Raw genomic sequence first — 114719 nt, forward strand, 5'->3', positions numbered from 1 at the left:
GGCACGCACATCAGCCTCCTACGGCCCGCCCCTGGGCCTATGCGCACCACCCATGGGCCAATCCTCTTCTCCCCTTATTGACGGTGGTGGGATGGGGGACTATCAGGAAGGAGCACACTGTGAAGTAAACAGGGATAACCATTGATAGATAATAAACAGATGTTAAAACTTTAATATTTGAAATAGGAAAGACTATGCATTTTCCTCTCTACCCTTCCACCCTTCTTTGTTTAATAAATTCCAAAGAAAAGGATGGTCAGCTTGCAGCCATTTTAAAGAGGAAGGATGCATGACAGACTAAGATGGACTCTCTGTCAATGCTTTCCCTCTGTTAACCCTCATTCAACCTTCAGTTAAAAATATTTGTATAGGTCAAACTTGTACCCTGGCTGAGGGTGACTCAGTAGACTGAGCTCTGTTCTATTTCCTCCATATCTCTGTATTTCTGGTTTAGTAAACTCCCACCCAAAGCCATTTGCAATATAAGCTTCATACTGCAAAACCCTGTTGGGGTGTTCAATAATCCAAGTGCAGTACCTACCTACAGGTGTAGGATCTCAATTGAATCAACCTGTTGCATAAAACTTGTAGTGTATTTGAGTCCTAAAAAGGCCTATGAAGTTTGTAATTTCCACTTTGAAATTTCAGACTTGACTTATCCTTATTAAAAATGGATCAACCCCCACAACAATGTCCATTAATTATAATCCACATAATAATTCACATTTCCTGTTGCTGCAGGATTATTTCCTGCTGTAGCAAACTGGATAAAATGAAGATCCTACATCTATTCCCCACTCTGTAGTTCCAGGTTCTAGATTAGGTGCCTGCTCTGCAGATCCAGGCACAAGGTACATTGTACTGTATGTTTCCAGGTTCTAGATATATGTTCTAGTTTTGTGTTGTGGATAATATATGTTAGTTTATATATCCTCTGTTGTCAGATCAGGTGAGAGAGAGAGAAGTGAAGGAAGCAAGGAAGAGAGCGAGAAACCCCACTGTAACTCAAGGCAGAAATATGTACTGAATGCACCAAGGTAGAGCTAAACGTTTTTAAGAAATCTGAATAAGATATTTTAAGAAAGGTGAATGAATGCAATGAAAAATAATGTACTTGTGATAAACCATTTATTTAACTGTTGTTTTCTTAGCAGACCACCTATTTCAGTCTTATTGTCTGTAAGAAGTCAGAGAGAAAGGGAGAGTGGGACATTTGCCTAAGAGACTGGCCAAGATAGAACTGTTACGAGAAGTCAATTGGTTCCTTTGAGCATTCTTCCAGTTTCTGTCCTTGTCTTATATTTTTATATGGCTGGTGTCAAAGTGTTGTGTTTCTGTGTGTGTGCGTATGTGTGTATTCTGGAGATAGGTAGAGATAGATGAAGCACGCAACTATGCCTCAATGGTGACCCCTTTCATTCAAACTGGAAACTATTTAGCGAGACAGCTAATTTCAGAACCTTTACTCAAAACTTAAATATGTCTGCACAGTCCCAACAAAGTCTGGTATTAGGGTGTTAAAGGAATTGTTTCTACACTGTTAACAACAGGGGGAGCCCTAGGAATATCTGATGGCACCAGCCTCTTCTAGTGGGAACACAAGGGAGGTGGGTTTTCCCTTCCAGGAGTGATTGCTGACCTCTGACCCTATACCCAGATGGTAGCATGTTGAGTGTGGTGTGAGTGAGTGAGAACACTGTGATGGCTGTTTTGAAGTGAAAAAGTAGGACAACTTTGTTACAGTTCACAAAGGGGAAATTAATAATAACCATGAACCTGTATTTTCTCTCACATGCTCATCACAAGCAGCGATGTGAGGGATAGTAGTTTAATGTGAGATATCAAGCCGAACTTTCCTCCAGAGTAATGAAATTAATAATATATTTCCACTTTAAGAGGAGACCGTTGTCCTATTCTGCCTCATGTACACTACCGGTCAAACATGGTAGAACACCAACTCATTTAAGAGATTTTCATTATTTTTACTAATTTCTACATTGTACAATAATAGTGAAGACATCAAAACTATGAAATAACAAATATGGAATCATGTAGTAACCAAAAAAGTGTTAAACAATTCTGAGATTCATCAAATTGCCACCCTTTGCGTTGATGACAGATTTGCACACTTTTAGCATTCTTGGCAGATTTGCACACTCTTGGGGCGGCAGGTAGCCTAGTGGTTAGAGCATTGGGCCTATAATTGAAAGGTTGCTAGATCAAATCCCTGAGCTGACAAGGTAAAAATCTGTTGTTCTGCCCCTGAACAAGGCAGTTTACCCACTGTTCCCCAGTAGGCCGTCATTGTAAATAAGAATTTGTTCTTAACTGGCTTGCCTAGTTAAATGAAATTCTCTCAACCAGCTTTTCCAACAGTCTTGAAGGAGTTCCCACATCTGCTGAGCACTTATTGGCTGCTTTTCCTTCACTCTGCATTCCGACTCATCCCAAACCATCATTTGGTTGAGGTCGGGGGATTGGCCACGTCATCTGCTGCAGCACTTCATCACTCTCCTTCTTGGTCAAACAGCCCTTACACAGCCTGGAGGTGTGTTGGGTCATTGTCCTGTTGAAAAACAAATGATAGTCCCACTAAGCGCAAACCAGATGGGATGGCGTATCACTGCAGAATACTGTGGTAGCCATGCTGGTTAAGTGTGCCTTGAATTCTAAATAAATCACAGACAGTGGCACCAGCAAAGCACCCCCACATCATAACACCTCCTCCTCCTTAGTAGTTCTTTCTTTGCTGCAATTCAACCATTAAGGCCTGATTCACACAGTCTCCTCTGAACAGTTGATGTTGAGATGTGTCTGTTACTTGAACTCTGTGAAGCATTTATTTGGGCTGCAATTTCTGAGGCTGATAACTCTAATGAACTTATCCTCTGCAGCAGAGGTAAGTCTGGGCCTTCCATTCCTGTCGCTGTCTTCATGAGAGCCAGTTTCATCACAGCACATGATGGTTTTTGCAACTGCACTTGAAGAAACTTCCAAGTTCTTGAAATGTTCCGTATTGTCTTAAAATAATGATGGACTGTCGTTTTTCTTTGCTTATTTGAGCTGTTCTTGCGATAATATGAACTTGGTCTTATACCAAATAGGGCTATCTTCTGTATACCCCCCTACCTTGTCACAACACAACTGATTGGCTCAAATGTATTAAGAAGGAAAGAAATTCCACAAATTAACTTTTAACAAGGCACACCTGTTAATTGAAATGCATTCCAGGTGACTACCTCATGAAGCTGGTTGAGAGAATGCCAAGAGTGTGCAAAGCTGTCATCAAGGCAAAGGGTGGCTATTTGAAGAATCTCAAATATAAACAAATCAAAATATATTTTATATATTATATATATATATATTATAACACTTTTTTGGTTACTACATGATTCCATATGTGTTATTTCATAGTTTTGATGTCTTCACTATTATTCTACAATGTAGAAAATAGTAAAAACATATATAAGAAAAACCCTTGAATGAGTAGGTGTTCTAAAACTTTTGACCGGTAGTGCATTCATACCCAACCTCACACTAACCCATACAAATGAGCAGGCTTGGGTTGGAGCCTGTTGCCCCTGTAAAGCCACCAAACTATTTTTTTCTCATACAGTATTAGAAGGGTAAAGGACTGAGAAATTGTAGCAATACTTACAGCACTCCTGCTAACGACTCTTGTTCATTGCAATAAATAAATAAATGTGTACAAATATATTAAATGTTATTTCGGAGATAATATTGAATCATTATAGACTGTTTTAGCGATGTTGGCAAAAGAGTTTCCTTATTGTTGAATAAACAAACTGAAGATCAATAAATTATTTACAAAATGACTGTGGTGGTGATGCTATATACTGTGCAGTGTGTGTTCATAGAAATGCTTTTGAATACTGATTGTTAAGTTTTGATGTCTTATGTCTGACTAGTAGTGCAGAGTGAGCTTTGTGAAGAAATCAGAAAAAGAACACGTTATGTGCTGTGAAAACTCGGAATTGACCAGAATTGAGAAACAGATCCGTCATGAAACAGAAAACACACACATTGCATCACATATGATGAGGTCACAGGTGTCTACCAATGAGAAGACCAGAGGAAGCTCAAAAGAAGTGAAAAAGAGAAGGAACCAGTTAAGTGACAGATAAACTGCAAAAAGACTTTGAGACAACAGAACAACCACGACACACAGGACAACACAAATACGAAGATACTGCACAGAAAGACAAAGACTCCTTGACAGAAAACGTTAGAACTGAGGTGAGAAATAAACTTCAGGATTTATTCTGTTCTTTGTGGTGATACTCTGTTCGATAGTAATATTCCTGTGTTAACACTACCTGTGGAAGTTGATGTTCTTGTGTTTCAGATCAACTTCTGTGATGTGAGTTAATTATTCACCCCAAAGAGAGAACTATTATCAAAAGGAATGTACTGTCCTGTACTCTACTGTACAGCAGTTAACATCTGACAGAACTGTCTGACATCTACATTTGTATTTATTATGGTTTTAACAGTTCATTTCCAGGAACACTAACTGAAAGTGAATGGTTATTCCATCAAAGGCATTGGATTATTTTGTAAAGTCTGCTATACAATCCTAGTGTGAGAAAGAATGGATTTCCCATAGTCCATTGAAGAGTCTTGTCCATTGAGGGGGCTGTGACCCCTCAATTTTATCCATTTGTAAAATAGATACTGTATGTATAACATACGGTTTCTTTTACACATTATTAAGGTGTTGAATTTAGTCAGTCAAAACATAATGTACGTTATTGCCTCTGTAGTCATGCTGAAGTAGCTGCAGTGTATCTACTACAGTACATGCCTTATTGGGAAGGCTGTGATCTGATATGCACAGAACACCAAACCACATCAATTATTTGAATGGGAAAAAGAGCAGCAGAAATAGCAAGAACAGCTACTGACAAAGTCAAGGTTGGTTCTGAAACATGACATTACTGAACATGTGTGGAACACCCCAACATGACAGAGAACAATTAATGGTTCACCACATTTTTTTCAACAAGCAGGAAGTGGTCTAGGAACCCTGCACCTACAGCACCCCTCTGACTTCACCCCCACTCATCAACAGCCTGCCACTATTTGACTGACAGCTGATCATTTTGGAATTTCTCTTCTCTCTCTGTGTATAATGTGTAAATGATGTGATGTGCAATACATTTCTTATGCGTATCTGATGTTGAATCAACTTTATGATTTATATCATTCTGTTTCCAATCCAACTTCCCCCTGGCCTGGGGAATAATAAAGTTGATACCTCTCTCTTCCCAGGATGCTGGAGAACGTCACAGGTGACGTGCAGAATGACACTTTCTCCTGCCACCACCCCTCAGTGGAGGCCTACCGCTACTTCGGCGTGCTGTGGGGTTCGGTAGTAACCATAGTTGGAACGGTGGGGAACATGCTTACCATTCTTGCCTTCGCCACGGACACCCGGCTGCGGACGCGTTTCAACGTGCTGATTGTGAACCTGGCCCTGGCGGACCTGTTGTACTGCACCCTGCTGCAGCCCGTCTCCGTCGACTCCTACCTACACCTCCGCTGGAGGGGCGGACCTCTCTGGTGCAGCATCTTCGGCCTCCTCCTCTTTCTCTCCAACTCTGTCTCTATCATCACCCTGTGTCTGATCGCTGCCAGCCGTTACCTGCTGGTGACGAAGCGGGATGTGTTTGAGCGGGTGTTTTCTGGTCGAGGCCTGGTCATCCTCCTGCCCTCCACCTGGGCCCTGGGCCTGGCCAGCTTCGGCCCACTCTGGCCCGTTTATGTATTCGCCCCACAGGTGTGCACCTGCAGCTTCCACCGCACCAGGGGGCGCCCTTACACCACCGTGCTGCTGTTCTTCTACTTCTTTATCGGCCTGGGCTGCGTGGGGATTTTCTACCTGCTCATTTACAGGCGAGTCAGGTTGGCGGCACAGGCGCTGGTCCGCTACCGGTTTAGCCGACGCTCATCACGAAAGAAGCCGAACTCATCAGAACAAGGGACGGAGGGGGATAGTGGAGTCGGGAGTGGGGCGGCCACCACCCAGAGCTGTGAATTGAGCAGCCAGTCAGAACTAGCCCAATGCAAGGGTGTAGAGGTGAAGGTGCACCCTGGGAAAGCCCAGTCCTCCCACTCCACCTTGGGCTCTGCTTTAACTTCGCATTCAGCTCACATAGCAGGGGGACAGGAGCTCCCCCCTGCCCTCAACCCTGTGCCCCGCTCAGCCACTCCTGCCCCCATCACTGCCCCCTCCTCCTCCACCACCTCTTTAGGGGACAATGTTGAGTTTAGACGTGTGACCCGGATGTGTTTCACTGTCTTCCTGTGTTTCGTGGGCTGTTTTGCCCCGTTCCTGCTGGTGAACATTGCTGATAAGCAGAACCGTGCACCTCAGGTGCTCCACATGTTCTGTGCCAACCTCACCTGGCTCAACAGCTGTATTAACCCTGTGCTCTACGCTGTCATGAACCGCCAGTTCGGCCAGGCCTACCGGGCCCTTCTGGTCAGGGCCGCCACACCCTTCACACACCTCTGGACACGGTGACCTATACATGTTGGTTGTTTAGCAGATGCAGTTATTCAGACTGACTTTAGTCAGTGCCATCAATTAAGCTACATAAGACAACCACACATTGGTAATTATCACTCACTTTTCTCAGCCCACACTGGTATGGATGGAGCTACTTCCTCCTGTATAACTTCCTCTCCTCCTTCCTGAATATCACATTTACTGTCACCTAGCAAGGAGAAAATATGCTATTCTGTGATTTTTGGAAAGGGCTCATTTATTTTGGGCTAAGATAATGCTAGTTTTTTTCCCGAGTTACAAACACCAATGTACACTTACTGTTAAGCCTTTGTCCCCATACATGAAACAGCTTTCAGAGCTTAAAAGTTCACCTCTTTAATGTGGCCATATAATGTGGTCAAAACTCATCAGGAAATCTATTTTATTCCAGCAGGAAGCCAGAAGCTACCAATAGGGAGATAGTGTATCAAAACCCGGGGGGTGTTAGTTACGCAAAGAACTATAGCCTCCTTTACGTCTTGTGTTTATTTATTGTCTGTGCCATTGTACTTTTGTCTGTTCATTTACACTCCCCTACTGTACATGTGTATTTGGAAAGTAATGATAAATGTTTTAATCTGGCTCTATACTCCAGCATTTTGGATTTGAGATCAAATGTTTCATAAAAAGTGACAGCAGACTGTTACCTTTTTATTTGAGGGTATTTTCATCCTTATCTGATTTAACGTTTAGAAATGAAAGCACTTTTTATATCTAGTCCCCCCATTTGAAGATGTCAAGTATTTGGACACATTTCACTTAGTGTATTTAAATAGTCATAAGTTTAGTATTTGGTCCCATATTCCTTGCACACAATGATTACGTCAAGCTTGTTGGATGCATTTACAGCTTATTTTAGTTGTGTTACGAATTATGTTTTGTCCAATAGGAAGTGAATGGTGAATGATATTTTTGGTGTCACTTTTATTGTAATACTATAATATGTTTGTGAACATTTCTACATGAATGTGGACACTACCATGATTATAGATCATGAATAAATTTTGAATGATGAGAGAAAGTGTAATGGAAATTATATGATTAAAGGTTTGACTAAATGATTTCACTCAGAAGCCATATAACATGTTGAAATGTATTAGAAATTATAAGGCTATAATAAGGTGTTAAAGACTAGAATCCAATGCTGTGTGTGAGTAGATTTTTAAGACTAGGACACTGTTACTACTTCAAAATGAGCAGGGTAGAGTTGATAAGACAACCTTGGAAAAGGAACAGGAGTAGAGGCCTGAGAATGAGAAACAACGGCCTGAGAATGGCTTAGCTGGCAGGAGATTAGAAGACAGGTTGCAAGGTTTGATAATGAATGTCTGTGTACTGGGGAAAAATACAACCGCCTAAAGCGGGGTGGAGTTCTCTACTGATGCGAGTTCATTTGGGTGTGTGTGGTAATATAAAAGGCTTTGTGCATTGTATGGATTTTAGAGCTCTCGTAAATAAACGTTCTGATCATTGTAGGCCGGGTCTCAGTCTGTTTCTTTCAACCGGAACCTTACACCTTCTGGTATACAAACTGAGTAGTTAAATTGTTCGGTTTAAGAACATTAATAACTTAATTCCCGTAACAGAAAGTTACAAAGGGACAAAGATCATACACCCCCAAAATCTCCCCCATTATTGGTAATGGTGAGAGGTGATTGATTCCTAATTTTTCCTAATCATGGCATCATCAGGATTGATTTAGAAATTACTCCATTCAGTTTATATTGGGGAAAACAGAACCAAAACAAACTGAAAATGGATCCAACGAGTTTGTAGACACAAGCTTGATGTAGTCATTGTGTGTTAACAATATGGGACCAAATACAACATTGACAACTTTGGTACATTATAAGTGATATTTGAAATACATATGAATTTGGACAGTGAAGCAAATACAAATCTAAGTCTCCTCATTACTTCATAGTACCTTTTATTTGGAAACATAGGATATTATCCTTTAACACATAGAACATTTCATTTACACAACATGTGGAACTTCTGCCAACAATAAAAGCAGAACTTTTGAAAGATTTCTCAACTCGCATGTCCTAAAGTAATGGTGCAACTCAAAATATCCTCCATGACATAAGTTGACCTTCACCTCCTGATAGTGGAGAATATTTGTAATCACAGCAGTCATATTGGTATACGTGATTGGATTTGTCATATCCTTAGTCTATTGCGGAATTACAATGTTGAGATTCTTTAATACAGAGTAACATCCTGTATATTACTCAGCTCAAATAGTTTCTCCTTCCACAGCTTGTCTCATCCTAGCCTACTTTTATTGTAACTATCTCAGTAGATATGTCACTGTGACATAACTGAAGACTAGACGAATCTCCTTGGTTTTGCTATCAAACGCATTGCCACATTTCAGGGTTGAAGCAGAAGATGTATTTTATTGGCAGGTTGGGTCACAGGTCATTAAGTTAATCTGAAGCCATGTATCACTACTGCCATTATTCGAGCTACAGTGCTCCGTAAAATAAACAAAGAAATGATTACATGTATTGGGAATGTCATCTGTAACGCACATCTATCCTTGCTGTATTAAGGAGTACTGGACAAACAGAGCAAAGTTTCCAGCATCCCTGCTGCTGCTAGTACAACATAAAACAATAACAACAGGCTGCCTGTGGTGACGTTTCACTGCCAGATAATTCCCTGACCTGTGAATAGTGGTATATACACCAATTCAGTCATTAATGGTCACACTGTTGGCAGCCTACGTTGTACCATAAAACACTGCACACCAACAGTGGATGAATACATTGAGGGATACGTTAATCATAATCATTAGGTAAGTTGTAATCAGAAATGCTATACTAGACAATAAGTGCAAAAGGTTCAATAGCTTTTCAAACACCAAGCTTTAAAAAAACATTTTTTTTTTAATGAAGGCTCCAGTTGGAGAGAAGGGCTGGGGTCAGATGACTGGTTCAGTTCTCAAAGTAATTTAAAATCAGTTATTTAATCTAATGGCAAATTACATACTAAAGCAGGGTTGCCCAAGAATCGGTCCTAGGGACCAAGGAGTGCACATTTTGGTTTTATCCCTAGCACAACACAGGTGATTCAAATTCTAAACTAATCATCAAGACTTGATCATTTGAATCAGCGGTTTAGTGTTAGGGCTAAAACCAAATCGTGTACCCCTTGGGAGTTTGGGAAACACTGCTCTAAAGGGTTCATTTGGGAAACACTGCTCTAAAGGGTTCATTTGGGAAACACTGCTCTAAAGGGTTCATTTGGGAAACACTGCTCTAAAGGGTTCATTTGGGAAACACTGCTCTAAAGGGTTCCTTTGGAAACAGCATTCAGTAAGACACTGAGGAAGCAGACATTCATTGGATCCCATTGTTAGTGAAACAAAACAGCCAGGTGTGGTTAGTCAAAGCAGTCTGATGCACAGTCCACAGACATGACACTGCATCTTGGAGCATATGGTGCAGTATGAGGAACAGAACAGGTGCAGACAGACACCACCTGTCTCTGTGTAAATCACCTCAACCAATCATCTCACATACACCACCACATGTAGGTAGGGGTGAAGTGACTATGCATAGATAATAAACAGCAAGTAGCAGCAGTGTAAAAACAAATGGGGGGGGGGTCAATGTAAATAATCCGGTGGCCATTAGATTAATTGTTCAACAGTCTTATGGCTTGGGGGTAGAAGCTGTTATGGAGCCTTTTGGTCCTAGACTTGGCGCTCCGGTACCGCTTACCGTGCGGTAGCAGAGAAAACAGTTTATGACTTGGGTGACTGGAGTCTGACAATTTTTTGGGCCTTCCTCTGACACCGCCTAGTATATAGGTCCTGGATGTCAGGAAGCTTGGCCCCAGTGACGTACTGGGCCGTACGCACTACCCTCTGTAGCGCCTTACGGTCAGATGCCGAGCAGTTGCCATACCAGGCGGTGATGCAACCGGTCAGGATGCTCTCGATGGTGCAGCTGTAGAACTTCTTGAGGATCTAGGGACCCATGCCAAATCTTTTCAGTCTCCTGAGGTGGAAAAGGTGTTGTCGTGCCATCTTCACGACTGTCTTGGTGTGTTTGGACCATGAAAGCTTGTTGGTGATGTGGACACCAAGGAACTTCAAACTCTCGACCCGCTCCACTACAGCCGTTGATGTTAATGGGAGTCTGTTCGGCCCGGCTTTTCCTGTAGTACACGATCAGCTCCTTTGTCTTGCTCACATTGAGGGAGAGGTTGTTGTCCTGGCTATAGGCTGTCTCGTCATTGTTGGTGATCAGGCCTAAAACTGTTGTGTCGTCAGCAAACTTAATGATGGTGTTGGAGTCGTGTTTGTAATTACAATATAACAATTAGACACTAGAGTGATTGATGTGCAGAAGATGAATGCGCAAGTAGAGATACAGGGGTGCAAAGGAGCAAGATAAATAAATACAGTATGGGGATGAGGTAGTTGGATGGGCTATGTACAGGTGCAGTGATCTGTGAGCTGCTCAGACAGCTGGTGCTTAAAGCTAGTGATGGCAGTAAGACTCTCCAGCTTCAGTGATTTTTGCAATTCATTCCAGTTATTTTTTTATCCGTTATTTTACCAGGTAAGTTGACTGAGAACACGTTCTCATTTACAGCAACGATCTGGGGAATAGTTACAGGGGAGAGGAGGGGGATGAATGAGCCAATTGTAAACTGGGTGTAAGGCCCTGGCCATAGAGAGAGGTTTTTGTTCTTTATTTTGGTTAGGCCAGGGCGTTACATTGGGTGGGCGTTCTATGTTCATTTTTCTATGTTTTTGTATTTCTTTGTTTTGGGCCGTGTGTGGCTCCCAATCAGGCACAGCTGAAGTTCGTTGTTGCTGATTGGGAGTCACACATAAGTAGCCTATTTTTCCTTTGGGTTTTGTGGGTGATTGTTTTCTGTTGTGTTCATTTGGGACCAGACAGGACTGTTTGCTGTCATTTCTTTTCGTGTTTTGTATAGAGTGTTTATGTTAATTAAAATCTTGAATAATGAATGCACATCCTCCGCTGCACCTTGGTCTAATTCTGACGACGGCCCTTACACTGGGGATTATTAGTTGACTGTGATGGTTTGAGGGCCAGATTGGGAATTTAGCCAGGACACCAGGGTTAACACCCCTACTCTTACGATAAGTGCCATTTAATGACTTCAGAGAGTCAGGACACCCATTTAACATCCCATCCGAAAGACAGCACCCTACACAGGGTAGTGTCCCCAATCACTGCCCTGGGGCATTGGGATATTTTTTAGACCAGAGGAAAGAGTGCCTCCAACTGGCCCTCCAACACCACTGCCAGCAGCATCTGGTCTCCCATCCAGGGACTGATCAGGACCAACCCTGCTTAGCTTCAGAAGCAAGCCAGCAGTGCTATGCAGGGTGGTATGCTGCTGGCCTCAATGGGAGCAGAGAACTGGGAGGAAAGGCGGCCAAAGGAGGAATTGGCTTTGGGGTGACTAGATAGATATACCTGCTGGAGCGCGTGCTATGGGTGGGTGCTGCTATGGTGACCAGTGAGCTGAGATAAGGCGGGGCCTTACCTATCAGAGACTTGTAGATGACCCGAAGCCAGTGGGTTTGGCAACAAGTATAAAGCGAGGGCCAGCCAACGAGCGCGTACAGGTCGCAGTGGTGGGTAGTATATGGGGCTTTGGTGACAAAACGGATGGCACTGTGATAGACTGCATCCAATTTGATGAGTAGAGTGTTGGGGGCTATTTTGTAAATGACATCGCCGAAGTCGAGCATCGGTAGGATGGTCAGTTTTACGAGGGTATGTTTGGCAGCATGAGTGAAGGATGCTTTGTTGCGAAATAGGAAGCCGATTCTAGATTTGATTTTGGATTGGAGATGCTTAATGTGAGTCTGGAAGGAGAGTTTACAGTCTAACCAGACACCCAGGTATTTGTAGTTGTCCACATACTCTAAGTCAGAACCGTCCAGAGTAGTGATGCTAGGTTGGCGGGCAGGTGTGGGCAGCGATCGGTTGAAGAGCATGCATTTAGTTTTACTTGCATTTAAGAGCAGTTGGAGGCCACGGAAGGAGAGTTGTATGGCATTGAAGCTCGTCTGGAGGTTAGTTAACACAGTGTCCAAAGACGGGCCAGAAGTATACAGAATGTGTACAAACGCACATGTACAAATGTGTGCACGGATTCATGTGAATGCATTTACGTGAACATATGTGTGCGACATCAATGCAGACAGACACTATGTCTGTATAGTTAGAGCAAGATGTAATTTGTGTGTGTGTGTGAAAAGAACAACACGGGTCAATGGATTTCATGTATTGTGTTTTGTATTAAGTAAATAGTTGTTATTCATTACTTGCAAAATGTCTTAACTGCAAACTGACTGTTTTTCTCAAAAACATGTTTGGTAACAGTCAGCATGCAATGGTACGTAACTCGCTTGATATTTGGAGTAGAGAGATAATGTTGATCTCGTTAGAAAACTAACATTATCCTCCTTCCAGTATACAACTCCAATATGTTTTGGGGTCAATGTGACTGATTATGATAGAGCCAGTCCCATTTGTAGTGTTTGAGTATTTACTATCTTAGTGTGTAAGCTTTGAGCGAGTTTATTGGAATTTTTCATGAGCCAGTGTGATTGTGTATTGTAAATGATGCAAGACCTTTTGAGCAGGCAGTTGAGGAGACTGTCCACCCTCTTCTGCAGTGCTGGTTTCTGGGTCTTCAATGGGTCATGCTCGTAAGTCACCTTCCCCATCAGCTCCTCCAACTTAAGGAACTTACACACCTGGAACAGACTCTCTGCCTCCGTTGTAAACCTAGAGAGAGGTCAGACGGAGCAAATAACGCTCATGCAGGAGATCAAAGGAATAAACATGGTCTCCCACTGCAGGCTCTTTTTAGGAAAGACTTGTTTTACTTGAGAGGGAGTGTTTGTAGTCCCTCCTTAAGTAAGCCAGTGCAGATGTACTGAACGTTCCACAGAGTTACAGAAGACAGTAGTTAGTCAGAGATTGTTCAGGTCAGGTAGATCTACGGAGGTTATCTGTACTGTACCACTTCTCCAGCTGGTCCAGGCAGGTGCTGTCTGGGGCTCCAATGCAGGCCTTCTGATGCCTTCTCTGCCACTGCACCAGCTCCTCCCTCACCAGCACAAACAGCACCTCCTCAGCATCGTCCAGCAGCAAGCCCACACCTGACAACATGCTCTACAGGGACAATGGGGGAGGGGAAATGCATGTTATGCGAACAATAATAATACAGTACATCATGTCTGAATTCATTGGCATCAGATGTACATAAGAGGTAAATTATTAAATGTCAAGTAGAGGATTGTGGGTGGGAGGTGTCCCTGCACCCTCCTGGAGGCGTCCAGACTGTTGAGTAGAGCCTGCAGCACCTTCATCTGTTCCCTCGTCTCCTCCTCGTTGGTGGTGCCGACACACAACAACCCGAGTCACGTTCAATCCAACACATCAACGACAATAGAATGGGGTTACACATGTCACCCTGTAGACTTCCTAACACACTTCTATGACAGAAGGAAATTGACTAGGGCCATAGGTGCATGGGCTTTAGGGAAACAGCTAAAATATGATACAGATAATACCACTTCTAGTCCATAGCCCTGACAGTCTAACCTCTGCTGAACACACTATGCCAGATACAAAGGACAGACCTTCCATTTTATTTAAATGGTCTGCTATTTCAAATCAAACTCATCTTGCTGTTCCTCCAGAAATGACACTGTTTGTTCCACGCCCTGCATTTACAACAAAAAAATATATGGACAAACTATGTAATCGTCATGAAAAGTTCAGAAGCAACATTAGAGGCGACCACGTATAGGATGCTCATATCATGGCAGGCATGGCGACCTATAGACACTTTCACATGGAAGCTCACCTGAACTTTCTTTTTTAGGTCTGTCATCTTGCACTCAATGTTCCACTGGCTGTCTGTCTCCATGGGGTTCTGCTGGACCTGTAGCAGTTGGACCTGAGAGGAAGAGGAGGATGAAGAAACATGGTAATGATGATGACCCTACAGTCTTTAAAATGAGATGCTCTACCTCTTCCTAAGGATCTGAGTGAGTAGGTATACAGCATAACCCTAGTCCTCACCCTAGTTCCTTGTTTTATAATATACCTACTGCACGCTCATTAACTAAAGGGACTATGTTTGTCTAACCTGCTCAGCCAGCTCTGCGCTATGCACAATCTCTTCCTCTTTCCGCAGGAACCATAGGATGATGCTGGCCAGAGTGTAGGGCTCCTCTTGGTACCTCTGGAGGAAGAGGGGAGTAAACAGGGTGTTAAGAGTAGTTCTTCATCAAGACCGTGAATATGTTAGTGCCGGACTGAAACACAAGTCTGCAAACTCAGTATATCTCAGCCCCAGGTGACCACTTTTATAGAAGGTGCTATTGATCAGTCACCCCAATGGAGTCAGACCTGGAAGTTGTGTTTAAAGCGGCATATGTTGTGCTGTAGCAGGAAGGGCTCCCCCTGCTGGACAAAGCGGCTGTACTGGATATCTAGGTTCTCCAATAACACCTGGAACAGCACCATGGCAATGTCATAGTCCTGCGCTGCATGCTCCCTAAGGGCGGAAACACGGGGAAACTGGTTGAGCAACTATCTTCATTTACTCCAGTTACAGTCGGTATGTACTTTCAAAAAGGTCTAAATAAGAATTTACAAGCAACCCAAAAATAATTATAGTCGCTCAGTGAAACTCTATAGTTTTGAGTAACAAACATACTTTGACATAACGCTTGCAGAGCTGTCTAATGGCAGTTTGAGTGGGAGCTTCCTGGGCTTTAGAGAGGAGGCATATCATACTCATCGTCAACATTTCTAACACCCAGATACTGGGGCACCCTTTGCATTGACATTCTTTGGCTCTGTTCTTGTCGGACATCCCTGAGGACCTTCAGACATCCTTGAACCAGTGTGCACATAGTTAGGCTGTAGAGGTCACCACCTGTTTTTTTACTTGCTGAAACAAGAAATAGCGCGGGATGAGTAGACTGCCTTACCAGTCTTGACCCTCTATCCAGTGTGCCAGGTAGTGGCGTACATCCATGGGGAAGGAATCCCCATCATACAGCTCACCCACCTGTTTCAGGTACACAGACTCCAGCTGCATCAGCTTCTCCCACTGGGCCATGCCTGGCTTTTTGTATGCACGTGAGCAGTAATAACAGGCATACATACAGACAGAGTACACAATATAGGGTGAAGTTTGTTTGCTATGCAACTTTGCTCATACGATTACATTGTCTTCCTTGCAATGCTGCCAGTGGTCTTGCCACAATACTGTAATGGAGCAGGCCTCGAACCCTCGACCTTCTAGCCCGAAGTCCAGCGCGCTATCGACTGTACCTCAAAAGCATGCTCGTTAGACAGAGTCGATCTCCGCGCATAGAAGCCCAGGGTCGTTACAATACTATAACAGGTAGGCCTATATGACTGAAACTCATTAACATTTTAATGGCCTGAGAGAAAGTACCATTTCAATAGTTATATTGATATTTTCCTACACCCCAAAAAAGGATCGGCTATGTTTCAAGAATCCGTTTCTGCGGTTGGAAAATATGTGTAAAGTCACCCACATTGACGGGGATTTTTTTTTTTTTAACGGTCCAAAATATAATACATTTATATCGACATAAACGTAATCCGTGGAACAAGCTAAGTGTTGCCATTCTGACGTGGATTTATGCTCAGCAAAATAACCATATCAGTATCTGAGTCAGAAGACACCTCACTCGTCGTAGACTGGGTCAGCTCAGCTGCTTCCATGCAGAAATGTTTTTAGTCAGCCAGTTTTCACGCAGCTTCAGTAATTGTTCCGATTCTTGACGATGCGCTATTTGTCAATGTTCTAGAGTTGACAGCTCTCGCGTTTCTAACACAATAACATATTTTTATAATTGTGAACAATTATAAAAAGTATTGTCCACAGTTATGAACATTGACTTTGATTCTTCTTCATGCGAGTCGATGTTTGAAACGAATCTGTTCACCTCCCCCCGATGTCATTGAAAAGTCATGCACTTTATTTGTTACTTACCTGTCCCCACTTACATGTCTCTGACCAACACTACAGGGCACCATTTTGTTTCAGATTGCTATTTTATTTGGATACACAGAGCCGACATGGTTGAAATACGGAAGTCCAGTTTCCACGGAGGAGAAGCATATTGGTCCTTCTCGACAACACTGTTCAGTAAGCATAATTTGTCAAATAAACATGTCAATCTAGGAAAGAGAATTCAGGGTGGGACTAGATCAAATTAGAAGAGGGAGTGATTGAAAATGAGGGAACACCGAAATAGAAACCCACGACTCGCTAAAAACATTTCCAATAGTTTGGTGGCTTTTACAGGGACTACATCCTCCAACCCAAGCCTACTCATTTGTATGGGTTAGTGTGATGTTGGGTACGAAAATACTACCGGTCAAAAGTTTTAGAACACCTACTCATTCAAGGGTTTTTCTTTATTTTTACTATTTTACTATTTTCTACATTGTAGAATAATAGTAAGACATCAAACTATGAAATAACACATATGGAATCATGTAGTAACCAAAAAAGTGTTAAACAAATCAAAATATATTTTATATTTGAGATTCTTCAAGTAGCCACCCTTTGCCTTGATGGCACACTCTCGGCATTCTCTCAACCAGCTTCATGAGGTAGTCACCTTGAATGCAGTACAATCAACAGGTGTGCCTTCTTAAAAGTTAATTTGTGGAATTTCTTTCCTTCTTAATGCGTTTGAGCCAATCAGTTGTGTTGTGAGAAGGTATACAGAAGATAGCCCTATTGGTAAAAGACCAAGTCCATATTATGGCAAGGACAGCTCAAACAAGCAAAGAGAAACGACAGTCCATCATTACTTTAAGACCTGAAGGTCAGTCAATAGGAAAATGTCAAGAATTTTGAACGTTTCTTCAAGTGCAGTCGCAAAATCCACCAAGCGCTATGATGAAACTGGCTCTCATGAGGACCGCCCAAGGAATGGAAGACCCAGAGTTACCTCTGCTGCAGAGGATAAGTTCATTAGAGTTGCCAGCCTCACAAATTGCAGCCCAAATAAATGCTTCACAGAGTGCAAGGAACAGACACATCTCAACATCAGCTGTTCAGAGGAGACTGTGTGAATCAGGCATTCATTGTCGAATTGCTGCAAAGAAACCACTACTAAAGTACACCAATAAAAATGAGACACTTGCTTGGGCCAAGAAACACTTAACCAGCATGGCTACCACAGCATTCTGCAGGGATACACCATCCCATCTGGTTTGGGCTTAGTGGGACTATCATTTGTTTTTCAACAGGACAATGACCCAACACACCTCCAGGCTGTGTAAGGGCTATTTGACCAAGAAGGAGAGTGATGGAGTGCTGCATAAGATGACCTGGCCTCCACAATCCCCCGACCTCAACCATATTGAGATGGTTTGGGATGAGTCGCACCGCAGAGTTAAGGAAAAGCAGCCAACAAATGCTCAGCATATGTGGGAATTCCTTCAAGACTGTTGGAAAAGCATTCCTCATGAGCTGGTTGAGAGAATGCCAAGAGTGTGCAAAGCTGTCATTAAGTCAAAGGGTGGCTATTTTAAGAATCTCAAATATAAAATATATTTGGATTTGTTTAACACTTTTTTGCTTACTACATGATTCCATATGTGCTATTTCATAGTTCTGATGTCTTCACTATTATTCTACAATGTATAAAATAGGAGAAAAAAAGACAAGCCCTTGAATGAGTAGATTTACTGGTACTTAACTTTTTAATGAGTAGGTGTTCTAAAACTTTTGACCGATAGTATATGTATACATTAGCAGTCACAAGTTTGGACAAACCTACTCATTCCAGGGTTTTTCTTTATTTTCACAATTTTCTGCATTGTATTTGCTATAAGATTGCTAAATAGTCAATGAATTGATACCCAAACTATATACACTGACTCTATCTTGCACTGACCCTATGCCCACTCATTAGACTATATATATATATATATATATATATATATATATATATACATATATATATACATATATATATACATACACACACACACACACACACACACACACACACACACACACACACACACACACACACTACATTGACACTCCCACACAAAACCCACACACAACACACACACGCATACCAACACAACACAAACACACTTACATACATATTACACACACATTTTTGCACTCATCATTTGCTGCTGCTACTCTGTTCATTTTACTGTTATTATTATCTATACTTATGCCTAGTCACTTTACCCTGCCTTCATATACATATCTACCTCAAATACCTCTTACCTCTGCACATTGATCTGGTACTGGTACTTCCTGTACATAGCTCCATTCCTGTGTATTTTATTCCTCTTGTGTTACTATTTTATTTGTATTATTATTTTGAAACTGCATCGTTGGGAAAGGCTCGTAAGCAAGCATTTCACGGTAAAGTCTACACTAGTTGTATTCGGCGCATGTGACAACTAAAATTTGATTTGATTTCATTTGGCATGTGCACCATGTCATTACTCTCTCTTGCTCTGCTGTGTATGCATCTTGCTAGCTGTCACTCAAATGGCAAGGGGCTGGAGCTCATTGGCTTGTACTTGAATTTCTAGGGCGCTGGCCCACATGGGGGAAAATATAGGGAAAATGGCGCAGCACAGCTTCTAGAAAAACAGTTGCTTTTAAACTAGGGATTTTGTGGCTAGTTGAGGTAAGACAGTAATTCTGCTCAATAAAACAAATACTTAGTAGTCGCCAAAGTTTTCTTCCAGTGGATGACTGCCAGCTTGCTTTCTCATGCAGGTCCTTTCATAAAAAAAATAGAAATGATTACATGTTGGTAGTATAACAATATACAACTGTAATAATAGCCTTTACTGACCATTGTGCTGTAATGAGTCACATAATTTGAAATTACATTATAGTCTTATTCACAGAGACATACAAAGGCCTGTAGTGGAGCGGGTTGAGAGCTTCAAGTTCCTCGGTGTCCACGTGACTAAGGAATTAACGTGGTCCATGCACACCAACACAGTTGTGAAGAAGGCACGACAACACCTCTTTCCCCTCAGGAGGCTGAAAATATCTGGCAAAGACCCTCAGATCCTCAAAAAGTTATACAGCTGCACCATTGAGAGCATCTTGGCCAGCTGCATCATCGCTTGGCATGTCAACTGCTTGGTATCCGACCACAAGGCGCTACAGAGAGTAGTGCGTACAGCCCGGTACATCATTGAGGCCAAGCTTCCTTCCGTCTAGGACCTCTATACCAGGCAGTGTCAGAAAAAGGCCCTTAACATTGTCAAAGACTCCTGCCACCCAAGTCATAGATTGTTCTCTCTGCTACTGCACAGCAAGGGATACCGATGCACCAAGTATGGAACCAACAGAACTCTGAACAGCTTCTACCCCCAAGCCATAAGACTGCTCAATATTTAACCAAATAGCTACCTTGGCTATCTGCATTGACCTCTTTTGACTCATCACGTATGCTGCTGCTACTGTTTATTATCTATCCTGCACATCGACTCGGTACTGGTGCCCCATGTTTATAGCCAGGTTAACATTACTCATTGTGTATTTATTCCTCATGTAATAATTAAAAAATATATTTTTCTATTTTGTCTCTGCATTGTTGGGAAACACAACATTTATAATTTGACCAATATTTAGGAAGAGGTCATCATTTCATGTAGTCTGTAATGGAAGAAACCACATGGAAAAGGAGGTACGCAAGTTAGGTCGAAAAAACAGATTTTCACCAAGTCAAATTAATTTATTATTTTAGAGGTCATTATGCTTGTATCTAAACCAAAGTAGATCATTTTGAGCTTGTTCTATACATCAGTTGGGGTCTTTATAAGCTTCAATATGAGGTACTAAACTTAGCATAAAAGTGCATCCTTGTAGCTGTGTGGGCAAATATATTATAGTCTACATGTTTGCCTTGGGGTAAGTTGAGCCAATGGTTGAGCTAATGGCAAGTTGAGCAAGTTTTCTTCTCAGACATAATGCAAGGTATTATTGCTGGGAGATGAGGTAACAATAGGGCCTGGCCTATGTTAAAAGTGTTTTAAAAAAGTACAGTCTTTGTTAGGTGTTAAGCCTGTGTTCAAAGATGCTTTAAATGATTAAAAGACAAAAAAAGCGTTTAATTGTGTTTCGTAAATAAAGATAGACATGTTTTTAAAAAGGTAGTGGTAATATTTAATTCAGTACAGAAATGTGTAGGCGGCTTAACTTACTCCCTTTCGCGGCTCAAATTACCCCATACCCGGGTAAATTGTGCCAAGATAAATTTTTTTGGACAAGCTATGTTTAAAAAACGTTCATGTTTTAAATGAATTCTGATTATTTCCAGGGATACATAACATCCTGAAATATATGTAGATATCTTTGTTAGAAAGAATACTATATTTCTCTTGACGAAGTGATGCAGAATGTAAAAAATGGCTCAACTTACCCCCTCTCCCCTACCTGTGTTTTGTCCAATCAATTTGCAGTGAAAAAAAAACACATTGAAAGGCTCTGGAAAAGTGTTGTGAATTCCTTTGCAATGACTAAGCTAAAAGTTTATATTCAATCAGTCATGACTCATTCTTACCCGATATAATGATGAAGTTATGGATTTGGTCAAAGAAGACACTCAAAAGTAGTCGTAAAAAAACAACTAGCTAGAATGATAATTTAATCAATCAATGATTTTTGTTCAAGGGCAGTTGCACACTTTCATGCCAATGAAAAGTTGCTTATAAATCAATGAGTTTACATTTTTACAAATAGCCAGCTTGAATTTTGCTACATCTGTTTCCAGAGGAGGCAGAACAACAACACATCAACTGAAAAGTAGTACCGTTACAATAGTCCCTGCACTTGAAGTATCAGAGGTGGAAATTGAGTCTGACCTGACCAATAGTACTGAAGGAGGAGAGGAGGGGTTTGGGTTGAGAGGATGGGGTGGAGGAGAGGTCAAGGTGGTCTAAGAGGGATGACTCAGGGGTTCCCTGAGACCACTTCCTGGTCGCCACATCTCTTTATGATGCCATTGGCTGAAGCAAAATCATATCTGACTACCTACCAGGCTACTGGCTGTTTACTGTATGGTAATAACTCCCTCCTCCCAACTGTACTCATTAACTATTAGGTCCTCCTGCTGCTTCATGGAGGACAGCAGGTACTTGATCCCAGCCTTCACCCCCGTCTTCACGCCTGCCCCGGCAACGTAGCCCGCTACACCCACCGTTCCCCCAGTGACGGCCATAAGGGCGTCTGTGCCCAGGTCGACGGCGCTGAGGATGGCTCTCTCCTTGGCCATCTCGGAACAGTTGACAGAGGTGTAGTAGACGGCCGTGCCCAGGTTGTAAAGGGTGCTGACGACAGGGATCCACTCCACCACGTTGTACACCCGCTCCTCCTTCTTGTTGACGCAGTTCCGCTGGGGGCTGCGCCGCGCCCGCCGCCCTGAGGCCACAGGTGACTTCTCCTCCTGCACCTGGCACTGTTGAATCCAGCATTCTGAGTCAGAGTCCTCAGAAGGCACCACCCGGCTGCCTGGCTTCAGAACTGCCTGGTACTGCCCTCTGTTACGGGACACACCCGCACACTGGGACCCCAGGCTCTCACAGGCCCTTATTGCCTCCTCCAGCCCCCCTGTGGCTCCCTCCATCGCATCCCCTAACAGCAGGGTCCCATTCACCCTAGTCCAGCCCTGACACTGCTCTTGCTTCCCCTTTCCAGAGGGCCCCTGCCCCCTACGGCCCTCCCCAGCCCTGGCCAGCTGCTGGATGTTGAACATCACTGCCTGGAGGTGGCGCTCTGCCTGGACCTTCCCCACATGTGAGGCAGGGGGTGTTGTGGCTCTGGGATGGGGTGCTCCACTCGCTATCAGACTCTCCACCTCTATGAGGAGCTCCTCAGTGTCCTCCACCCCCAGCAGGTTGTACAGCCTAAGCACCAGGGTCTGGGCCTCCCGGGGACAGCCTGCCGCCACCAGCACGGGCACTAGGGAGAGGCCCAGGAGCTCCCGGGGCAACAGGGCGGAGGAGGGGTCTTGCAGGGTGGAGGCAGACAGCAGCTCCTCACAGCTGGTGTTGGCCTGGATGAGGATTCGGCCCTGCAGCTTGGCCTTGAGCGTGGTGACGACACGTTGAGCAGACTGTGCCCTGGCCTCATCCTGCACCACCCACTCTTCAGGGGCCGCACTCTCCGCTGCACCTGATGGAAGACCAAGCTGGGTCTGGGACCCAAGGAGCAACTGCTTCCCCTTTTTGATAGTGTCCCCCTCCCCTAAGATGGAGGTCTTGAAGGCTGGAGTGTTCTTCAGAGCAAGGGGAGATGGTGTCCTACACAGAGCCTGTTCAATCAGCAGTAGTTGGATCAGAAACAGCCACTTCATCTTAGGATGCATCATTTTACCTGTGAGAGTTCTATTCCAATCCAGCTGCACACAGGAATCTGGGGAAGACATTGAGGAACACAGTCAGTCAAAATCAATGGTTGTTTAAATAACACGTTTGCGTAAACTTCAACTCAATATTTGTTATTTGTCGAAACCAACGATTCGCTTTGGCTTGTGAAGGGGCAAACACTCCAACTGGCTTTTTGCCAACTCTAGCTCTCTAGCTAAGCCCTCTTTGCTGCTGCATTATGTCCCTCAAAACAATACAACAACGTGCTTTCCTGAACATCATGCTGTCTATGTCAGGGGTTCTCAAAGTTGGGTCCACGGAGGTACAGTATGTAAATTCTTTTTTATGAATATTACGAACAACAAAAGATTAAATACATTTTAGCCAAGGGATCCGTGGAATAAGTTTAGAGGGTTCAATACAATAGAATACAAGGTCATATATATTTTTTTCTATAAATGCACTGTAATTTAAGGTTTAAAACTGCTACGTTTTCTCTCTGTCTTATTGCATGATAAATATGTAGAATTGCAGGATATTAACTATACAGCTGCAACAACAAAATATCTCTGCCCCATGACAAAATATTTGGAATTGCTTGAAAACGGCAAAACAATAAATATCCAATGCCAAGAGGCAGGTCTTATAAATGTTCCATACAAGGGCCTTTTACTTGGTTCGTCTGACCATACACTGCCGAAGTCATAGTAAAACTTCTTGTTTGCTATATATTTTTTATTTTTTCTCACTCGAGTTGTATTCTGATTATGAGGTGGTCCCTGGTGAATTTGCTATCACAAAAGGGGTCCCGGCCGTAAAAAGTTTGAGAACCTCTGGTCTTTGACTTTTCTTTTTCATAAATGTATCATATTATTTTTGAATATAATAGGTTGTCTGTCTTCATCAGACGGATGTGAGTTTTGATGCAGAGAAGAACAAAGTATTTCAAAGTCCAAAGATAATGTTCCAATCATTTATCAAAGATGGCTTTGAAGTAGAAAAGGACATTTTTACCACCCTCGATGTTTCCCATTATCTAACTATAATGTAATTTACTCACGCACAACTTACATTAAAAAAAACACACTGAATATTTTAATATGCATCTTAATAAACAGTTGTTCAACACTTACCTCAAACGTCCGTCCAAATCCCTAGTGTGTGATACTCCAAGCCAGGTTACTTCACTATTTAACACAGCTTTTGCCCAAACGATGACACCCCTCACCCCTCCTTCTCTCTTACCCACTTTCTCTGCCTCTCTCTTTTTCTGAGTTGGCCTCATTGCTCAACAGTTAGGACAAGGATGGAATATTGATTCACGTGGAGAGGGTCCATGTTTTCTAAAGCCGCTTTGTTTGTTTGCCCCTGCGTTCTTTTTCTCTGTCTCTCTCTCTCTGTTTTTGACCCAGATACTTGGCAGCAATCTTACCTCGTGCCCTGGGCGGATTTTTCATTCTGGTCAAGAAGCGGGAGAGATGAAGGTCATCCAGTGTGAAGACTTCATCAATCCCACCCATCGTTAGTCCTACAAAATGAAACTAAGCTGACTCAATGAACCAGACATCACTCCCCTCCTTATTTTAAGTTTTACTGCCAAAAATACCCCACCACAACGGCACCACCCCAGAACATACCCCTCTCAACACACTAGACACTCCAACACTTCATTACGAACAAGAACCCTTCGTGTTGAAGTCTAAGGGAAAATGCACCTCCTTTTTCTTCAGAGGGCCTATTCACTTAGTCTTTCTCTCTATAGAAAGAGGATAAAACCCCATGACTTTGGCACTGGGAGCTTTCAGCAGAGTATAGTTCTGCCCTGAGGATGCCATCAGTATACAGTATGTGAACTGTGGGTACTTGGACTCCCTCTCTCACTCTTGTCTAAGCTCTGTTGTGTCAGCCGTGGTACATCCCATTCCCTCCTCTTATGCTAGCCAAGTGTTTTATAAGACAACTGAACAATGTGTTCCAGACTGAATTAATGACCATCCTGATGGTTCAGTGATCAAAAGATTGGGAAAGTCTTTGGTCAAATGAAACCAGTTCTTTGAAGTACATTTTTGCTTTTTACTGTATATTACAATCTTTATGCAATGATGGGTGTAACAGCAGCATAAACATGTATATAACAGCTTGTTTAGAGATGACAATAAACTAAACTCAGAAAGTAGATGAGTACATTTTTGCTCCTGTTCTCTCTGCTTACAGGATGATCAATCTGCTGCTGTGTGATATGCTCTGATAGTGATGAAACTACCGGACAATTCCCTTCACTTCAGATCTGTGTTTTGTTATCTCTTTCTCGCTCTCGTTCTCTCTCTAGTTCTCTCTCTCGTTCTCTCTCTCGCGCTCTCTCTCTCTCTCTCATATGCCAAAGTGCTCTTTTCATCCTTTCTCAGACCTGAGAGAGTACCCACACTTCTTTCCCTCTAAGTGAGTGGGGTCTTGTTCACTTTTCAAACGTGGGGCCAAAGGCTAGCCCTGGCCAACAAAGGGCCACAGTGACCCAAAACAAACAGCCATGCCACACAGAGGAGGCGGGGAAGTTCGGGTTCACCCAAGCTTCCAAAACTACTTATTATTGGCCAGATGAGCGGCTAAGTCTGTCATTCACTGCTTCGACCCAACATGTTCTCTACAGTTGATAGGCGCTAGAGGGCACTGTTTTACCATAATGGGGTAGTTGAGTTGGAACGGAATTGCTGGGAAGAGCAGGTCCTGTTCATGGAGCCAAGCCTCCAACTGGGATCTGGCCCTAGGGCATAGTGGGGTGTCTCGCACATCCTGCTACACTGCAGCTGAGACAACACACACACCCTCCACTTGTCTTGTGACTCATGAAAGAGGGTAATTTTTGTAATTTAATGTTCCTTCCTTATTGCAGTTTGCAGGAATCCTCCAAGGGCTAATCAAAGTACCACTGGAAAATCAAACACAACCGATGTGCAATGCTCAGCTGCTCAGTCTTAATGACTTCTCAGGGGTAGTGTTCTGAGTGTATGCTCTGGGTGACTCCCAAATGGCACCCTATTCCCTATTTATAGTGCACAACTTTTGACTACAGTAGTGGTTAAAAGTAGTGCAAGCCACTGTTAAAAGTAGAGGCAACCACTGTGAAATAGTTGATACGATTGGATATCTCACCCCTGGTCAAATAAAATGAAATTTGATGGGCCTCCCGAGGGGTGCAGTGGTCTAAGGTACTGCATCACAGTGCTAGCTGTGCCACTAGATATTCTGGGTACGAGTCCAGGCTCTGTTGCAGCCGGCTAGGACCGGCAGACCCATGGGGTGGCGCACAATTGGCCCAGCGTCGTCCGGGTTAGGGGAGGGTTTGACCGGCAGGGATGTCTTGTCCCATTGCGCACTAGCGACTCCTGTAGTGGGCCGGGTGCAGTGCACGCTGACACGGTTGCCAGGTGCACAGTGTTTCCTCCGACACATTGGTGTGGCTGGCTTCCGGGTTAAGTGGGCATTGTGTTAAGAAGCAGTGCGGCTTGGTTGGGTTGTCTTTCGGTGGACGCACGGTGTAACGCCCTGGCCATAGAGAGGGGTTTTTTGTTCTTTATTTTGGTTAGGCCAGGGTGTTACATTGGGTGGGCGTTCTATGTTCTGTTTCTATGTGTTTGTATTTCTTTGTTTTGGGCCGTGTGTGGCTCCCAAATCAGGCACAGCTGAAATTCGTTGTTGTTGATTGGGAGTCACACATAAGTGCATGTTTTTCCGTTGGGGTTTTGTGGGTAATTGTTTCTGTTCGTGTTACTGTGTTAAACGTGACAGGACTGTTTTGGTTGTCTGTTTATTGTTTTGTATTGTATAGTGTTCTTGTCGTAATTAAATATATGACGAATACTAACTCCGCTGCATTTTGGTCTTCTTCCGACGACAGCCCTTACACACGGCTCTCGACCTTCGCCTCTCCCGAGTATGTACGGGAGTTGCAGCGATGAGACAAGACTGAAACTACCAATTGGATACCATGAAATTGGGGAGAAAAAACGGGGTAAAAAAAGAATGAAAAATTACAAAAATGTAATTTGATTTGTTAAATGCTTTGTATACAACAGGTGTAGACTAACAGTGAAATGCTGACCTATGGGCCCTTCCCAACAATGCACAGAGAAGAAAATTGAAAAAAGAATAACACAATGAATAAATACACAATGAGTAATGATAACCTGGTTATATACACTGGGTACCAGTACAGAGTCAATGTGCCGGACTAAGAGGAAATTTAGGCAGATATCTATAGATAGGTAGGGATAAAGTGACTAGACAACAGGACAGATAACAAACAGTAGCAGCAGCACATGTGATGAGTCAAAAGAGTTAGTGCAAAGGGGGTCAATGCAGCTAGTCCAGGTAGTTATTTGGTTAACTACACAGAGCACAAATATAAACACAACTTAGAAAGAATTGGTTCCATGTTTTGTGAGCTGAAATGAAATATCCCAGAAATGTTCCATAAACACAAAAAGCTTATTTCTCTCAAATTTGTTTACATCCTTGTTGGTGAGCATTTCTCCTTTGCCAAGATAATCCATCCACCTGACAGGTGTGGCATATAAAAAAGCTGATCAAACAGCATGATCATTACACAGGTGCACTCTAAGGCCACTCTAAAATGTGCAGTTCTGTCACATAACACAATGCTACAGATGTCTCAAGTTTTGAGGGAGCCTGCGATTAGCATTCTGACTGCAGGAAAGTCCACCAGAGCTGTTGCCAGAGAATTGAATGATCATTTCTCTACCCTAAGCCACCTCCAACGTCATTTCTGATAATTTGGCCAGCCTCACAACTCCAGACCACGTGTATGGCGTCACGTGGGCGAGCGGTTTGCTGATGTCAATGCTGTGAACAAAGTGCCTCATGTGGTGGTGGGGTTATGGTATGGGCAGGCATTAGCTATGGACAATGAACACAATTGCACTTTATCGTTGGCAATTTAAATGCAGAGATCCCGTGAAGAGATCCTGAGGCCCATCCTGAGGCCCATGTTTCAGCATGATAATGCACAGCCCCATGTCGCAAGGATCTGTACACAATTCCTGGAAGCTGAAAATGTCCCAGTTCTTCCATGGCCCGCATACAAACCAGACATGTCACCTATTGAGCATGTTTGGGATGCTCTGGATTGACATGTACCACAGTGTGTTCCAGTTTCCGCCTATATCCAGTAACTTCGCACAGCCATTGAAGAGGAGTGGGACAACATTCCACAGGCCACAATCAACAGCCAGATCAACTCTATGTGAAGGAGATGTGTCGTGCTCAATGAGGCAAATGGTGGTCACACCAGATAGTGACTGGTTTTCTGATCTACGGCCCCCAAATTATTTTTTAAGGTATCTGTGACCAACAGATGCGTATCTGTATTCCCACTCATGTGAAATCCATAGATTAGGGCCTAGATTTGAACTGTAACTCAGTATTTAAAATTGTTGCATGTTGAATTTCGATTTTTGTTCAGTATATTTAGTAGTCTTATGGCTTGGGGGTAGAAGCTGTTCAGGGTGCCTTGGTACCACTTGCCGGGCGGTAGCAGAGAGAACAGTCTGTGACTTGGGTGGCTGGACTCTTTTACCATTTTAGGGCCTTCCTCTGACACCACCTAGTATAGAGATGAGCTGGGCCATACGCACTACCCTCTGTAGCGCCTTGCGGTCCGATGCCAAGCAGTTGCCATACCAAGTGGTGATGCAGCCAGTCAAGATGCTCTCAATAGTGCAGCTGTAGAACCTTTTAAGGATCCGAGGGACCATGCAAAATCTTTTCAGCCTCTTGAGGGGGAAAAGGCATTGTCGTGTGTTGGTGTGTGGACCATGTTAATTCTTTAGGGATTTGGACACCAAGGAACTTGAAGCTTGTGACCCGAGAGTATATGTGATGACAGTAATTATTCCGGACTAGTATTGTAATGATGTAAAAATCACTTGAAAAATCAAAAGAGCTGTAATCAGACCGCACCATGCGCTCTCACCACTGGTGTCCACCAGGGCTCTGTTCTAGGCCCTCTCCTATTCTCGCTATACACCAAGTCACTTGGCTCTGTCATATCCTCACATGGTCTCTCCTATCATTGCTATGCAGACGACACACAATTCATCTTCTCCTTTCCCCCTTCTGATAACCAGGCGGCGAATCGCATCTCTGCATGTCTGTCAGACATATCAGTGTGGATGACGGATCACCAGCTCAAGCTGAACCTCGGCAAGACGGAGCTGCTCTTCCTCCCGGGGAGGGACTGCCCGTTCCATGATCTCGCCATCACGGTTGACAACTTCCTTGTGTCCTCCTCCCAGAGTGCTAAGAACCTTGGCGTGATCCTGGACAACACCCTGTCGTTCTCCACTAACATCAAGGCGGTGACCCGATCCTGTAGGTTCATGCTCTACAACATTCGCAGAGTACGACCCTGCCTCACACAGGAAGCGGCGCAGGTCCTAATCCAGGCACTTGTCATCTCCCGTCTGGATTACTGCAACTCGCTGTTGGCTGGGCTCCCTGCCTGTGCCATTAAACCCCTACAACTCATCCAGAACGCCGCAGCCCGTCTGGTGTTCAACCTTCCCAAGTTCTCTCACGTCACCCCGCTCCTCCGCTCTCTCCACTGGCTTCCAGTTGAAGCTCGCATCCGCTACAAGACCATGGTGATTGCCTACGGAGCTGTGAAGGGAACGGCACCTCCATACCTTCAGGCTCTGATCAGGCCCTACACCCAAACAAGGGCACTGCGTTCATCCACCTCTGGCCTGCTGGCCCCCCTATCTCTGAGGAAGCACAGTTCCCGCTCAGCCCAGTCAAAACTGTTCGCTGCTCTGGCACCCCAATGGTGGAACAAGCTCCCTCACGACGCCAGGACAGCGGAGTCAATCACCACCTTCCGGAGACACCTGAAACCCCACCTCTTTAAGGAATACCTAGGATAGGATAAAGTAATCCTTCTAACCCCCCCCCCCCCTTAAAAGATTTAGATGCACTATTGTAAAGTGGTTGTTCCACTGGATATCATAAGGTGAATGCACCAATTTGTAAGTCGCTCTGGATAAGAGCGTCTGCTAAATGACTTAAATGTAAATGTAATGTAAATGTGTGGAGGTGGGTGTGTTTTTCCAATCATTCTCAGAGCATGTGGTGACACAATAACACTGTCAAAGTGATATTGACCGCTGGTTTGAAAACAGAGTCACAAGTAAAGAAAGCATCAAAATGAAAGATAGAAGAGAGTGATGAAGAGAAAGAACAAGGGAAAGGTGATCTGTCTGAAATCACTTTTTTCTCAGAGGTGTTAATGGAGACATGATCTAAAGTGAGATATACAGTATTTATTCTCACAGTTTCACACTGATGGAGCACACACAGACACAATACATAACATTCTAAAAATGTAATACACACATACAGATAGACAGAATATTGTGAACAAACACACACACAAAAGACATGCAACCAACAATATGCGCTTTTCAACAGAACAGTGAGATGTACTGTACATCGGTCTAATAACAAGATGCATTACTGCCCTTTCCTATGCCAACACTGGCTCACATCATGCACACACAGGGGACAGGCAGTGTGAAAGTGAATGATTTCCACTGTGTAGACAGGTTAGATTCCCTTAGGGCAACATTCAACACACAGGGCTGAGAAAACACACTTATTCCATATTGGACAGTTGCAGCTGCTTGTTACACTCTTATTATAAAGACATGCTCTGGAACTTTGGCAACTACTAAGTATTTATGTGTACATAATCTATGATAATCTATGAGCAGAATTACTGTGTTACCTCAATTAGCCACGAAATTCCTAGTTTGAAAGTGTTGTTTTTTCTGGAAGCTGTGTTGCGCCATTTTCCCTACATTTTGCCCCACAAGGACCAGCCCCCCAGCAATTCCATTTCAACCAGTATCAGTTACTCTCCAACCCTGATCACCCAATAAATAAAAACACAGATAAAGTAATAAACCAAGGCTTGGGAACTGATTGAAAGTGACACAGTATTTGAGGAATTGTGTCTTTGTAGTGATTCTACATTGATCATTTGAAAAAGAAAAATACATAATTGGTTAAAGAACAGAGAAGTAAAAAATAAAGTGATTGGGGAGCTCTTCAATGAAAGGTGGTTCAATAATACTGCGAGTGGGGTCAGCATGTTCTCTCATCCAATGTGTGCGTGTGGGTGAGCATGCATGTGTGTGCACGTTTGTGCATATGTGAGTGTTTGTGAAAAACTTAATGATGGCATCTGTTGGGTATATATTTCTGCAATGGAGAGACGCTAACACACTTGTTCATTTTCATATTATTACAACCCTTTGACTGTCATAACGCTAAATGGATTTAAACCCAGGCATAATCCATGTTATGAACAGAGTATGATTCTGTTAGTGAGGGAAGACAGCAGGGCGGTTATGGATGTCAGTTGTGGTAGAAAGGCGGTGAGAGTGGACCGGTCATCAATCCTGTTGTTGTGTGGGAGTTTTTCTGCTCCCTGTTACGTCTGTCAGCCTGGTGACGATCTGGAAGCAGCATCCTGTCCTCAGGAAACACAAAACAAAGGAAACATGATCTTTCTCTCTCTGTCTCCAAGGACAACACAAACACACACCACGTACCACTGAGAAGGGAACACCTAGTACTAAGCCATATATTGGCATTCTATTCTGTGTTTCAGACATAAGGAAGTGGATGGCTGCAAACTTTCTACTTTTAAACTCAGACAAAACAGAGATGCTTGTTCTAGGTCCCAAGAAACAAAGAGATCTTCTGTTGAATCTGCCAATTAATCTTGATGGTTGTACAGTCGTCTCAAATAAAACTGTGAAGGACCTCGGCGTTACTCTGGACCCTGATCTCTCTTTTGACGAACATATCAAGATTGTTTCAAGGACAGCTTTTTTCCATCTGCGTAACATTGCAAAGATCAGACATTTTCTGTCCAAGATTGATGCAGAAAAATTAATCCATGCTTTTGTTACTTCTAGATTAGACTACTGCAATACTCTACTTTCCGGCTACCCGGATAAAGAACTAAATAAACTTCAGTTAGTGCTAAATACGGCTGCGAGAATTCTGACTAGAACCAAAAAATGTGATCATATTACTCCAGTGCTAGCCTCCCTACACTGGCTTCCTGTTAAAGCAAGGGCTGATTTCAAGGTTTTACTGCTAACCTACAAAGCATTACATGGGCTTGCTCCTACCTATCTTTCCGATTTGGTCATGCCGTACATACCTAGACGTACGCTACGGTCACAAGATGCAGGCCTCCTAATTGTCCCTAGAATTTTTAAGCAAACAGCTGGAGGCAGGGCTTTCTCCAAAGAGCTCAATTTTTATGGAATGGTCTGCCTACCCATGTGAGAGACGCAGACTCAGTCTCAACCTTGAAGTCTTTATTGAAGACTCATCTCTTCAGTAGGTCCTATGATTGAGTGTAGTCTGGCACAGGAGTGTGAAGGTGAACGGAAAGGCACTGGAGCAACGAACCACCCTTGCTGTCTCTGCCTAGCCGGTTCCCCTCTCTCCCCTGGGATTCTCTGCCTCTAACCCTATTACATGGGCCGAGTCACTGGCTTACTGGTGCTCTTCCATGCCGTCCCTAGGAGGGGTGCGTCACTTGAGTGGGTTGAGTCACTGACATGGTCTTCCTGTCTGGGTTGGCGCCCCCCCTTGGGTTGTGCCGTTGCGGAGGTCTTTGTGGGCTATACTCGGCCTTGTCTCAGGATGGTAAGTTGGTTGTTGAAGATATCCCTCTAGTGGTGTGGGGGCTGTGCTTTGGCAAAGTGGGTGGGGTTATATCCTGCCTGTTTAGCCCTGTCCGGGGGTATCATCGGATGGGGCCACAGTGTCTCCTGACCCCTCCTGTCTCAGCCTCCAGTATTTATGCTGCAGTAGTTTATGTGTCGGGGGGCTAGGGTCAGTCTGTTATATCTGGAGTTCTCTCTCTCTCTCCCTCTCTCCCTCCCTCCCTCCCTCCCTCCCTCCCGGGGGACCTGAGCCCTAGGACCATGCCTCAGAACTACCTGGCATGATGACTCCTTGCTGTCCACCTGGCTGTGCTGCTGCTCCAGTTTCAACTGTTCTGCCTATGGAACCCTGACCTGTTCACTGGACATGCTACCTGTCCCAGACCTGCTGTTTTCAACTCTCTAGAGACAGCAGGAGCGGTAGAGACACTCTCAATGATCGGCTATGGAAAGCCAACTGACATTTACTCCTGAGGTACTGACCTGTTGCAGCCTTGACAACTACTATGATTATTATTATTTGACCATGCTGGTCATTTATGAACATTTGAACATCTTGGCCATGTTCTGTTATAATCTCCACCCGACACAGCCAGAAGAGGACTGGCCACCCCTCATAGCCTGGTTACTCTCTAGGTTTCTTCCTAGGTTCTGCCTTTCTAGGGAGTTTTTCCTAGCCCCCGTGCTTCTACACCTGCATTGCTTGCTGTTTGGGGTTTTAGGCTGGGTTTCTGTACAGCACTTTGAGATATCAGCTGATGTAAGAAGGGCTATATAAATACATTTGATTTGATTTGATATTCATAGACAATGTAGTCATGCAAATTGTGTCTATTATACAAAAGCGGTGGAGCAAAATCTCATTGTATTCAGAAGAACATACTGGATCCTTGGAGCAACTTTTCTCCAACTACAGTTCATATTGTCTCCATGGGTAACCTTGAGCGAACCATAATGACTCATCACTCACTACAATACAGGACAGAGTATATGAGGTTTGTTTCCCCTCTGTCTCTACCCGAGTAGAAGTCATCCAGGCATTATTTCCAGCTGCCTCTAAAGTAATAGAACTCTTATCAAAAAATGATGTGCTTAAGGTCTGAGTGACTGTTACATAAATATAATATTTAATAGACTTGTACTATGCTGTTTTGTCTGGCTCAGAATTGTAAATAGAAAGGCAAAACTGTACTTTATCATGCAGGTAGTCTGTCTACATGGATTGTAGTTAGCCTGTTTAGGTATTTTCATCCAACATTTCACTGAAACCACTGATAAGTAACATTGAACAAAATGTGTCAATAGGAGCCTCCGTTCCCAATGACTTATCTGCAGTGGTGAAAAGTACTTAACCTCTATGGGATGGGTGCCCCTAAAATGGGATGGTTGTTGCTAACGTGCGCTAATGTGACTAGAATGACGTTGCATACAACAACCAACTTTCAAGGACATAGACATGTCTAATATGGGCAGAAAGCTTCAATTCCTGTTAATCTAACTGCAGTGTCCAATTAACAGTAGCTATTACAGTGAAAAAATACCATGCTATTGTTTGATGAGAGTGCACAACAACATCAAAAACTTTTATCATGGCAACTGTTTTGATACATTCACCTCTGAAGATAAATAAGGTATTTACATTCAGTAGTCTTGCTCTGATTTGTAATCCTGAGGGTCCCAGAGATAAAACGTAGCATAGTTTTGTTTGATACAATCAATTTTCATGTTAAAATGTAGGAACTGGGGTCTATAGTTTGACCCCACTGCTGTCTCTGGCTTTACACCCATCTAGATGTGTGAAAGTTAGTGTATAAGCTAATGATCCATCATGTATGACATTCCTGGGAGTGTGTACACTTTCATTTTTGTATGGCTTACTGGTGTTCTTCCATGCCGTCCATGGGAGGGGTGCGTCACTTGAGTGGGTTGAGTCACTGACGTGGTCTTCCTGTCTGGGTTGGCGCCCCCCCTTGGGTTGTGCCGTGGCGGAGATCTTTGTGGGCTATACTCGGCCTTGTCTTAGGACGGTAAGTTGGTGGTTGGAGACATCCCTCTAGTGGTGTGGGGGCTGTGCTTTGGCAAAGTGCGTGGGGTTATATCCTGCCTGTTTGGCCCTGTCCGGGGGTATCTTCGGATGGGGCCACAGTGTCTTCTGATCCCTCCTGTCTCAGCCTCCAGTATTTATGCTGCAGTAGTTTATGTGTCGGGGGGCTAGGGTCAGTCTGTTACATCTGGAGTATTTCTCTTGTCTTATCCGGTGTCCTGTGTGAATTTAAATATGCTCTCTCTAATTCTCTCTTTCTCTCTTTCTTTCTTTCTTTCTCTCGGAGGACCTGAGCCCTAGGACCATGCCTCAGGACTACCTGGCATGATGACTCCTTGCTGTCCCAAGTCCACCTGGCCATGCTGCTGCTCCAGTTTCAACTGTTCTGCCTGCGGCTATGGAACCCTGACCTGTTAACCGGACGTGCTTGTTGCACCCTCGACAACTACTATGATTATTATTATTTGACCATGCTGGTCATTTATGAACATTTTAACATCTTGACCATGTTCTGTTATAATATCCACCCGGCACAGCCAGAAGAGGACTGGCCACCCCTCATAGCCTGGTTCCTCTCTAGGTTTCTTCCTAGGTTTTTGGCCTTTCTAGGGAGTTTTTCCTAGGGAGTTTTTCCTAGCCACCGTGCTTCTTTCACATGCATTGCTTGCTGTTTGGGGTTTTAGGCTGGGTTTCTGTACAGCACTTTGAGATATCAGCTGATGTACGAAGGGCTATATAAATACATTTGATTTGATTTGATTTGTTCTCTATAGCTATGTACTTGAAAATGTATCAATTGACCAATTCGGGACATTTGGGCAAACTCCTGGCTGACTTGAGACAAAATATTGTGCAGTAATGTAATTCTTCACTGGAGCAGTCTGAAATTTTGCACTTACACTGCTTTTGCACATTCACTGATGCCAAATTACACCTAGAGTCCTATCTGAAAGTATGGCCTTTCTCTTGCATTTCAAAGATGATAGAACAAAAAATTATCAAATAAAAAAAAACACATGTTATTTTGTTTGCATTATCTTTTACCAGATCGAATGTGTTATATTCTCCTACATTAATTTCACATTTCCACAAACTTCAAAGTGTTTCCTTTCAAGTGGTATCAAGAATATGCATATCCTTGCTTCAGGTCCTGAGCTACAAGCAGTTAGATGTCATTCTAGGCGAAAATTGAAAAAAATGGTACGATCCTTACTTTAAAGTATTACTTACATCGTTTTTTGGGGTATCTGTACTTTACTATTTATATTTTTGACAACTTTTACTTCATTACATTCCTAAAGAAAATAATGTACTTTTTACTCCATATATTTTCCCTGACACCCAAAAGTACTTGTTACATTTTGAATGCTTCGCAGGACAGAAAAGGATCCAATTCAGACACTTATCAAGAGAACAACACTAGTAATCCGTACTGCCTTTGATCTGGTAGACTCACTAAACACAAATGCTTAATTTGTAAATGATGTCTGAGTGTCAGAGTGTGCCCTGGCTATCCATAAAAAAAAAAGAAAATTGTGCCGTTTGGTTTTATTAATATAAGGAATTTTTTATTATTCATACTTTTACTTTTGACACTTATGTGTATTTTAGCAATTACATTTACTTTTGATACTTATGTATATTTCAAACCAGGGGCGCAGCTTTCACTGGGGACAGGGGGGACACATTGGAATGTGTTACAATACTAGGCAACGGTGTGCTTTTGGACAGTGCGGATGCCTCCGAGCAGTCGGGTAGGCTGTTTGGAGTTTTTATAATAATAATAATGATTATGTCCCCCCACTTATAAAACCAAAGTTGTGCCCCTGTTTAAAACCAAATACTTTCAGACTTTTACCCAAGTAGTATTTTGCTGGGTGACCTTCACTTTTACTTGAGTCATTTTCTATTAAGGTACTTTTACTCAAGAATGGCAATTGGGTACTTTTTCCAGCACAAGTAATTACAATTATTTTCAATGAAAATTCAAACCCCAACCCCCTTGTCCGAGATATCTGCCACATATAGAGACTGATACATCTCTATGAGTCAGAACCAGAAGCACAGACGCAGATGGAGATGCAAACACCCACAAGACGCCCCCCCAACACACACACGCACAGATTCATCAAACCTTTTTGTGATATGTGATAAAGGTGAATAAAGGTTACAAACGTATTCCCGCAGTCACAATGCTATAGAAAGCCTTTAGAATGGCGAGCTGCTCCAGCATGCTCAATGCAGAGGACAGTTGGATACTCACTGTATAGAGACTCATGGCGCCACACTCAATGGTTCAATCATCCACCCTCAATGGTCTAATTAAAAGTTGTTCCTTCTGTCTCGAGATTGTAGGAGGCTACAGTCATGACTGCCCCCATCTTTCAATCATCTTCTCATTTGCCTGGAAATGTCAGGGCCACCCAACTACTGAGACTTTCACTTCTTTGGCACAAATCAGACAAAGAAAGATGAAAAGATTGAACATTTTGTTTGATCAAGCTGAGATAGTATCTTATTAAAAACGGTGACCTCAAACCCACACCACCTCTCCCTATTATCTGAACACAATAAGAAAGTTGCATTATTATTAAGTTCATTTTGAGACAGACATTTTACGCAGAGAGCTTGTAAGGCCCTAATTTGACCTCATGAATAATGTAAATGAATCATCCACTGACCTAGACATAATTGGGATGAAGTCTGGGTACAAAAGACACATTTACTCAGAGGTATGCCATTTATTGAGAGGATAATACAGTATGCATAAAAAGTAGTTTAGGTTGACAGCATCTGTCTCTTGCCACATACAGTTGTCTACTGTAAATGCAATGGCTTGGCACTGTTAGAATGCCCCTAAACCACTACATTACCAGTGCTATTGAAACAATTAATTGGGATTGGAAAATGGTATTGCAATTCTCTACTTCTCGAGTTAACTGTTAGTTATTCATACAGTAGCCTACCTTTTACCACAAAGGTCATGAGTATTGCAATATCCTTTGGTTATAATCAAATGTTTATGCACCTGTTACTATGTATGATGAGAGCAAGAGAGAGAGAGAAAGAGAGATGGTGAGAGAGAGAGAAAGATGGTGAGAGAGAGAGAAAGATGGTGAGAGAGAGAGAAAGATGGTGAGAGAGGGAGAGAGATGGTGAGAGAGAGAGAAAGATGGTGAGAGAGAGAGAGAGAGAGAGATGGTGAGAGAGAGATAGTGAGGGAGAGAGATGGTGAGAGAGAGAGATGGTGAGAGAGAGAGAGAGAGAGAGATGGTGAGGGAGAGAGAGAGAGATGGTGAGAAAGAGAGAGAGAGAGAGAGAGAGAGATGGTGAGAAAGAGAGAGAGAGAGAGAGATGGTGAGAAAGAGAGATGGTTAGAGAGAGAGAGAGAGATTGGGGTAGCTGGTCGAACCCTGATTGGAGCATGTGTGCTCTGCTGTACCTATAATAATCGGGCAGATATTGGGAGAGATCATTTGTGGTGGAATTTCTACAGGACATTTCCTTTTCATTGTAGAACATAGGAGGGCTACACGGAAAAAGAAGCATCAGGTTCTCTCTGTCATCGACATAAGATTGAACAAATATCAATAAGGTAATCATTTTTGTATTGTTAATGCATGCATCCTTGGGGGGGAAAAATGTTTTAGTTTTAAAGTAATACGTTTTTTACTGTTTTGTATTATTATTTATTTTATCGTTTAAAAAAAAGTGTCAAATTCTTGGCTAAACTGTCATGACTTGTCAAAAGATAGACATTATTCCTTGAAGGCCGAGGTCTTTTTAGTTAAAAAGTCTACAGGTAGCTCTCACTAAAGCTATAGCATATTCAGTGCCTTGCAAAAGTATTTTCAGACCCTTTTCTTCACACGTTATTGTGTTACAAAGTGGGATTAACATTGATTTAATTGTAATTTGTTGTCAACAATCTACACAAAATAACCTTTAATGTGAAAGTGGAAGAAAAAATATATTTTCTTTTAAAGATTAATACAAATTAAATAACTAAAATATAGTTGTTGCATAAGTATTCAGCTCCTCAAGTCAATACATGTTAAAAATACCTTTGGCATCATTTACAGCTGGGATTCTTCTTGGGGAAGTCTACAGCAGCTTTGAACACCTGGGTTGTGCAATTTTTGCCCGTTATTATTTTCAAAATTCTTTCTTCAAGCTCTGTCAAGATGCTGGTGATAATGATTTTACAGCCATTTTTTAAGTCTTGCAAAAGATTTTTAAGCAGATTTAAGTAAAAACGGTAACTCAGGAACATTCACTGTCTTCTTGGCAAGCACCTCGATTGTAGATTTGACTTTGCGTTGTAGGTTATTGTCCTGCTGAAACATGAATTCCTCTCACAGTGTCTGGTGTAAAGCACACTGAAGCAGGTTTTCCTCTAGGATTTCTCCTGTACTTAGCTCCATCCAGTTTAATTTTATCCTGAAAACCCCACCAGTATTTGCCGATGTCAAGCATACCAATACCATGATGCAGCAACCACCATGCTAGAAAATAAGGAGGCAGTTACTCAGTGATGTGTTGTGTTGGATTTGCTCCAAACATACAGTACCGGTCAAAAGTTTGGACACACCAACTCATTTAAGGGTTTTTCTTTATTTGTACTATTTTCTACAATGTAAAATAATAGTGAAGACATCACAACTATGAAATAACACATACGGAATCATGTAGTAACCAAAAAAAAAGAGTTAAACAAGTCAAAATATATGTTATATTTGAGATTCTTCAAAATAGCCATCCTTCGCCTTGACAGCTTTGCACACTCTTGGCATTCTCTCAACCAGCTTCATGAGGTAGTCACCTGGAATGCATTCAATTAACAGGTGTGCCTTCTTAAAAGGTAATTTGGGGAATTTCTTTCCTTCTTCTGCCTTTGAGGCAATCAGTTGTGTTGTGACAAGGTAGGGGTGGTATACAGAATATATGCCTATTTGGTAAAAGACCAAGTCCATATTATGTCAAGAACAGCTCAAATAAGCAAAAAGAATTGACAGTCCATCATTACTTTAAGACATGAATGGAAGTCAATGCGGAAAATTTCAAGAACTTTGAAAGTTTCTTTAAGTGCAGTTGCAAAAACCATCAGGCACTATGATGAACCTGGCTCTCATGAGGACTGCCATAGGAAAGGAAGACCCAGAGTTACCGCTGCTGCAAAGGATAAATTCATTAGAGTTAACTGCACCTCAGATTGCAGCCCAAATAAATGCTTCAGAGTTCAAGGAACAGACACATCTCAACATCAACTGTTCAGAGGAGACTGTGTGAATCAGGCCTTCATGGTAGAATTGCTGCAAATTGCTACTAAAGGACACCAATAATAAGAAGAGACTTGCTTGGGCCAAGAAACACGAGCAATGGACATTAGACCGGTGGAAATCTGTCCTTTGGTCTGATGAGTCCACTTTTTAGATTTTTGGTTCCAACCGCCTTGTCTTTGTGAGACGCAGAGTAGGTGAACAGATGATCTCTGAATGTGTGGTTCCCATGAAGCTGGTTTAGAGAATGCCAAGAGTGTGCAAAGCTGTCATCGCTTCGAGGCAAGCAACAGTGAAGCATGCATGAGAGCATCAGCTGTTCCGGACGACTGTGTGATCACACTCTCCGTAGCCGATGTGAATAAGACCTTTAAACAGGTAAACATTCACAAGGCCGCAGGGACCGGCAGATTACCAGGACGTTTACTCTGAGCATGTGCTGACCAACTGGCAAATGTGTCTCCACTAACATTTTCAACCTGTCCCTGACTGGGTCTGTAATACCAACATGTTTCAAGCAGACCACCATAGTCCCTGTGCCCAAGAACACTAAGGTAACCTGCCTAAATGACTACCGACCCGTAGCACTCACGTCTATAGCAAAGAAGTGCTTTGAAAGGCTGGTCATGGCTCACATCAACACCATCATCCCAGAAACCCTGGACCCACTCCAATTTGCATATCTCTATTGCACTCCACACTGCTCTATCCCACCTGGACAAAAGGAACACCTTTGTGAAAATGCTATTCATTGACTACAACTCAGAATTCAACACCATAGTGCCCTCAAAGCTCATCACTAAACTAAGGACTCTGGGACTAAGCACCTCCCTCTGCAACTGGATCCTGGACTTCCTGACGGGCCAACCCCAGGTGGTAAGGGTAGGTAACAACACATCTGCCACACTGATCCTCAACACAGGGGCCCCTCAGGGGTTGCGTGCTCAGTCCCCTCCTGTACACCCTGTTCACCCATGACTGCATGGCCAAGCATGACTCCAACACCATCATTAAGTTTGCCGACGACACAACAATGGTAGGCCTGATCACCGACAATGATGAGACAGCCTATAGGGAGGAGGTTAGAGACCTGTCAGTGTGGTACCATGATAACAACCTCACCCTCAACGTGATCAAGACAAAGGAGATGATTGTGGACAACAGGAAAAGGAGGACCAAGGACGCCGCCATTCTCATCGACGGGGTTGTATTGGAGCAGGTTGAGAGCTTAAAGTTCCTTGATGTCCACATCACCAACCTATTCCCCCTCAGGAGACTGAAAACATTTGGAATGGGTCCTCATATCCTCAAAAGGTTCTACAGCTGCACCATCGAGAGCATCCTGACTGGTTGCATCACCACCTGGTATGGCAACTGCTCGACCTCCGACCGCAAGACACTACAGAGGGTAGTGCTTACGGCCCAGTACATCACTGGGGACAAAATTCCTGCAATCCAGGACCTTTATACCAGGTAGTGTCAGAGGAAGGCCCAAATAATTGCCAAGGACTCCAGCCACCCTAGTCATAGACTGTTCTCTCTGCTACGTCACGGCAAGCGGTCCCGGAGCGCCAAGTCTACGTCCAAAAGGCTTCTTAACAGCTTCTACCCCCAAGCCATAACACTCCTGAACAGCTAATCAAATGGCTAACCGGACTATTTGCATTGTCCCCAACCCCCATTTTTACGCTGCTGTTACTCTGTTTATTATCCATACATAGTCACTTTACCTCTACCTACATGCACATATTACCTCAATTACCTCGACTAACCGGTGCCCCCGCACATTGACTCTGTACCGGTACCCCCTGTATATAGCCTCGCTACTGTTATTTTATTGTGTTATTTGTCTATTTTTTATTATTATTATTATAATATACATCTATACATTTTTATCCACTTTGACGTTAGACTATTTTGTGTAGATTGATGAAAAAAAATATGTAATTAATTAAATTAATCACACTTTGTAACACAATAAAATGTGAAGAAATCCATAGGGTCTGAATTATTTTCAATGCACTGTATATATGTATAATGCTAAAAGTAAGATAGACCTACATTGCATTGATTTGTCAGGGATACCGTCTTGTGTTGCCAAACGTCAATCAGTGTACTCTCATATTTGGAGAATATTGTAATCTTATCATCCAGTTATGTTTTATTTATTTGTAAATCCCAGTATTTATTTGTGCAATACAATTTGTGTTTGGGGGGGCTTGGAAAATACTTCCTGTAGGCTATCAAAATACTTAATTTCATGTTTTTTTTAAATACTCAAAATAATAGCCTTAGCAGCCTCATAAATTCAGCTGTACGTCTGGATTTTTTAAATGAACCAATACTCATATTAAAAGGATTCGTTTGACAAAACGAATACATTAATACAAAAATAAAAATGTTTCAGTACAAATATTTGCATTTTTAGACCCATTTGAAGATACATTTTGCTCATACCCTGTTTCTCATGGTTGTCATGGCTGTCTTTTCTCCTGCCTCAGTTTGCAGAGAACACTATCCCACCTGGACAGCAGAGAGATGATGAGACACGGCTGTGCGCAGGCCATATTGACTTTCTTGGTTATCCTCATCTCATGTCCCATGGAGTCAGACTGTGAAGAGGACTCCTACAACTCAATACTGCAGGTAGACACTGCTCTAGTATTTAAATAGTCTTAGAAATTTTAAGGTTTTGCCGTCTTTTCATTGGGTCTTGTAGCCGTTGGTCTGTATCTCACAAATTAAAAAATGTATTTCAAAATGAAGTCAATTTATTGATACAAACTCTCTGCTTTCCCAGGACAGCCCATATTACCTCAGCAGTGGTTTAACTAATTTTAAGAGGTACAGGGACATTCACGACGACACCTTTGTGGGTCTGATGGGCAGGAGGAGTGCAGGTGAGAGTCTGGGACTCCGGGGTCCTAAAGAGCCTTTGTTTGCTGGTAGCTGGCTCTTCAATATGGATGGTCGCGTGCATTATGGATTTATGCAGATACACAGTAGGTTTATCAAAGGCAGCTTGTCTGTGACCAATGCATCTGAAGACAAATTCAGTCAAATGCAGCATTTAGATTGTGGTAACATACTGTACAGTAATATGCAATCATTATTTTCAGGTGTAAATGATCTACCGTCACGAAGAAGTAAGATCAGTAAGTCAAATCTTATCCAACACCTTGGATGCACTATGTAATGATAAGCACTGTTGCATACAGTATGTAATGATAAAGTTTTTAAAGAACCAGACTCCTCTTTTTCCGTAGGGGACATGGATGATGTCTTTGTGGGCCTCCTGGGTCGCAGGAGCTCCGGGTCAGGTGAGTAACTAGCTACATATGCTACACAGATCTATTGCTGGGTAGAGGGAAACAAAGCCTGGAGAGAGTCTGCCCTCTAGTGGCACTTTGTGGAATTCCTAAATGCCAAAGGAGATTATGGCTAAAGAATGCTGGGGAACATGTTTACTAAGCCTGTTTAACTTGTTGATCTGTGCTGTTGATAGCCATCCCTCAGCCCTGGAGGGAGGAGGTATACCCACAGCCAAGCGGAGGCATTCTCATCAAGAAAGGGAGACTGAGGCAAGTAGGACTTTTACATGAAATGACCAATCAGTACAAAAACAACACTCCAAAGTCAGTTAGAGACCATTATGGTCTAATATGGAGTGAGTTGAATCTTCATATTAAATGATTAAACAATCACTAAAAGAAAGCAACTAAGATAGTACGAGTTATCAGCCCTGTACAGGCTGGACTACTGTGCTACAGTTTTTAGTGGTGCTCTGTCATCTTTCCAGATCTGACCAATGAGTTGAGCTATGTTTTTCTTGTTCCATCTCTGCTCAGATTTGTACCCGGTGTATAGGGTCCCGCCTCGTCCCTTTCATCCAACCAAACACCGCACAGCAGACTGCACTACGCCAGACTGTATACACGTCATTCATCCTAAGTTACGTTATTTACCACTAAGAAACCATTGTCTTGCTGTGATACCACTATTTTTCCTTTTTGTCACCACTATAAAAGGTGAATGAATGAATATCTGTAACACACATGTAAAGTATTACAAATGAATGTAATGTTATGTTAGACATGGTCGTAGTACATTAGGTATGTTATACCATATGAAGGGTGTCTTTCTTTAATATGCTGGTTAAAGCACTTTTCATTAAATTGATTAAAATCAATTTAACTCTAACTCTTCTTAAACATACATATACACCAAACATAAATAAACAGAGGCAGTTCTGAACACCGTTCCCTTTGACAAGAATGTAAACTTCACAGAACCAAAACGCAACACTTAAAGTGTTGGTCCCATGTTTCATGAGCTGAAATAAAAGACCCCAGAAATGTTCCATATGTACAAAAAGCTTCAATCTCTCCAATTTTGTGAACAAATTAGTTTACATGTGTTAGTGAGCATTTCTCCTTTGCCAAGATAATCCATCCACCCGACAGGTGTGGCATGATCATTACACAGGGCCACTAAAATGTGCAGTTTTGTCACACAACACAATACCACAGATGTCTCAAGTTGAGGGAGCGTGCAATTGACATGCTGACTGCAGGAATGTCCACCAGAGCTGTTGCCAGAGAATTGAATATTAATTTGTCTACCATAAGCCACCTCCAACGTCGTTTTTGAGAATGTGGTAGTACGTCGAACCGGCCTCACAACCGCAGACCACGTGTAACCACGCCAGCCCAAGATCTCCAAATTCGGCATCACCTGAAGGATCGTCAGACCAGCCAACCGGACAGCTGATGAAATTGAGGAGCATTTATATCTGTAATAAAGCCCTGTTGTAAGGAAAAACTCAGTGTTGGTAGAAGCACCACAATCCCTGACAATCCTCTAAATACAGTGCCTTCGGAAAGTATTCAGAACCCTTGACTTTTTCCACATTTTGTTACAGCCTTATTCTAAAATGGATTAAAAAATAATAATTATCCACAGCAATCCACACACACACACACACACACACACAATACCCCATAATGGCAAGGTGAAAACAGGTTTGACATTTTTGCTAATTTATTATAAAACAGAAATACCTTTACAGAAGTACTCAAACCCTTCGCTATGAGACACTAAATTGAGCTCAGGAGCATCCTCTTTCCATTGATCATCCTTAAGATGTTTCTACAACTTGATTGTTGTTCACCTGTGGTAAATTTAATTGATTGGACATGATTTGGAAAGGCACACACCTGTCTATATAGAAGACTCCACAGTTGACAGTGCATGTCAGAGCAAAAACCAAGCCATGAGGTTGAAGGAATTGTCCGTAGAGGTCAGAGACAGAATTGTGTTGAGGCACAGATCTGGGGAAGGGTACCAAAACATTTCTGCAGCATTGATGGACCCCAAGAACACAGTGGCCTCCATCATTCTTAAATGAAGAAGTTTGGATCCACCAAGACTCTTTCTAGAGCTGACCGCCCGGCCAAACTGAGCAATCGGAGAAGGGTCTCAGTCACTCTGACAGAGCTCCTTTGTGGAGATGGGAGAACCTCCCAGAAGGACAACCATCTCTGCAGCACTCCACCAATCAGGCCTTTATGGTAGAATGGCCAGACGAAAGCCACTCCTCAGTAAAAGGCACATGACAGCCAGCTTGAAGTTTGCCAAATGGCACCAAAAGACTCTCAGACCATGAGAAACAAGGTTCTCTGGTCTGATGAAACCAAGATTGAACTCTTTGGCCTCAATGCCAAGCGTCACATCTGAAGGAAACCTGGCACCATCCCTACGTTGAAGCATGGGGGTGGCAGCATCAGGCTGTGGGGATGTTTTTCAGCGGCAGGGACTGGGAGACTTGTCAGGAGAGGGAAAGAGGAACAGAGATAAGTATAGAGATTCTTGATGAAAACCTGCGCCACTGTGCGCAGGACCTCAGACTGGGGCAAAGGTTCCCCTTCCAATATGACAACGACCCTAAGCACACAGCCAATACAACGCAGGAGTGGCTTCGGGACAAGTCTCAATGTCCTTGAGTGGCCCTGCCAGAGCCCGGACTTTAACCCGATCAAACATTTCTGGAGAGACCTGAAAATAGCTGCGCAGCAACGCTCCACATCCAACCTGACAGAGCTTGAGAAGATCTGCAGAGAAGAATGGGAGAAACTCCCCAAATACAGGTGTGCCAAGCTTGTAGCGTTATCCCCGAGAAGACTCGATGCTGTAATTGCTGCCAAAGGTGCTTCAACAAAGTACTGAGTAAAGGGTCTGAATACTTGTGATTTATTACAATTTATTACAAATAAAAAAACAAAATGTCTAAAAACCTGTTTTTGCTTTGTCATTATGGGATATTGTGTGCAGATTGATGAGGGAAAAAAACAATTTAATACATTTTAGAATAAAGCGGTAACGTAACAAAATGTAAAAAAAAGGGGTCTGAATACTTTCCGAAGGCACTGTATACTGAACAAAAGTATAAATGCAACAATTTCAATGATTTTACAGAGTTACAGTTCATATAAAGAAATCAGTTAATTTATATAAATGAATTAAGCCCTAATCTATGGATTTCACATGACCGGGCAGGGGCACAGCCATGGGGGAGCTAGGCCCAGCCAATCAGAATTAGTTCTCCCACAAAGGAGAAATTATTACAGACAGAAATACTCATTTCTTTCATCAGCTGTCCGGTTGGCTGGTCTCAGACGATCCCGCAGGTGAAGAAGCCAGATGTGGAGGTCCTGGGCTGCCGTGGTTACAAGTGGTCTGAGGTTGTGAAGCCGGTTGGATGTACTGCCAAGGTGCACTTGTGTAATTATCATGCTGTTTAATCAACTTTTTGATATGCCACACCTATCAAGTGGATGGATCATCTTAGCAAAGGAAAAATGTTCACTAACAGGGATGTAAACACATTTGTGCACAAAACTTGAGAAATAAGCTTTTTGTGCATATGGAACATTTCTGGGATCTTTTATTTAAGCTCATGTAAGATGGGACCAACACCTTACATGTTGCGTTTACATTTTGGTTCAGTATAAATAAAACAAAAATAAAACAAATTAATGAAATATTATCTAATCCAACAGAGATAGCTGAATTGATCATGCACAGGTAGGTTCAAGCGACATGTCCAAAAGGCATCTCCACCTTCCAACATAAGGCCTTCCTATTGGCCTAGATCTGTGGAACGTATAAACAACGAGATTTCTCCTCTCTGAAAAGATAATTCTCAGACTTGTCACAGTGCAGTGTCAAAATGTGCAGCTGACGGTGCATACAATCATGATTTACAAGGCACAAGCTACTGGGGCTGATAGAGAAAGCCAGGTCTCCTAAGATTCCTCTTTCTCCCTCTCCAAAAGGAGTGGATCTGCTGGTCTTTTTCACATCTAATTACAGATAATCTTTTCACCTGTATCTACAGGTATAAATGCAGATCTAAGACCAGGCTTGGTTTTCAACCCCTAGTAGCTTAGGTTTTGATTAGGGTAGGCAAAGCTGATCCTAAATCAGCCAGTAAATCCAGTTATTCTAAGTCATCCAATAATTATTTCATGTGTCTTAAAGAACTGAGGTAATTGAAACATGGATTAAAACTGGAATGAGTTAACAAATCATGTTAAATATAAAACAAGGACTAAAAGGGATGGGGTTACCGCAGTGACAATCCAACCAACTTACAGCCAAAAGGCCAATCTTGCCGTCACAGCAGAAATTCTTTGCAGATCCTTCACCACCCACAGAGTCCTTCACAACAGCACACTTATTTGGAGGCACCACAGTTTGCACCGTCTTTTCACTTTTGTGCAGGTGATTGCACATGTGTAAAACATGCACGCTCAAATGGCAAGCACACACACACACAGCTGCTACTGCTAGTCATCCTGAGCAGCAGCAGGTGGGTCCTTCTCCCCTGCAGCAGCAGGAGGCATCACTTCCTGTTTCCTGTCTGTCCTGGACAGACCCTCCCCCCTCGCCAGCGGCACCCTCGGGATGGCTGGCTGCTCTTTGGAGTACGAGTGTCCCCCCTCCATCTTGTAGCCCAGGGGGGCCGGGGGCTGGTAGCGGTACCTGTAGCCAAAGGCACACAGGTGGTAGGTGTAGTACTCCAGCAGGTACATGAGGGACGAGTCCACATAGTGGGAAGACACAGACAGGTCAGAGCAGCAATTCACCCCCTACGGTACAAAACACCAGGATTAGAGCCAGGATGGGGAAAGGATGGGTACAGACAGTGAGGGCAGACCAAGGCCTTTGATCTGTTTAGCATTACACAACAACATATTGGACAGGAGACAATGTACTAGTAAAGCTATAGTAGTGCTAGTGTCATTTTGTCAGCAAGTCAACAAGTTGATTACCCACTATTACATTGGAACACAATCAGTTCCTTATCCTTCCCTCTTTTCTTTTAACCTGTCCCAGTTCTGCCTGGGTTCAATAAGGGCATCTCCTGAGATGCTATACCAAAGACCAGGTAGCACAATCCTATAGCAACCACATACTGTAGTCACACTTGCCACAGTTAGATCCCACTGACAATGAATAGCCTACACATGGTCAAATCAATAAATCCAAGGAATAACTGAGTGCTTTTTAAACCATATCAAAGCATGAGCTGCTTCATATGTATAGGATAAAGCCAAGGTGAAAGACAATTGGGCCAAAAGGCTTTACCCTCTCATTGGCCACATGGGCATAGCAGCATCCCTGGTAGAACTGGTTTAAATAGGAGAGTAAGTATCAACACCTGCTATTATCTTGGGCATTCAGTAAATGGTCCATGACACCTTGGTCTATTGATCAGTCTGGTGATTAGGATTTTTTTTGCCAGATACCTCACGATACGCATCACGATTCTATATGTATTGCAATTTGATACTGTGATTTTATTGTCAATGTTCCAAACCTATTGCTCACTGAGGGTTTCAAAAATCTGCCAACTTTCCCAGAAATGTTGCAACTGTATATAGGGGAATCTCAGTTGGCTTTGCTCACCTCCTCTCCTCACCTCTACTCTCCTCTTTTTGAAAATCAAACATGGAAACAAATGTGCTTGTATGAAATGAGACTCTCCTCTACTTGTGCATCATATAAGCAAATTACGTTTACAGGGGTAATTTCCCCCCATAAGTGTAAAGTGATAAAAACTAATTAAGTTAATTGTGCAAGACATTTCATAAATAAAAGGATAATAAGCATATTGTTTTTAAATGTGTGCATGCTTTGCTCCTTCAAGAAAACAGCTGTGGGGGTGTGGATGATTTATTGCACTTGATAATTCATCGTTCATTACTGATCAGTCTGGACCCAGGTCCTATTATCCATCAGTCTGGACCCAGGTCCTATTATCCATCAGTCTGGACCCAGGTCCTATTATCCATCATTCTAAACTGGTCCTACTCCACACTGCAGAGGTGCAGACCCCATTGTTCTAAATTTTAAAGCATATAAGAGTATATGGAAATATCGCCTAAGGGCACACTATGATCTTCTAAGAAATTAGGCTACCGTTAATCACAACGCTGCACTCTGTATGAAGAATCAAAGATAAATACACAATTTAATTTGTGGCCTATACAATAGTAAACTTTATAAAGAAACACCATGGTGATAATGGTGGTCATATAACTCCTTCAACCCAAACCTATCCCCCTTTAGAACACAGGTTGCTTTCGTGGACTGATTTGTCAGATAACCAGGAACTACCATCTGCTTCTCCACCTCAAGAAACGTTCAAGCTTGAAGACGTCTGAAATAAAACTGGTGTGACGATCACATCCATTATCAAGATAGAGCTGCCTGGTATATTGACTAGGAAGATGAAACCGCATGCTTTGCTTAACATATAACAATGCACATAAGAAAGTGCATGAGTCATGACTCTTTTTAAATGGATTTCTATTTGAGATCTCAGCCATAAATGCATGTACCAGCTAGAGGTCAACCGATTATGATTTTTCAGCGCTGATTATTGGAGGACCCCAAAAAGTTTTTTGGTCCTCCAATAAATCGGTATTGGCGTTGATTTAAAAAAAAAAAAAAAAGATAGATAGATCCCTTTTCCATTGTAAAAACTTGGAATAAGAGAAGGCTTTGATTTCTTGTCAGATGGAAAAGGGGTGTTAGAAAACATAAAGTCTTAAATGGAATTAGAAATACATAAAAACACAGTAATGTTGAAGTAAAGACCCCTGACAACTAATAAACACTTTATTTAGTTTGAGACATTTTTCTGCCTTCTGTAAGTTTAAGAAACATTGCATTGTGCCTTGAAAATCTGTAAACAAAAACCCGCATATCTTTCAGATATTTTGTCATTTCTCTTCCTCATGTGGATAATGAAAGTTCACAGAAGGCAGACCTATCAATTAGCTAGCGTTTTTACTGATATCAATTTTGTTTATAAATTATTAAGTGATTAAAACTCAAAATTCTGTTACCAAATAATTTCTGCAATTTAATTAGCTACGATGGAAAATCATAGTAGTCACAAACCACAGTTGGGTCTACTGCTACAGTCCTCCCTTCCACTGGCATACAAAAAGTCTCTCTCTCTCTCTCACTCTCTCTCACACTCTCTCACACTCTCTCACACTCTCTCACACTCTCTCACACTCTCTCACACTCTCTCACACTCTCTCACACTCTCACACACTCTCACACACTCTCTCACACTCTCTCTCACTCTCTCACTCTCTCACTCTCTCACTCTCTCACTCTCTCACTCTCTCACTCTCTCACTCTCTCACTCTCACTCTCACTCTCACTCTCACTCTCACTGAGCAACATCCATGGATGTTGAAAAGTAGCTGAAATTACAGATGTTTTTTGGTCTGGTCCAGACTAGCCTTGATTCAAAATCTGAAGCAATCATAAATATCTGTTTCACAAGCTTGGACAGCACAGTACACTACAGTAAAGACAAGCAGAGTATATTACAGTCCTGTAGAGTAGTAGAGTTCAGTACACAGTAGAGCCCTCCAGAGTTGAGTATACTATAATGTACTTCACTAAACTCTACTTTAGTGAACTATACTCTATGCATTGTACTGAACTATACTGTTCTGTGCAGCAGTACTGTACTCTAATGAGCTCTACTGTGCTGTACTTTGATGTCCAAATTTGTGAAACATAGACATCTATGATCGGTTCAGATTTGGTCCGGTAGGGAGCAACAAAGTTTGGTGCCGGAGATTATTAAAATAATAGCCAGTGTGTAGAATAATACCAATATGCAAAGGATGATATTGCTTATGTCTACCTTTGTGTACCTATTTAGGATACATCACCATGAAAATAAATGACATTCATTTCCATAATTACGCGTTTAGGTCAGGGAACCATGATGAAATTCCATTACCACTTGCTGTAGTTCAATAACAAAAATATATGTTTTTAAACTCAGTGTAATGCCATAGCTGACACCTCATTCTTTTGGAGCAGAGATTTAACAGCGCTTTTGGGAAATGTGGTCACATAAAAAAAACTGAGGGAGATTCTACTGAAATTGTGTAACCAAACTTTGCATTTGCACAGTTCTTCCAGTAAAGGTGTTTATCAAATGTTCAGTGTCAATTGTTAAAAGTAGTCCTTGTGCAGAGTTGTATGGTTTGTTAAACTTTGAAATAAATGATTTTTTTATTGGTCATATATTTTATGTGAAAAAAAAAAAGAGAAAAATCACAGCTCAATTCCGTACCAGACCAGTGGTGTGAAGTACCTTAAAGTACTACTTATGTAGTTTTTGGCATATCTGTACTTTACTATTTATATTCTTGACTGCTTTTACTTCACTACATTCTTAACGAAAATGATGTAATTTTTACTCCATACATTTTCCCTAACACCCAAAAGTAGTCGTTACATTTTGAATGCTTAGCAGGACAGAAAATGGTCCAATTTGCACACTTATCAAGATAAAATCCCTGGTTATCCCTACTGCCTCTCATCTGGAGGACTCACAAAATTATGTCTGAGGTGTTGGAGTGTGACCCTGGCTTTCTGTAAATAAAATAAATAAAAATGTGCTGTCTGGTTTTCTTAATATAAGGATTTTTTTTATTACTCGTACTTTTACTTTTGATACTTTAGTATATTTTAGCAACTACATTTACTTTTGATACATCAGTATATTTAAAACCAAATACTTTTAGACTTTACTCAGGTAGCATTTTACTGGGTGACTTTCAATTTAGTTATTTTCTATGAAGGTAACTTTACTTTTACTCAAGTATGAGAATTTAGTACTTTTTCCACCACTGCCCCACCATAACATGAGACATCCATGTCTTCATCACTGAAAAGATCAAAAGGTGGAGATTGATATAATTTAAAAGCTTACAAAAAGTGTTGTCAAACTATTTATTGAAAAAAAGTTAAGTAATTTTTTTTACCTTTAATTAAGATCAATTCTCTAAAAACGAGTAAACAAATATACATATCAGTTGAAGTTGGAAGTTTAAATGCACCTTAGCCAAATACATTTAAACTCCGTTTTTCACAACTCCTGACATTTAATCATGGAAAGAAAATCCCTTTCTTAGGTCAGTTAGGATTACCACTTTATTTTAAGAATGTGAAATGTCAGAATAATAGTAGAGAATTTTTTATTTCAGCTTTTATTTCTTTCATCACATTTCCAGTGGCTCAGAAGTTCACATACACTCAATTAGTATTTGGTAGCATTGCCTTTAAATTGTTTAACTTGGGTCAACGTTTCAGGTAGCCTTCCAAAATAAGTTGGGTGAATTTTGGCCCATTCCTCCTGACAGAGCTGGTGTAACTGAGTCAGGTTTGTAGGCCTTCTTGCTTGCACATGCTTTTTCAGTTCTGCCCACAAATGTTCTATAGGATTGAGGTCAGGGCTTTGTGATGGCCACCCCAATACCTTGACTGTTGTCCTTAAGCCATTTTGCCACAACTTTGGAAGTATGCTTGGGGTCATTGTCCATTTGGAAGACCCATTTGCAACCAAGCTTGAACTTCCTGACTGACGTCTTGAGATGTTGCTTCAATATATCCACATAATTTTCCTCCCTCATGATGGCATCTATTTTGTGAAGTGCACCAGTCCCTCCTGCAGCAAAGCACCCCCACAACATGATGCTGCCACCCCCGTGCTTCACGGTTGGGATGGTGTTCTTCGGCTTGCAAACATCCCCCTTTTTCCTTCAAATATAAGGATGGGCATTATGGCCAAACGGTTCCATTTTTGTTTCATCAGACCAGAGGGCATTTCTCCAAATAGTACGATCTTTGTCCCCATGTGCAGTAGCAAACCCTAGTCTGGCTTTTTTATGGCGATTTTGGAGCAGTGGCTTCTTCCTTGCTGAGCAGCCTTTCAGGTTATGTCAATATAGGACTCTTTTTACTGTGGATTTTGTACCGGTTTCCTCCAGCATCTTCACAAGGTCCTTTGCTGTTGTTCAGGGATTGATTTGCATTTTTCGCACCAAAGTACGTTCATCTCTAGAAGACAGAACGTGTCTCCTTCCTGATCGGTATGACGGCCGATTGGTCCCATGGTGTTTATACTTGCGTGCTATTGTTTGTACAGATGAACATCGTACCTTCAGGTGTTTGGAAATTGCTCCCAAGGATGAACCAGACTTGTGGAGGTTTACAATTATTTTTTCTGAGGTCTTGGCTGATTTCTTTTGATTTTCCCATGATGTCAAGCAAAGAGGTACTGAGTTTGAAGGAAGGCCTTGAAATACATCCACAGGTACACCTCCAATTGACTCCAATGACGTCAATTAGCCTATCAGAAGCTTCTAAAGCCATGACAAAATTTTCTGGAATTTTCCAAGCTGTTTAAAGGCACAGTCAACTTAGTGTATGTAAACTTCTGACACAGTGGAATTGTGATACAGTGAATTATGAGTGAAATAATCTGTCTGTAAACAATTGTTGGAAAAATTACTTGTGTCATGCACAAAGCAGATGTCCTAACCGACTTGCCAAAACTATAGTTTGCTAACAAGAAATTTGTGGAGTGGTTGAAAAACAAGTTAATGACTCCAACCTAAGTATATGTAAACTTCCGACTTCAACTGTATTTATTCGCATATGTTGTATCGTAGACCCTATTTTACATAATCGAAGGTTGTGTTGTGCCCGCCATCGGTTGAGACAACATTCTCTTGAATACAGGGTGGGTGTCATGTTTTGGTTGATAAATATACTGAAATGGGAATACAATTTTTATTTACATTTTCAAATGGTACCACAAAGACAGTTGGACGACCACACATCACGAGAATGTTGACTTAAAATAGGAATATCTTGATTTAAAATTATACTGTCAGTCATCTATAGGAAAAATTACATATCTGGTCCGAATTAAGATTGAACGATGTCTGCAGAAAGAACAGGGTGTCAGCTAAGCAATTGACTGAAAAAAAATCTCTTTCTTAATGAACTACAGTAAGTGAAGTGGATTTAGGCTACACCCGGTAAAGGAACTGCGGAAATGGAATTTCATCATGGGTCCCTGATCTATACTACATGCATAATTATGGATATGAATGTCATTTTCCTAAATAGGTACACAAAAGGTATAAATATGCATCCTTTGCATATTTGGGTATTATTATACACAGTATAATATTTTTTTATGAGCTCGGCACCCAAACAAGACCAAATTTGGTTTGTCGGACCAAATCTGAACCAATGATAGACATCTATGTTTCACAAATTTGGACATCAAAGTACAGCGCAGTAGAGTTCAATACGTTACAGTAGAGTACAGTAAAGGTATAGTAGAGTTTAGTACATTATAGAGGAGTAACGGATTACATGTAAGGGATTACAAAAAACGGTAACTGTAATCAGAAAGGATGTTTGTAACAAATATCTTTGACTCTCAATGACATTCAAATCAGTATTGAAAAAAGACGCAAGTTTAAGTTTGTTCCACCAGAGCAAGTCTGACCACAAGGCAGAGACCACTATGATGACACACCAATGTGTTTGAAGGATCGCGGGTAAAGAGCAGGAATAGGTTTTTGTAGGCTACAGTCCAAGCTATGGCTTCCAATGGTGCGACTGCTGTCAGCATCCAAAGATTATCCAACTTGAATACAAACTTGGAGGTAAGGACGACAGCAGTGCTGTAGTCTACGGTGATATGGATATCACTTACTGATATCTACATAGCACATTGATGTGAATCAAACTGCTGCTCTCTCATTTAGATATTTGCGCCTTACGGATTGTGGTTGTTGTGCATGGCTGTACACAAATCTAGATGTGTATTTGAACCCAATAATGGTTGAATTCAAGACGTTTAAGCTGTCTATCACTCATTGTTTTTGAAACCAGTTGACACCTACTCAATCAAGGGTTTTTCTTTAATTTTACAATTTTCTACATTGCAGAATAATAGTGAAGATATCAACACTATGAAATAACACATATGGAATCATGTAGTAACCATAGGTGATAAACAAATCAAAATATATTTTATATTTGAGATTCTTCAAAGTAGCCACCCTTGGCCTTGATGACAGCTTTGAACACTCGTGGCATTCTCTCAACCAGCTTCATGAGGTAGTCACCTGGAATGCATTTCAATGCTGAGCATTTGTTGGCTGCTTTTCCTTCACTCTGCGGTCCAACTCACCCCAACTGGGTTGAGGTCGGGTGATTGTGGATGACAGGTCATCTGATGCAGCTCTTCATCAATCTCCTTCTTTGTTAAATAGCCCTTACACAGCCTGGAGGTGCGTTTTGGGTCATTGTCCTGTTGAAAAACAAATGAGTCCCACTAAGCCTAAACCAGATGGGATGTCGTATCACTGCAGAATACTGTGGTGGCATGCTGGTTAAGTGTGCTTTGAATTCTAAATAAATCACTTAGTGTCACCAGCAAAGCACCCCCACACCATCACGCTTCCTCCTCCATGCTTCACGGTGGGAACCACACATACGGAGATCATCCGTTCACCTACGCTGCATCTCACAAAGACACAGCGGTTGGAACCAAAAATCTCCAATTTGGACTCATCAGACCAAAGGAGAGATTTCCACCGGTCTAATGTCCATTGCTCGTGTTTCTTGGGCCAAGCAAATCTCTTCTTATAATTGGTGTCCTTTAGTAGTGGTTTCTTTGCAGCAATTCGATCATGAAGGCCTGATTCACGCAGTCTCCTCTGAACAGTTGATGTTGAGATGTGTCTGAACTCAATGATGGTGCAATCTGAGGTGCAGTTAATTGCCATTTTCTGAGGCTGGTAACTAATGAACGTATCCTCCTCCGCAGAGGTAACTCTGGGTCTTCCTTTCCTCTGGCGGTCCTCATGAGAGCCAGTTTCATCATGGCGCTCGATTGTTTTTGCGACTGCACTTGAAGAAACTTTCAAAGTTCTTGACATTTTCAGCACTTACTGACCTTCATGTCTTAAAGTAATGATGGACTGTCATTTCACTTCGTTTATTTGAGCTGTTCTTGCCATAATATGCACTTGGTCATTCACCAAATAGGGCTATCTTCTATATTCCACCCCTACCTTGTCACAACACAATTGATTGGCTCAAACGCATTAAGGAAACACATTCCACAAATTAACTTAACAAGGCACACCTGTTATTTGAAATGCATTCCAGGGTGTGCAAAGCTGTCAAGAAAAGAAAGCATTTCTCATGAAGCTGGTTGAAAGAATGCCAAGAGTGTGCAAAGCTGTCATAAAGGCAAAGGCTGGCTACTTTGAAGAATCTCAAATAAACAAATCAAAATATATTTTATAACACTTTTTTAATTATTACATGATTCCATATGTGTTATTTCATAGTTTGATGTCTTCATTAATATTCTAAAATAGTAAAAATAAAGAAAACCTTGGAATGAGTAGGTGTGTCCAAACTTTTGACCGTTACTGTGTGTGTGTGTGATTAAACACACACACACACACACACACACACACACACACACACACACACACACACACACACACACACACACACACACACACCACTTGATTCTGCAAGAATATAACTTATGCCTCATGACATTAGTTCAACTGTCACACTCCATGAGAACCCAAAATATAAGCTTGTTTTACTCCAATGTTTGTAAACATTGTACATGTAAACAAACACTATATAGCCTCATAACATGGTTAAAACAATAATTTTGATATCATGGATGGTCAGTCCTTGCATCCATAGCTCTATGTATTCATCTGAGAGTGGTTACATTTCTCCAGGCCCATCCCTCAGCTTTTTACCACAGTTGTATCAGTGGATTTGCCGTTTAATTAAACAGCTGCCTATTATCAAGATATCAAAAGTGTCACCAACAAAAAGGTGAACAATAGGCCTAAAGCAAATGTAGCATATGGCATTCATTTTTCACATGTAAATAGCACTTCTCCGTGGTGCTCAAAAGCATGCCACTCCATGAGCGCAGCAATTATTTTTCAACTCTAATCAATGACCCCAATCAGTCCTCCATGACAACAAAATCATAAACAGTAGGGCTGGCTAATAACTCCTTAGTTTTGGGGTTATGCTCAGGTAAATTAATTTGGCTAATCTATACTTTCACATTTCCAAGTCCTATTCTGGAAGAAGCCTACATAACCAACCCATAAAGTAAAATGTAACATCCATATATATGGCCAGCTATGTAAACTTTAATATTGATTTATCCTGCAATAGATGTCAATCAATTGGTAACATACATTTGTCTTCTTCTAATGCCTCTTTTTTAAATGTTATTTCTCCTTGATTTAACCAGGTAAGCCAGTTGAGAACAAGTTCTCATTTACAACTGCGACCTGGCCAAGATAAAGCAAAGCAGTGTGACAGAGTTACACATGGAATAAACAAACGTACAGTCAATAACACAATAGAAAAGTCTATATACAGTGTGTGCAAATGAAGTAAGTAAGATTAGGGAGGTACGGCAATAAATAGGCCATATTGGCAAAATAATTACAATTTCGCAAATAAACACTGGAGTGATAGATGTGCAGAAGATGAATGTGCAAGTAGAGATACTGGGGTGCAAAGGAGCAGAAAAAAATATATAAATAAAATAAATAACAATATGGGGAGGAGGTAGTTGGATGGGCTATTTACAGATGGGCTATGTACAGGTGCAATGATCTGAAAGCTGCTCTGATAGCTGATGCTTAAAGTTAGTGAGGGAGATATCAGTCTCCAGCTTCAGTGATTTTTGCAATTCGTTCCAGTCATTGGCAGCAGAGAACTGGAAGGAAAGGCAGCCAAAGGAGGAATTGGCTTTGGGGATGACCAGTGAGATATACCTGCTGGAGCACATGCTATGGGTGGGTGCTGCTATGGTGAACAGTGAGCTGAGGTGGGGCTTTACCTAGCAAGGACTATTAGATTACCTGGAGCCAGTGGGTTTGGCAACGAATATGAAGTGAGGACCAGCCAACGAGAGCATACAGGTCGCAGTGGTGGGTAGTATATGGGGCTTTGGTGACGAAATGGATGGCACTGTGATAGACTGCATCCAATTTGCTGAGTAGAGTGTTGGAGGCTATTTTGTAAATGACATCACCGAAGTCAAGGATCAGTAGGATAGTCAGTTTTACGAAGGTATGTTTAGCTGCATGAGTGAAGGAGGCCAATTCTAGATTTAATTTTGGATTGGAGATGCTTAATATGAGTCTGGAAGGAGAGTTTACAGTCTAACCAGACACCCAGGTATTTGTAGTTGTCCACATACTCTAAGTCAGAACCATCCAGAGGTGTGATGCTAGGTGGGCGGGCAGATGCGGGCAGTGATCGGTTGAAGAGCATGCATTTAGTTTTACTTGCATTTAAGAGCAGTTGGAGGCCACGGAAGGAGAGTTGTATGGCATTGAAGCTCGTCTGGAGGTTAGTTTTCACAGTGTCCAAAGAAGGGCCAGAAGTATACAGAATGGTGTCGTCTGCGTAGAGGTGGATCAGAGAATCACCAGCCACAAGAGCGACATCATTGATGTATACAGAGAAAAGAGTCGGCCCGAGAAATGAACCTTGTGGCACCCCCATAGAGACTGCCAGAGGTCCGGACAACAGGCCCTCCGATTTGACACACTGAACTCTTATCTGAGAAGTAGTTGGTGAACCAGGCAAGGCAGTCATTTGAGAAACCAAGGATGTTGAGTCTGCTGATAAGAATGCGGTGATTGACAGAGTCGAAAGCCTTGGCCAGGTCGATGAATACAGCTGCACAGGGGAAAGTAATCTAAAAGTAACTGAATGTAATCAGATTACATTAGTGAGTTTGGGTAATGTGTTGCTGATTACAATTTTGGACAGGTAACTAGTAACATTACTTTTATGAAGTAACTTACCCAACCCTGGTATTTAATAACTCTAGCGTGCTCTAAGGTGTACAATACCGAACGCTACTCTACAGTACTGTACTCTACTGTGCTGTCCAAACTTGTGAATCCAACTGTGGTTTGTGACTACTATGACTTCCCATTGTACCCAATTAAATTGCAGAATTTGTTTTAAAATCACCAATGGCCTCATTCCATGGTAACATCCCTTGAGCAGATTCATTCCTGTCATGCAGCTCAGAAATTTCGAATTTTATTTCCACTTTGACATTAAAGTATTGTGTATATTGTTGACCAAAAAAATGACAATTAAATACATTTTAATCAAACTTTGTAACACAATAAAATGTGATGATATCCAATGAATACTTTTAAATACTTTTGTAAGGCACTGTAGCTAAACACATACAGTACATGGCTTAACTAACATTAACAAAGTGTGGCAGGGTTGTTGGCTGGAAACAAATTACATTGTAGGCCCTACAAAAAAAACGTCTGGTGGAGATATCAAAAGAGAACTGGGTAGTCAGGCTAGCTCGTACTTACCATTACTTGAATTAAATTGCGGAAAGTCACTCTTTGGTCCAGTTGAAACGTGGCGCGTGTTGGACTAAGATTAACTATAATTTAGACATTTGCTCACGAGTTAAACACAATTTCGTCAAAACAAATACGATATTCCACTTGGCGTTAAACTAGTGAGAGAAGTGAACAGTCTTTTCTTCTCTTTCCTTGGAGTATTCTTCAGCAGGCTGAATAGCTATGTTGTCGCTAGCCGCCTCATCTCACATCATCAATTTTAGACAGCCAGCTAACGTTAGCATGGATGAGAAATGAGACATCAATTCCAATTGTTAGCCTACAACAATACCGATTATCCGGTGTCTTTCACTGGTGCGTAAAGTCCGTTTATTTATTACTGTCAATAGGAAATTCAACTACTTTAGCCACATGTTAAACTTCGATGTTAAAAGCCTCTTTATGGGTGGGTGGGCGGACTGCACAATGAGGTACTGGAAACGCCAACATCAAGGGTGTATTCATTACGGAACCCGTTTAAGAAGCAAAGAGAGCAAAACTAGTTTACAATGGACAGATTCAGGTAGCTCCCTCCCCTTTTCGTTTGCTTCCGTTTAAGAAACGTTTTGCAACAGAATAGGCGGAATAAATACACTCCAGTTTCTGATAATATACATTATATACTATATATATATATATATATATACATATATACATTATATACAATATATATATATATATATATATATATACACAATACATTATATTATAATGTACAGGCCCACAAAATGTATCTGAATCCCTTGATTGGTTAATCCTTTGCGGTTTCTTGCCTTAGTCCCCGCCCTCTATTTCTATTCGACACGCAACAGGCACAACCATCATTGAGTGGCACCAGAGCATAGTAGTCATTGACGTAAGGCAAACGTTCTAACCAAGTAGTTACTGTACTAGAAAATATTATCTTTATGATAAAAGCTTAATTACTTCAAAAAAAGTTGGATAAAAGTGTGAGGGTGTTGTGGGGTTGTTGACAGAAAAAGCAGTCGTTTCCTCCATATAGGCCTATCACCTGAAAATTGAAATCAATGAGGGAATTCCTCAAAATGTGGCTTTTCTTGCCCATGTTTTTTCTAATGGTCTTTATTTTAAATCAGCTAGGTATGAGTATGCAGATTTTACAAGAGAGCTCAAAATTACTTTATAACATCCCTCAGGGAAGTGTGCTTATAATGGTTTTAACTTCATATAAAAATGATCCCCTCATGTTCAAGCCAAACTATTTATATATTTTGAGGAGCTACAATAACGCGATCACGACACGCAGGTTAAAATATCAAAACAAACTCTGAACTAATTATATTAATTTGGGGACAGGTCGAAAAGTATTAAACATGGAAATTTAGCTAGCTAGCTTGCAATTGCTGGCTAATTTGTCCTATTTTGCTAGCTTGCTGTTCCTAGCTAATTTGTCCTGGGATATAAACATTGAGTTGTTATTTTACCTGAAATGCACAAGACAATTAATCCACACATAAAACGATCAACCAAATAGTTTCTAGTCATCTCTCCTCGTTCCAGGCCTTTTCCTTCTCTTGACTTTATAATGCGATTGGCAACTTTAATAAATTAGGTGCATTACCGCCACTGACCTCATTCGTCTTTCAGTCCCTGCTGGGTACCTGCTTCTAACAACCAATGAGGAGATGGGAGAGGCAGGACTTGCAGTGCGATCTGCATCACAAATAGAACTGACTTCTATTTTAGACCTTGGCAAAGCAGACACTCGTTGGTGCACGCAATAATTGAATAATATAGATTTCAAAATTTATTTTGCAACGCTCGCGCACGCGAGGTGTAGTCAGCCTGTGACGCCTTCGACATCTCTGAAAAAAACTTTGCACAAAAAAATGCCGCATTCAAGTGCTAGTCGGAACTAGGAAACGCTGACATTTCCGAATTGCTAACTGGTTGTAGTTATACATGTACTGCGTTCATTCAGTTAGCAAGTCAGAAACGTCCGTTTCCTAACCAGTTCCCTAATATTACAGTTTTCTATGTTGTCCTATGCCAAGGTTGTAACTTTAAAATGAAGTTGTTGATAAGAACAGCTGCCCTATGAGCACAATGTTGAAAATATAACATTTTGGCTGAACAGGCGTTGAATGACATTTAACCAATTTCTCTCACTAGATGAGCTCCAATACTTATTTCACAGAAATGACATTTTAGTACCCTTTGGTTCTAAATGCCATTAAAGCTAAATATAATCTGGAACTTCAAATAACGGTTTTGAACATTCAAAATTTATAAAAGTTTCCAGAAACATCTACTCTTTTAAAATACTACAAAATCCATATGAAGTATGATTATTTCAACAAGCATGTCCATTCCACAATGACCAAATTAATTTGGTAATGTAATTAAAGAGTAAAAGCTATACTAAACGACACTCGTTCTGATTGAAATAGTTCAAAACTAGTATTAGTCTGAGTACCAGCCTCTTAAGCTAACATTCCACTCCTTGTCATTGCCAAAGAGACTGTTTAATACGTGCAGGATTTATAGTGGAGTTGCTCATTGGCTGCCGGAATTAACATATTTTCCTTGACAACATATGGAGCCTCGGAAATAGAACGATAATTTAAAACAAAGTCTAAAACAAACATTTAGCTGTTAGCAAGCTGAATTAAGACATTTTGTGGTTGGAATTTCATTATGTATTTAGTTTGATAATTTAGACGTGTGCTACTGTAGCAACTTTCGACAGACTGTGGAGAAAAAAAAGTGACAAGAGTTCCGATCGAATCAGGATCTGCTGGAGCTCATTAATAACAGAATGTTCATTGAAGATAGTAGAAAGGCCAGCCTCCTTGGCACATGACATGGAGTACAGAGAGTGGAGAGACTGGTACCCAGCCTACAACAGCATGCGTCTCACTCTTTCAGGATTCCGAACCTGCATTCTTTAAACATTGCAGAAAAAAAAAAATAATAATAATAAAAAGAACAAAAAATTGAACATAACACCCCTTTCGCAAACATATTGTATTCATCCAGTTGTTAAGCCAAGTGTAAATACCAGGTCAATTCCTCAATTGCATCACTCATTGAGGTGATTTAATCAGTGTAGAGCAGCAAACAAATACAGAGGAGTAATTATAAGCACTGCTATGTGGATACAGGAGAGGGCATCATAGTTCTGTAGAAATGCAAAGTTCATCATATACAGTCCAAGAAAGAGACATTTTCACATGTGCCATTTGTCCAGTCCATGGTGTTTTTCACCCTCCTCCTGATTCCAACTGATAGCAATCAACATTGAAATAATGCTTTTTCAGCCATCACATTGGGCTCTCACTAGAGAGAAGAAAAAAAAAGGACACTATTACACTACCACAGCTGAGACAATTGGATTGGTTTGTGCAAGGGACATAAGTGCCTGATACGGACACAACACATTTCTGAGTGTGGAAACAGGTGTGTCTGTGGACACTGGTTTTACCAGTGGGGCGGCTGAGACTTGACAGTGAGTTCAGAGCTCTGACAGGGGAGAGGGACACGCCCTGTCTCCAAGCCTCCACAGGTGCTTGGTTCCCACGATGCGAGGAAACGTCTCCCCAGAGCTCATAACTCCACATCGTCTGAGTCCGGTGCAGTACTGGTGGACTGGGCCTCTTCCTGTCTCTCTCCCCATACAAATCTGTAGTTGTTTTCCAACTCCTGCTGTCTCTTTTGCTCCTTGTAAACCTCTTCTGTTCCCCCTGTCTGAGAGAAATACAGGGAAGAGCAAAAGAATAGCTCACACAATTACTCATATTAGACTTCTTTCAAAATGTTGAACTGCTTCACTATCAATTGCTTATATTGGTTTTGAGTGCAGTCGTTGAACCAAATAGAGAAAATGTCCTTACAGATCTCTTTCAACACATATCAAAACCCTTTTTCTAGACCGAAGAGAAAATTCTGTAGTGTTTCTTAAAAGGTTGATTTTTTAAAATTGTAATTACTAGTAGGTTGATGAGCAGCTCTCTGAAGGACTTGGTATCTTCTTCAGTCAACCACTGGTCCCCAGCCTCCTCAGCTGTCCTTCGTGTTATAATCTTCACCTCAATTTTACCTTTAAAAAAATCATTAGCAACATTACAATACTAACAGGCGTTTCACATACACCAAAGCGCGCGCGCACACACACACACACACAGCTTAAAATGTGCAACTCTGCACAGACATGAATGTCAGCCAGCAACCCTATTGAAAAGTTTCTGGCACAATACCACATACAGTAAGCAATAATATACAAAATAAGAACAGATAGAAACGAGACATGGAACGCACACAAGAGAGAGATGAAAATGGATGAGACACTGACTGTTGCATCTACACATCTTAAATAGATATTTCATGCTATGTGAGGCCTAAAATCAGATAAGCCTATTTTGAAATGTTAATATGGCAAGCACACCGAGAAGCTTCCTCAGATAATATGTTCACACATTAACTTTGCCACACGCCAACAGAGATCTGAAGGGAATTTAAAAACCCATTTCAACAGATACGAGATCATGCAAAGCGTAGCTCTGTTTTGCCAGTGACCCCCTTCTATTTTTGGAACCTGACCTAAATAGCCCAAATTAGAAGAGAAGAGTGACATGATCATACGCTAAAGATATCAGGAGGAAAAGAGAGACGGGCCGTGTGTTTTTGGGCACTCCCCTTCCTACCTTCGGCCTTCAGTCCCGCCTTCTCTAGCTGTTCTTTAACCACGTCCTTAATGTGCTGCCACTGGGGGTCACCTTCGCCCATCTCCTGAACTTTGACCTCCCCATCGGAACTGCTGCCTGTCTTATACTTAGTAACTCTGATCTTAACAAGGTCGTCAGCCGCTTGGTCTGGGGTGACGAGACAAAAGAGGGACAAACAACAGAGGTCACCTCCCAACAAGTAAAAGTAGGGCAACAGGATGTAGGAGTTAAAGCCAGCAATGTGGGTGGGATCTCTCAAGAGATTTCAATTCACTACCGGTATTCTATGATCCCCTTTCTCTATATATGGGACTGTCAGTATGCTGATATAGCCTACTCCCATTTTACTCTCCCCTGAGCATTGAACAGCGAATCTCCAAAAAGGTACTGAACATGAGATGGAACAAGAAATTATGACAGACATCTACATAGAAATGAATATACACGGAATGTAGATGTATGATCTATGAACACATAGAGCCAGGCCCAGACGGTGGAGCTCCAGGCAGAGAGCCCAGTTACCTGGCTGTCGAGGGGCCAGGCTGGGGCTGCCCCTGGCTGGGTCGTTGGCCCGCTGGCCTCCCTCTGTCTGGGGCTCTGCCTCTGTGTCCCCGGCCTCTTTGTCCTCCAGGCGGTCCAGCAGCTTGTCCAGAGTAGCCTCCAGGGTCTGGGTTGCCTGGGTGCGGTCAAACTCCCCCTTCAGACCCTCGGTCTCCAGTTCTTGCTGAGCCTAGAACAAAAAAAGAGACACTCTATCAAGCAACATTATCAATCAAAATATTAACATGTTGACAAAATAATAGTGGTCATTTAGATGTCCATCTACCTCACATGTTTGGCCCATAATGTGGTTGAGCACTCAATAACCTGTTCTATTACAGAGACCCATTTACTGCCTGTACACTTGTCTAGCATCTCTAGTGTCTGTTCGCACCTCGTCTATGATGTTGTCAAACTCCTTCTGCATTTCCCCTTTCATTTCCTCGATGTTGGCAGAAGGCACCGAGATGTCAGCTATCTCTTCCTCAAACTCCTGCAGCAGGAGATGCTCTTCTTCATCCCCCTCATCCCTCTCCTTTTCGTTTCGGAGTCCCTCTCGTTCTTGTTTGGCTTCATTTTCTGCTTTCTGAAAACGAACTCAGAATGAACCATATTGAAATGAAATGCACAAAAATGTCACTGCGCATTATGAATACATTGTTATGGGTAAAAGTCAACTGGCCATGGCCTAAAGGCAGCACTAACCTTCCTGTTGCTCTCTTTGAGATGCTGCACAAATTTCATCAGGTCTGCAGGGTCAGTGATGATCTTGAAGTTAAATTGTTCATCTCCAAAAGCTATGAGGAGTAAAAAAAAAAAACACCAGATGGATTTTAACCAAAAGGAAAATATACTTGAAAAGTATCAGAAGTGAAAAATGTTTTAAATTCCAGTTTAATACATTACCATCCTCTGTGACCTCATTGTCTGTGAGCTGATTATCATAGACATCCTCTCCAGCCTGTGAAAACAAAACACTGTTGGTGCCATCTTGTGGAAGACTAAGGCATACGTTCAAAGATATGTCGATCACTGACTGTACCTGATGCTCTGAAGTGGTGTCAGTTGCTGTGGTACTCCCTGGCTTTGTCACTCCCTCCCAGAAATCCAAATCCTCAGGCTCTTCAGAGGTGACAACTGCATCTGGTCCAAGAGGAATGAATCAAGAGGACAGATTATTTCTCAATATGACGCTTTCATTATAAAATCCTGCAAGCAAGCCATCCAATAAATTAAGTACTTTGATTAAGCAAACGGGCATTGCACCTTTTGTGTCTGACCCCAGGACATCTGGGTCATCAGTTGGCGTCGCTGAGTCCTCGTCTGTCCCCTCGTCACCAGCCAACATCTCATCAAGAGTCTTCAGCTCCTCTGAGATCTGCTCCACTTTACGTTTCGTATCCGCTGAAAATGAAGAGAAGCAGAGTTACATTATTCCTTAGGGCTTGTGAAATCAGGAGAGTACCAATTAAAAGATTTAGCCTGGCTCCATATCACAGTACATAGTGGTTCCTCCTTTAAAAAGTTGCATCATACTGCAGCACACCTTGCAGACTGCTGCAGAATTCTATGGCACGTTATTTGATTGTCAGCTATTTTTACCATTAATGCTAGTTAGACCACCAGAGGGCATCTTTGAGAAGCGTTTGATAGTAATGCCAATATTGAAGACTAAAGCATTTTAAAACTTTTTTGTAAGAACATATATGGGGTTGATTAAGAAATGTAGCTTAATTAAATATTATGGCGTTTCCATTCCAAGAAAAACCCTCAGGGTTTCCGTTAGGATGGAATGGAAAATACGGCGCTGTATATTGTGATGGTCGGGAGAAGGCTACAGTACTAAGAGCATAAGAGGATTGGAGGATTCTAAATGAATATCTAAGAGGCATTTTTCATCAGGGCAAATCTGATCTGTGAGAATATCTAAACGGCTTTTATATCATTCTAAACTAATTCATAATAATCGCTTTGTTTAAAAAATAACAATATTTTGGAGATGATTTTGATTTCATTTAACCTAGAGTGAGCGAGAAAAAGGCCATTCTTGAACATGGGGTGAGACATTCTCAGTAATTTGTAAATAAAGTTTGTTATTTAGAATGATTTATTTCTGTTTTTAGAGGGAGAGAAACCAAAAGCCGCCTCATGGTTCTCCCGGTGGCGGCTGGCACGGGTATCGAAGCAGCATCTGTAGCAACGCAGTTTGCACTGCAGTATCTTAGACCGCTGCGCCACTCGGGAGGCCCCATCCACAAAGTTTAATGCTGATCAATTGCCTTGCACAAAGTACCAAAATACAGAGAGGTGTTGGTAAAGGTATATTGTCCAGCTAATAGCCCATAATGGGCTATTATAATACTGTATATGGTGTCCAGGTCAGGATAACCAAAACATTTCTTTATTAAAGACCATCAGAAAGAATGTTGGTACTTATTTTGATCCAAAGCCATGAATGAGTGAGTCACTCAGCTTTATGTACGTCCCGGGGATAAATGACTATTAGAAATGACTGCCTAGAAGGCCAGCATCCCGGAGTCGCCTCTTCACTGTTGAGGTTGAGATTGGTGTTTTGCGGGTACTATTTAATGAAGCTGCCAGTTGAGGACTTTCTATTTGGTTTATGTTGCCCATTAAATTGTCAGTTAGACACAGTAGCGCCTTGGGACCCAAAAGCATAATCAGTGCTCCAACTTCCCATTGCGCTGGTCTGGAGCAATGAAGTAGTGACGCAGGGTACTGTATTAAACCACAAATTACCTCCAAGTCCCACGGCATAATCGCAAAATTTTAGTTGAGCAACTACTGTATAGGCTAAGCACCCTCCCAAAGACCCCCAGCCCCCTGTTGACTCACAGACTTGGGCCTTGACATAGTCCATGTACTGCTGGGTGCTGAGGGCTGGCTGGCACACAATGCCCTGGGGCTTGGCGGTGTAGGGCGGGCGCAGGAAGGGGTGCTGGCAGGTGCGGGTGGTGTGGACCGTCAGCACGTAGCGGCACGACTGGGGCTCATCCACACGGGCCACGTAGTCCCCCGAGCCCTCCTCACACACAAACTGGAAGACACAGACCAGAGCAGATCAGGGGTCAGAAGTCATGGATTGTCAAGGAGTCACACCAGTCATATCTAATGTGTTTGGAGTTTTACAAGATTTATTAAATACAATATAAGACAGGTTGTCCTTACTGATGTTTATTGCAATATTAAGACCCCATCGCATAGGCTCTCACCCTGACTTCAGTCTCCCTGGGGTTCCCGTTCAGGTCACACTTGGAGCCATTGACATATCTCTGACTGTGGTAGCGCTTCAGTCTGTGTTGCTTGGAGGCCTGGGTACCAGGGAGGAGAAAGAGATTATCAACGCATACACCATGGATATTCTACTGTATCATCAAATTGCATAGACCATTACATCAAATTTAAAACACTTGCCCCCCAATCCCCTCCTTCCCTGATACACGTGTTAATATTGCACCATAAATTGTGCCTTCCTGTATTATACTTAAAATGTTTATTATATTCTACTGAGCCATTTACTTTATGTTGGTAATCTAAACTTTTATTATTGTTGTTGAATTGTCCAGAAGGAACCTGCCAGTAAGAATTTTGTTGGACAGTGTATAACTTGTGTATCCTGTACATACAACTTAAAACAGCAGGTGAGTCTCAGGGGAGGGAGTCACTTCTGCTGTAGCAGTCAAGTCAACAGCCTCACACGCTGTTCTTTCCCTCATGTCATCAACCTGAACAAGGTACATGCTGTGTTCCAAAACCAACAAGCAGCCGTACCTGCCAAGCACTCATTCTAACCCTAATGCAACTATAGTAAAATGGGTGAAAAACAAAGTAGGATACAAATCTAAACAGCTTAAGATTTTCCTGCGCATTTTTTCTCAATTGGCTTATACAACATGCTTTTTGCATGTTTTCCAGCAAGTATACATGAAACACTCTTGGTTTAGTCCTTTGTATGAGAAGAGTTAAACACATACAGAATCAAATAAACTTTATTTGTTAAAATGCGCCAAATACAACATGTGTAGACCTTACCGTGAAATGTTTACTTACAAGCCCTTAACCAACAGTGCAGTTCAAGATAGAGTTACAAAAAAAATAATTAAAAGTAACAATAACGAGGCAATATACAGTGGGTACCGGTATTGAATCAGTGTGGGGGTAGAGGTTAGTTGAGGTCATTTGTACATGTAGTTAGGGGTGAAGTGACTATGCATAGATAATAAACAGAGAGTAGCAACAGTGTAAAAAAAAGTTACCATACCAGGCAGTGATGCAACCGGGTAGGATGCTCTCAATGGTGCAGCTGTAGAACTTTGAGGACCTGGGAACCCCTGCAAAATCTTTCAGTCTACTGAGGGGGAAAAGGTGTTGTACCATCTTCATGACTGTCTTGGTGTGTTTGGACCATGATAGTTTGTTGGTGATGTGGACACCAAGGAACTTCAAACTCTCGACCCGCTCCACTACAGCCCAGTTGATGTTAATGGGGGACTGTTCAGCCCGCCTTTCCCATAGTCCACGATCAGCTCCTTTGTCTTGCTCACATTGAGGGAGAGGTTGTTGTCCTGGCACCACATTGCCAGGTCTCGGACCTACTCCCTATAGGAGTCTCCTCATTGTCGTCAGCAAACTTGATGATGGTGTTGGAGTTGTGTTTGGCCTCGCAGTTGCGGGTGAAAATAGAGCACAGGAAGAGACTAAGCACACACCGTTGAGGGGCCCCAGTGTTGAGGATCTGCATAGCAGACGTGTTGTTGCCTACACTTACCACATGGGGGCGGCCCGTCAGGAAGTCCAGGATCCAAATGCAGAGGGAGGTGTTTAGTCCCAGGGTCCTTAGCTTACTGGGCACTATGGTGTTGAACGCTGAACTGTAGTCAATGAACAGCATTCTCACATAGGTGTTCCCTTTTGTCCAGGTGGGAAAGGGCAGTGTGGAGTGCGATTGAGATTGCGTCGTCTGTGGATCTGTTGGGGCGGTATGCGAATTGGAGTGGGTCTAGGGTATCCAGGATGGATGCTGTTGTGAGCCATGACCAGTTTTTCAAAGCACTCCATGCCTACCGACGCGAGTGCTACGGGGTGGTAATCATTTAGGCAGGTTACCTTCACTTCCTTGGGCACAGGGACTATGGTGGTCTGCTTGAAACATGTAGGTATTACAGACTCAGACAGGAAGAGGTTGAAAATGTCAGTTTAGACACTTGACAGTTGGTCCGCGCATGCTTTGAGTACACGTCCTGGTAATCCTGTTACCGCTGCATTGTGAATGTTGACCTGTTTAAAAGTCTTGCTCACATCGGCTACCGAGAGCGTTATCACACAGTCGTCCAGAACAGCTGGTGCTCTCATGCATGCTTCAGTGTTGCTTGCCTCGAAGCGAGCATAAAAAGGCATTTAGCTCGTCTGGTAGGCTCGCGTCACTGGGCAGCTCACGGCTGGGTTTCTCTTTGTAGTCCGTAATAGTTTTCAAGCTATGCCACATCCGACAAGCGTAAGAACCGATGTAGTAGGATTCAATCTTAATCCTGTATTGACGCTTTGTTGTTTGGTGGTTCATCTGAGGGCATAGCAGGATTTCTTATAAGGGTCCAGATTAGTGTAACGCTCCTTGAAAGCGGCAGCTCTAGCCTTTAGCTCAATGCGAATGTTGCCTGTAATCCATGGCTTCTGGTTGGGATATCTACGTACAGTCACTGTGGGGGACAACGTCATTGATGCACTTATTGATGAAGCCGATGACTGATGTGGTATATTCCGCAATGCCATTTGATGAATCCCGGAACATATTCCAGTCTGTGCTAGCAAAAGAGTCCACGTCATCTGACCCCTTCCGTATTGAGCAAGTCACTGGTACTTCCTTCTTTAGTTTTTGCTTGTAAGCAGGAATCAGGAGCATAGAATTATGGTCAGATTTGCCAAATGGAAGGCGGGGGGGGAAGAGCTTTATATGCATCTCTGTGTGTGGAGTGAAGGTGGTCTAGAGTTTTCTTTCCCTCTGGTTGCACATGTGAAATGTTGGTAGAAATGAGGTAAAACAGATTTAAGTTTGCCTGCATTAAAGTCCCCAGCCACTTCTGGATGAGCATTTTTCTTGTTTGCTTATGGCCTTATACAGCTGGCTGAGTGTGGTCATAGTGTCAGCATCACGGTGGTAAATAGAAAGCTAAGAATAATATAGATGAGAGCTCTCTAGGTATAGTGTGGTCTACAGCTTATCACAAGGTACTCTACCTCAGGCGAGCAATACCTAGAGACTTCTTTAATATTACACATCGCGCACCAGCTGTTATTGACTAGACACAAATAGACCCCTCATCTTACCAGACGTAGCTTCTCTGTCCTGCCGGTGCATGGAAAATGTATTTTTTTTTTTTTTAATTTCACCTTTATTTAACCAGGTAGGCTAGTTGAGAACAAGTTCTAATGTACAACTGCGACCTGGCCAAGATAAAGCAAAGCAGTGTGACACAGACAACACAGAGTTAAACATGGAGTAAACAATAAACAAGCCAATGACACAGTAGAAAAAAAGAATGTATATATACACAGTGTGTGCAAAAGGCATGAGGAGTTAGGCAATAAATAGGCCATAGAAGCGAATAACTACAATTTAGCAGATTAACACTGGAGTGATAAATGAGCATATGATGATGTGCAAGTAGAAATACTGGTGTGCAAAGGAGCAGAAAAGTAAATAAAATAAAAACAGTATGGGGATAAGGTAGGTAGATTGGGTGGGCAATTTACAGATGGAATATGTACAGCTGCAGCGATCGGTTAGCAGCTCAGGTAGCTGATGTTTAAAGTTGGTGAGGGAAATAAAAGGTCTCCAACTTCAGCGATTTTTGCAATTCGTTCCAGTCACTGGCAGCAGAGAACTGGAAGGAAAGGCGGCCAAATGAGGTGTTGGCTTTGGGGATGATCAGTGAGATATACCTGCTGGAACGTGTGGGTGTTGTTATCGTGACCAGTAAAATGAGATAAGGCGGAGCTTTACCTTGCATAGACTTATAGATGACCTGGAACATGTGGGTCTGGCGACGAATATGAAGCGAGAGCCAGCCGACTAGAGCATACAGATCGCAGTGGGTGGTATAAGGTGATTTGGTAACAAAACGGATGGCACTGATTAGACTGCATCCAGTTTGCTGAGTAGAGTAACGGAAGCCATTTTGTAGATGACGTCGCCGAAGTCGAGGATCGGTAGGATAGTCAGTTTTACTAGGGTAAGTTTGGCAGCATGAGTGAAGGAGGCTTTGTTGCGAAATAGAAAGCCGATTCTAGATTTGATTTTGGAGCTGCTTAATATGAGTCTGGAAGGAGAGTTTACAGTCTAACCAGACACCCAGGTATTTGTAGTTGTCCACATATTCTAGGTTGGAACCATCCAGGGTGGTGATGCTAGCTGGACGGGCAGGTGCGGGCAGCGAACGGTTGAAAAGCATGCATTTGGTTTTACTAGCGTTTAAGAGCAGTTGGAGGCCACGGAAGGAGTGTTGTATGGCATTGAAGCTCGTTTGGAAGTTTGTTAGCACAGTGTCCAAGGAAGGGCCAGAAGTATACAGAATGGTGTCGTCTGCGTAGAGGTGGATCAGGGAATCGCCCGCAGCAAGAGCGACATCATTGATATATACAGAGAAAAGAGTCGGCCCGAGAATTGAACCCTGTGGTACCCCCATAGAGACTGCCAGAGGTCCGGACAACATGCCCTCCGATTTGACACACTAAACTCTGTCTGTAAAGTAGTTGGTGAACCAGGTCATTAGAAAAACCAAGGCTATTGAGCCTGCTGATAAGAATACGGTGATTGACAGAGTCAAAAGCCTTGGCCAGGTCGATGAAGATGGCTGCACAGTACTTTCTTTTATCGATGGCGGTTATATCGTTTAGAACCTTGCACGTGGCTGAGGTGCACCCGTGACCGGCTCAGAAACCGGATTGCACAGCGGAGAAGGTACGGTGGGATTCGAAATGGTCAGTGATCTGTTTATTAACTTGGCTTTCGAAGACTTTAGATAGGCAGGGTGGAGCGGGGTGGAAATAGGTCTGTAACAGTTTGGGTCTAGGGTGTCACCCCCTTTGAAGAGGGGGATGACCGCGGCAGCTTTCCAATCTTTAGGGATCTCGGACGATACGAAAGAGCAGTTGAACAGGCTGGTAATAGGGGTTGCAACAATGGCGGCGGATAGTTTTAGAAAGAGAGGGTCCAGATTGTCTAGCCCAGCTGATTTGTACGGGTCCAGGTTTTGCAGCTCTTTCAGAACATCTGCTATCTGAATTTGGGTGAAGGAGAAGCTGGGGAGGCTTGAGCGGACCAAGGGCTATATCTGTTCTTAGTTCTGCATTTTTTGAACGGGGCATGCTTATCTAAGATGGTGAGGAAATTACTTTTAAAGAATGACCAGGCATCCTTGACTGACGGGATGAGGTCAATATCCTTCCAGGATACCCGGGCCAGGGCGATTAGAAAGGCCTGCTCGCAGAAGTGTTTTAGGGAGCGTTTGACAGTGATGAGGGGTGTTCGTTTGACCGCAGACCCATAGCGGATACAGGCAATGAGGCAGTGATCGCTGAGATCCTGATTGAAAACAGCGGAGGTGTATTTGGAGGGCAAGTTGGTCAGGATAATGTCTATGAGGGTGCCCATGTTTACAGATTTAGGGTTGTACCTGGTGGGTTCCTTGATGATTTGTGTGAGATTGAGGGCATCTAGCTTAGATTGTAGGACTGCCGGGGTGTTAAGCATATCCCAGTTTAGGTCACCTAACAGAATGAACTCTGAGGCTAGATGGGGGGCGATCAATTCACAAATGGTGTTCAGGGCACAGCTGGGAGCGGAGGGGGGGGGGGGGGGGGGGGGGGGGGGGGTCGATAGCAGGCGGCAACAGTCAGAGACATTTTTGGAGAGATTAATTTTTAAAATTAGAAGTTCGAACTGTTTGGGTATAGACCTGGAAAGTATGACAGAACTTCGCAGGCTAACTCCTCCCCCTTTGGCAGTTCTATCTTGACGGAAAAAGTTGTAGTTGGGTATGGAAATCTCAGAATTTTTGGTGGCCTTCCTAAGCCAGGATTCAGACACGGCAAGGACATCAGGGTTGGCAGAGTGTGCTAAAGCAGTGAGTAAAACAAACTTAGGGAGGAGGCTTCTGATGTTGACATGCATGAAACCAAGGCTTTTTCGATCACAGAAGTCAACAAATGAGGGTGCCTGGGCACACGCAGGGCCTGGGTTTACCTCCACATCACCCGAGGAACAGAGGAGTAGGATGAGGGTACGGCTAAAGGCTATCAAAACATGTCGCTTAGAGCGTTGGGGACAAAGAATAAAAGGAGCAGATTTCTGGGCGTGGTAGAATAGATTCAGGGCATAATGTGCAGACAGGGGTATGGTGGGGTGCGGGTAAAGCGGAGGTAAGCCCAGGCACTGAGTGATGATAAGAGGGGTTGCATCTCTGGACATGCTGGTTATAATGGGTGAGGTCACCGCATGTGTAGGAGGTGGGACAAAGGAGGTATGATGAGTGGAACTAGGGGCTCAATTGTAAACTAAAATAATGATAACTAACCTAAACAGTATACAAGGCATATTGACATTTGAGAGAGACATACAGCGAGGCATAAAGTAATCACAGGTGTTGATTGGGAGAGCTAGCTAGACAACAACGGGTGAGACAACAACAGCTGATCAGATAAAACAACAGGTAAAATGGCGTTGACTGGGCAGAGAGGGTCGGTTCACTACACACAGAACCTGAGTTCGTGGCTGGGGCCGACAGATAAGCAATAAACAGAATGGAGTACCGTGATTAATGGACAGTCCAGCAGGAATCAGCTATGTAGCCAAGTGATCATAGGGTCCAGGGGGCAGCAATAGATGGAACAGGGAAACCGCGGAGTAGTCGCTACTACGCTAGCACGCGTGCGACACGGTGTTTAAAGTTAGTAGGCCGGGGCTAGTAGAAACATCTGCTCCGACGGAGGCAGGTTGAAGGTACAGCGGACGGAGTATTCGTCGGCAGACCAGTCGTGGTGGTGCGGTGGGGCGCCGTGTCGACAAAGGATCCAAGCCAGATGGCGAAAGAGATATTGTAGTAATTTAGTTTGCTAGCCGGGAGATGCGCCTGGCTCACGGCTAAGTGGTGCTAGCTTCGGGGCAGGGGCGTTAGCCACTATAGACACTCGGTAGCAGCGGTGATCCGGTGCCAAGGTCCAGAGCTTACGTCGAGGATCCGGTGGAGTAGTGGGTTCTAGCCGTGTTTGGGTGGAGTCCGGGTGAACAACTGAGTAGGCTGGGAGGTGGGCCTCAGGGATAGCTTCAGTACTAGGTAACTCGGTGGGTGCTAGCTAGCTGTGAAGATCAGGAGTAATGGTCCTGGGATTACGGCAGGAATCTGGCGTTGTAGTGGAGAGACAGTCCCGATACTGATAGGCTGGCGAGTATTATCCAGGCTAAAAAAAAGGGGGCTGGTATCTGTGCAGAAGGTAAAAGGCCGGTAAAGGCCGCTAGCAGTGGCTAACAGTGACTAAGTAGCTTGTAGCTAATTAGCTGGTTAGCTTCTGATGGCTAGGAGGTTCTTGCGATAAGGTCTAAAAATTAAAAATAATAGCAGTTCCGTATCACATTGGGTGAGGCAGGTTACCGGAAGGTATAATTGAATTAAAATGGAAAAGAGATTGAAAGTAAAATTTAAATATATACAAAAAAAAGATGAAAAATACAAAAGTACACAAGAGGACGAACAAAACACATCTGCACTGCTACGCTATCTTGGGACCACGCCAGCTCTATATTATCTGTGTCGTCGTTCAGCCACGACTCGGTGAAACATAAGATATTACAGATAATGTCCCATTGGTTGTATAATCTTGATCGTAGGTCATCTATTTTATTTTCCAATGATTGCACATTGGCCAATAGAACAGATGGCAGTGAGAGTTTACTCACTGGCCTACGAATTACAAGGAAGCCCAGCCTCCACCCTCTTTTTCCTCTGTCTTTTCTTCACGCAAATGACGGGGATTTGGGCCCGTTCCCAAGAAAGCAGTATATCCTTCGCATCGGACTCGTTAAAGAAAAATTATTCTTCCAGTTCAAGGTGAGTAATCGCTGTTCTGATGTTCAGAAGTTATTTTCAGTCATAAGAGACAGTAGCAGGTACATTATGTACAAAATAAAAGTTTAAAATGTGAAATGCAAAAAAAAACGTTAAAAAAAATATCACAGTTGGTTAGGAGGACGTAAAACATCTGTCATCCCCTCCAGCGCCACGAAGTAACACCACAAAGTATGACAAAATCCTATACGGGTAGAGGAGCAAACCAGTTACCTTGGCTGTTTCATTGTTCCAGTCAAACTCTGAATCATAGTACCCCAGGAAGAGAACATCCCCTTTGATGTCTGTGTCTGTGGAGAGGTAAAAACAGACTATTATTAGAGGCAAGGCCTAAATCTAAATAGACAAAGCACCATCAGGTAAACCATGTGATGCAGCAGCACTTGACAGACAGGTCAACACTAGACAGGTCAACACCAGAGAAGTAAATAATGACGTGTAACAAGGGGATCCAAAATAAACATGGTGAAAGTGTAAACAGTCAGTACAAACAAGATGATCCAGCTGTTGCTACTTGTGTTAACTTTTGGCAAACACAGTGGTTGAAAGTAAGTCTTACCCTCAAGGTGGTACTGTCTAATGTGTTGTCCATAGCAGAACTCATATGTCCACCAGTCTTTTGTCTGCAGTTATAGAGAATGACAACGTTTCAGTTGCTATGACATTTCATATTCATGTTGACAGTGGCCTTACAAAACTAGAAGAATAGCAAATAGCCTAGGCTGCCTTATATGGAGAAGTTGATTTCTAATATGCATATGGAGTCTGTCCAACTCAAGGTCCGGTAGATTACAAGTTCAACCATCCAAGTGACTTCTTCAACCATATACAGTAAGAGAGGTAACTTATTGTAGAGACAATGTAGCGACAATTTGGATGGTTAGGTTATGCAAACTGACCAATCAAATAAGCACGATAGGGATTTAACTGTCAATACAAGTTGCACAACTCATTGCAAGCATCCAACCTGGGCCAAGTAAACTTATTCTCTTCCATTTAAAAGCATCACTTTATAACTGTCTGCAATAGTTCTGGTGTAAAGAGGCAGGGGAGAAAACTGTTTAGACATTGACGCAATATGAAGCACTGTTGTCTCTAGGCAGTGGTATAGTATTCCTCCCCTTAGTCTTCTTGTGTGTGTGTGTACGTGTGTGTCTGACCTTCACTAGGCAGGGGGCAGTGTGCATGGGCTTGAGCAGTTCTGGGATGCCTGGTCCGGTGTATCCTTGGGTGTCAGGCTCAGAGGCACGGTCCTGGTGAAACCTCACTGCCTGGGCTGGAAGGCGACATTCATACATCTGCTTGTATTTGCTGGACACCAGCATGACTTCTTCTGTCTTAGCCTGCATTGTAGAAAACATGACATAACGCTAGATAAAGGCTGTACTACATAGCTAGTTAACGAGATAGCTAGCTAAGCAAGTATGCTATCTGACAGCTGCTGTCAACTTGAAACTGCGTTTTCTAAACGTATTAGTAGGTAGCAACAGTTATGCACAGACAGATACATTGTGCTAACGGTAACGTTCGCATTGTTTACTGGTGCGCTAGCTAGCAACACTATAACGTTACTTCATCTAATTAGATAGTGCATTATCTCATTCAAATATCACGAAATTGTATTAGACTCTAACGTTAGCAAGCCATTAGCCATCTCCACTAGCTATCTACAGTAACGTTAGATAGCTAACGTTAGCTAACTGGGCAGAATCGCATGCTAGCTAACGTAAACTATACATTCTTAATTTCACGTCTCACCTGCCCCATAATGACAGGATCGGGAAGAATCTGGATCCCATATTTCACCTCGTTTAATTCCTCTAGATTCAAGAAAGCCAAGACGGATAGCTGACATGTCAAAAAGAAAACGTACAATCCCCTCAACCACCTATCCACGGAAGCAGCCATGATTGCTAGTTTCTACTTCTCTTTCTTCTATGGTATAAAAAGCTAGCTAGCTACATCTGTCAAGTCTTGTTGCTGTTTATTTGTGCTATGGAACGTCATGGATTGGACAACAGGCACATAAAATACCACAGAATACGGTATTATACATGTCAATCAAAGCCACTACGTTGTCCTATTGGATAATTGTCAAATATTTACAGAATCCCTCCTTTTGGACACGACTGCTTCCTCGATTGGTCCGAATAAGTATGTATAGGCGTGGCTCACACATCATTGGGCGAGTTCGTTTTGCATGGCCCGGTGCCCCGGGACATTGAGATTTCACTTAACCCTTGTGTGGTGTTCGGGTCTGTGGGACAAATTTTCAATGTTTACTAAAATAAAAACTATACAATTAATAATGTTTCAACCTGAGACTCATTGGCCTTGGCTCATTTTCTGTGAAGAACATGTCAAATAACACATTTTCATTGAGTGCACACTGTGCACCCCCCTACACATTTATATTACATATTTGGTGTCCAGGTCCACTGGACCCGAGGGTAATGAAAGTGTGGAAAAGTGTGTGTGTAGGTCAAAACAAGTAAAAATGAAACAAAAAGGTTTGCTGTGTGCCTTCACTGTGTCTTCCTCCTCCCTGGACCTGCTGTTTCAACATAGCACCAAGAACCTGTCTGTCTCCCTGCCTGTCTGCCTGTCTTCAGCTTTTCTCGCACTCTTTACCCTTTGTAGTGTGTGAAACTACACAATGTATTGCGGGAACCTGCACAACGTTATTACAATACATTATTTCGATACATTATTTCGATACATTGTAAAAATTTACCCCAGCCAGGTGGAAATTGTGGGAGGGACACAACAAATAAATTGCTTGGCATTTGTGACTCCTTACTACAATCAATCAGTATGGAAAAAATAATCTCTGCTCAGAGAGCCTTAGAAATACTTTTTGCAGAGAGAGAAGCTATTGTGGAAGCTAGTGTGGAAGATTAAGAATTTTCTGAATATGAGGATCATGTCTCTGTCAATTCGGAGTTTGAGGATGAGATTGACCCTCAGCCAGCCCCATGACCAGCCAGTCAGCAATCAGCTCATCAGCAGCCGGCAGGAGGAAAAATATGGATGTCAAAAAAAGTGTGAAATTGAATGGTCTTCTTGTCCAAGGAATGAGCCACTCCGGATGGCTGCCAATGTGATAAGGATCCAACCAGGGCATACGTGGATGGCGGTTACTCATGTGCAGGACATAAAGTCTTCTTTTGAACTGTTCATCCCAGACACCATCCAGAAAATCATTCTGGACTGCACTAATTTGGAGGGAAGGCGTGTTTTTGGAGAGAGATGGAAGGAGATGGACCAAACTCATTCACATGCATACTTTGGGGTTCTTAACCTTGCTGGTGTTTTTAGATCCAATCGGGAATCCACAGAATCCTTGTGGGATGCAGAAACTGGCAGAGAACTTTTCTGTGCAACAATGTCTCTGGGAAAACTTCCACATTATTTCCAGGATTATCCGCTTCGATAACTGAGACACCAGACCAGCTTGGCGGCAGAGAGACAAGCTAGCTGCAATCAGGTCAGTGTGGGTCACAGGGACTCTGTGGTCACAACATCACATGCGATAACTTTTTCACTTCGCACAAGCTGGGACAGGAGCTCCTCAAGAGGAAGCCGACGATGGTAGGAACAGTATGAAAAAACATGCCAGAGCTCCCTCCTCAGCTGTTGAATACACGGAACAGGCCTATCAATTCCTCTAAGTTTGTGTTCACAGCCGACACGTCCCTAGTGTCCAACGTGCCAAAGAAAGGCAAAAATGAAGCTGCGTTGGGATGGGAGAATCTATGGGCAGGAACCTCAAAAAAACAGAGATCATAGTGGATTGCAATGCCACAAAAGGAGGGGTGGACAATTTAGACAAGCTGGTGTCTGGCTACAGCTGCAAAATAAGAACCCTATGCTGGTTCCCCATCCGCCCGACCCACAGAACCAACAACTCCAATACCGGAAGTAAGTGTGAGTGAGGTTGTTGCATGTGTGTGTGTCTGACTCTCCTACCTTGGCCTGTTGTAACTATATACAGTACCAGTCTGTAACGCTCTGACTATAGAGATCCTTATTATTCTCTATGTTTGGTTAGGTCAGGGTGTGACTCGGGTGGGGAAGTCTATATTTTTTGTTTCTTTGTTTTGGGCCGAGTGTGGTTCCCAACCAGAGTTAGCTGTCTATCGTTGGCTCTGATTGGGAATCATACTTAGGCAGCCTGTTTTCCACCTGTGTTTGTGGGAGGTTGTTTTCTGTTTAGCACCTGAGCCTGACAGAACTGTTCGCTTTAGTTTTTTTCCACCGTTTGTTATTTTGTTTGAGTGTGTTGTGAAATAAATCATCATGAACACTTACCACGCTGCGCCATGGTCCACTTCTCCTTCTTACGACGAGTGTTACACAGTCAAAAGTTTGGACACCTACTCATTCCAGGGTTTTTCTTTATTTTACTACATTGTAGAATAATAGTGAAGACATCACAACTATGAAATAACACTTATGGAATCATGTAGTCACCAAAAAAGTGTTAAACAAATCAAAATATATTTGAGATTTGAGATTTTTCAAAGTAGCCACCCTTTGCCTTGATGACAGCTTTGCACACTCTGGGCATTCTATCAACCAGCTTCACCTGGAATGCTTTTCCAACAGTCTGAAAGGAGTTCCCACATATGCTGAGCACATGTTGGATGCTTTTCCTTCACTCTGCGGTCCAACTCATCCCAAACCATCTCAATTGGGTTGAGGTCAGGTGATTGTGAAGGCCAGGTCATCTGATGCAGCACTCCATAACTCTCCTTCTTGGTCAAATAGCCCTTACACAGCCTGGAGGTGTGTTGGATCATTGTCCTGTTGAAAAACAAATGATATTCCCATTAAGCGCAAACCAGATGGGATGGCGTATCGCTGCAGAATGCTATGGTAGCCATATTGGTTAAGTGTGCATTGAATTCTAAATAAATCGCTTACAGTGTCACCAGCAAAGCACCCCCACACTATCACGCTTCCTCCTCCATGCTGCACGGTGGGAACCACACATGCGGAGATCATCCGTTCACCTACTCTGCATCTCACAAAGACACAGCGGTTGGAACCAAAAATCTCAAATTTGGACTCATCAGACCAAAGGACAGATTTCCATTGATCTAATGTCCATTGCGCGTGTTTCTTGGCCCAAGCAAGTCTCTTCTTATTATTGGTGTCCTTTAGTAGTGGTTTCATTGGAGCAATTTGACCATGAAGGCCAGATTCATGCAGTCTCCTCTGAACAGTTGATGTTGAGATGTGTCTGTTACTTGAACGCTGTGAAGCATTTATTTGGGCTGCAATTTCTGAGGCTGGTACCTCTAATGAACTTATCCTCTGCAGCAGAGGTAACTCTGGGTCTTCCTTTCCTGTGGTGGTTCTCATGAGAGACAGTTTCTTCATATCGGTTGATGGTTTTTGCGACTGCACTTGAAGAAACTTTCAAAGTTCTTGAAATGTTCCGTACTGACTGACCTTCATGTCACAAAGTATTGATGGACTACCATTTATCTTTGCTTATTTGAGCTGTTCTTGCCATAATATGGACTTGGTATTTTACCAAATAGGGCTATCTTTTGTATACGGCGCATGTGACAAATAAAGTTTGATTTGATTGCCTCAAACGCATTAAGAAGGAAAGAAATTCCATAAATTACCTTTTAAGAAGGCACACCTCTTAATTGAAATGCATTCCAGGTGACTACCTCATGAAGCTGGTTGAGAGAATGCCAAGAGTGTGCAAAGCTGTCATCAAGGCAAAGGGTGGCTATTTTGAAGAATCTCAAATATAAAATATATTTTGACTTGTTTAACACTTTGCCTTCACTATTATTCTGCAATGTAGAATTTTTTTTACAAAATAAAGAAAAACCCTTCAATGAGTAGGTGTGTCCAAAATTTTGACTGGTACTGTATGTGAGTGAGTGAGATGTTTGTAAAATTCCTGAACTTCGTGTTTTCATCATTCTAGATTGCAGCCGGTAGCAACAAGAAAAAGCGTGGCGATGTGCTTGAACCCAAGAACAGAAAGAAACAGTACACATGCATCAAGTGCAAGAAATACATTTGCAACACACACACAGTAAAACTCTGTCCCTCATGTGGCTCATTTATCATTTCCATTAAATACTGTATGTAAAATTTGTCCTTCCAATTTGTTCAGTTCAAAGCAATAAACATCAGTAGTGATGAAAACCTTGTTTCATTTATATTTGTTCAAGATAAATATGATTTATTCCACCCATGTCTTGATTATAATATATTTTTGTTTACAAAAATCCCATTTTACAAAAAAACACTATAGCGCTTTTATTGATACATGTGATCTAGCAGAGGTAAATGGAAAATGTTAACCATGTATGCTGTCTATATTGCTTGTAATTGACGTCAACGTCTAAGTATTAAGTATTTTTACATACATTGTTATGGCCGTATTGTTTTAAAAACCCAATAGTATTGTGGGTCCTTCAGACCCGCGAACATTGGGTGAATAACAAAAAGATGAACACCTGCTCCCAAGTGGCGCAGCGGTCTAAGGAACTGCATCTCAGTGCTTAAGGCATCACTACAGACACCCTGGTTCGATTCCAGGGTGTCTGTTTCCAGGGTGTCAGTTTCACAACCTGCTGTGATTTGGAGTCCCAGAGGGCGGTGCAAAATTGGCCCAGCGTCGTCTGGGTTTGGCCGGTGTAGGCCATCATTGTAAATAAGGAGTTGTCCTTAACTGACTTGCCTAGTTAAATAAAATGTAATAAAAAACAAGTGTTAATTCTGCATTGGAACGGTCTAAATTAATAACCTCGGGGAACCGGGTGATGTTAAACAAATTCGCCCAGTGATACCCACCCATTTTATGGCATGCTATGAAAAGTTTCCGTACGGTTTGTATTTGTGTTTAGTCAAAATGCCGCTGCCATAAATGTAGCAATAACTGTAGTGGAGCTGGGCAGAGACCCTGCAGTCACAGCTTGAGTGCACTGCACCATCACCTGTGCAATAAAGGTCCAGATCTCTTGGCAGATGATGTAGGTTAGTGCGCCACATCTCGATCAGACGGACGGTGCCGTTGCGTCAATGCTGTGTAATACTCTGCAGTCAAACTATTTTTACTGAATATGTGTGCAACAAAAGTTCAACATTCACTTTTTGCTACTATTTTTGTCAAGTCTATGCATACAATTGATGCATATTGTTGCAACATTGGAAATGAATGTACTTCTGGTCCAAAACGCAATGATGCTGGTCTGATCGAGGCTAGTCTATTACTTTGCAGTACATTTTAAAACGATAGTCTTCCGTTGGATATGCCTTTGCATGAACCTTCATGCAATTAAATTCGATGCATGCATTCTGCTGCGATTCCAACGACTGGCCACTCGTGGCATCCCTCTTGCGTCCGTTTTATGAGTCTTGGCGGAAGAGCCTGGCGTGGGCGCACAGCACTGTGCTGCATGCAGGGAGATTAAGCATATCATCTATCGGAATTAAAACAGTGCTACTGCCGGATTCACATAAGTGGAATGTAACCAGATTTTTAACAACAATATTTTACCCATGCATTTTAAGCATATTGGTGGCAATTTCAAAAGGACAATCTGATTGGTGGAGACGTCAAGGTACGATTTATTTTGAGGTTATAATATTCATGAAAGGCCTATGATTTTCTTATGATGGATTATTATTGAGGATTTTATCAGTTGCATTCCCACTTAACTTGAAACAGTCATGCAAATAGATAATTGTTTCAAAACATGTATCTACGTTATGTGCGAATTAGAGGCTTTGATTCAGAATAAGATATATCCTAATTATAGCTTGTTAAATATCATTAGAGGCGTTGGTGACCTTTTACGAGTATATTGCTGCCATATTTAATTTGTATTAAGAAAATATACATTATTATAAACAAGTATACCTGTATCATTTGTCTATGTACACCAACCGCACCCGGTCAATTCAGAGGCCTCTGAGAAAGGCTGAATCATATATCTCAATTCTGTCCATCGACGTGCTTTGACCTGAAATTGGTCTAGATTTGATTAGATCTGAATGACAACATAGTGTGTTTTTCATAGTTTGCGCAATGGATTGCATCAGAGGAAGAATAACGGAGCGCAAGGATGAGATACTCAAACATAAGCCTGTCGATAACTGCAGTTAATAAATCCAACATTTTTACGGGTCCTGGAAAGGCAAAATAAGCATTACACACATTAGTCGGGAGGGACACATACAGCACTACTAGACATGGCGCTGGCACGGATACAGGCTACAACCAACTCACATTTGTTCATCCAACTCTTTGATTCTGTTTAACCCATCGACTATTATAGCCGTCCTGTTCTTGCGTTTGCATGTAAACGTTTTTTTTTTGACAGCATTGGCTTCTTCCGTGGTGTCCTCCCATGAACACCATTCTTATTTAGTGTTTTACGTATCGTAGACTCGTCAACAGAGATGTTAGCATGTTCCAGAGATTTTTGTAAATATTGATGTGACACGCTAGGATTCTTCTAAACCTCATTGAGAATTCTGCAGTCATCTTTGCAGGACACTGTGAATGTTTAAATTATGTATTCAATATAGACAAGAAAAAATACAATAATTTGTGTGTTATTAGTGTAAGCAACCTGTGTTTGTCTATTGTTGTGACTTAGATGAAGATCAGATCAAATTGTATGACCAATTTATGCAGATATCCAGGTAATTCCAAAGGGTTCACATACTTTTTCTTGTCACTGTATGTACATGAAGGAAGGGTAAAGTGACTAGGCATCAGGATAGATAATAATAAGAGTAAAATAAAGTACAGACTAGCAGCAGCAAATGATGAGTGTAAACGTGTGTCAGAAATAGAGGTGCTGGATGTCTGGGAGCTCGGCCCCAGACATCCATGTACTGGGCTGTCCGCACCACCCTCTGTAGCACTTTGCGGTCAAGGATGGTGTATTTGCCATACCAAGCGGTGATGCAGCCAGTCAATAGGCTCTCGATGGTGCAGCTGTAGAACTTTAGAGGATCCGAGGGCCAATGCCAAATCTTTTCAGTCTCCTGAGGGGGAAGAGGTTCTGCCGTGCCCTCTTCAAGACTGTGCTGGTGTTTGTGGACCATGTTCAGTCCTTAGTGATGTGGATGGGAGCACAGAGCTTCCTTCAGGCTCCTGAACCCCGCTTCGATCTCGTCCCCGTCCATTTCACTGTTTTCGGGAGGCGGGCCCTGGTTAGAACGGTAAGGGGGGAGGCTATAGCCGCAAAGTTGGGGATAAACCGGCTGTAGTATCCTGCCAATCCCAGGAAGGACTGGTGCGTGTAACGGGCCAGTCACGTCCCACATGGACCTTCCTCTCCTGGAGCTTGACGTTCCTCCGTCCGATCAAACACCCCAGGTGCTCCACCTTCCCGAGCACTAGCTTGCATTTCTTGGGGTTTGCTGTCAACCCAGCTTGCCTGAGCGAGTCCAGCACTGCCAGTTTTGGCACCAAACTCATGCGCTGTGGGACTCTTCGATGACCCCCATCCTCAACATAGCCTTCACTTCCTGCGTCACGGCCTTCCTTCGGGCCTCGGGGATCAAGTTTGGCCTCTTTTGTACCGTATCCCCGGGCCAGGTAAGAAACATGGTGTTCAATGATGGTCGTGCGGCCCGGCTTTTTGGAGAAAACCTGCTGTGTTCCGAGCAAAATGGCGCCGACAGAGATGGTCGCCTCGCTTCGAGTCCAAAGGAAACTATGCAGTATTTTGATTTTTTATGTATTATTTCTTAAATTGTTACCCCAGGAAAACTTAAGTCGTATTACATACAGCTGGGAAGAACAATTGGATATAAGAGCAATGTCAACTTACCAACATTACGACCAGGAATACGACTTTCCCGAAGAGGATCCTCTGTTTGGACCACCACCCAGGACAATGGATCTAATCCCAGAAGCCGACCCAAAACAACGGCGCCGCAGAAGGGGCAGACGGAGCGGCCTCCTGGTCAGGCTCCATAGACGTGCACATTGCCCACCGCCCCCGAGTATACTACTCGCCAATGTCCAGTCTCTTAACAACAAGATAGATGAAATTAGAGCAAGGGTTGCCTTCCAGAGAGACAACAGAGATTGTAACATTCATTCTCTGTTTCACGGAAACATGGCTCTCTCGGGATATGTTGTCGGAATCGGTTCAGCCACCAGGCTTCTCCATGCATCGCGCCAACAGAGATAAACACCTCTCTGGGAAGAGAAAGTGGAAGAGTGGGTGTATGCTTCATGATTAACGACTCATGGTGTAATCATAACACACAGGAACTCAAGTTCTTCTGCTCACCCGACCTAGAATTACTTACAATCAAATGCCGGCCATATTACCTCCCAAGAGAATTCTCGTCAGCTATTGTTATGGCTGTGTGCATTCCCCTCAAGCAGACACAACGACGGCCCTCAAGGAACTTCACTCGACTCTATGTAAACTGGAAACCATATATCCTGAGGCTGCATTTATTGTAGCTGGGGATTTTAACAAAGCAAATTTAAGAACAAGGCTACCTAAATTCTATCAGCATATTGATTGCAGTACTCGCAGAGGTAATACACTCGATCACTGCTACTCTAACTTACGCAATGCATACAAAGCCTTCTCCCACCCTCCCTTCGGCAAATCCGACCATGACGTGATCTTGCTCGACCGTCTTATAGGCAGAAACTCAAACAGGATGTTCCAGTGACTAGAACCATTCAACACTGGTCTGACCAATCGGAATCCACGCTTCAAGATTGTTTTGATCACGCGGATTGGGACATGTTCCAGTCAGCCTCAGAGAACAACATCGATCTATACGCTGACTCTGTGAGTGAGTTTATAAGGAAGTGCATTGGAGATGTTGTACCCACTGTGAATATTAAAACCTACCCTAACCAGAAACCGTGGCTGGATGGCGGCATTCACACAAAATTGAAAACGCGAACCATTGCATTTAACCATGGAAAGAGGTCTGGGAATATGGCTGAATATAAACAGTGTAGTTATTCCCTCCGCAAGGAAATCAAACAAGTGAAATGCCAGTACAGGGACAAAGTGGAGTTGCAATTCAACGGCTCAGACATGAGACGTATGTAGCAGGGTCTACAGGAAATCATGGACTACAAAAAGAAAACCAGCCATGTCACGGACACCGACGTCACGCTTCCAGCCAAACAAAACACCTTTGCCCGCTTTGAGGATAATACAGTGCCACCGTTGCGGCCTGCTAACAAGTACTGCACACCCCCCCCCCCCCCCCCCCCCCTCCTTCTCCGTGGCCGATGTGAGTAAAATATGTTAACCCTCGCAAGGCTGCTGGCCCAGAGCATGCGCAGACCAGCTGGCTGGTGTGTTTACAGACATATTCAATCGCTCCCTAGCCCAGTCTATTGTCCCCACATGCTTCAAGATGGCCACCATTGTTCCTGTACCCAAGAAGGCAAAGATAACTGAACTAAAGGACTATCACCCCATAGCACTCAGTTCTGTCATCATGAAGTGCTTTGACAGACTAGTCAAGGATCACCTCCACCTTACCTGCCACCCTAGACCCACTTCAGTTTGTATACTGCCCCAACAGGTCCACAGATGATGCAATCGCCATCACGCTGCACACTGCCCTATCCCATCTGGACAAGAGGATTACCTATGTAAGAATGCTGTTCATTGACTACAGCTCAGCATTCAACACCATAGAACCCTCCAAGCTCATCATTAAGCTTGAGGCCCGGGGTCTCAACCCCGCCCTCTCAATTGGGTCCTGGACTTTCTGACGGCCGTCCCCAGGTGGTGAAGGTAGGAAACAACATCTCCACTTCACTGATCCTCAACACTGGGGCCCCACAAGGATGTGTGCTCAGCACCCTCCTGTACTCCCTGTTCACCCATGACTGCGTGGCCATGCACGCCTTCAACTCAATCATCAAGTTTGCAGACGACACAACAGTAGTGGGCTTGATTAACAGCAATGACGAGACAGCCTACAGGGAGGAGGTGAGGGCACTTATGTACATAAGGTATTTATGCTTTATATTGTTAATAAATTAGCAAACATTTCTAAAAACCTGTTTTCAATTTGTCATTATGGGGTATTGTGTGTAGATTGATCAGGAAAAAATGTAATTTAATACATTTTTAGAATAACGCTGTAATGTAACAAAATGTGGAAAAAGTCAAGGGGTCCAAATACTTTCTGAATGCACTGTATCTGTAAGTGTGTTTGATGCGGGCTATCTAATATATGTAATATGTTTGAAAAATGTTAGAGAAATAATTAGTACCCAACCCAAGTGACATGCATGAACGTTTAGGACACTAAAACCTTTGTATTTTACCCCAATTTCGATATCGCTGTAACTCCCCAATGGGCTTGGGAGGCGAAGGTCAAGTTATGCGTCCCCCCGAAACATGATCCGCCAAATCACAGTTCTTAACACCCGTCCGCGTAACCCGGAAGCCAGTCGCACCGATGTGTCGGAGGAAACACCGTTCAACTGACGACCGTTCAACTGATGCCTGCAGGCGTCCGACGCTGGGCCAATTGTGTGCCGCCCTATGGGACTCCGGATCACGGCTGGTTGTGATAAAGCCCGGGATCAAACCCGGATCTGTAGTGACGCCATTAGCACTGCGATGCAGTGCCTTAGACCGCTGTGCCACTCCATAGGCCATTAAAACTTTAATAGTCTTAATTAAAATGTCCATCCCTTATGAAAACAGGAGTTGCTTTGGACACAAGCATTAGGTTCTATACAGTGGGTTGAACTCCTTGCAGGTCGCCAGGGTAGGGCATCGTGTGATTTATGAGTGCTGAGTAGTTGCTTAGTGCTGACCCTCTTCGAATGTTCTTTTACCTATATTGATTTCTTCCTATTGACCACACTAAAGGCAGGTTGGGCATCCCCACTCAGCCCCCTCTCGCTAAGTTCTACCCTGTGAGGTAAAGGACTTGGAGCAAGAAAAACTCTCACCTCACCTGCAGTATGGTGCTTGGATGTGATGGTGATCCATCTCCTCTCCTTACTTCCTACACACACTCTCCCTAACCCCTACACACACTCTCCCTAACCCCTACACACACTCTCCCTACCCACTATACACACTCTCCCTACCCCCTATACACACTCTCCCTAACCCCTACACACACTCTCCCTACCCACTATACACACTCTCCCTACCCCCTATACACACTCTCTTTACCCCCTATACACACACTCTTCCTACCCTCTACACACACTCTCCCTACCCCCTATACACACTCTCCCTACCCCCCTATACACACTCTCCCTAACCCCTACACACACTCTCCCTACCCACTATACACACTCTCCCTACCCACTATACACACTCTCCCTACCCCCTATACACACTCTCTCTACCCCCTATACACACACTCTCCCTACCCCCTATACACACTCTCCCTACCCCATATACACACTCTCCCAACCCCCTACATACACTCCAACCAAATGAATCAGTACAGCTATAGTCTGAAGGGAAATCAGTGTCCTCTGTGATAATGATCACAGAAATAAATGACCAGTGGGTGGCTGGTTACTCTATATGACATCATTGGTCTCCATGTCCATATCTGACAAATGTAATTGTCAATGAAATGCACCTGACTTATTTATCTGCATTGAAAGTGCACAAATAGGTATGAACTGTTTTTAATTTGATAGACTATATCTATTTTTGGGGATTGTACTATGCCTAATGCAAGGGGTCAGGCTACTTACTTTACAGCCCTTATGTATATAAGTAAGACGGGTCAAGGTACCACAAAGTAGGAATATTTGCATGTCCTTTGTTTGAATGTGAACGGTGCAACGTTGTACTATTGTTTAAAGCTACACTCTGTAAGATGTGGATATCCTCAAAGAGTGGGTCACCAACAAAGACATAAACAATGGTGCAAATGTGTTCCATGACCATGACATTTTCACATGCAAATAGTACATGATTTCTATGAAACAGTATGTAATGCTCAATGAATGACATTCCACATGAGAGCAACATTATGTTTTCTGAACACGATTTGAAACTATTTGTTATTTGGTTGTGATAAAGTACCTTACATAGGTGTAGTAATTGCGTGAAGGTATTCATGTCATATTCTTCGAAATCAAGGTGCATATCTCATTATTAAAAATACTGGAAATCTTGGTAACATAGTTCACCGCCACAGACATGATAGTCTGACAGACGATTATGACTTCCGAGCCTCATATGAACCAATTAAATGAGGCTTGTATGGCTGTGTTTACACAGACAACCGAAGAACCCAAATCTGATTTTCTTTCTATATCTGTAATTTTTTTCTGACTGTCCACACTAAGTTTTTCATGTGACCCATATCATATTTGCACATTCACACTGATATATCCTCTGAAGTAGTACACAGATACAATGCTTATTTCCTTTCACGGTTCCTTTCAATTTTAGGGTGGTTGTCATGAAAACGGCAGGGTGCTAAATAAAAACACTTCAGAGCAAATAAATCTGATCTGAGCATCCAGACAGCGGTTGCATTTGGAGGATTGGGTTTGTATCAGGATTCGGATGTACATACAGTTGAAGTCGGAGGTTTACATACACCTTAGCCAAATCAGTTTTTCACAATTCCTGACTTTTAATCCTAGTAAAAATTCTCTGTTTTAGGTCAGTTAGGATTACAACTTTATTTTAAGAATGTGAAATGTCAGAATGATAGTAGAGATAATGATTTATTTCAGCTTTTATTTCTATCATCACATACCCAGTGGGTCAGAAGTTTACATACACTCAATTAGTATTTGGTAGCATTGCCTTTAAATTGTTTTACTTGGGTCAAACGTTTTGGGTAGCCTTCCGCAAGCTTCCCACAATAAGTCGGGTGAATTTTGGCCCATTCCTCCTGACAGAGCTGGTGTAACTCAGGTTTGTAGGCCTCCTTGCTCGCACATACTTTTTCAGTTCTGCCCACACATTTTCTATAGGATTGAGGTCAGGGCTTTGTGATGGCCACTCCAATACCTTGACTTTGTTGTCCTTAAGCCATTTTGCCACAACTTTGGAAGGTAGCTTGGGGTCATTGTCCATTTGGAAGACCCATTTGCAACCAAGCTTTAACTTCATGACTGATGTCTTGAGATGTTGCTTCAATATATCCACATAATTTTCCTACCTCATGATGCCATCTATTTTGTGAAGTGCACCAGTCCCTCCTGCAGCAAAGCACCCCCACAACATGATGCTGCCACCCCCGTGCTTCACGGTTGGGATGGTGTTCTTTGGCTTGAAAGCCTCCCCCTTTTTCCTCCAAACATAACGATGGTCATTATGGCCAAACAGTTCTATTTTTGTTTCATCAGACCAGAGGACATTTCTCCAAAAAGTACGATCTTTGTCCCCATGTGCAGTTGCAAAGCGTAGTCTGGCTTTTTTATGGCGGTTTTGGAGCAGTGGCTTCTTCCTTGCTGAGTGGCTTTTCAGGATATGTCGATATAGGACTCTTTTTACTATATAGATATAGATACTTTTGTACCTGTTTCCTCCAGCATCTTCACAAGGTCCTTTGCCCTTGTTCTGGGATTGATTTGCACTTTTCACACCAAAGTACATTCATCTTTAGGAGACAGAACGCGTCTCCTTCCTGAGCGGTACGACGGCTGCGTGGTCCCATAGTATTTATACTGACGTACTATTGTTTGTACAGATGAACGTGGTACCCTCAGGCGTTTGGAAATTGCTCCCAAGGATGAACCAGACTTGTGGAGGTCTACCATTTTTTTCTGAGGTCTTGGCTGATTTCTTTTGATTTTCTCATGATGTCAAGCAAAGAGGCACTGAGTTTGAAGGTAGGCCTTGAAATACATCCACAGGTACACCTCCAATGGACTCAAATGATGTCAATTAGCCTATCAGAAGCTTCTGACATCCTTTTCTGGAATTTTCCAAGCTGTTTTAAAGGCACAGTAAACTTAGTGTATGTAAACTTCTGACCCACTGGAATTGATACAGTGAATTATAAGTGAAACTGTCTGTAAATAATTGTTGGGAAAATGACTTGTGTCATGCACAAAGTAGATGTAGACTTGCCAAAACTCTAATTTGTTAACAAGACATTTGTGGAGTGGTTGAAAAACGTTTTTTAATGACTCCAACCTAACTGTATGTAAACGCTCGACTTCAACTGTACCTGCATTTACACAGGCAGCCGAATTCTGATATTTTTTCCACTAATTGGTCTTTTAACCAATCACATCAGATCTTTTCACATCAGATCTTTTTCAGAGCTGATCTGATTGGTCAAAATACCAATTAGTGAAAAGATAATCAAAATTGATCCGCCTCTGTAAAAGCAGCCAATTGGAGGTGGTATAAATCGGATGTCAAAAGATCCAACTCCATGTGTTTTTTTTCTTTCTGTTTACACATTAGGTAAAATATCAGACAGGTATCAGATATGCAAATAAGGCTGTACTTAAAATTCAGATCTTTTGCAAATTAGGCTGTGTTTACACAGGCAGTCCAATTCTGATCTTTTGCCCAATTATTGGCTAAATAATTTGATCTGATTGGTCAAAAGACCAATTAGTGGCAAAAAGCTCAGAATTGGGCTGCCTGTGTAAACACAGCCTAATTTGCAAAAGATCTGAATTGGGCTGCCTGTGTAAACGCAGCCTATATGTCATAATCAGTTGGTGAACTATTGTGGGTGTGGCTCTGCAGCTGTAAACTATGAATTCTGCTTCAATGATAGTTGTTGAGACCCCTGAATTCACTGCATTTGTGTCAGAAGTGGAATGTCGTTACAGTAGATGCATATTCCAAAGGAAGGTGATAGTTTACTGAACTTACTACAACCTTGAGCGATCTCGTGTGCCTGCTTTAAAACTGAGTCAATAGAATTGTTTGATTATCTTAACACTGGGAATTATCATGAAACAAATCACCAACAAGACAAGTTTTATCTCCCTTGGCTCTAATTGTCGTACTTAAATAGAGCCTTCTTTCCCCCTAGACTTTGCTCAGCATTTATCTGCTGTTAACACAACCGTCATCACTACCATTCATTTAACAGCTCCATCATGAAAGGCCATCATATCTGCTAAACATCCTTACCTTTGCTGTACCTGCATGTCGCAGTTTCCTCCCCTCCCTCTATTATTTTTACCAATATTCATATTTTTCACTGGTCCATTAATACCGTGCCCTTGGAAATTAGAAGTTACCTCAGGTATCCTACTGAATAAACATAACTTATGTGTTATTGTTTACAGATGGGGAAAGTCCTTAGCTGTTCATTATGGGATTTTGGGGGATCCAATGGCCGACAGGAGACGTCTTCTCTCTGAGTGGATACAGGCAGTAGGGTATGATACCAGCTCTCTTTTACTGTAATGGATGCCAGACATGTTTTTTTTCTGTTGCATAACAAATTCAAGTTGTTTAGAAAGTGTTAAATCAGATTTCATGTGATACTGTAAGCTGCCATTTACTGTAGCTGAATATAACCGAATCATGGCAGTGTTCAATTCATCCAGCAATTAGGCTATATTGTAATTACTTCGCCACCATGGCCTATTTATTGCCTTAACTTACCTCATTTGCACTCACTGTATATAGACTTTTTTTGTTTTCTTTTGTTCTACTGTATTATTGACTGTATGTTTTGTTTATTCCATGTGTAACTCTGTGTTGTTGTGTGTCGAATTGCTACGCTTTATCTTGGCCAGGTCGCAGTTGCAAATGAGAACTTGTTCTCAACTAGCCTACCTGGTTAAATAAAGGTGAAATAAATAAGTAAATCAAATAAAATAATCTTGTCACCTCAGATATGGTCACATACTGTTGGACTTTTGCTTCGCCGCCCAAGCAGGTGGTGACCGCAGCACATCTCCTGTTTGTCCTTATGTGCTGTGACAGTTTTTAGGATGCGTTCCTTAAGGAAAACAGTGTTGTTGGCCATTGTGGCGTCGGTGCTGTTGGTGGTGGCCCTCCTCCATTCCTGGCCCACCCGGGCCTACACCACCGTGGATGTCTGGCAGAGACCAGGGCCTGCAGTAGAGAGGCACCTGGAGGAGAGGTTCCCAGAACCAGACCACAGATCTGCCAACATCCCCTATCGCGTGAAGGAGAGTGTTGCAGGGTCAGTATTTGATATAAGGCCTTTGAAATGATTCATTCTGATTCAATAAGCTGATGATGTGGTGGAAATCATGTTTCATTGTCATTTGATTGATGAAGTCCTATCATCCCTTCCGTCTGTCTCCAGTCTGTTGGCACGTAACGGGTGTGTGTGTGAAGGTGAGACTGGGGGCATGAACCTGCCCTTTGCCCAGCTGCTGTTCCCCCGGGTGTCGGCACACCCCATGCACACTGCATTTGAGGCCTCTGAGCTGGACGAGATGAAGAAACGAAGGGCCAAGGAGTACCAGGGCTTCCAGATGAGGTGAGAGCAAAGGACTGTACACCAGCACAGAACTGAAAGGGAAGGACTTCCCATATATCATCGTAGGTAGTCCTTACCCTAGGGGAAGTTGCTGCGTTTGTCATTTCATGTGATTAAATACCAAGCTTTGAAATTCTTAGGGTTAGGTTAAACTTGCTGTAGGTCTTTTGAAGGAGATGGGTTAGGCTCAACATTACCCAATTTTCTAAACATATAGGCCAAATAGGGTTCATGAGGCTTTAGTCTAGCTGTAATAGCTTTGAGTACTGATTATTAAACTGGTGTGTATCTGCCCCCTACAGGTCTCAGACTCCTGCAGATATGCTCATCGTGGCCGAGGCCAACAATCCTCTGCAGTACCCAACACAGGGGATGGAAGTACGGCCGCTCAAAACCATCCTCATCCCAGGTCTGACCCATAACAAAGATTAGTTTTATTTTACCTTGACATACATTGCATTCGGAAAGTATTCAGACCCCTTGACCTTTTCCACATTTTGTTACGTTACAGCCTTATTCTAAAATTGTAACAACGCCTCTCGAGGAGGGGTGTGTGTAGGAAATCAGGAGCAGGAGAGCAGATAGGTTCCAGGGTAATCAATGTTTATTCAGGCGGTCCCGAAAGTACAACACAAACACAATAGGAAAACCGCACTAACGTCGTTTCCACCCACAGGGAAGGAATTACGCACACGGAGGAGAAACCTCGACTCCTCAAACTACTGAGCAAAATGCCCTCGGTAAACACATACCGTAATAAACAAAACAAATCCCGTGGTGCAGGCACGCACCCCTTACAAGCATAATACAGCAATAATCCCACACACAGCTTAACCTGCAGCGGGGAAATATAAACCCACCGAAATCAGCTAAACTAAACACAGGTGTGAAAAACCAGACAGAACTAAACAAAAAGGAAAATGGGATTGGTGGCAGCTAGTAGGCCGGCGACGACGACCGCCGAGCACCGCCCGAACAGGGAGAGGAGCCACCTTCGGTGGAAGTCGTGATAGTACCCCCCCCCCCCCCCGACGCGCGGCTCCCGCAGCGCGCCAACGCCGGCCTCGAAGACGACCCGGAGGACGAGGTGCAGGGCGATCCGGATGGAGGCGGTGAAACTCACTCAGCAGAGATGGATCCAAGACGTCCCCCACCGGCACCCAGCATGGAATCCAGTATGGATCGTACCGTGTACGCCGGGGCCCCCTCGATGTCCGGGGGGGTGGAGGGACCTCCTGCACCTCAGTTTCTTGAAGCGGACCAGCCACCACCGGCCTGAGGAGAGACACATGATACGAGGGGTTAATACGGTAATAACGGGGGAGCTGTAACCTATAACACACCTCGTTTATCCTCCTCAGGACTTTAAATGGCCCCACAAACCGCGGACCCAGCTTCCGGCAGGGCAGGCGGAGGGGCAGGTTTCGGGTCGAGAGCCAGACCCGATCCCCAGGCGTGAACACTGGGGCCTCACTGCGGTGGCGGTCAGCGCTCATCTTCTGCCGGCCCTCGGCCCGGTTGAGGTGCTCCTGGACGGCCTCCCAGGTCTCCCTCGAGTGCTGTACCCAATCCTCCACCACAGGAGCCTCGGTCTGGCTCTGATGCCATGGTACCAGGACCGGTTGATACCCCAACACGCACTGAAAAGGCGAAATGTTCGTTGAGGAGTGGCGGAGCGAGTTCTGGGCCATCTCTGCCCATGGAACATACCTCGCCCACTCCCCTGGCCGGTCCTGGCAATACGACCACAGAAACCTACCCACATCCTGGTTCACTCTCTCCACCTGCCCATTACTCTCGGGTGAAAATCAGAGGTCAGGCTGACCGAGACCCCCAGATGCTCCATGAACGCCTTCCACACCCGGGACGTGAACTGGGGACCCCGATCAGAAACTAAGTCCTCAGGCACCCCGTAGTGCCGGAAGACGTGAGTAAATAGGGCCTCCCCGCAGTATGTAGGGCAGTAGGGAGACCGGACAAAGGGATGAGATGACAGGACTTAGAAAACCGATCCACAACGACCAGGATCGTGGTGTTCCCCTGGGAAGGAGGGAGATCGGTCAGGAAGTCTACCGATAGGTGTGACCAAGGCCGCTGTGGAACGGGGAGGGGTTGTAACTTCCCTCTGGGCAGGTGTCTAGGAGCCTTGCACTGAGCGCACACTGAACAGGAGGAAACATAAAACCTCACATCCTTTGCTAAAGTGGGCCACCAGTACTTCCCCCTAAGGCTTCGCACCATCCTATCTATGCCTGGATGACCAGAGGAAGGTAACGTATGCGCCCACCAAATCAATCTATTGCGGACACCAAGCGGGACATACCTCCGTCCCGCAGGACACTGAGGCAGAGTAGGCTCCGAACGACATGCCCGCTCGATGTCCGCATTCACCTCCCACACCACCGGCGCCACCAGATAAGAGGCCGGAAGAATGAGGGTGGGATCGATGGGCCGTTCCTCCGTATCATACAGACGGGACAGTGCGTCTGCCTTAGTGTTCTGGGAACCTGGTCTATACGAGATTGTAAATCTAAATCTGGTGAAAAACATGGCCCACCTTGCCTGACGAGGGTTCAGTCTGCTCGCCGCCCGGATGTACTCCAGATTACGGTGGTCAGTGCAGATGAGGAAAGGGTGTTTCGCCCCCTCGAGCCAATGTCTCCCCAGTTTCAGCGCTTTTATGACAGCTAGCAACTCCCGGTCCCCCACGTCATAGTTTTGCTCCGCCGGGCTGAGCTTCCTCGAAAAGAAAGCGCAGGGGCGGAGCTTCAGTGGCGTGCCTGAGCGCTGTGAGAGCACGGCTCCTACCCCAGCCTCGGACGTGTCCACCTCCACCATGAATGCCAAAGAGGGATCCGGATGAGCCAATACGGGAGCCTCGGTAAACAGAGACTTCAAGCGATCAAAAGCTCTGTCCGCCTCAGCCGACCACCACAGACGCACCGGCCCTCCCTTCAGCAGTGAGGTAATGGGAGCAGCCACCTGCCCCAAACCCCGGATAAACCTCTGGTAGTAATTGGCAAACCCTAAAAACCACTGCACCTCCTTCACCGTGGTGGGAGTCGGCCATTTACGCACGGCCGAAATGCGGTCACACTCCATTTCCACCCCTGATGTGGAAATGCGATACCCCAGGAAGGAGACGGACTGTTTGAAGAACACGCATTTCTCAGCCTTGACATATAAGTCATGCTCCAACAGTCGCCCAAGCACTTTGCGCACCAGAGACACATGCGCGGCGCGTGTAGCGGAATATATCAGGATGTCATCGATATAAGCCACCACACCCTGCCCATACAGGTCCCTGAGAATGTCATCTACAAAGGATTGGAAGACGGCTGGAGCATTCTTCAACCCATACGGCATGACGAGGTACTCATAATGACCGGATGTGGTACTAAATGCTGTCTTCCACTCATTTCCCGCCCGGATACGCACCAAGTTATACGCGCTCATGAGATCCAATTTTGTGAAAAAGCATGCTCCGTGGAATGACTCCGTTGCCATAGCGATGAGAGGTAACGGGTAACTGTACCCCACCGTAATCGAATTTAGACCTCAATAGTCAATGCACGGATGCAACCCTCCTCCTTTCTTCTTCACAAAAAAGAAACTCGCGGAGGCGGGTGACATGGAGGGCCGAATGTACCCTTGCCTCAGAGATTCAGAGACATATGTTTCCATAGCCACCGTCTCCTCCTGTGACAGGGGATACACGTGACTCCTGGGGGGTGTGGCGTCTACCTGGAGGTTTATTGCACAATCCCCTCGTTGATGGGGTGGTAATTTGGTCGCCATCTTCTTACAGAAGGCGATAGCCGAATCGGCATACTCGGGGGGAATGTCCACAGTGGGGACTTGGTCTGGACTCTCCACCGTCGTTGCACCGATGGAAACTCCCACACACCTGCCTGAGCACTCCTCTGACCACCCCTTTAGAGCCCTCTGTTGCCACGAAATAGTAGGGTTGTGAAAGGCCAACCAGGGAATCCCCAGCACCACCGGAAACACAGGAGAATCAATGAGGGGAAGAAAATGTTTTCCTCATGATCCCCCCGCGTAACCATGTCCAGTGGAGCCGTGGACTCCCTGACCACCCCTGAAACTAATGGTCAACTATCTAGGGAGTGCACCTGAAATGGTTTGTCCAGCGGAATCTGGGGAATCCCTAACCTATGTGCGAAACCACGATCCATAAAATTCCCTGCTGCACCTGAATCGACTAGCGCCTTATGCTGGGAATGAGGAGAAAACTCAGGGAAAGAAATCAAAACATACATGTGACCAACAGGGGGCTCTGGGTGAGCCTGGTGCTGACTCACCTGGGGTGTCCGAACAGTGCTCTGCCTGCCATCTCGACTCCCAGACGAGCCCCTCCAACACCGGTCGGCAGTGTGCCCTCTCCGACCACATCTGGTGCAGGAGGTGGCTCCTCCTCCGGTCGCCCTCGCTGCAGCACCTCCTAACTCCATGGGGGTTGGAGCAGAGGTGCTGGGGGGTGGAACCAACAGGACCCTATCCGGACGCCCGCGGGTAGCCAGCAAGTTATCCAACCTGATGGACATGTCCACTAGCTGGTCCAGGGTGAGGGTAGCGTATCTGCAGGCTAGCTCCCTGCGGACGTCCTCACGTAGGCTGCACCTATAGTGGTCAATCAAGGCCCTGTCGTTCCACCCCGAGCCGGCGGCCAAGGTCCAGAACTCCAGCGTGAAGTCTTGAGCACTCCTCGTCTCCTGCCGCAGATGGAACAGACGCTCACCCCCTCCGGGGGATGGTCGAACATGGTCCGGAAGAGGCGGGTGAACTCTGGGTAGTTGTCCCTTGCCGAGTCTGGTCCCTCCCAGACCGCGTTGGCCCACTCCAGAGCTTTACCGGACAGGCTGGAGACGAGGGCGTTCACGCTCTCCCCTCCCGAAGGAGCCGGGTGAACGGTTGCCAGGTACAGCTCCAGCTGGAGCAGAAAACCCTTGCACCCGGCAGCCGTCCCATCGTACTCCCTCGGGAGCGCGAGCCGAATACCGCTGGGCCCGGATGGTGCCGGCTCAGGTGATGGTGTAGGTTGGTACACGGTGGGTGCAGGGGTAGGCAGACCACCCCTCTCCCACCTCTCCATCGTTGCCATCACTTGATCCATGGCAGTCCCGAGACGGTGGAGAACGGTGGTATGATGTTGTACGCGCTCCTCCATGGACGTGGAGAGCGTGTCAGCTCCTGCTGACTCCATGTAGTGGTGCGGGACAAAAACGGATTAAATAAATACAAATCTAATCAATCTACACACAATACCCCATTATGACAAAGCAAAAACAGGTTTTTAGAAATGTAAAAAAATGGAATGCTCTGTCAGGTTGGATGGGGAGCGTCGCTGCACAGCTATTTTCAGGTCTCTCCAGAGATGTTTGATTGGGTTCAAGTCCAGGTTCTGGCTGGGCCACTCAAGGACATTCATAGACTTGTCCCGAAGCCACTCCTGCGTTGTCTTGGCTGTGTGCTTACGGTCGTTGTTCCGTTGGAAAGTGAATCGTCACCCCAGTCTGAGGTCCTGAGCACTCTGGAGCAGGTTTTCATCAAGGATCTCTCTGTACTTTGCTCTGTTCATCTTTCCCTCAATCCTGACTAGTCTCCCAGTCCCTGCCGCTGAAAAACATCCCCACAGCATGATGCTACCACCACCATGCTTCACCGTCAGGATGGTGCCAGGTTTCCTCCAGATTTAACGTTCAAGCCAAAGAATTCAATCTTGGTTTCATCAGACCAGAGAATCTTGTTTCTCATGGTCTGAGAGTCTTTAGGGGACTTTTGGCGAACTCCAAGCAGGCTGTCATGTGCCTTTTACTGAGGAGTGGCTTCCGTTTGGCCACTACCATAAGACCTGATTGGTGGAGTGCTGCAGAGATGGTTGTCCTTCTGGAAGGTTCTCCCATCTCTGGAGCTCTGTCAGAGTGACCATCGGTTTCTTGGTCATGTCCCGATGCTCAGTTTGGCCGGGTGGCCAACTCTAGGAAGAGTCTTGGTGGTTTCAAACTTATTCCATTTAAGAATGAGGGAGCCCACTGTGTTCTTGGGGACCTTCAATGCTGCAGAAATGTTTTGGTACCCTTCCCCAGAAGGCCCTCGACACAATCCTGTCTCGGAACTCTACGGACAATTCCTTCAACCTCATGGCTTGGTTTTTGCTCTGACATGCACTGTCAACTGTGGGACCTTATATAGACAGGTGTGTGCCTTTCCAAATCATGTCCAATTGATTGGAGTCCACCTGTGGTAAGTTGTAAAAACATCTCAAGGATGATCAATGGAAACAGGATGCACCTGAGCTCAATTTCGAGTCTCATAGCAAAGGGTCTGAATACATGGTATTTTTTATTTTTTATAAATTAGCAAGAATGTCTACAAACCTGTTTTCACTTTGTCATTATGTGTAGATTGATAATCCATTTTAGAATAAGGCTGTAAAGTAACAAAATGTGGAAAAAGAGAATGGGTCTGAATACTTTCTGAATGGACTGTAGGTCCCTTGATATTTAAAGCCTAATTTATAATGGAAACCTGGCGATAACAGGTAAAATCTACTGCTCACCCTGAGCTGATTATTGACTGGAGAAACAGGACCACGTCTCTGCACACTTCCAGTCAGATGCAAATTTCTTTAATTGTGGCTGAGCTTTCGGTCAGCCGACCTTCATCAGGAAACCTGGCAAAATAGGGGAAGCATACCTTGACAAGTGTAATTTTATCAAGTTACCAATCCAGGGAGACTGTCCTATTACAACAATGTTAAAAATAAGAAAAACCCCAGCACAACGGTAATCTCGATGCTGATCTTATTCACCAACGTTTTGGTCTCAATCAGTCTTCATCGGGGTATTTGGAGGTAAAACTCATTGTCTTTTAAAGTGACAGACAATAGGTGTTCTAACAATCTAACACTATTATTACTACAGTGTTAGTACTATTATTGCAACCACTGACAGCTAGTATCTCTACCATTACCACTATTACTACCATGACAACCTACTGCACTGTATGGCTGTTTTAGAGCAGAGAATAGTGTTTTGTTGCACAACAGAGAAATAGTGTTTACTCTAGCTGACAATTGATGTGGTGAATTTGGATTGGATAAACATCCAACACCTTCATCAAATATGCCAGTAAATTGATGTCATATGTTTTCAGGACTTGCAGTACAAGACCATCCCAGAGAGCTGTACACAGTAAGTAGACCAATAACATTTGGTTTGAGTTATTATTTCCAATACTATTCCATCTGTCTGGTCCTTGTCTTCTTTGTTCTCTGTCTCCCTCTTAATTTTTTTCTTTCTCAGGTCAACTTCACCTCCACCCTGGGAACGTTAAACGTGGCAGCGGAGGTTGAGGGGGTAAAGGTCAAAGGTGATGGGGAGATGCGCATGACCCTGACCAGCAGCCTGCTGTCCAATCTGAACCGGCAGCTACAGTTTGTCACCTACACCAACACACTGTTCCACCCTAGTACAGCAGACACAGGTGAGGCCAGACACGCCTGTCTTTCTGCTGTGTACTACTTATTTCTGTGTTGTGTCCATTATCAAAGTCCTATGCCAAATAACATCTGTAAAATATTTGTGGTAATGAGGTTGGAAATACTCTTGCTGTGTCTTTCAGTGCAGTTTGAGACAGAGGGTCACCAAGCCATGTTTACTATCAAGGTCCGTCATGGTGTAACTCCAAAACTCTACAACACGGGACCCAAAGGGGGTATGCTGACAAACACAACGGCTGACTGTATCTGTTACAACAGCACAACACTTACAACAACAAAAAATAGATCAATGTACAGTACAGTATGTAATGTCAAATACCCTAACTTTTTGTCTTTCTCTGTCCCCCTTCTAGAATACAACATCAGTGCCCTTGTTACCATAGCAACCAAAACCTTCCTGCGCTATGACAAGCTCCAAGATCTCATCGACAGTGTGCGAAAATACTATTCCACTGTCACCATAGTAATCGCTGATGACAGTGAAAACCCAAAGACAGTCTCTGGCCCCTACATCGAACATTACATCATGCCATTTGGAAAGGTTTCTTTTTTTAAACACTACTGCCTCTATTTGCAAGTAAGGGATGGGATACAGTGTACGTGTACCTGTCAAGTCAAAAATGTGTCTAACACCAACATTGTTTGCTTAAATGATCCTTGACAGATGACCTTAAGTGAAAAAGTTGGAAAGAAACTGTCTTGAAAAAAAGTCCTGTCTGTGATTTTCTTAGTTGCCCTTTCGCTGCTTCTGCTTCCTCTTTGCCACATCCTGTTCTCTGTGTCACAACAACTAGGGCTGGTTTGCAGGACGGAACCTAGCCGTTTCCCAGGTGACTACCAAGTATGTGCTGTGGGTGGACGATGACTTCATCTTCACGGCCAACACCAAGCTGGAGAAACTTGTGGACGTCCTGGAGAGGACTACCCTGGACCTGGTGAGGGGGCACAGGCATTGCCATACTGTATTGTAGACCTGGGTTCAAATATCACATAAAATCGTTCAAATACTTTGAGCGTTAGTTCCAATAATTCAACAATGGTCCACTTTCTGTGCAACAGTCGAATCCAGTTCAGAAGCTTTCTCTGGACTCAGAACGTGTTGGTTACTCACTGGGATTTACTCTACAGAGCCAAAAACAGCACCTACACGATTCACCACATTCCATCTTGGCTAGCATGAGGAAACATAATCAACATTTCAGTCCTTTTGCCAGACAGACACAACTTATCATGAGTTATTAAATGAAAGTTTAAAAATCATTTTGATTTACAGCACATCATGAAAAGAGTATTGAAAGAAATTATGTTAGCTGTCTTCTGAAGATGACAAATGAGGAGGAGGCATTCCTTGCTAGCCACATCCAGTCTATCATCTAACATTGCCTTTAAAAGCTGCGTTGTCTACAAGAGTGATAAGATTGGATCCCGGCCTTGTTTTCTACTTACAGAAGAAAACAATCTCTCAACAGACTCTTCCATTCTCTCATCCTCTCTTCTTCACTGATGCATACAGGCATATTTTTGCTCTGTAATACATGAACACCACAGCAATATTAGTCATGCGCGTGTGCACAAACTCACACAAACACGCAGGCATGGATGCACGCACACACACACGTCACACATGCACACAATCCTAGCACAAAAGCCACAAAAGCTGACACCCACACATAAGGCTTGTAATGAATGATCTGTGTGTGTCTGTTTGAGGGTGAAGGGTGTTTTGGCTGGAGCCTGAATCCCGCTCAGAGACTTACTGTGTGCTCTGGGAATAGAATAGACCTCTTGTGTACCATAGACTGGGACTCCAACTCTTGAGAGGGGAGTCTATGGGTTACACATGTCAGCAGCTGGTCTGCTGGACACTTTGAATCCCTTCTTTCTTTGGACCCCAAAAGCACAGACAGACAAACATGGGACGAAGATACTTCTCGGTTTTCTGGTTCTTATTTTAGTTTTGTCTGTTTATTATGTCCTTTGGAAAGATGACGTGATCAAGGATCCAACTGTTTCCATCGGTTTCCTTCTGATTTCGTATATCAAATCACTACAGCATGCACTCAATATCAACTTCAGTCAGACAATTGGAAGTACCCCTAATGTTTGTTTTGTACACAGTTGTCACGACTTCCGCCGAAGTCGGCTCCTCTCCTTGTTCGGGCGGCGTTCGGCGATCGACGTCACCGGCTTTCTAGCCATCGGCGCTCCATTTTGTTTGTTTCCATACACACCTGGTTTTCATTTCCCCAATCAATCTACTTGTATTTAACCCTCTGTTTCCCATCATGTTTTGTGTGTAATTGTTTCCTGTTGCTGTGGCGTCTTTTTACACGCTTTACTTTTGTTATGTTCCGTGTTTTTGAGCGCATTTGATTTATGTTGTGCTCTCGTTTTGGAACTTTAATAAAGTGCGCCTGTTTACATCACGCTCCTCTCCTGCACCTGACTTCGCCTCTTTTACACACGCTGACAATAGTATACAGTGCATTCGGAAAGTATTCAGACCCCTAAACTTTCCACATTTTGTTACGTTACAGCCTTTTAATAAAATTGATTAAATAAAAAATTGCAAATTTAAAAAAATAATAAACAGAAATCAGTTTTCCGACCCTTTGCTATGAGACTTGAAATTAAGCTCAGGTGCATCCTGTATCCATTGTTCATCCTTGAGATGTTTCTACAACTTGATTGGAGTCGACCTGTGGTAAATTCAATTAATTGGACATGATTTGGAAAGGCACACACCTGTCTATATAAGGTCCCAATGTTGACCGTTCATGTCAGAGAAAATCAAGCAATGAGGTTGAAGGAATTGTCCGTAGAGCTCCGAGACAATCAAGCCTTTATGGTAGAGTGGCTAGACAGAAACCACTCCTCAGTAAAAGGCACATGACAGCCCGCTTGGAATTTTCCAAAAGGACTCTCAGACAATGAGAAACAAGATTCTCTGCTTCTTCTGATGAAACCAAGATTGAACTCTTTGACCGGAATGCCAAGCGTCACGTCTGGAAGAAACCTGGCACCATCCCTATGGTCAAGCATAGTGCCAGCATCATGCTGTGGGGATGTTTTTCAGTGGCAGGGACTGGGAGACTAGTCAGGATCGAAGGAAAGATGAACGGAGCAAAGTATAGCGAGATCTTTGATGAAAACCTGCTCCAGAGTGCTCAGGACCTCACACAGTGGCGAAGGTTCACCTTCCAACAGGACAACGACCCTAAGCACACAGCAGGAGTTGCTTCGGGACAAGTCTCTGAATGTCCTTGAGTGGCCCAGCCAGAGCCCGGACTTGAACCTGATCGAGCATCTCTGGAGAGACATGAAAATAGCTGTGCAGCGACGAACCCATCCAACCTGACAGAGCTTGAGAATAAGAGGATCTGCAGAGTAAAATGGGAGAAACTCCCCAAATACAGGTGTGCCAAGCTTGTAGCGTCATACCCAAGAAGACTCAAGGCTTTAATCACTGCCAAAGGTGCTTCAACAAAGTACTGAGTAGAGGGTCTGAATACTTACGTATTTTTTTATTTGTAATAAATTAGCAAAATAGTCTAAAAACCTGTTTTTGCTTTGTCGTTATGCGGTATTGTATATAGATTGAAGAGGAGAAAAAACGATTTAATCAATTTTAGAATAAGGCTGTAACGTAACAAAATGTGGAAAAAGTCAAGGGATCTGAATACTTTCCAAATGCTTTGTATGTTTTTTGTGTGTATGTGTGTCAGAATCAGTTAATGCATTCTTTATATGCACATTTGTATCTGTGTTTTATGCACTGTGTGTGTGTGATTTAGGTGGGTGGTGCAGTGCGGGAGGCCACTGGCTACACTGCCACCTACAGGCAGACCATCTCCATTGAGCCAGGGGAGGAGGAGGGTGACTGCTTGCATATGCGGAGGGGCTTCCACCACATCATCCAGGGCTTTCCAAACTGCGTAGTCACGGACGGGGTCATCAACTTCTTCCTGGCCCGCACAGACAAGGTCCAGCAAGTGGGCTTTGACCCCCGTCTGGCCAGAGTGGCCCACCTGGGTGAGTACAGACCCAAACCCCAGCACCACACAGAGTGTGCCTGTCCATAACATCAGCTGTACCAGTAGTCAAATGTAGTCAGTGCTACGCGGAGCCTGCACCTGCACCTTATGAGTCCAAAGAGGAGTAGGATAGAAAGTAGGATAAGAGTACCCTAACCCTAAACCTTAATCTTGGCATAACTTGTGTTCAACCCTGGCTCAACCCAGATCCAAAACCCTCTAAATTGGGCTCCTCCATGTCCGAATTCACAATTTAACCCCTGAGCTGCACCATCTACATTTGGAAGAAAGTGATATAGGTAACAGTTCTTCAAAACCAGTCTGAATAGTCATTAATTAATTATGTATCAAAAATCTCAAGAAGGGAACGAAATAGCTTCTTCTCAAATGTTTGTTAGTTGCATGTACATATAAATTGTACATATAAATTGTGTGATACTTTCAGTTCCCTTAAAGTATCCCTTTAAGTTCCCTTAAAGCATAAAAACGAACCTCTTTCCTTTTGCTCTGACCCCTTGTCACAGAGTTTTTCATCGATGGCCTCGGCTCGCTTCACGTGGGATCCTGTGATGATGTCATCGTCAACCACGCCACCAAGATCAAGCTTCCCTGGGTCAGCCAATCAGAGAGTGACAAGACGTATGCCAAGTTCCGTTACCCACCAGCCTCCTCGGACGCCACACACACCAAAAACGGCCTCCTCTATTTCAAGAACCGCTTCCAGTGTTTGACTCACAATTAAATTCCCTGTTTTGTTAACCTGTCGTTTCTCCTCTCGTTCAAGATTCATGCTCTTTCTGAGTTGCCAAAGAAGCTCTCACCCAATGTGTCCAATCGGATAAGATTTTAGACAACCACATTACACACATCCCCTTGAAAATCGACCTTGCTTGTTTCACTCTAGAGGGATTGTCATTCAAACAGAGCAAAACTGTCATTTCTATTAACTTAATCATAATTTCTCTTCAGTTGTGTACTCTTGATTGTAAACTCAAGTTTGAGATAATTTTAAGGGATATATGTGTGTTTTGTGCCTCAAATCTTATCTGACAAGTCGCCACCGAGTCCTTTTGTTGAGGAAAGAGATCAAAGACATGCTGAATTAGCCTTACGCCCTCACAGGACTAAATGAGGTGAACGAGTTTCCATACTGTTATGAAGCGATCAGAGGTATGTGTACTCTGTCCTTCCCTTTGCACTATACAGTTTGAGCTGGACTGAACTCTATGGGTCAGACAAATGAGGATTGTGGGGACCATGGGGGACTGAGGATGAGGATTGACAGTCATTCAGTAGAGAGGACACTTCTCAGCATGTGACAACCCCTTCAGAGACACAACGCATGGGTGCTCCCTTTCCAACCCCGGACAATGAACACATTCAAGACTCTAAATGTGTGGCTAATTCTCCATGGGTGTCTGTGCCAATGGTTTCCCAGGTGGTTTGGTGTTGAATGATAATTTTGTTTGAAACCTCTGTGTCGCCCTTGACTGGCCCATGCTTGAGGAGAATGATGCTCATCCATCTGGTCTGGGATCTAACCCAGGAATAATATCCCTGTTTCACCTGGTCTAGTGCATTCTGTCTATCTAGGGTCGATCCCACTCTGTTTTATACTCCAAGCATCATAATAAGGAATGCTTCTGTCCATGCACGCATTTGAATGGGAGGTGAGATTAATTGCATTTTCATATGCTACCTCGAACAGAAGGGTTAGTTTGAACAAAGTGCATGTCTCTCTATTTCTTTATCAATTCTACATGGAAATAAACACACACTAACAGAATAATGGCACAGTTTGAGTTTAGAGAGTTGAAACGCTGTAAGAATGAGTAGAACACTAAAGGAAATGGTTGGGGAGACACAATGTTAGGATGACACATTATAGAGAGATGATATGAATGATAAAGCAAGGGTCACAGTCACACCGAAGTACCAAGGCAGCAAAACATTTTATACTTACAGTTCCTCTGCCATGCAACCTGACAGCAGGATCACATAATGTTATTGTGTGTCATGACCACTAGATGGCACCCTTGCATCAGAATAGTGCTTTTTAAAATCAAACTACAAATAGTTTTTTGTCATTTGTTATGAAATGCCCCAAGGTGCCAGTGATACATTAGATCACTTTTTATTTTGTCCTTTTTGAATAGAGGAATATTTTAAAACAGATACAATTTTGGGTGATGCCAGATTTAAATTTGTCTTTCCTGAAAGGGGATATTTAACACTAAGTGAGATCTCAGTTCAATTGAACCCTGACTGCAGTAGCCTATTTACACAGCACTGTAGCTCCTCTTCCATGGGAATCTATGACTAATACCACCTAGACTCCCCAAGCAGATGCTTCCTGTTTTCAGAATGAGAAGTGTTCTGCATGTGAGTAGGGGCAGTAGTTTGTCAACAAAGACACTGCTTAATGACAGGTTTGATTGAATTCCACACTCTCTGAAGTTAAGTAGTTGAAGGGATTTGGACAGTGATTTCCATTGTTCAACTGATGATGATGATGATGATGATGGCGGTTGTATTTTTTCTGCTTGCTTCACCTTAGAACCACGGGTCTGAGTCTTTCCAACCTGACAACTATCATCACGACAACCTTCTGCATTATCAGACTGTTTTCATTTAAACATGATTATAAAGTCTCTGATAAAAAATACAGCTGATGTATGGTACTGTGTTTATTTTAGGCAACATTTAAGAGGGTGTTCTGGTGCAGCGGTTCCCACTTTTGGGTCACTGCATGAGTCCAGGTGGGTTGCAGGATGCAATTTTGTGGTGCATTGTTACAAATTATTACTATACAGAACATTTCTTAAAATTGGTCACATCCCACTGCACACACACTGGTTGAATCAACATTGTTTCCACGCCATCTCAATAAAATTACGTTGAACCAAAGTGGAATGAATGTTGAATTGACGTCTGTGCCCAGTTAAATGCTTTGGAAAAGAGGTTTTTATTAATACATTTTGTATTTTTCTTTGAAGTGGGTATGTTTTTTCATCGCTCAGACCTTATGGTGGGTCGCAACTGTTTTTGCCGTTACTACTATTAGCCCAAAGAAACACATTTAATAACAGATTCAGTACATGGAACAACAGATAGTCCCCCCAAAAAGTGTCTGTCCTATATCTGAGAGATACACTATATATACAAAAGTATGTGGACACCCCTTCAAATTAGTGGATTCAGCTATTTCAGCAACACCCATTGCTGACAGGTGTATAAAATCGAGCACACCGCCATGCAATCTCCATAGACAAACATTGGCAGTAGAATGGCCTTACTGAAGAGCTCAGTGACTTTCAACGTGGCGTCGTCATAGGATGCCGCCTTTCCAACAAGTCAGTTGGTCAAAGTTCTGCCTGCTAGAGCTGCCCCGGCCAACAGTAAGTGCTGTTATCGTGAAGTGGAAACGTCTAGTAGCAACAACGGCTCAACCACAAAGTGGTAGGCAACACAAGCTCACAGAACTGGACCGCCGAGTGCTGAAGTGCGTAAAAATTGTCTGTCCTCGGTTGCCACACTCACTACTGAGTTCCAAACTGCTTCTGGAAGCAACGTCAGCACAATAACTGAAATGGGTTTCCATGGCTGAGCAGCTGCATATGCTACATATGGGGCGTTGGGCCAGTAACCGAAAGGTTGCTGAATCGAATCCCTGAGCTGACAAGGTAAAAATCTGTTGTCTGCCCCCGAACAAGGCAGTTAACCCACTGTTCTCCTTCATTTAACTAGGCAAGTCAGTTAAGAACAAGTTCTTATTTACAATGACGGCCTACACCGGCCAAACCCGGACAAAGTTGGGCCAATTGTGTGTCGCCCTATGGGACTCCCAATCAAGGCCGGTTGTGATACAGCCTGGATTCGAACCAGAGTGTCTGTAGTTACACCTCTAGCACTGAGATGCCGTGCCTTAGACCAGGGCTCTCCAACCATGTTCCTGGAAAGCTACCGTCCTGTAGGTTTTCAACTCAACCCTAATCTAGCACACCTGATTCTAATAATTAGCTGGTTGATAAGGTGAACCAGGTTAGTTACAACTGGGGTTGGAGCAAAAACCTACAGGAGGGTAGCTCTCCAGGAACAGGGTTGGAGACCCCTGCCTTAGACCGTTGCACCACTTGAGAGCCCATTTAATTGATGTAATTGAGATAGATATGTACATATAGGTAGGGGTAAAGTCACTCGGCAACAGGATAGATAATAAGCAGTAGCAGCAGCGTATGTGATGAGTCAAAAGAAGGAGAAGGAGCATGCCAGCTGATTGGTGAGTAAAATATTGATGTGGCATATCAAAGAGTGAAGCATTACTCCCATGTTTGTTCAGAGGAGACTGGGTGAATCAGGCCTTCATGGTCGAATTGCTGCAAAGAAACCACTACTAAAGGACACCAATAAGAAGAAAAGACTTGATTGGGCCAAGAAACACGAGCAATGAACATTAGACCGGTGGAAATCTGTCCTTTGGTCTGATGAGTCCAAATTTGAGATTTTTGGTTCCAACCGCTGTGTCTTTGTGAGACGCAGAGTAGGTGAATGGATGATCTCTGCATGTGTGGTTCCCACCGTGAAGGATGGAGGAGGAGGCCTGATGGTGTGGGGGTGCTATGCTGGTGACACTGTCTGTGATTTATTTAGAATTCAAGGCACACTTAACCAGCATGGCAACCACAGCATTCTGCAGTGATACGTCATCCCATCTTAATGGGACTATCATTTGTTTTTCAACAGGACAATGACCCAACACACCTCCAGGCTGTGTAAGGGCTATTTGATCAAGAAGGAGCGTGATGGAGTGCTGCATCAGATGACCTGGCCTCCACAATCACCCGACCTCAACCCAATTGAGATGGTTTGGGATGAGTTGGACTGCAGAGTGAACAAAGGAAAAGCAGCCAACAAGTGCTCAGCATATGTAGGAACTCCTTCAAGACTGTTTGGTAAAGCATTCCAGGTGAAGCTGGTTGAGAGAATGCCAAGAGTGTGCAAAGCTGTCATCAATACAAAGGGTGGCTACTTTGAAGAATCTAAAATATAAATGTATTTGTTTAACACTTTTTTGGTTACTACATATGTGTTATATCATAGTTATGTTATTTCATACAATGTAGAAAATAGTAAAAATAAAGAAAAACCCTTGAATGAGTAGGTGTGTCCAAACATTTGACTGGTACTGTGTATAGCCTATATAAAGGACGAGAATCTTACAACACTGATAGCATTTCCTCTGTCAGATGGCTACTGCGTCTGCTATACAGATATAGACGTACAGAAGGAGGGTAATTAATAAATTTTTTCATCTGAATATTTTGTTTGAAGCATTAAGCATTATATTATTAGATTGTAGGAGTAACTCTGGTACAGTAGGCCTGAAACCGTCTTCCTCACCTCAAGTTCAACTGTCGGAGTCCGTTGGAGCGCCGGTGTGCACTGCCTTCATATCATAGGCCTGCAGTAGCTGAAGCTTAAAAATAGCCACACCATATTGTACCAAACCTACAAACGTTTCTAAACTTTGTTAGGGTAATATCAAAAGTAAGTCCAGCCACTGTTTATAGGGAAAATACAAGCAGAAGAGCGAACATAAACCAGGGAAAAAATGCACTACCCTCCCCTGTGCCCAATAAAAAAAACACACTACCCTCCCCAAAGCAAAATAACTAGTTTGACAATCCTCCCCTATTTTGGACCACCCCTCCCCCCAGTAAATGTTGATCTGTCCCTTAGGTTGTCCTCATCTGTCCCTTATATACTGTTCTTATACCGTTTATGTGTTATACAACTCTGAGATATACACTTCAGACTACCCCACTATGATTCTGATGCTGACCTCACAAAGTACATTTTCATCATTTACTAAACTGTTGAAAGAAGATCTGCAGAGTGATTTTGGATGAAAGGGTTTTTTCCTGATTTTACATGTGGTGCTTCCACATTTTATTAACCTTAATATAACAGATCATGACTTACATTAATATTAAATGTGTATATGAAATAATCTTTAAGAAATGTATAATTAATGAATCACACAAGCACATCAGAGAGGTTTGGCATATAGGGAGGCTAATAAAATCACAGATTTGATTCGATCAAAGCGTTTCTTTGACATTTTATTCAGTTGTTTGATTAAGTCCAAAACAAATCTGATTCCTCTACAAAATCAGCATGACACATGGAACCACACCCTCTGTAGTTCTGTTAAATATTCCAATAGAATTCAGAGTAATGTTTTCCGCCCATAATATAAAACCGACCAGGCCTCTCCATGATGCAACTGTTGACAGGTTAGAATGGCTATATAGAGTAGCCTAATTATCTCATATCTGCATCCTTGAGTTTGCTTGAAGATTGCAGTATTTAACATGTTAGTGATCTTACAGAAGGACAGTGGTGTAAAGTACTTAAGTAAACATACTTTAAAGTACTACTTAAGTAGTGTTTTGGGGTATCTGTACTATACTTTACTATTTATATTTTTGACTACTTTTAATTTTACTTCACTACATTCCTAAAGAAAATAATGTAATTTTTACTCCATACATTTTCCCTGAAACCCAAAAGTACTTCTTACATTTTGAATGCTTAGCAGGACAGGAATATTGTCCAATTCATGCACTTATCAAGAGAACATCCCTGGTCATCCCTACTGCCTCTGATCTGGAGGACTCACTAAACACACATGCTTACTTTGTAAAACGTTAGCTAGCTAACAGTACACTTTAACTTGACATTAGGTTTATGCAGTTTTACTACACGATAAAAAAATGTTTAAGCCGCATTCGACACGATTACCTGAACATACTGACCAGCTCCAATCGATAGACGCGGGCTATATGGTAGACCAATCCAAACTCATCTCTCAGCATGTCCAGCCCACTCATTATCTCAGCCAATCATGGCTAGCGGGAAGGTTGCTCCCTTTTTCTGTGGCTAAACCAACTAGGCTCGTAATATAACAATTTTATTCATATTTACAGATGGCATAGAAGGCACATGAAAGTTCACATGTTCGAGAAGGCACTTCTCCCAAAAAAAAGCATTTTGATAAAAACATTTTTTTTACCTTCAAACAGCTCTCCTGTGAAGTCGTTACTTGCGACATACGCCTACTTTCCTGAATCGGGTCACAAATGATGTCTGAGTGTTGGAGTGTGCCCCTCGCTATCAATAAATTAAAAAACAAGAACATTTGGGCGTCTGGATTGCTTAATATAAGGAATTTCAAATCATTTATAATTTCAGTTTCTATACTTAAGAATATTTTAGCAATTCCATGTACTTTTGATAGTTCAGTATATTTAAAACCAAATACTTTTAGACTTTTACTCAAGTAGAATTTTACTGGGTGACTTTCACTTTTACTTGAGTCATTTTCTATCAAGGTATCTTTACTTTTACTCAAGTATGACAATTGGACAACTTATCCACCACTGCAGAAGGATACAGAAAGGAAGCTTGAAGAAAGCATGCAGGGTTTTGAAAAGACCTAACCTCTCCATTCTCCTCTATTCAATAGAACTCCTACAATGGTGTCGTCTCAAAGATTCTTCTTAGCCACTATTCTGAGTCCAATTGTGTCACTGCTGAAAATCAGCCCAGACCCATGTGTCATTGTATCAACTGATTTCCCGTGGTTCTGCGGTATAGTCTACTACAGTTTGGTGAGAGGGTGGTTGGAAGGGTGGGTCAGGTTTAGGTTCAAGATGTGGGGTCATGGTGATGGTGGCCCATTCAGGGCAACACCAGGGGTGTGAAATCAGCTTTATGACACAGACACCAGTAAAAGCAGAACAACAAAAGCCCTGGGGAGTGACTGTCTTTAAAGACGGTGCAGATGGCCAAAGCAGCTGGGACAATTACAGACGGATCTGGTTTAGAATGGCCGTTCAGTCTGGGCAGTTATGACATAATGAGGTTCTGAATACTCCCTTAGGAAAGGATGGATTTAACACCAAAGACGAAACGCAATCTCTCTGTAAACTGTTCTTGTCTGGTCGATCCCAATTCCCTCTCATGCTCATTTGTATGATTTTCATTATCTTTTCAATTATGTGAGTGAGTGTGTGTTTACCTGTCTTCTTTGTATAATCCCACAACAAGCAAAAACTCCAACAACAGGCCATAAAGTTTTCTAATTCAGGAGACGCATAGCCTCCCAACCTCAGCAGTCTGACCGTACGTACATATCTCAACCAGAAGCCATGGATTACAGGCAACATCCGCACTGTGCTAAAGGCTAGAGCTTTAGCACAGTGGAGTGGGACACTAATCCGGACACCTATAAGAAGTCCCGCTACGACCTCAGGTTAACCATCAAACAGGCAAAGCGTCAATACAGGACTAAGATCGAATCCTACTACACCGGCTCTGACACTCGTTGGATGTGGCAGGACATGCAAACTATCATGGATTACAAAGGGAAAC

The 114719-nt window shown here is 43.2% G+C and overlaps 8 protein-coding genes and 1 long non-coding RNA gene across 18 annotated transcripts in view; 5 read left to right on the forward strand and 4 right to left on the reverse strand.

Annotated features, from left to right (window-relative positions):
• The window catches only part of LOC106583234 (zinc finger protein 385A), a 70995-nt gene extending 67159 nt beyond the window's left edge, over nt 1-3836 (forward strand). For both annotated transcript variants that reach the window (XM_082967472.1, XM_014167172.3), the window contains exon 8: nt 1-3836. This exon is cut by the window's left edge and continues 192 nt beyond it. In XM_082967472.1, coding sequence (XP_082823598.1) covers nt 1-81 — 81 coding nt within the window. In that variant the 3' untranslated portion in view covers nt 82-3836.
• Nucleotides 3837-3925: 89 nt separating this feature from the next.
• On the forward strand, nt 3926-8046 carry gpr84 (G protein-coupled receptor 84). Its single transcript, XM_014167170.3, has 2 exons — nt 3926-4257; nt 5293-8046. The coding sequence occupies exon 2, from the start codon at nt 5294-5296 to the stop codon at nt 6545-6547; it is 1254 nt and encodes a 417-aa protein (XP_014022645.1). The 5' UTR covers nt 3926-4257; nt 5293; the 3' UTR covers nt 6548-8046.
• Nucleotides 8047-8483: 437 nt separating this feature from the next.
• On the reverse strand, nt 8484-16972 carry LOC106583229 (signal transducer and activator of transcription 1). 2 transcript variants are annotated; one of them, XM_014167157.3, is made up of 7 exons: nt 15585-16969; nt 14998-15145; nt 14735-14830; nt 14450-14542; nt 13601-13752; nt 13207-13362; nt 8484-10841 (listed from the first exon to the last, which is right to left on the reverse strand). In XM_014167157.3, the coding sequence occupies exons 1-7, from the start codon at nt 15758-15760 to the stop codon at nt 10817-10819; spliced, it is 846 nt and encodes a 281-aa protein (XP_014022632.1). In that variant the 5' UTR covers nt 15761-16969; the 3' UTR covers nt 8484-10816. The 2 variants fall into 2 exon arrangements, with proteins under 2 accessions (XP_014022632.1, XP_014022631.1); XM_014167156.3 differs by having other exon boundaries at nt 8484-13362; nt 15585-16972.
• LOC123729675 (uncharacterized) lies at nt 16676-20212 on the forward strand. The gene is made up of 2 exons (XR_006761349.2): nt 16676-16777; nt 19531-20212. It is a non-coding gene; the product is annotated as an uncharacterized LOC123729675 (long non-coding RNA).
• A 1052-nt stretch (nt 20213-21264) lies between these two features.
• On the reverse strand, nt 21265-24274 carry apof (apolipoprotein F). Of its 2 annotated transcripts, XM_014166995.3 has the most exons (2): nt 24135-24274; nt 21265-23047 (listed from the first exon to the last, which is right to left on the reverse strand). In XM_014166995.3, the coding sequence occupies exon 2, from the start codon at nt 23001-23003 to the stop codon at nt 21687-21689; it is 1317 nt and encodes a 438-aa protein (XP_014022470.1). In that variant the 5' UTR covers nt 23004-23047; nt 24135-24274; the 3' UTR covers nt 21265-21686.
• Nucleotides 24275-38237: 13963 nt separating this feature from the next.
• On the forward strand, nt 38238-44274 carry LOC106583230 (uncharacterized). Of its 4 annotated transcripts, XM_014167168.3 has the most exons (7): nt 38238-38401; nt 42587-42731; nt 42886-42985; nt 43205-43240; nt 43352-43405; nt 43591-43666; nt 43934-44274. In XM_014167168.3, exons 2-7 carry the CDS (start codon nt 42624-42626, stop codon nt 43950-43952), a joined length of 393 nt encoding a protein of 130 aa, XP_014022643.1. In that variant the 5' UTR covers nt 38238-38401; nt 42587-42623; the 3' UTR covers nt 43953-44274. The 4 variants fall into 4 exon arrangements, with proteins under 4 accessions (XP_014022643.1, XP_014022639.1, XP_014022640.1 ...); XM_014167164.3 differs by having other exon boundaries at nt 42886-43240; XM_014167165.3 differs by lacking the exon at nt 43934-44274 and having other exon boundaries at nt 42886-43087; nt 43591-43903.
• Nucleotides 44275-47794: 3520 nt separating this feature from the next.
• On the reverse strand, nt 47795-60134 carry LOC106583232 (glycoprotein-N-acetylgalactosamine 3-beta-galactosyltransferase 1-A). The gene is made up of 2 exons (XM_014167169.3): nt 59909-60134; nt 47795-48235 (listed from the first exon to the last, which is right to left on the reverse strand). The coding sequence occupies exons 1-2, from the start codon at nt 59909-59911 to the stop codon at nt 47933-47935; spliced, it is 306 nt and encodes a 101-aa protein (XP_014022644.1). The 5' UTR covers nt 59912-60134; the 3' UTR covers nt 47795-47932.
• A 2780-nt stretch (nt 60135-62914) lies between these two features.
• Nucleotides 62915-78309, reverse strand: LOC106583228 (protein OS-9-like). Of its 3 annotated transcripts, none has more exons than XM_014167154.3 (15): nt 78066-78309; nt 77468-77650; nt 76867-76930; nt 76521-76597; nt 68400-68498; nt 68023-68224; nt 66433-66570; nt 66209-66303; nt 66073-66127; nt 65872-65963; nt 65561-65752; nt 65149-65356; nt 64606-64773; nt 63892-64001; nt 62915-63649 (listed from the first exon to the last, which is right to left on the reverse strand). In XM_014167154.3, exons 1-15 carry the CDS (start codon nt 78213-78215, stop codon nt 63509-63511), a joined length of 1974 nt encoding a protein of 657 aa, XP_014022629.1. In that variant the 5' UTR covers nt 78216-78309; the 3' UTR covers nt 62915-63508. The 3 variants fall into 3 exon arrangements, with proteins under 3 accessions (XP_014022629.1, XP_014022628.1, XP_014022630.1); XM_014167153.3 differs by having other exon boundaries at nt 66209-66309; XM_014167155.3 differs by lacking the exon at nt 64606-64773 and having other exon boundaries at nt 66209-66309.
• A 5406-nt stretch (nt 78310-83715) lies between these two features.
• Nucleotides 83716-108948, forward strand: b4galnt1b (beta-1,4-N-acetyl-galactosaminyl transferase 1b). 2 transcript variants are annotated; one of them, NM_001165331.2, is made up of 12 exons: nt 83716-83905; nt 93556-93648; nt 94202-94424; nt 94551-94727; nt 95030-95136; nt 101904-101941; nt 102053-102233; nt 102372-102464; nt 102603-102790; nt 103044-103184; nt 106044-106281; nt 106808-108784. In NM_001165331.2, the coding sequence occupies exons 3-12, from the start codon at nt 94210-94212 to the stop codon at nt 107023-107025; spliced, it is 1596 nt and encodes a 531-aa protein (NP_001158803.1). In that variant the 5' UTR covers nt 83716-83905; nt 93556-93648; nt 94202-94209; the 3' UTR covers nt 107026-108784. The 2 variants fall into 2 exon arrangements, with proteins under 2 accessions (NP_001158803.1, XP_082823451.1); XM_082967325.1 differs by lacking the exons at nt 83716-83905; nt 93556-93648 and having other exon boundaries at nt 93655-94424; nt 106808-108948.
• The last annotated feature ends 5771 nt before the right edge of the window (nt 108949-114719 follow it).

The sequence above is a fragment of the Salmo salar genome, chromosome 22, assembly GCF_965601325.2.
Source record: "Salmo salar chromosome 22, fSalSal1, whole genome shotgun sequence".
In the NCBI taxonomy this organism is placed as follows: Eukaryota; Metazoa; Chordata; class Actinopteri; order Salmoniformes; family Salmonidae; genus Salmo; species Salmo salar.

Coding starts and splice junctions, on each gene's coding strand:
- gpr84 (XM_014167170.3), top strand. CDS start 5,294: ATGCTGGAGAACGTCACAGGTGACGTGCAGAATGACACTTTCTCCTGC.
- LOC106583229 (XM_014167156.3), bottom strand. CDS start 15,760: ATGTATGCCTGTTATTACTGCTCACGTGCATACAAAAAGCCAGGCATG. Junction 14,543..14,734: donor GCGCAGAGCTGGCTGAGCAG/GTTAGACAAACA, acceptor TCTTCCTCTCAG/GTCCAACTGCTACAGGTCCA. Junction 13,753..14,449: donor ACCTAAAAAAGAAAGTTCAG/GTGAGCTTCCAT, acceptor TTGTCCCTGTAG/AGCATGTTGTCAGGTGTGGG.
- apof (XM_014166995.3), bottom strand. CDS start 23,003: ATGATGCATCCTAAGATGAAGTGGCTGTTTCTGATCCAACTACTGCTG.
- LOC106583230 (XM_014167164.3), top strand. CDS start 42,624: ATGATGAGACACGGCTGTGCGCAGGCCATATTGACTTTCTTGGTTATC. Junction 43,241..43,351: donor GTCACGAAGAAGTAAGATCA/GTAAGTCAAATC, acceptor CTTTTTCCGTAG/GGGACATGGATGATGTCTTT. Junction 43,406..43,590: donor TCGCAGGAGCTCCGGGTCAG/GTGAGTAACTAG, acceptor TGCTGTTGATAG/CCATCCCTCAGCCCTGGAGG.
- LOC106583228 (XM_014167153.3), bottom strand. CDS start 78,215: ATGGCTGCTTCCGTGGATAGGTGGTTGAGGGGATTGTACGTTTTCTTT. Junction 68,499..76,520: donor GGAACAATGAAACAGCCAAG/GTAACTGGTTTG, acceptor CCTGGTACCCAG/GCCTCCAAGCAACACAGACT. Junction 65,357..65,560: donor TTGACAACATCATAGACGAG/GTGCGAACAGAC, acceptor TTTTTGTTCTAG/GCTCAGCAAGAACTGGAGAC.
- b4galnt1b (NM_001165331.2), top strand. CDS start 94,210: ATGCGTTCCTTAAGGAAAACAGTGTTGTTGGCCATTGTGGCGTCGGTG. Junction 102,791..103,043: donor ACATCATGCCATTTGGAAAG/GTTTCTTTTTTT, acceptor CACAACAACTAG/GGCTGGTTTGCAGGACGGAA. Junction 103,185..106,043: donor AGAGGACTACCCTGGACCTG/GTGAGGGGGCAC, acceptor TGTGTGATTTAG/GTGGGTGGTGCAGTGCGGGA.